Source organism: Mastigoproctus giganteus, chromosome 11, assembly GCF_048544385.1.
Source record: "Mastigoproctus giganteus isolate SK-2022 chromosome 11, ASM4854438v1, whole genome shotgun sequence".
Lineage (NCBI taxonomy): Eukaryota > Metazoa > Arthropoda > Arachnida > Uropygi > Thelyphonidae > Mastigoproctus > Mastigoproctus giganteus.
Window position 1 is genome coordinate 69,500,925 of NC_143585.1, and position 144,179 is coordinate 69,645,103.

The 144,179-nt window shown below is 39.3% G+C and overlaps 2 protein-coding genes and 1 pseudogene across 2 annotated transcripts; all 3 read right to left on the reverse strand.

Moving 5' to 3' along the window:
• Window positions 1–12,864: 12,864 nt before the first annotated feature.
• LOC150078096 (metabotropic glutamate receptor 4-like) lies at window positions 12,865–78,372 on the reverse strand. The gene is made up of 9 exons (XM_090384464.1): window positions 77,911–78,372; window positions 55,836–56,052; window positions 54,724–54,862; window positions 27,592–27,746; window positions 25,544–25,669; window positions 21,405–21,599; window positions 21,017–21,146; window positions 18,453–19,389; window positions 12,865–13,428 (listed from the first exon to the last, which is right to left on the reverse strand). The coding sequence occupies exons 1-9, from the start codon at window positions 78,370–78,372 to the stop codon at window positions 13,114–13,116; spliced, it is 2,676 nt and encodes an 891-aa protein (XP_090240590.1). The 3' UTR covers window positions 12,865–13,113.
• A 2,100-nt stretch (window positions 78,373–80,472) lies between these two features.
• On the reverse strand, window positions 80,473–81,266 carry LOC150078097 (elongation factor 1-alpha-like; annotated as a pseudogene).
• Window positions 81,267–84,836: 3,570 nt separating this feature from the next.
• Window positions 84,837–96,288, reverse strand: LOC150078098 (metabotropic glutamate receptor-like). The gene is made up of 5 exons (XM_090385433.1): window positions 95,702–96,288; window positions 91,156–91,955; window positions 89,406–90,475; window positions 88,347–88,533; window positions 84,837–85,397 (listed from the first exon to the last, which is right to left on the reverse strand). The coding sequence occupies exons 1-5, from the start codon at window positions 96,226–96,228 to the stop codon at window positions 85,300–85,302; spliced, it is 2,682 nt and encodes an 893-aa protein (XP_090241559.1). The 5' UTR covers window positions 96,229–96,288; the 3' UTR covers window positions 84,837–85,299.
• Between the last annotated feature and the right edge of the window lie 47,891 nt (window positions 96,289–144,179).

A 144,179-nucleotide genomic window follows, 5' to 3' on the forward strand; every position in this document is an offset into this window, starting at 1 on the left:
TACAGCCTCTCAGTTAGTAGTAATTGGCATAGCTTGGAAATGGGTGTGGATATCGACAAGGATGGCGACTCCTCCGTGGGCGGGCCCGTCCCCAGTTCTGTCTTTGCGAATAACTGAATAGTTACGCAAGTAAGGATCCTCATTTGCCTTAAAATGCAAAAGCAAATTGGCTCATGCTTACTCAGGATACCCTTGTTTCCATCACTATTTCCACGAAATCCACGACAATTCTATTGTAGAAATTTAAATGTACCCATTATTTAGATTTATTGGGTCCGTCTGGAGGTTTCGGAAGGGCTCAGGGCTTTGTTTTCTCAGTCCTGGATTTCTCTTTCTTTGGAAAGATTGGACGTTGGCCCGTATCCATTTCGTCTTCTTCTGCAAATAGTTCCAGGACTGATTCTTCCTGTACCTCCTTATCTTCTACATCCATTGTTTCTTGGATTACAGGTGTCTGTTCCAATTTCTTTGGAATTTCTTTAGCACTATGTTCTGGAAGTGCTAGAGCATTAGAAGGTACAGATATAGGAGTGACAGCTGACAGATTTTTGGGTGGGCGGTTGTGAGCTTAATAAAATAGCGCGCAATTGGAGTAAATGATTCCCTTGGTGGAATTGTCATATCCGTCTGGGTCCCAATGGTACTCTTCCCAGAAGCTATCTGGGCGTACGAAGGCTTGGCACTGGTTGGATGCGTTTTCTGGCCTCCTGATAGGATATGTTCAGCTCTATTTTTATTTTTTGAATTTCTTTTTCGTCCTTCCACCGCTGGCATTCTCGAGAGTATGCATGGTGCTCTCCTTGGCAGTTCGTACAGTTTGGCTTAGAAGCTGAACATTCCTTGTTCTCACGGTCTTTAGGACCACAGCGAGCACAAGCAGGTTTGTTTTTTTAGTTTTAGGATTTTATGGCGCATTAGCATTTAAGGCTATAATGCGTCATGTCAAAAAAGATGTAAAATATAAAACTATAATATTACAATTGTTTGTATATTATTGTAAAAGAATATACGACAAACTAACCACTCTTCCAAGGGTGGTAAGTTTGTCGTTGAAAGGACCATACCCCGTGAGAAAGTATTGTGGATCGGAGTCCCGGATTGATTGGTTGGTTGGGTTTTATTGGAGCATTAGCAACTAAGGCTATAATGCGCCAAAACTTGGTCATAAAAAGTAAAATTTTCAGTGGCCTAATGAATTAAGGTCACTAAGTCAAGGTATAAAAAACGAGTATAAACTGTAAAAGACAAATATCAGTAAACAAGTAACAATAACAAGGTAGATTTTTTTAAATATGAGTAAAAAGGTTTACTGATTTCAAAAAGCTAAAAATAGCAGACACGTGGTCATTGTCGGATAAAATCTGACTGAGTGTATACGGCTCAGTCAGATGGTTAAAAGCGATAAGACGTATATTGCTAAAATCTGAACAGTCGATTAAAATAGGTCTGATTGATAAAATTGAGCCACAGGACTCACACATAGGAGGATCATTAGATCATTAGCCCTCAACAAATAAGAATGTGTCAAATGACTATGTCCTATTCGGGTCCGGGCAAGAACAACTTCCTCCTTACGATTCCTGCGCAGACTAGACTGCCACGGTTCAATTACAGGCTTTATTCGATATAATTTATTCGTAGTCTGTCTATTCCACGAATCCTGCCATTGGGAATGTATCTTCTGGCGTATTATTTGCCTGTAGTCTGTATAGTGGACTGACAGGCAGCTATTATTATTGGGAATTGATGATTTGGCTGTGGTGTCAGCCAAATCATTTCCCATAATCCCAATGTGGCTGGGAATTCAGCAGAAGCGGATATCATATTCACGTTCATGGAGAAAGTGAATCTTCTGCTGAATGCTAGACAGAACTGGATGAGAATTATATCTCACGCTTATTAAAGCCTGTAACACGCTGAGAGAGTCGGAATATAAAATGAACCGTTGGTATTGGCATTTACTAATGTGATCCAAAGCTAACTCTATAGCATGCAGCTCTGCAGTAAATATGCTACTTTCAGAGGGAATCTGCTCCAATGTAGTGCTGCTGTAAAGACAGCAGCAGATCCCACATATGATTCCGACTTCGAACCGTCTGTGTAGACTGGCGCGAAGTCAGAATGTTCATTTCGGTGTGCTGAATGAAGCTGCAGATAGACAGATGATGGAGTGCCCGACTTTCCCCAATTTCTAAGAGACAAGTCACATTCCGGGACATGAGCATGCCAGGGTGGAAATGGTTGCTTTGGTGTTTGGGCAACCTTGTCTACCTTGATATTAAGTTCTCTGAGTAGCTCTTGGAGACGAATACCAAAAGGACGATTGGCAGTCTTACGGGTATTATATAAATTTTCCCATCGTGGTTCAAAAACGAAGGGCCACGTAGGATGGTCTGGCAGGGATTTCAGTTTTAAAGCGTACTTTACAGACAACTGCTTACGTCGAAGCGATAACGGTGGTTCGTTTGCTTCGACGTATAAGCTCTGGACAGGAGATGTTCGATATGCTCCAATAGCGATACGGAGAGCCTGATGATGGACAGGATCCAGCCATCGAAGTACACTGTCTCTGGCCGAATTGTATACGAGGGACCCGTAATCTAGTTTGGATCGTACAAGCGCACGGTAAATGCGTAGTAGGGTGCATCGATCCGCACCCCAAGATGTAGAGGAAAGAGAGCGCAGAATATTCAGGCCTCTTGTGCACTTTGTGCGGAGTTGACGGATGTGATCCAGAAAGGTCAGCTTTTTATCAAATACGAGTCCCAAGAATTTTGTGTCTGCCGCTACTTGAATAGTATTTTGTCCGAGCCTTAATTCAGGTTCAGGATGAAGATTACGCTTGCGACAAAAGTGCACGCAAACGGTCTTCTCCGGCGAGAACCTGAAGCCATTAGCAAGTGCCCAGGAATTAAGGCGATCAATGGCTTTTTGCAGTTGTCTTTCAATAACTCTCATGTTGCATGACTGACAAAATATGCTAAAGGCATTAACTCTGTTTACAGTTGGAGGAAATTGTTCTGTGATGGAATTTACTTTGATGGCGAAAAGCATGACACTTAAAACTGATCCTTGTGGTACTCCCTCCTCTTGGCTGAAGCAACGAGAGAGTGAGGATCCCACACGAATTTGAAAAGATCGATTGGCTAAAAAGTTTTTAATAAAATTAGGAAGATGCCCTCTAAGACCAAGGCTATGCAAATGTTTTAAGATGTCAAAACTCCAAGTTGTGTCATACGCTTTCTTCATGTCAAAGAATACAGACACCAAATGTTCACGTTTTAGAAAAGCATCCCGGATGGATGTTTCCAGTCTAATGAGATGGTCCAGAGTGGACGTTCCTTTGGAAGCCGCACTGGATGTTGGAGAGAAGGTCATTTGATTCTAAATACCATATTAAACGAAAATTAACCATTCTCTCCAGGATTTCGCACAGACAGCTAGTCAGAGCAATAGGACGATAATTAGTAGTAACTTGTGGATCCTTTTCTGGCTTAGGAAAGGCAAAATCGATTGTCTTGCGCCAGGAATCCGGAAACTGCCCTTCAATAAAGATTCTGTTATATAGAAGGAGCAGATAATCCATAGGTTTTGGTGAAAGATGTTTAATCATTTCATAATGGATGCCATCTGGTCCAACAGCACTTGCTTTCGAAAGAATAAGAGCTCTTTTCAGTTCCTGTATAGTGAATGACCGGTAGACGCTCTTATACTTAAAATTAAGTGCTTGTTTTTCGATTTTATGTTTCAGGACCAGGAACTCTGGGTAATACGAAGATGTTGCAGAAATGTTAGAGAATGTTTCCCCAAGAGAATTAGCTATTGCAGTTGGATCTGCAATAGTGCATCCATTATAATCTAAGGTTGAAGAAGGGTGGGATGTATATTTTCCCTTCATTTTCCGGATTTTATCCCAGACCAACTTAGTACTAGTGGACTGAGTAATTGATAAAGTAAAACGGATCAACGATTCCTTTTGACTCTGACGGCGGATATAGCGTGCTTTGGCTCGTGCACGTTTAAAGGCTATAAGGTTGGTCGTGGTAGGATATCGGCGAAATATCCCCACGCTTTGTTTTGAGCCTTTTTTGCTGCTGTGCATTGTGAATTCCACCAAGGTTTGGGAAATGGTGGAAACCGGGCAGATGTTTTTGGAACAGCATTCGCAGCTGCGTGGACGATAATTTCTGTGATGTACGTTACTGCATCATTGATAGGCTCCTGACTGACGATACTGAGATCAAAATTTCACTGAAGTTGGAAGGCAGGCCAGTCAGCATGTTCAGTCTTCCACCGTGGTAACCTAAAAGGAAGACACGGTCTCCCACTGTGTAACGAGGTTATCACAGGGAAGTTATCACTGCCGTATGGGTTCTCCTCCACTTCCCAAGTGAGTGAAGGGAGTAGAGAGGGGGATCAGATAGAGAGATCAATGGCAGAAAACGTACGGGTAGACATGTGGAAGAAGGTGTTTGTTCCTGTATTTAGAAGGGAAAGGTCATTGTCATTGAGCATACGCTCTATGACTCGTCCCCTTTCATTGATGTTAGCACTACCCCACAGGGTGTTATGTCCATTAAAATCCCCGAGAAGTAAGAAAGGGGGAGGCAGCTGCGTTACAAGATCATCACGGTCTTCCTGGGAGATGTCAGTCCCAGGTGGCAAATAAATAGAGCACATGGTTAATAAGAATCCCACTGTAAGGCGAATTGCAACAGCCTCTATGCTGGTTGTAATTAGCAAGGGCTGAACGGGAGTCTGATTGCCCACAAGGATAGCGACTCTTCCCTGTGCAGAACCATCCACAATTAGAAGAAATCTTTATTGCATACAAAATGCATATGCTGTACACAATACCCTTCACGGCTACAAGCCAGGGGTTTACAGTAAATTTTATCTTTACGAAAAATTGTGATATTATGCATGGTGGGATTCTCGTTTGCCTTTAGATAAGTCTACTGCAAGCAAAAGCAAACTGGCTCGTGCTTTTGCAGGAGGGCCTTGATGTCATCAGTATTTCGCCGAAATCCACGACAATTCCATTGTAGGAATTTAGCCATTATTTTGGATTGGTGGGTCCGTCAGGCGGCTTCCGAGGTGCTGAAGGCTTACCTTGTTCAGTTTTGGCTTTATTCTTCCTGGGGAAGTACGAATGCTGACCAGTGTCCATCTCCTCCTCAGCAAAGAGCTCCAAAACTGAAACTTCGTGTACCTCCTTCTGCTCGACATCCATGTTTTCTTGGGTAGTAGGGGGTACATCACCTTTCTTATTCTTTTCTTTCGTTATTGCTTTTGTTACTTATGGAGCATTAGGAGGTACCGATATAGGAGTGGCAGCTGATTGGTCTTTCTGTGCAGGTTTTTGAGGACTTAAGAGATAACGTGCGATGGGAGTGAATGATTCTTTTGGAGGAATGGTCATGTCCGTCTGAGTTCCGATGGAACATCTTCCTGCTACCTTCTGGGCGTAGGTGGGTTTGTTGATATTCAGAGGTTTCACCGCTTTCCTTGCCTCCTGGTATGATATATTTAGCTCTGCCTTCAGCCGTTCAATTTCTTTTTCTTCTTTCCACCTCTGGCATGCTCGTGAATAGGCTAGGTGTTCTTCCTCACAGTTAATGCAGGTGGGTTTTGCAGCTGAACATGCTGTTGTTTCGTGGTCCTTTGCACCACATCGAGCGCATGCAAGGACTCCACGGCAGGCGTTTGAGAATGTCCATACTTTTGGCATTTAAAACACCGTAATGGGTTCGGAAAACATATGGACGCACTGAACAGTTGATGTAGCCAGCTTTAATCTCATCAAGAGGTTTAGGTGAGTTAAAAGTCAGGTTAAATGTTTTTGATTTTAACAAGTTTCCCATCCCTACGCGCATTAATTATCTTGACTGCAACAACTCCCTGTGGTTTCAATTACAAGCAGATTTCCTCCTCGGTTACGTCGAGAAGGTCCGACTCTGAAATGATACCTCTCGATGAATTGAGTGTTCTGTGTGGTGTCACTGTAATGGGTACTCCTCCGATTGATGTTGCGCGGAGTAGCTGCTCAGACTGCCTGTCAGTTTTGGTTTCAATTAAAAGGTCTCCAGAACGGAGCCCCTTAACTGATTTTGGGTGACCCTGCTAACCTATCTAACCCTTTCTGTATAAAGAAGGGTGACATTTTGCCAATCGGTTTTTCGGTGGTAGAGTGTATAATTAAAAACCTTGGAACAGGCCCTGATGATGGTTCGGTTCGCTGCCTCTTTGTACCAATAATGCTATCTGTATCTCCGTCTATGTTTTCTGATAGGGACCGGATTGGGGCCCCTGAAGAAGTAAATTTATCAGGATTCATGAAGTTTTGAAATGGTTCAGTGCCCGGGCTCCCCACCTACCACGGAGCCCAAAGGGACGCCCACTACCCGGCATGCAATAAATGCGCTCGGGAGTGGAACGCCAGGGCTACCCAGACAACATACCCGCACCGCCGCCAGCCTGAATCCTGTTCCTCGGACCATGAGGGTAGGGGCATGGCATTGACACGGTTGACCCTCGCAGGCGAGCCTACTAGCCGATTGATCCTAGCTGGGCCTTCCAGGACCACCCGTCTTGTCGAAGCAGGGGCCAAAGTGAAGCTGGAGCTGGGCCCCTCAACCACCAGGATCCCCCTTTCCGGATTTCCAGGGGTTGCAGCGCACGGCAAACACGCAAACATGCAAACATCCATTGATGTTAGCCTGGAATCTGGACTGTGGGCGTTGGATCCCAGTGATGCTAGTCTGGAAGTCCAGCAGCATCACTGGGAGGTCCCCTCACCACGTACATGTGCCCACGTCGAGGGTTCCTAGGTTGAACCAGGATGGTGATTTTGGATACAACCTTTCGATTGTGGGGATGAATTTTTCTTGCGACGTTCCTTTTTGTTGATGTAGTACATCGATTTTGCCATTCCCGTCTAGGTTAAGTGTAAAGTGTATTTAGGGTCAAACGGCACCAGGGGTTTCCCCCATCTCTGCGTAATTTACTTTGTGTGGTGATACAGTTCGCTGTAAAGGCCAGAGATTTAAAAGTGTATGGATCTTAAAATGTGTGGTGTCGTGTACCATTGTTCTTCAGGCCATTTAGCCGCCGGGCCCCTGATGAGGCCCGATGTTGCCGCACTTTCGCCTCGTGGAGGAACACCAGATACCTAGTAGTTTGCATTTACTCTGGCAGATCCTGCCACCTATTTTCCTGAGATTTCAGTGGCAAGGACCTAAAAAAACATATAAATAAATAATAATAATAAATAAATAAATGTCTAGGTAGGTGACAGACGTCAGAGTGCAAGGCACATGGATGACTGGGTATCCATGTCATTCTGATGGGACCCAAAGTATCCCAGCAGAGCATCCCCCAAAGCATGACACTGCGGCCACCGGCTTGTTTCATCCCACAGTGCACCCAGGCGCCATCACTTCCCAAAGTAAAGGACACACACGTACCCGGTCGTCCACATGGTGCAAGAGGACACGTGATTCATCGGACCAGACGATCTTCTTCCAATCACTCAAGGTCCAGTTTCGATGCTCGCGTACCGATTGTAAGCTCTATCGCCGATGAACCGATTGTAAGCTCTATCGCCGATGAACCATGGTTAGCATGGGCACTCAGAGCGGCCTGCGGCTACGCAGCCCCATTTTCAGCAGGGTTCGATGTACTGTGTGTTGTGACGTATTACTCCCGTCACCAGCATTCCAATTACCGGCGAGTTGCAATACAGTCGCCCTTCTGTTGCCACGTACCATCCGGGAGAGTCTTCGCTCACCTCGAGCAACGATGAGCAGTGGTCGTCCGACACCTCGCCGGCGGTTCATGGGTTTCCCTCCTCGGACAACTTTCAGTAGGTACTAACCACGGCTGACCGCGAGCATCCCACCAGCCGTGCCGTTTCGGATATGCTCCGACCCAGTCGTCTGGCCATTACAATTTGGCCTTTGTCAAACTCGCTTAAATCCGCTGCCTTTCCCATCTGAAAAACAAGAGCAACACTAATGGAGCTCAGTATCAGGTGTTTTTTATAAAGTGTTCCAACCCGTGCACCCGCCTTAGTTCACCTGCATTTGCTTGGATTTGCATAACGACTCTCTGGTCATAACATTGCCAAATGTGTCACCTAGATTAGGCAACTGATACAGACTACGTTTCTTTTATTTAAGATTTATTGAAACCCTGAAATTTCAGTTGGCAAGAAATATGATAAATTAACTACGTCTAGATCTCCAGATATCATTAATCAGATACTATTACTCTTTGGTTATGTTTCCAAAAAAAGTATCAACATCATTTCTTACCTGATTAATGTAGTTGAACCCTTCTTCTATTCAGTTGCATTTTTCTTTTACATTGATAGTATGCATGTAGTGCTCTGAAAACTTAGATCGGTAAAATAACGTGAAAAAAAAAAAAATCTGAGAATCTAACGGATAAATATGTGGAAAAGGTATAAGAATAAGTTATTTGTGACGTTGTGACGGTGTCGGACGACCACTGCTCATCGTTGCTCGAGGTGAGCGAAGACTCTCCCGGATGGTACGTGGCAACAGAAGGGCGACTGTATTGCAACTCGCCGGTAATTGGAATGCTGGTGACGGGAGTAATACGTCACAACTTAACGTCTGCTTACAGGATAGTCTGCTTACTCACAGAGATATCAAACCATTCTGGAATTTCATGAAGCATAAGAACATAACCAGTAGAACGTTACAACTCCGAAACGCAGATGGAATTCTCTTATCTGACGAATTCAGTATTGCTCAAGAGTTTGCCAAACACTTTTCTAGAATTCAAACAAATGATACATTGAGACCTGCCTCATTTCCTGACTTCACACCTGTTAAAGATGATATCCTCATTAATCTCTTTATCACTGATGAAGATTTAAACTCGGCATTAAAAAGCATGAAAAATGACTATACTAGAGGCCCAGATGACATTCCAGGCCTATTTTGGAAAAGGACTGTCACTACATTGAAACCCCTCATACTGCGGATCTTCAACCTGTCTCTCAGGCTGGGGAAGTATCCTAATCACTTTAAGCAGGTCAATATAGTTCCTATTTTCAAAAAAGGTGATAAAAATGACGTATGCGATTACAGACCCATAACCTTGCAAAACAGCCTGGCTAAACTCTTCGACACAGCAGTGCACAAACATCTCTTCGAATTCTTCAAGCCTTTTATCGATCAGAATCAACATGGTTTCTGCAGTGGCAAGTCAGTAGTCACAAATTTACTTCCTTTCTGGCAATACACCTCTGAAGCTCTTGATAACCACCTACAAGTTGATGCAGTCTACACAGACATATCTAAGGCATTTGATAAAGTCCCGCACGAACAACTTCTGGAAAAACTTAAGCTGTATGGCATCCGTGACCCTTTGCTCTCATGGCTACGCAGCTATATTACGCATCGTTCCTTGAGCGTTATCATCGATCAAGTGAACTCAGACTGTTTTATACCACTAAGCGGAGTACCACAAGGCTCTCCCTTAGGTCCTCTTCTCTTCATTGTTTTCGTAAATGATCTTCCTTCTTTCATCTACACCTCCAATGTTCAAGTTGCTCTTTATGCAGATGATCTTAAGATCTACTCAGCAGTGAAGGAGACTACCGATTCTCAACAACTTCAATGTGCTCTCAATAAATTCTCTCTGTGGCTATCTCTGAATGGCTTGTCTGCTAACCCCTCGAAGTGCAAAGTTATCTCTTTCTCATCTTGCAGATCTCCACAACTAATGAATACGGAGTATAGTATTAACTCTGTGATCATCGAAAGGTGTGACCAAGTTAACGACTTAGGGATTCTCTTTTCCAGCAGTGCTAAATTCGATGCCCATGTCCTTAAAATCACCAGCAAAGCATTCAAAACACTGGGATTCATCAAACGGAACACATACAAGTTCAAAAACTACAGATATGCGGTTATCCTTTATAAAACTATTGTACTGCCAATCCTTGAATTCAGTTCACCCATCTGGAATCCTCACACAAAGACTTTAACTAACAAAATTGAAGCAGTCCAAAAAAACTTTATCCGTTACCTTACGTACCGCAATCCTCTATTCTATCACTCAGTGTATTATGAATCGCTGTGTGATTACTTTCATCTAAGGCCTCTGTGCACTAGAAGAGTTACTGCTGACATCGCCCTCCTAGCCAAAGTAATCACTGGAATTTATGAAGCATCTGATATCCTGAGTAAAATAAACTTCAATGCTCCCTGTAGACAAGTCAGGAACCTTACACCGTTTCGCCTTGACTCTGCCAACACGGACTTAATGAAGTTCAGTCCACTGAACAGAATCAGCAAATCAGCAAATGACTCTCGCATTGACTTCTTTGACAACTCCCAATCACTGATGAACTCCATCCACAAGTTTGCCTCTTCACTTAAACTGCAAAGTGACTAGCTCACATCTAATTATTGTAGCTTATTATTTGTTATATTATTTTTCTATTCTCTAACGGATTAATTATTACTTGTTTTACCGGTAACTTAACTTAATACAATCCTCTTTTGTACATATGCTTTATTGTTTGAATTTGCATCAATGTTTATCGTCCTGTAGGATTTCACATTATTGTTATTATGTTTATTGATCTGATCTCAGATACACTGTTAATGGTTACCTGTTGTGTATCTTTTTATTAATAAAATAAAAATAAAATAAAAATAAAAAAATAAAAATTTCTATTTGTTGTTTATGATAGTGTCTTCTATTTCTGCTTTTCCTTCGAAATAAAAGATTTACAATTTCCTCGTGAGATTTATTGTTTTATTTCTCATATTATATGTGCATATTGTGCCAAAAAACGTCCCAAAAGTGGATACAAAAAAAAAAAAAAAAAAACCCATGGAGTATTTAGAATTATCACGATAGATGGCAGCACCTTCTCCTTATTAGAATCGTACTACAGATTCGCGTATTTTATGGCGAGTTTCAGAAAGAGTTTTTTAAAAAGTAAATAAAGAAATCATTATCAAAGAATCCATCATTTACAATCTTATTGTTTCTAAAATATGTGGATAATTTTTATGGCGCTTTAGTATCTACAATACGCTTGGTTCCAACGCTTAATAATTCTAATTTAAAATCAAAAAAATATCGGTAAAAGTGAGCTGACGTTTCATTAATTAAACGCAGCGCCCTCTAGCCTCACTAAGGTATTTACTACAACGATATGACTGTTCAAATCTGAATTAATGACTATAAAAACGCCTGAATGAGCATCAACGTTTCTTTTGACTTCAATTTATCTTCGTAATATCTTTACAGCTTTTATTCGCACGTTGTTGTTAAGGAAGTAATTAAGAAACGTAAAATATTCGACAAAAAATCATATAAATATACAAATGGACAGTGACAAGAATGCGAAATATTGACTTTCATGTGTACTCTTATTTTCAGGGAGGATCATAGCAATAAGTGTGACACTTTTGTCAAAGGAACAAAAGGTGCTGGAACTCAAGAGTGTTTTCATTTTCCCCCACTACCCCTAACCCATGCAGAATGTTCCTTTCATGCAGCACATGTTTCTGACGTTGACTGATTACTCTGAACGCTTATAAAAACAAAGCGTTCTGGGGAATTTTATCTCCAAGTAAATTAAAGTCTGGTGTCAGCTGGAGTTCTTGGCTGTGAAGTCGAGTAGAAGCATTAGCTCGAAACCCACCATTTGTAAAACGTCCAAAATAATTAGTTTTCCAGGATAGAAAGCATAAGGGTTCCATTATCAACTTACAGGAGTGGTATCTGTTAAATATGGCAGAATTAATGGGAAGCCCTTCTAAATATTTCTTCAGTTATCTTACAATCAGAAGTGCAATCCTGGAACTAAATGTTCATATTGTCGACAACTTCGGTGATAAAAATAAATTTCACAGACAACAGACTTTAGACACGCTGACAGCGCGCTATATGGCCTTTGTATAGTCCCAAGATTATAATGGTTTACTCCTGTAGTGTGCTCTAAGGCCTGCTTGCTTGTTAGACCTTTGTACTTTTTACGAATTCCCAAGGAAATGGCAAGTGCGCAGAAGTTGTTCAAATAAATTTTGGACACCGTTGAAGATTATGTTCTTAAATTCAATATTATTTCTTAAAAGATAAGTTGAACACCAGAAAAGAAAGTTGCTCAATGTTTGTAAACGTGTTCCTCTGTTCAAAATCTTTTTTTTTTTATTCCAGAACTGAGCAATAGAGTTCTTTCTAAAGCCACAAACTACAAAATTTGGGGTCTTTTACTTCCCGCCTAATAATTAAGGTTCACCGAGAAGTAATAATGTCCATGCACGGCGGTAGTTTGAAAGCGAAAAATCATTCGAACATAATTATTCCAGCACCTCCCTTATCACAGGAAAATAACCAAATCGGTTTTAATTTTCTTCCGTCTGAAGTATTGATTATGTAATAAAGTTTTTCAGCCAGTTACTATTTCTGTACCTGTATGAAAATTACCTGAATTTTGTGATTAATGGGAAGTCTTGTACGGTGGTCAAATATCTAAAATGTTACCACACCTTCCTTGTTGCCAGCAGAGTAGTAACTGCTTAAAGAACGATTTTTTATGTAACCTTTACTACTCGCGAAGTTCATTTCTGGCAAAAGGGTATTGCCAAAAAGGTGAAAGTAATTCCATTGAGTCGATACATCGGCAACGAATTTATTTTAATTAATACCCATATTTTTTACTAGTACTGTATATCCATTAAGTAGTCGGTACATTATTTGTTTACAAAGATTTGTACAAATATATAGACAGGCTAGAATAGTACAGTCTTAGCGAATTCTTCTATCAAAAAATCCTTTTGTTACATATTACTCAGACGCAAAATACCTGGACTAGAATTACTGGAAGTTCGAACCTAGGTTCGATACTTGGGTGGGATCAAAGGTGATTTGAGTCATTATAGAAACAACGTATTAATCGCGAGTTCATGACACCTCCGAGATGATATGAAGTGTTCCACGCATTGTCTTTTATTTTGCCTTCATTTATAGAAACGCGCCTCTGTTTGATCTGAAGAATGACTTCTTGTTATAACCGGAACGTTTTAAGCCACATAATAACAGATTTCTGAATAGAATCCTTCATACTAAACTACCACGTTTTTCTTCTAATCTAAGAGTGGTTTTACCACTCTTAGATTCTTCGTTGTTATTAAACTTTTGTCCACTTGCTGGTCTTGTTGTCCCTAAATTTGGCATCGTTGCAAAGGCACCCGTATTGCGATTGGCAGTTCTAGCATATTCCATACTTGTTGAAGTCCCCATGCCTACTGTAGTAGGTGCGCGTACATTCTTCTCCGGTTCCAGTAAGATGATGTACAACTTCGGCATGAAGAGACAGAGCAGCGGAGCAGTGGCTGTAATACTAACGCAAATACACAGGGCTGTGATTTGAAGCTGAAAGAAAATAAAACATTTTGTGATCCAATATATATTTTAAAATAACTACAAAAATTAATTAAGTTAGAATCAATTAATATGAGATAAAAACATATCCGAATACAGTTTAGTGTAGCCAAGAGAGATGGAACTGATAAGAATAGGCACCAAATTGTTGTTTCCAAAGCTACCAAAGTCAACTTAAATACCTTTGAGAACACAATATAAATTTAACTTTGCATGAGATGGTTGCTAAGTTTCTTTAAAGAACTCTTCTCCTGCCATGGTTCTCAAATTATTTGTGGAAAAGAACAGCTGAATAGCCAAGATTACCATCTGACTAGTCATTGGTCCAAATTCAAGGCTGCTCTGTGATTTCAATACATCTTCAGCAACGTGATCATTGAACATTATGTTAATCACAATTATGACAATCCATTCAATGTATTACCTACAAAAGTCTCATATTTCTCCGTCCTTTCAACATTCACAATTAGCCTCCAAAGCAGCCTTGTGCAGTGTAATCCAATTTTATCTCGATCTCTGCGTGAAACTATTTTTCATTCGAATCGCGTGCGTCTGTCACTTGATTTTAATTACTGGTGCGCATTATAGCCCTTCCCTTAGTGCAGGCCACTTGTAATAAGTGCAAAATGAAGACTACCTAAGCACCCCCTACTGTCGGCGTTTGTCAGCACTTTGTAAGTCTGCGTTTGTAGAGAGTTAACACTTCGTCCCAAAGCTGTACAAAACCTCAATTATATTTAATTATAATTTAGAATATTGCTTATAACGTTATGTTATTAGCTTTCGTTTAACTTTTGTCATTTCATTAAGCTTAATGCGTGGCATCGGATGCAAATGTTATTACACCTGTTGATGGTTACATGGCTCTTCACATTTAACAGTTTTAACGATCACAGGTATGTACAGTATACACTGCTTTCAAAAGTGATTGAACATGGATGGCTATAAATGGAACAATCCACTAGTAGATAAAACCCCCAGCGAATCCATTAGAAAGCGCTCCATTCTTCTCCAACAGCCTGAAATTATCGCCATGCGGATTCCACATTTTTGGGAACTGATCACGATGGAATTTGATTTCAAACGGACGATAGCTTGAAGGTCTTACAATGGTACGTCAGCAGGCTTTACAACTGGAGTATAAAAATTTGGAGGATGAGTACCTAAACAGTTAAATAGAAATAATGTATCTGTTGTTTTCATTTGACTCGCCCTTGAGAAATGCATAGTCAGTACATTGATTTTAAGGGAAGAATTATATTAACTAATGTTTTTTATGACTAGCAACGTAGCCTAGCTCGCCGCAATCTAGTTTCCATCCCTAGCATGTGGAGCCGGGTCAGATGAAAAGTCAGAAAGAGAAGAAACGAAGTTCAGATTCAGATGATCCATACCATATTATGTCCAGTTTCAGAAGACTAAACACAATCTGTCTTGTCCTTGACAAACTGCAGAGCCTTCCGGAATGCTGGACACAAGATATTTCGTACAGAACGCGTCAAACAACGATTTGCAGCTCAGCAATTAGCACAAGTCAAATTAGTATCCTTGTACATACAATTAGCACAAGTCAAATTAGTATCCTTATACATACAATTAGCATAAAAGTGTTCACACAATGTGAACAAGTTGGTTCCTGTGAATATGTTTTTGTTGTTCCAGTAGGGTTTTAAAAGCATCTGCGACTAAAGCAATGTTGCTCCATATATATTGTCTGTAGAGTGTGCTCTGTGGTCGATGTTCTTCTTGCTGGACGAAAGAACAGAGTTTCCGGGAGAACAAAAACATGCTGCCTCGCGTGACTAACTCAGCCACGTTATGAAAAAAGCCACAAAAATTCCTCGTTGGTAGAATCGCCTAGGAAGGCGATTCTACCAACGAGGGCTCCTATGGATATTTATGTTGCCTATCACAGTTCTTCAAAAACCCGGAATTATCATCACTCCCTGTCAATAGCTCCAGTTCTTCACTAATGTAATGGTCACTTGTATTCATGAACTGTTATGGTCCAAAATAAGTACACAATTCCCGTACAGGTTAGTGCAATTGCATCATTGCTGTACGTAGCCAACTACTTAAGTAGTTATAAATCGGCATCATTAAGTATATCTCATATTGTGAATACCTTCCTACGTAACTTGAGGCTTTAGCCCTAAACTATATAATTACACCGCACCATCAGGCATCTCTCATATTGCGGAATTGTACTTCGCAAATGGGTTGTCATCATTGCACCACCAGGGTACCTGCCCACTCACTGATGAGGAGTCAATAAGCTCCGAAACAGTGCCGTATGGGTGATGGTATCCGCTGAGAATAGTAATAGTAATAGAGGCATGGGATGGAAGAAAGTAAGCGTATGAGCTTATGTAGCATCAGCCAAAAAATTCACACATCCATTCCCACTAAACGTTTGTCCAGTTCCTCCTTGAATTTATTTAAGCTATCAACTTCGATGACAGATTCCAGCAATTTCTGCACATCTATTCTACAACTGTCTTTTCTCAATTTTAATTTATGCCCCCTTAGGTTCGTAATCTGAGCAAGAGGAAGAATTCCCATCAGAATTCAGCGTGCTCAAACCATTCAAGGCCTTATACACCTCAATCAGATCATCTCACAGGTGCCTAGTCTCAGACACTAACAATAGTCTTCTCCTATAGTGAAGCGTTACTTATTCGAGGTAGTACAATATAAAGAAAACCCGTTGTGAAAGTATTCACAATATGAGATATATTTAATGATGCTGATTTATAACTACTTAAGTAGTTGGCTATATACAGAAATGATGCAATTGCACTAACTTGTACGTTAGTTTAACTTCCTATTAACCTGAGTCTTTAGCCTTAAACTATTCTGTAATTCTATACACAATTCCCTTAAACTAACAGTAAAATTTACAACGGGGGTGGCATTAAATCTTTAATGGTTTGGACGGGGATTTAAACTATTATGAAAGGAAGCCTACAAAATGACCTTTCAAACTGGAGCAGCTGTTTTTGAGAGTTTGCAAGGAGTTTTCGACGCTTATCCCTTTGAATATTTTCTTTAATGCTCGTGCCAGATTTGTTGAGGCGAAGAAGGGCCCGATTGATACATTTGTGGCCATGCAGGCCAAGCAGAGAGAACATTTTTCCCGTAGTCCCTCAAGGTCATGATATGTTAGACTATCGTGATTGTATTTTGCACATTCGTCGTTTCCAACGATTATGTCATTTTCATCTGGATACCCTTCCGCTGATAGTTGGTCAGGTTGTACTCAAGCACCATGGGTTAAACACAACTATAAATATTCTTGAAGGCCATCGAGGAGACAGTAGTACAATTGTGAAAGTAAGATGCTGCGATCGACAGAGTTAACAGACTTCCAGCACGGAATGATAATAGGGTGCCACATAAGCATTAAGCCTGTACATGACATTTCAATGGCAATGAAGATCCTAAGTCGACGATTGGTGATGTAATCTGAAATGAAAGCCGACTGGTCTTTTGAATTGTCACGAAACGATTCAGGAACCTCCAAAGCTGGTGGAATGCGACAGGAGAGCCGTGCAAAGAATCGTCCACACGGAACGCAGGTCCACATTATCGCAGCATATACAGGTCCTCAGCAAAACGATTAGGACACATGTCATCGCCACAATAGTGCTCAGGTCGCTGTTTGATATGGATTACCACGGTCGTGCAGCCATCTTGCTTGGTGTAATCACCGCTATTCTTGGACTGTAGACCAACAGAAAGCGGTGCTGTGGAATGATGAATCACGGTATACGGTCTACCAGCCTGGCGGTCGTGCTTGGATGTGGCGGATTCCTCAAGACAGCTACCAGCCGAACTATATCGTTCCAACAATGAAGTCTGTGGAGGAAGGCGATGGTTTGGGGCAATTTTTTGGGGAAGTGAGTGTGGTTTGGGACCATTGATTGTTTTTGGGACAAAACCATGAATTCTGGGGTCTATCTAGACGTTCCTGGATAATAATACGTTTACTTACATTGGGGCTGCACGTCGGAGAAGGCTCATACCAGTATCAGCAGGACAATGCACCACATTATACTGCTCGTGTTGTAATGGACTGCATTTAAGACAGCAGCGTCGTGAAGTTAGATTAGCCAGCCCAGAACCCTGACCTCAATCCTGTAGGAAACCTCTGGGATGAATTTGGTCGTCGGGTGCGTGTGAGGACTGCCCAAAACATGGATCTGATCTAGTCGCCACTTTAAAGGCTGAATGGCGTTAAACATCGGAGGACAATTACAAAAAAAACTGGGGAAGAATGTTCCATGGAGACTAAAGGCCAACGGCTTCAGCAGAAGTTATTAGTTTTCCTATAAATAAAGGTTATTTGTAGATATGCAAATGTCTAGATATTAAAGGTAGGCCAGTGTATATGTAGATTGAACTCCAATTTATGGCTCTGTATTCAATATCTTGATGAAAGCTAGTCGATCAATTAGCATCCGCCCAAACGATAGTCCCTCTGCACAGTTACACTGAAATAAGTAAGCACTTATTCCTGAGTTACTGTGGTCACATGGCGAAATGGCGACTGTCTGAACTTTGTTTGCAAGTAGCATACATAAGGACATTGATGATGGCGGAGAGAAGGGTTTTTTTTTTTGTTTTTTTTTTTTGATTTGGTAGTTGTTGGCGCATCGGCTTCTGTGGCCATATTGCACCTCCCAAGGTTTTTGCAGTACTTTGATCCAAGCCCGAGGCGAGAATCGAACCCGCGACCTTTGGGTTGCCGGGAAGGTACTTTACCCACTCGGCTAGCCCGGTCGGCGGAGAGAAGAGAAATTTCCACGACACGTTTGTGAGTAACGATGGTGCCATGATTCATTCCATGGATTACTAGGATTACTATTGATTGATAAATAACCTGATAAAAAAAAAAAAACATCGTATTGTTCCGATCTAGACGCTTCTACGTTAGGAATTCAATAATCTTAGATGCATCATCTTGGTTATTACATTCACTATTTAACAGAAAGAAAGATAAAGCTTGCACTTACCTTATAATTCGAATAGATACCAAAATACAGTGGGACAAATGCTAACCACACGATGCAGGTAGAGTACATGGTGAAGGCAATGTATTTGGCTTCGTTGAAATTTTCAGGGATTTTCCGAGTTTTAAAGGCGTATGTAGTACACAGAAGTATCAGGCAGAGATTAAAAAACAGCGATACCATTAGAGACTTACTGGACATTCCACACTGAACTACCACTGTGGGCGGAGGGGTGTAGAAGACTTCTTTGACACTGGGTGGTTCCACCGTGAGCCATAGTATTGTCAAACACAGCTGAACAGCTACCAAAGCAACGCAGATAACTAGTTGAGACTGAGGGCTGATGTAACTAGGACGCTTTGGACTATAGCGACTTCGATTGAATATTCGAGATATACGATTAGTTTTGGTAAAAATCGCAGAGTAGCAGATGCTCATTCCTAGTCCAACTCCAATCCGAATTGAGCAGCACGCTACTTTGTTTGGTGTCTGTAGGATCACAAAAGTCATGGCATAGTTAAGAATAATTCCTAGCAGCAGTACATAGCAAAGTTCACGACCCGACGCTTTGACTATGGGGGTGTCTCTGTAGTGGATAAACACTGAAAGGGTGCACAAGGTAGCCAGAATTCCTATGGTTGCTAGGACCACTGGTACCACAGCCCAAGCACTGTCCCACTGTATGTATTCTGGTTCTAGAGACACACAGGCCGTTCGGTTGGAGTTCGAAATGGTTCCACTAGGACACTCCTCGCAGCGGTTGTCAGAAACGTACATGTCTTTATCACACTGTCTGCAGTCCCAGCAACAATAATTGCCAGCGTTATAAATTCGGATTTCTCCAGTTCTACACTGAACACCACAGTAAGATACTGGTATGTCATTGGTTAGTTCACCATCGTAATTTCTCCACTGGAGCTTGCTCCGATCGATGAAAAGGCTGCAAAAAATTAGAAGCACTCAGTTTTTTACAGTTATGGCAGTATATAAAATGAAAATAAATATTTTCTGTGTCATAATATGTATGTTGGCAAGGTATACGGAAAACGTTGTTGCCAGTATATAAGCAAAGTTCTTATACTTTGGCAGCACATCATCGAATTAGAACTAACTGTGAAAATTAAAGTTGAAAATTTTAAAGTCTATAACCACGCAGTGATCGTGCAATTTCTCGCCCAATTGCTGCTTACCACTGGGAAATCGCTGCTGGTCCCTTGAAATGTAGTATAACCGCATTACAGATGTGTGTGGGTGTCATATGAACACCATTTTCCTGATTCAATATTTCAAGAAGTGCTTAAAGTACTATCATTAAGATTTTTTATAATTCTCTTACAAGATTATTGTAATTGTCCTTCACAACGAGTTACTATGCACTACCTCGAATAAGTAGCGCTTCCCACAAGTAGAAATACTTCTTCATAAAGTGGAAGAACGATAATATTGAAGGAGGTCAGGGCCGCTAATCACCAGGTCCAGAACAGTAAAAGTATGTATGGCTATCGGGGTAAGGGAAGAGCCGTTAGTGTATTGTGTCTATGACACATCGAATTTATTTTTTAGTTTTAAGAAAAGTGTTGGAAACACGAGACCGACTAACTTGGCCACGGTGTGAAAAAACCAATAAACGTTCAGGAACACACACATTTTCGAATTAGGGGTTCCCAAGTCGAAGCTCATCAGCAGTACAATGTTTGTAGTTTGCGTGCGTTTGTGTTCTCTGGTAGATTTTCTTGTTTTCTGAGCAAAAATTCCGAGTTTAATGTGGGAACCATAATACCCTCTCCCAAATCCGACTAACTCAGCTATTGTGGGAAAAAGGCACATAAAAATTCCTCTCACCATTGACGGGATTCGAATCCATATCTTTACTACAAGACTGGAAGGATAACGATTATATTTGTTGCACTACCCACCAGAGCGTCTTGGAAGTACAAGCCTTTCAATATCCAATCGTCTGTTGGATTCCCAATACCTGAGTTCTCTTCCAAACCGATTGAGAGTTTGGTTTAACTTTAGCATGTCGCACAACCCTTCTATAAAGCGGCACACCTCATATAGATGGGTAAAGAATAGCTATTTTATATTCCATATCTTGAGAGTATTGATGTACATTCATAGAGCTATACTCAACCTGATAAAACCCGATAATCTCTTCATTTAGTAAAACAAGACGCAGTTTTAACGCCAAATTATCACTTGCATACTTTAATAGAAATAAGTGAATGCTCTAATGGAAGTTTATACTACTTGAATTCTCATAGTAAGTTTCTTTTAGAAATTATTTCGAAAAGAGAGTCCACGCGTTAGGACGCATGAAAATAATTATATTTAGGAGAGTAAAGTATGTATTCAAAGTTGACTTTTTTTCGAGTAGGCCGAAGAAATCATCTAAGATCAAAGTACATTTGAAATTGATAATTCCAATTGTTGTTTTTGCTTTTGCTGTTAAATATTATCATTAATCCTTAGAAAATGTAAAATATTTTACCCTTTTATAACAAAAAATACAATCAACTGGTGACGTTCTAATAAAAATGCCTGAAAAACAATGCAGTAGAACCTACCTTCCGTCACTCCAGTTTCCAACTCGCACATATTGGTAATTTCCCGAAACTTTTTGGAACTGGAAAACATTGTACCGTCCTGGTGGATCTCCAGCTTCGTCAAAAGTAATTTTTCCATTCTTCTGAATACCTAAGCGAATGCAATAAAATAGGATAAGCACACAGGAGTAAAATCCTGTTTACTACTCTCCATGGCGAGTAGTTTTGTATTCTATTGATAATGTTTCTTGTTGTAAGTTTCTGATCATAACGTTTACATCTTGATCTGTGGCTGCGTCTTATCATCATTAACAGCAAGCTTGAATCAAAGTTTTAAAATGTCCCAACACAGTTGTTTTAAATAACCAACAATGAAAGTCATTAACTAAGAGCTATTTGTGATACTTACTGTCAAAGGAGAGAGTCTTTATGTACTTCCATAACAACTCTCCAGATCTCTCAGTGGCAAAGTGGCATTTTTCAACGTTTGTTGGACATATTTCTCGAAACATCTTATCCAGCGCGTAAGCCATAGCATAAACAGCATCCACCACATACGGAACCAAACCCTCTTGATCGTGAAAAGAGATTGTCTCTTTGATATCTGAAAAAGGAATATTCTGTTGAGAAGGTGAACGGGTTCTATTTTAAAAGAAGCAGCTACTAAACTCGAAGAAACTGTTACATATTTTAAAGGAATATTGTAATCCTAAAGTGCAGTCTGTAAACGGAAACAATAAATCAAAACTATACTGGGTTTAATGCTATCAAGATGAAAATTTCTGCTAGAATCAATAAGTCCCTTTTACCTTAAGGAGGAGGAGAGCTTAGGCAAAGTGAAAACTTCCTTTATTTAGATAGCAAGCAGCCAGATAACTTTCAAAAATAACTTACGAATATATTTCTTTGTGAAAAGGCTCTCACATATCTGACAGGATATATTTCATTCAACTTGATTTAATAAATTACACTGCCTTGCCAAACTATCAGAAGCCTTACTCCACTACCGTTGATATCGTGCAAAGGAAACAGATGTATATTCAAATCAAGAATGGATGCCATATGATTATTATTGAATCAAGTTCGTTACTTCGTTGACAGCAATTGGCTAAACTCTCTTGGGATTTAAATAATGACACATACATGAAAATACTTTACTTTCGACAAGGTTCTTAATTATAATATTGTATACACTATTGGAGTTTTGCTCACAACATCTTCGTCATATATCCTACTCTAAAGTAAGTTTTGGTCTTGGTTATTTTCCGTAGGATATTAAGCAGTATCGAGGTGAGAGGGGTGAAGTGGGCGCATGACATGGAAGAGGGTCCAGAGGTCACTTCAAGACGTTGAACTACTGAGATCGCAAACTGAGGAATCCATAAGAAACTCTGCAGTATTTGCTCTTCAGACATGCCAGGGAAGTCCCAGTGAGGAATTTCAACGTATCTCGTTATGTTTCTGGAAGAGAAGTGAGGAGACTGCAGTTGAATTAGTTTAATAAATGTCTAAAATTCAATACATATTTTGAAGCTTGTTCTTCCTACATGCGGTGTCCAGATCAATGTCCCGACATTCGTCCAGTAATTTCAAGTGAATTCAAATATATTCAAATTTCAAATATATAAGGCTGACCTAGAGATTTCTTAATGGTTGTTCTGAACTCCATTTGATCCATTTCAGGATTCAGTATTCAATTCCGAAAATAATATTAATTTGAGAAATGTAAACTCAGATCCATATTATTGCTACTTAGAGGAGAATTGAGAGAAGATATCGCTTGAAGTACTGTATACACAGGTCCATAAATTGCGTGCTTTCTCTGTTCAATTTGCCTGTTTGACTGGACAAAAAACTCGGATTTCCGGTGGAGAAATGGGGGAAAACCTTGTTATTCATGCCTCAGGCCGACTGACTCAACCACAGAGTGAAATAAATCCATAAAAGTACCTCACATTCTTGGCAGGATTCGAACCCGAGCCTTTTCCACCCAGTGTGGGTTTGGCGGTGATTATAACCACTGCGCAACCTGATGAATCTGGATTTATAATAACTATATATCGCCCCTACTGTTCAGACTGCAAGAAATGGAACAATTGTTTGGGGATTGTTCTCATAGAGAGGTTCCCCTGATATAGCCTATCTGATATAACATTAGAAGGAAGATGGCCGCATATTTTAGAAATTTATAATGTCCATTACACCATACAGTGCTTTATTTGTAACCCGAAGCTTCGAAATGGTAATGCGATCATCCCTCGCCCTATATCTGTCCGTTTGTGTTCCGAGAAAGATGAAGGCTTTTGAAATCAGTCAACCTTCGCGGCTGTTCCATTGTCCAGATCTCAACTTCATTGAAACGTTGGTCACACATTAAAATGTAATAAACGTAATCGGCCCGCTACTATAATCACTGGAGGAACTGCAAGAATTATTGCTACACTAAAGGCTTAAAATTATACTACATACCTCCTGGCTATTATCTTAAATCCACGTCTCATCAAAATCGACCTGTAATTTAAACACATGCAGGATTAACCATTTATCACGCAAAGGGATTTCAGAATGTAACTATGGCAACATAGCACGTAATGTCCATTCCACTGGATACGGAATGAGATATTTTTAGAGAAGGGGCAGAAGGAAGAGTTTCGTTGTGATAGCATTTTTTTCCGAGAAGGACTTGTCTTTATTTTGCAACGCCAAAAAACATTCCTTAATAAATATCCAAACACTCAAATAAAATTGAAGTAAAATATTGAAAACTGCATTCTCGTTCGTTCTTCCTGGAGTTACATCGGACACTCTAAAAAGAGTGAATGCATGTCTGAATGGACAGGGTGCAAGTGATATGTCCTGGTTAGAGCTAATTTGGCGCTGGCTATGGTAAATAGACTCTGACGGGTACAGTATATCCTTCCAAACCGTGTGAAAAGGATCGACCTTTTCATAGGAAGCAGTATGCTGGTAAGGTGAACAACTCCAGAAGAGAAGGAACTGAAAGGAGATGGAACTCCAAAAGAGAAGGAACTGAAGGGAGAAGGAACTCCAGAAGAGAAGGAACTTAAGGCCCACGAGAATGTATTTTCCATAAGCATCCTATACACATATTTCTTACACAATCTAAATGTGGGAGAGCCTTGAGTCCAGCAAACCAAGACGATGCTCTTGCCCCCGTGGGTAGCACAGTTGGTAGAATCGCTATTCTCTCTACACCGGGCGGAAAAGACCTAAGTTCGAGTCCCGTCGATGACGGGAGGGATTTTTATGGGCCTGTTTCATAACGTGGCCGAGTTAGTCGATCTCTGACGAGGGTAGCAAGGTTTTTTCTCCCGGCAACTCTGGTTTTTTGTACAGCAATCAGAAAATCGACCTTCAGAACACACCAATTTACAAACAATATACATGGAGCAATATGGCATTAGTCTCTAATGGTCCTAAAACCCTGTTACAACAGTAATGCTCTTAACAGGGAAAACAAAGTAATGTTCGCCTGGCAAAGACAAAAAAAGAGATACCACACTCGTTATTGAAATTGACATAACTAAGGGCGAACGGATGTTTTTGAAAATTTGCATGATATTATTCAAGTATAAATACACTGCCTTACCATTAATATCCGTATACCTGCATATCAATATATAACTTTTATTTACAGGAAAATCACCAACGCGTGCTGAAATTCGTATGACAACCTCTAGTCTTCGTGGAATATCCTCCACCAGTTTACTGTAAATATCCTCCCTCCAAAGTCTTTTGCCATTCGCTCTTCAAAGCTGCGACCATGAACCGACGATCCGAATCATCCCAGAGTTCTCTATAGGATTGAGGCCAGAGCTCTGGCTGACCAGTCCAGCTTTTCGACTCTTATTCTTAAACCATTACGTCACAACGAGAGCAGTGCAACAGAGCGTTGTCCTGCTGATATAGGTACTATCCTTCTCCAACGTACTGCCACACCATAGGTAATGCGTCCAGGACGTATAGACAGATCTCTGAATTCATGGTTTTGTTAAGAACCAAACCACTCCAGAAATACGGCTCTAGACCATTACCCACCTGCAGCAAACTTCAATTCGCTCACACCCAGGCACGACCGTCAGACTGGTAAATCATGTTCCTTGACTCATCAGTCCAAAGCACAGCTTTCCATGGTCCAAGAACGGCGGGCCTTCCCCGCCCATCCAACATTACTGACAAGAATTCTTGTCAGTAATGTTGGCAGCAGTTTGCAAACTTGATAGTGAGTAATGTGCTGCCCTCTAGGAGACGTTGAACGCATAACTCTTCTCTTGCTATTGATGTACGAGTTAATTTTTAAATTGTTTAAAAAGTTTTAAACTTTTTAAATTTTTTAAACTTTAAAAATTTATTTTTATTTTTTAACTATTTAAGTTTTAAAATGTTTAAACTTTTTACTTTTTTATTCTTTTGTAATTTTTTCAAATTTATTAATTTTAATTTCGAAGCTGTCTAAACAGCATATCATATTAAAATTTCGTCATTAGGAAAGTCCTAGCAAAAATAAATTTCGAGATCATCTGTTACCTGAACAATGTTGCTTCTCTCTGCCGTATTCGTGGGTGCAGTTGAAGTGATGTGCCCAGAATTCTTTGAACCATATATTCCTCCGGTTGTTGCTTAGTGTCAGTTTTTGGAAATAGTCGTCAAATTCTGTTAAATTCAAAAATAAATGCAAATAAAATCGATCTATTAAAATAGTTAAGCGTTGTATTTCAATTGAGATTTAAAAACATGTTTTTATGACATTTCTAACTCAAACTGTCTTGTAAGATTCTTGTATTGAAAGTACAGTACTGTATTTTTATCATAAAGGGTTGTGGCGTCTAAATATTATTTCATAATCAAGTTTTGGTTACGAGAATCCCAAATCCCATTTTTTTTCAAAAGATAGTCCATCTTCTTGTAGGTCATTGTACCAAATCTCGATTTAATACTTTTTTTCTTTTCTTTTTCGAAATGGAGAAAAGAGAACTGTGGGTACTGTTAAATATTTATCTTTGAGAGGAACGTCAGGACGTCCATGCTAATATGGTGAAGACATCGGGAGATAATCCTCCTGCATATTCCACAGTCGTGAAATGGCATAGATAATTTCGTTGTGGGAGGGAATCGTACGGTGATGCAGAACGTTGAGAACGACCCTCCATATTCACCACTGAGGAAAACAATAACCACGTGCAAGGTCCAGTAATACAAGACAGGCAAATGACTGTTAGGTGTATAGCTGAGTCTGTACGCATTTCAGTCGGCAGTGTCGATTCCATCCTGACGAATCCTTTGAAGACGAAAAAAGATTCGTGCTCGATGGGTCCCATGAATGTTGACAGATGAGCAAGAGGCATGCCTCAAACGAATGTGCATCACCAACTTGAACATGCTTCTTGAGGATTCATGAAATTTCTGGTCCTGAATTGTTACAATGGATGAAACATTGGTTCGTCACTTCGACTCAGAGACTAAAAATCAAAGCCTAATGTGGAAGCATCCATGTCCTCTGCCTCTCAAGAAGTTCTGTGTTGCTCTCAGTTGGAAAGATGATGGCATCAGTTTTTTTGGATGCAGAAGGCATCATCGTGATTGAAAACCTGGTAAACCTGAATACCTGAAAAACGACAACCTCATACTACGGCAACCTCATAAGGCAACTTCGTGAATCCATCAAGAAAAAGCGGTGTTGAACACAGCGAAAAGGTGTTTTGCTCCTTCATCGACAATGCACCCATCATACATACCGTTCTGATTGGCCCTTGTTGGTAGCACAGTTGGTAGAATCGCAGTCCAACCACACCGAGTGGAAAAGGCCTGAGTTCGAGTCCAGTCGATGATGAGAGGAAATTTTATAGACCCTTTTCACAACATGGTTGAGTTAGTCGGGCTCAGGCGAGGGTAGCTTGATTTTTTCTTCCAAGAAACTCCGGTTTGTTGTCCAGCAAACAGAAAATCGACCTCAGAACACACGCAGTTTACCAATAATAAACACTGAACAATATGACCTTAGTTGCTGACGTTCCTAAAATGCAACTACATCATCATCATCATCTTTCAGATTGCGATGACTGCAGGATTTCAGTTACTTCAGCACCCACCATAATCTTCAGAAGTACTGTTCATGGGAACCGGACATGTTCGCACGTGTGGTTTGTACAGAGAGCCAAAGATAGATGTGTGACATTGTCAAAGGTGACATCCTAAAGTATATTATAATTATTCTTTTTAAATTTTTCTGAGAAGCATTTTACGCAGTTTCTATAGAATGAAAGTTTACACTTTTTTTTTTAATTTGAATTTTCAATTCTAAACTGAAATATCCTGTGAAATTATAAAGTTTGGAAAATAAACACGTTTTCAGTGAGAATTTTTAAATTCTAAGAGCAATGATAAAGTTTAAAAATATCCATATATTCAAAATAATAATTTATTTTTAATTTCTAAGCAATTGTAAGGAAACCATTTAATATCCCAGCTGTAATCTTCATTTCCGGTATCAACTATAAAAATTATTTATTTGATACCGGAAATAACGAACCTATTTAATCCTAATCAACCTTGTATAGTCATAAAATGCTGGTTACCTTTTATGGTTCGACTTGGGGGCAACAACGTAATGGCACCTTCTGCAGCAGCTTCAAAATTTTTGATTATATATCTTTTAGCACCCCAACTGTCACTTCCGATCCACAAAAAACGTGCCTCTTTGTAATACCTGTTACTGGCTTGAAGAAGTTTCCTGGAACATGCATTTGAAACTAATAAATGTTATTATCATTACATAACAAAAACAAATTCTAGTTTATATTCATAATTACCTCCAAGGTGTACAATTTCGGTACAGTTGTAATTTAACTGGAACGTTGCTTAGAAATAACAAAAATACGAAATAAAGAAACGATCAATAAACAAGTATCAAATAGATATCAAACCAAACCACGTTCAGGGGAGTTCCTAGAGAATATGGCGTCCCCCTTTAAAATAAAATTCATCATATATGTATAAAAGTTTCAGGTTTTTAGGCGCCCCTTGAACGTTTGTTCAAGGGGCGCCATACCATGATGATATCCAGCTCAGGACCCTGGGTGTGCCAAGTCCATACTCACCAGATGTGAGCCCCTGGGGGTATTTTCATACTCGAATTTTGCATCTACAAAGATAAATCGATATCATTCGAAAGGTTTCAACCAGAATCTAGTTTATGATAATAACTAAAATTGAATGAATTAATTTTTAAACACGAAATTGAATCATTGATGCTTTTCTGCAAATTATCAACTACATTGTTTTCCATTAAACTATGACCTCAGTGGTAACTTTTGAAGCCGTAGTTTAAAGGAACTAACAGCAGTGACCACAATTCCATAAAACGGATAGTATCTCCAAGAATGTAATCAAAGGTAAAGGCAAGAGATTCAATTTCAAGAGAGGGGTCTATAATAGAACGAGATATTTCTTGGGCTCGAGTAACTGAAAAAACTACTGTATGGAATTGGATACACACACGCTTTAGGAAATGTTCAAGAGATTTATCCTCGAAGCTACAAACCTATTCATACAGAGGTCAAATTCAATAAATACAACATGCTAAATTGGATGACGGGTGAGTTTAAGAGTTTGAGTGAGCAAAAGAAGCAAGGACAGTTACAGACAGTCACGCTATTTTGATTTCTATGAACATTAAAAGAAAATATGTAAAAAAAAACTAATGACGTATTACGGAATTATTCTTGTCATGTGTGAATATAACAAAGAAGAGAGTTAATTCAAGAGGTCCCTTAATTGGTTGCAGTGGAAGGTTGACAGAAGACCCTGCAGAAATGGCAGATGAGTTGAACAGATATTTCTCTTCGAAAGCAAGCTCGAAAACCAGACATAATGATCTCAGACAAACTCTTGTTAGAAAAGCTATTGAGATTAAAGGAGAGCAAGGTTCGATGTGAAGATGGCATTCCTTTCCCCAGGAGAAGATTAACACTTCTCCTTGTACTGGAGAAGTGCTGTCTCCCAGTCCATAAAGGTGGTGGTTGGTAACTATAGGCCAGTCTCCCAGTCCAAAGAGGAGGTACGGAGGTACGTAACTATAGGCCAGTGAGTTTGACTTCTGTAGTTTGCTAAAAGACAGGAGACAGAGGGCTGTCTCTTGTCTTTTAGCAAACCACATTCTTAACCATTAGACATTAATCCTTGAGTTCTTCAAAGATTAGTGTTGTCTAATGGTTAAGAATGCTATTCAGAACCAAATCGACAAGAATGGCGTCTTGAATAGACCCTAGCATGGGTTCATTAAGGTCATGCCGAACCAATCTGATGAAGAACAATGATTTTAGCATTAAGCAGTTTTATGCTGGCTGCTATATAAATTGGAAGAAGTTGGTGTTACTAGTAAGATCATACGCTGGATTGGAGATTTGCTAAAAGACAGGAGACTGAGGGCTGTCATAAATGGTCAGTCTTCAGGATAGGCCAGCATAACAAGTGGAGTTCTTCAAGGATTACTGTTGGGTACTCTTTGAAGTTAGGAAGGGTGGTTAACAATCCGAGCCAGGCACTGTTGCATCAGAAAAACTTCCATCCATATGATCGAAGAACTTCGCACATATGATCCAAAAAAAATAAAAAAATGCAACTGAAGCTTAAAAAATAAATAAATATTCTGTTTACCCTCTACAGCGACCACACGGTCAGAAAAGTTTACAAAATAGAGAGAAGCAAGAACATTACCCTATTTAGGGTTATGCATAGGTAAGGGAAAACCCTGGAGTCACCTATAAGCTACAGAAGGATGAGCTAAAAGTGTTTCAAGGAGAAAAAGACTCAAGTGTTATGATTCAATCCGATACGTTCTAAGCAATGCAAACAAGCGGCTAGAAAGGCACGTGATATCCTGTCTATCATTTGTAATATCTTTGATATTAAAGAGAAAGACGTTATTATCCTCCTTCACTAGGCGATGGTTGGGCCGCATTTGGGATATTGTATTATTGTATTCAGGTCTGGAGGCTGCATCTAAAAAAGACATAGAGCTTCTGAAGAGGTTTCAGAGAAGAGAGATCAGATTGGTGACGAGTGCAAAGCATGTGAGAAGCGGCTTAGAAGGTGTGGAATGTAGAATTTGACAACCAGATATCTATGGGGAGACATGACTGATATGTATAAGCGCTGAGGGGAGGGGAGTCGAGTAAAATGAATGAAGACGGTCTGGTCTCCCTCATGAATGAGACACGAACTAGAGAGAGACACAAATATATAATTTCAAGGAATAACAGAAGAATGAATCTCACAAAGTTCGCCTGCAAACAGAAGATGGTCGAACATTGGAATTTTTTTTTCTTAGTTGTTGACGCATCGGCTTCTGTGGCCATAATGCACCTCCCAAAGTTTTTGCATTTTACTCTAATCCAAGCCCGAGGCGGGATTCGAACCCGCGACCTTTGGGTTACCAGGCGGGCACTTTACCCACCCGGCTAGCCCGGTCGGCAACTTGGAATAATAAACTGCTTTCCAACGGGGTTGTGGCAGTGAATCTAGCTACGTTTAAAGCTAGATTGGATGATTACTATGTGGGAATGGCATGAATATTATTTATTTATTTATTTTATATTTAGTTTTGGCTGTTGTAGAAAAAGTTCGCTTCTTCGCACAATACTAATATTATTGATTGAGTCATTTCACAGAAAAATTGAACGAAGCGCTATAAATGAAATAAATAAATAGAAAAACCAATAAACGAAAGTTATAAATAGAAGAACCATGTCACCAGGAACTGAATTTATTGACTACATAAACTAACCACTGAATGGTAAACTGGAACCTTATTTTTAACCTTTGCATTTACATATCTTTAATTTTTTTTAGCATTTACTTTATCGAAAGATATTTGAGAATGTATTTGAGAATGTACACTTGATTCGGTATTTATGATAAAACCATATTCCATAGAATATTTTATTCTATCTTAAATTTTAAGGAACGCTTTATTGAATTTTCAGTTTAATCTATTATAAAAAATACAAAAAAAAAAAAAAAAAAATCGCAAAGATAATCCTTCTCTTGCATTGATTCATATCCTAGCCAATAGATGGAGCCACATCCCGCCTAATATCCAAATTTCGAAGTACGTGTTTAACACCACTGAAAATTTGAATACTGTATTTTTAAAAGGTTTTGATTTTGGCACTGTGCCAAACATGCTTAAATGCAAAGTTTTGTACAAAACATTGAGTGCGTTAAATATTATAAACATAGTAAATATAAACTGCTGAAATATAATGAAATCAATGATTTCATTATCATTTCTTCCATAAAATGGGAAAGTATCATAAAAATTCAATTTATTCGACTTGTAAACAACCGATTTGCAACAGTCGCTATAACTGAAAGATTATTTGCAATATGACTCTTTTTTAATATATTAGAAATATCATAAACACTTGATTCGGTATTTATGATAAAACCATATTCCATAGCGTCCATTCTCAACAGGTGTTCATTAACTTTGGTATCGCCCATGACTCATTAATTAAAAAAATAATATATAAATAAATAATGAAATTCAGATTATTGATGATTACAGATAATCCCTCTCATTTATCGGAAACATATGACGTCATATATAACCAATCTAATCCCGCTACGCTATTATTAGTATTATTATTATAGACAGAAGTAGAAGATATAAAGAAATCGATCTCATTTGTCTCAGATTCCTTTGACAGAATACAAAAAAGCATAAGCAAACTACAGGACGCCAACACAGCAATCGGTAAAAGAATTGCGGAGCTGGAAGCCTCATTCAACCAAAATGAGGAAAATTCGAACTTGCTTAACATAAGGATAGACTCGATAGAGCAGCAGTTGTTAGCGAATAACGTAGAAATTGTAGGATTAACTGGATTAACAGGCCAAGATCTAGAGCTTGTTATACAGCAGCTAGGAATTGCATTGAAACTACAGAACAACAAAGAAATGTTTGTTTGTTTGTTTGTTTTTGGTTTTTTATTGGCGCATTGGCAGCTGTGGCCATAATGCGCCAAGACTATGCAATATTTAAAAGTTTAAATTCTCGGTGACCTAATTAGTTAGGTCACCATGTCCAGATAAATAATAACAAATATATAAAAATTAAATCAATAAAGAGATAACAATAACAAATTTTAAATACAATTAAAAACTTTTATTGATTTAAAATAGCTAAAAACAGCAGACACGTTGTCATTGTCGGATAAATTCTGACTGAGTGTATAAGGCTCAGTCAGATGACTAAAAGCGGTAAAACGGGTGCTGCTAAAATCTGGACAGTCAATTAAAAGGTGTCTAATCGTTAGGATTGTGCCACAGGACACACACATAGGAGGGTCATCAGCCCTCAGCAAAAACGAATGAGTTAAATGACTGTGTCCTATGCGGGTCCGGGCAAGAACAACTTCCTCCTTACGATTCCTGCGCAGACTAGACTGCCACGGTTCAATTACAGGTTTTATATGATATAACTTATTCGCAGTCTGTCTATTCCACGAATCCTGCCATTGGGAATGTATCTTTTGATGTATTATTTGCCTGTAGTCTGTATAGGGGACTAACAGGCAGTGGTCATTATTGGGAATTGCTGATTTGGCTGCGGCGTCAGCCAAATCATTTCCCCTAATCCCAATGTGGCTAGGAATCCAGCAGAAGCGGATATCATATTCACGTTCATGGAGAACGTGAATCTTCTGCTGAATGCTAGACAGAACTGGATGAGAATTATATCTCACAGATATTAAAGCCTGTAACACGCTGAGAGCGTCGGTATACAAAATGAACCGTTGGTATTGGCATTCACTAATGTGATCCAAGGCTAACTCTATAGCGTGCAGCTCTGCAGTAAATATGCTGCATTCAGAGGGAATCTGCTCCGATGTAGTGCTGTCTGTAAAGACAGCAGCAGATCCCACATATGATTCTGACTTCGACCCGTCTGTGTAGACTGGCGCGAAGTCAGAATGTTCAGCTCGGTGTGCTGAAAAAAGCTGCAGGTAGACAGACGATGGAGTGTCCGACTTTCCCCAATTTCGAAGGGACAAGTCACATGCCGGGACATGAGCATGCCAGGGTGGAAGGGGTTGCTTTGGTGTTTGGGCAACTCTGTCTACCTTTATATTAAGTTCTTTGAGTAGCTCTTGGACACGAATACCAAAAGGACGATTGGCAGTCTTACGGGTGTTGTACAAATTTTCCCATCGTGGCTCAAAAACGGTTAGCCACGTAGGGTGGTCTGGCAGGGATTTCAGTTTTAGAGCGTAGTTTAGAGACAACTGCTTACGTCGAAGCAATAATGGCGGTTCGTTTGCTTCGACGTATAAGCTCTGGACAGGAGATGTGCGATATGCTCCAATAGCGGTACGGAGAGCCAGATGATGGACAGGATCGAGCCAACGAAGTACACTGTCTCTGGCCGAATTGTATACCAGGGACCCGTAATCCAGTCTGGATCGTACAAGTGCACGATAGATGCGTAGTAGGGTGCATCGATCCGCACCCCAAGATGTTGAGGAAAGAGAGCGCAGAATATTTAGCCCTCTTGTGCACTTTGTGCGGAGTTGACGGATGTGATCCAGAAAGGTCAGCTTTTTATCGAATACGAGTCCCAAGAATTTTGTGTCCGCTGCTATTGGAATTACATTTTGTCCGAGCTTTAATTCAGGCTCAGGATGAAGATTACGCTTACGACAAAAGTGTACGCAAACGGTCTTCTCCGGCGAGAACCTGAAGCCATTAGCAAGAGCCCAGGAGTTGAGGCGATCAATAGCTTTCTGCAGTTGTCTTTCAATAACCCTCATGTTGCATGACTGACAAAATATGCTAAAGTCATCAACATAGAGGGCACAGTTTACAGTTGGAGGAAGTTGTTCTGTGATGGAATTCACTTTGATGGCAAAAAGCGTGACACTTAATACTGATCCTTGTGGTACTCCCTCCTCTTGGCTGAAGGAACGAGAGAGTGAGGATCCCACACGAACTTGGAAAGATCGATTGGCTAAAAAGTTTTTAATAAAAATGGGGAGTTGCCCCCTAAGGCCAAGGCTATGCAGATCTTTTAAGATGCCAAATCTCCAAGTTGTGTCATACGCTTTCTCCATGTCAAAGAACACCGACACCAAGTGTTCACGTTTTAGGAAAGCATCCCGGATGGATGCTTCCAATCTAATAAGATGGTCCAAAGTGGACCGGTTCCTTCGGAAGCCGCACTGTATGTTGGAGAGAAGGTCATTTGATTCTAAGTACCATATTAAACGAGAATTAACCATTCTCTCCAGGATTTTGCACAGACAGCTAGTCAGAGCAATAGGACGATAGTTGGTGGTGACTTTTGGATCCTTTCCTGGCTTAGGGAAGGCAAGAACGATTGCCTTTCTCCAGGAATCCGGAAACTGCCCTTCAGTAAAGATTCTGTTATACAGAAGGAGCAGACAATCCATAGATTTTGGTGAAAGATGTTTAATCATGTCATAATGGATGCCATCTGGTCCAACAGCACTTGCTTTGGAAAGAGCGAGGGCTCTTTTCAGTTCCTGAATAGTAAAATCCCCGTTGTAGGGATAGAGGCCCTTGGACTTAAAATTAAGTGCTTCTCTTTCCAGTTTATGTTTCAGGACCAGGAACTCTGGGGAGTACGAGGATGTTGCGGAGATGTTAGAGAATGTTTCCCCAAGAGCATTGGCTATTGCAGTTGGATCTGCAACAGCGCATCCATTATAATCTAAGATTGAAGAAGGGTGGGATGTATATTTTCCCTTCATTTTCCGGATTTTATCCCAGACTACCTTAGAGTTGGTAGACTGGTTAATAGATGATGTAAAACGGATCCACGATTCCTTTTGGCTCTGACGACGGATGTAGCGTGCTTTGGCTCGTGCACGTTTGAAGGCTATAAGGTTGTTCGTGGTAGGATATCGGCGAAATATCCCCCACGCTTTGTTTTGAGCCTTTTTTGCTGCTGTGCATTGTGAATTCCACCAAGGTTTGGGAAATGGTGGAAACCGGGCTGATGTTTTTGGGACAGCATTAGCAGCTGCGTGGACAATGATTTCTGTGATGTACGTTACTGCGTCATTGATAGGCTCCTGACTGACTGTACTGAGGTCAAAATTTGCCTGATGTTGGAAGGCATTCCAGTCAGCCTGATCAAACTTCCACCGTGGTAACCTAAAAGGAAGACACGGTCTCCCACTGTGTAACAAGGTTATCACAGGGAAGTGATCACTTCCGTATGGATTCTCCTCCACTTCCCAGGTGAGTGAAGGGAGTAGAGAAGGGGAGCAGATAGAGAGATCAATGGCAGAAAAAGTACGGGTAGGCATATGGAAGAAGGTGTTTGTTCCAGTATTTAGAAGGGAAAGGTCATTGTCATTGAGCATACGCTCTATGACTCGTCCCCTTCCGTTGATGTTAGCACTACCCCACAGGGTGTTATGTCCGTTAAAATCCCCGAGAAGTAAGAAAGGGGGAGGCAACTGCGTTACAAGATCATCAAGGTCTTCCTGGGAGATGTCAGTCCCAGGTGGCAAATAAATCGAGCAGACCGTTATTAAAAATCCCACTGTAAGGCGAATTGCAACAGCCTCTATGCTGGTTGTAATTAGCAAGGGCTGAACTGGGGTCTGATTACCCACAAGGATAGCCACTCCTCCATGAGCAGGACCATCCGCAATTCTATCCTTACGAAAGATTGTGATGTTATGCAGGGTGGGATCATCATTTGCCTTTAGATAAGTCTCCTGCAAGCAAAAGCAAACTGGCTCGTGCTTTTGCAGGAGGGCCTTGATGTCATCAGTATTTCGCCGGAATCCACGACAATTCCATTGTAGGAATTTAGCCATTATTTTGGCTTGGTGGGTCCATCAGGCGGCTTCCGAGGTGCTGAGGGCTTACTTTTATCAGTCTTGGCTTTGTCTTTTTTGGGGAAGAATGGACGATGTCCCGTGTCCATTTCTTCCTCCGCAAAGAGTTCCAAGACTGATTCATCCTGTACCTCCTTGTTCTCTACATCCATTCTTTCTGTTGTTACTTCAGGCTCTTTACCACTTGGTTTTGGTAGTGGTGGAGCACTAGGAGGTACGGATATAGGAGTGGCAACTGACTGTGTTTTTTTGGTGGGCTTTTGAGAACTCAATAAATAGCGTGCAATCGGGGTGAATGACTCTCTTGGTGGTATAGTCATCTCAGTTTGTGTCCCGATAGTGCTCTTAGCAGAAACCTTCTGGGCATATGAAGGTTTCCCGCTATTTACTGGTTGGATACGTTTTCTGGCCTCTGGGTAGGAAATATTCAGCTCTGTTTTTAGTTTTTGGATTTCTTTTTCGTCTTTCCACCGCTGGCATGCTCTTGAATAGGCGGGGTGCTCACCTTGGCAGTTAACACAGGCGGGTTTTGGAGCTGTACATTCCTTGCTCTCGTGGTCTTTAACACCACATCGAGCACAGGCAGGGTTACCACGACAAGATGTTTGTGAGTGGCCGTATTTTTGGCATCTAAAACACCGCAGTGGGTTTGGGATATAAATCCTCACTGGGCAGTTTAGATAACCTGCCTTGATGGAATTTGGAGGCCGTGGGGTGTTAAACGTGAGGATGAGAACTCGGGTAGGGACGAGATTCCCATCCTTCCGTATCGATATTCTCTTTACAGCTGTCACTCCTTGGTCTTTCAATTCAGAGCAGATCTCTTCTTCAGAAACATGAAGAAGGTCCCACTCTGATATGACACCACGTGAAGAATTTAGAGTTTTGTGAGGGGTTACGATGATAGGTATTCCCCCTATGGATGTAGCCTTTATGATTTTTTCCGCTTGCTTGGTGGTAGAAGCTTCGACCAAAAGGTCGCCAGAACGCAGTCTTTTTACAGATTTTGGTGAACCTGCCAACCCTTCTAATCCTTTCTGGATGAAGAAGGGTGACATCTTTCCAATGGACTGCTCTCCGGTGGAATGGAGAATGAGGAAAAGCGGTGTCACTAATGGTGGTGATTTATCCTCAGTCCTGGCTCGTTTTGCAGAGGTGTTATCTGCGTCATCATCTCGATTAGGTAGGGGCCTTGTTGGGGCCCCAGAAGAAAGGGGATTTGAATTACTCATGAGAGTAAAGAAAAATGTCTGATGCCTAAGTACCTCACCCACCACGGAGCCCTACGAGGGGGCGCCCACTCGTGAACTAGCAGGTACTGCGTACACGAATGGGACGCCGAGTTCGCTTAGAACACCATACCCACGTTACCAATAAGTCTTTATCCCGTCCCAGGACCATAGGGAGGGAGACTTATTGGAACGCAGTTGACCCTAGCAGTATAATACCACCCGCCGATTGATCCCAGTCGAGCCGGTCCGGGACCACCCGTCTCGTCGAAGCAGGGGCCAAAGTGGTGTATTAAGGCTGGGCCCCTCAACCACCAGGATCCCCCTTTCCGCTTCCACGGGTCGCGGCGCACGGCTGCACACGCCGGATTCCAATGATGTAACCCTGGAACCAAGGTATGGGCGTTGGATCCCAGTGATGCTAATCTGGAAAACCAGCAGCATCACTGGGAGGTCCCCTCACCACGTACAGGTGCCCACGTCGAGGGGAACAAAGAAATAGAACACTATTACATACCAAACAGGAAGAAAACAAAAGACAAGCCAACACTAATTGTGAAGTTTTCAAACCATGTGGCAAAGGAAAAATGGATGAGAAAGGCAAAGGAGATCCGACTAACAGCAAAGGACATATATCAGAACAATAGCAATAGCCCAATCTACATAAATGACCACTTAACAGCCCACCTCAAGCAATTGTTTTGGGAAACAAAACAACTAACAAGAACTCACAGTTACAAATTTTTATGGCTAAAACATGGCAAAATTTATGTGAAGAAGAATGAATCTTCAAGAGCCATTAGAATTCAGAGTTCAAAGGATTTGCAGTTTATAAAATAGACTCTTTTATTGTGAATAATTGAAATTTTCAGAAATCTAGATTTAAGGTAAAAATAAGACATCAGGTATGCTTTTTGAGGAATCACAGATTTACAATTCACCTTTACATTTTATAAATAATCAAAATATTCAAGCTCTTATAATTGATAAAAAACAATTCTTTATGGTAGCTCTAAATATCAGGTCACTAATAAAAAATTGGTTTAACTTCTTGCAATATATAAATCCAATGAAAGAATTTATCTCTTGTATAGTTTTAACGGAGGTTAACATAAAAAGTGAGGAAATTTCCAATTATAACATACAAGGTTATGATAAGGTCTATATATTGAGAGAGCTGAGAAGGGGCGGAGGAATAATAATATACTATAGAACATGCTTTAGGGCAATACAGGTTTACCACTTAACTCAGTCTTGTGAAAACTGCTGTGTCAAATTATTAGGTTGGTTGGTTGGTTATTGGACGTTTAATGGCGCATCAGCAACTAAGGCTATCATGCGCCAAGTCTAGGGTAATAAAATATAAAATAGCATATCTAGTTAATATATTATACACAAAAATATGGCATAGACCATTTACAATATGCTAAACATGAGGGCAGTCTAAATAAAACTATGTAGATTAATCAGTTCTAAAAACCTGAATACATCTGACACATTGTCATCGTCCGATAAAATCTGCCTGAGTGTATAAGGCTCAGACAGATGGTTAAAACATGAACGGCGTTCATTATTAAAATATGTACATTCGACTAAAATATGACGGATACTTAAAATTGCTTTACAATGTCTACACACAGGACAATCATCAGCCCTCAGCAAATACGAATGCGTCAGGTGAGAATGTCCTATGCGTAGCCGAGCAAGAATTACTTCCTCCCGTCGGACCCTGCACTGACTAGAACCCCTCGACGTGGGCACCTGTACGTGGTGAGGGGACCTCCCAGTGATGCTGCTGGGTTTCCAGATTAGCATCACTGGGATCTAACGCCCATACCTTGGTTCCAGGGTTACATCTTTGGAATCCGGCGTGTGCAGCCGTGCGCCGCGACCCGTGGAAGCGGAAATGGGGATCCTGGTGGTTGAGGGGCCCAGCCTTAATACACCACTTTGGCCCCTGCTTCGACGAGACGGGTGGTCCCGGACCGGCTCGACTGGGATCAATCGGCGGGTGGTTCTATACTGCTAGGGTCAACTGCGTTCCAATAAGTCTCCCTCCCTTTGGTCCTGGGACGGGATAAAGACTTATTGGTAACGTGGGTATGGTGCTCTAAGCGAACTCGGCGTCCCATTCGTGTACGCAGTACCTGCTAGTTCACGAGTGGGCGTCCCCTCGTAGGGCTCCGTGGTGGGTGAGGTACTTAGGCATCAGACATTTTCTTTTTACTCATATGAGTAATTTAAATTCTTCTTCTGGGGCCCCAACAAGGCCCCTACCTAATCGATCGTCAGATGAGAGTGAAAGCAATTCAGCTAAAAGAGCCAGAACTGAGGAGAAAACAACATCTGTGACACCTCTTTTCCTCATTCTCCATTCCACCGGAGAGCAGTCACTTGGGAAAATGTCACCTTTCTTTATCCAGAAAGGATTAGAAGGGATGGCAGGCTCACCCAAATCCGTTAAACGGCTGCGTTCTGGAGATATTCTAATTGAAGCAGCAAATATAAATCAAGCTGAAAAATTTTTGAAAGCCATATTTATAGGGGGAATACCCATCATCGTAACCCCTCACAAAACTTTGAACTCTTCAAGAGGTGTGATATCAGAGTGGGATCTTCTTCACGTTTCTGAAGAAGAGATCTGCTCTGAATTAAAAGAACAAGGAGTGACAGCTGTAAAGCGGATATCCATGCGTAAGGATGGGAATCTTGTCCCTACCCGAGTTCTCATCCTAACATTCAACACCCCACGGCCTCCAAGTTCCATCAAGGCAGGGTACTTAAACTGCCCAGTGAGGATTTACGTTCCCAACCCACTGAGGTGTTTTAAATGTCAAAAGTACGGCCACTCACAAACATCCTGTCGTGGTAATCCTGCCTGTGCTCGATGTGGTGTTAAAGACCACGAGAGCAAGGAATGTCTAGCTCCTAAGCCTAATTGTATTAACTGCCAAGGAGAGCACCCTGCATACTCTCGAGCATGCCAGCGGTGGAAGGACGAAAAGGAGATACAGAAATTAAAAACGGAGCTAAACATCTCCTACCCAGAGGCTAGAAAACGCATACAACCAATAAATAGCGGGAAACCTTCATATGCCCAGAAGGTTTCTGCTAAGTGCACTATCGGTACACAAACTGAGATGACTATACCACCAAAAGAGTCATTCACCCCGATTGCACGCTATTTATTGAGTTCACAAAAGCCCACCACAAAAACACAATCAGCTGCCACTCCTATATCCGTACCTCCTAGTGCTCCACCACTACCTAAACCAAGTGGTAAAGAAAAGCCAAAAACTTTAGAAGAGTCATCCGTGACACCAGAAAGAATGGATGTAGAGAACAAGGAGGTACAGGATGAATCAGTCTTGGAACTCTTTGCGGAGGAAGAAATGGACACGGGACATCGTCCTTTCTTCCCCAAAAAAGATAAAGCCAAGGCTGATAAAAGTAAGCCCTCAGCACCTCGGAAGCCGCCTGATGGACCCACCAAGCCAAAATAATGGCTAAATTCCTACAATGGAATTGTCGTGGATTCCGGCGAAATACTGATGACATCAAGGCCCTCCTGCAAAAGCACGAGCCAGTTTGCTTTTGCTTGCAGGAGACTTATCTAAAGGCGAATGATGATCCCACCATGCATAACATCACAATCTTTCGTAAGGATAGAATTGCGGATGGTCCTGCTCATGGAGGAGTGGCTATCCTTGTGAGTAATCAGACCCCAGTTCAGCCCTTGCTAATTACAACCAGCATAGAGGCTGTTGCAATTCGCCTTACAGTGGGATTTTTATTAACGGTCTGCTCTATTTATTTGCCACCTGGGACTGACATCTCCCAGGAAGCCCTTGATGATCTTCTAAAGCAGTTGCCTCCCCCTTTCTTACTTCTTGGGGATATGAATGGACATAACTCCCTGTGGGGTAGTGCTAACATCAATGAAAGGGGACGGGTCATAGAGCGTATGCTCAATGACAATGCCCTTTCCCTTCTCAATACTGGAACAAACACCTTCTTCCATATGCCTACCCGTACTTTTTCTGCCATTGATCTCTCTATCTGCTCCCCTTCTCTGCTCCCTTCACTCACTTGGGAAGTGGAGGAGAATCCATACGGAAGTGATCACTTCCCTGTGATAACCTTGTTACACAGTGGGAGACCATGTCTTCCTTTTAGGTTACCACGGTGGAAGTTTGATCAGGCTGACTGGAATGCCTTCCAACATCAGGCAAATTTTGAACTCAGTACAGTCAGTCAGGAGCCTATCAATGATGCAGTAACGTACATCACAGAAATCATTGTCCAAGCAGCTGCGAATACTGTTCCAAAAACATCTGGCCGGTTTCCACCATTTCCCAAACCTTGGTGGAATTCACAATGCACAGCAGCAAAAAAGGCTCAAAACAAAGCGTGGGGGATATTCCGTCGATATCCTACCACTGCTAATCTAATAGCTTTCAAGCGTGCACGAGCCAAAGCACGCTACATTCGCCGTCAGAGTCAAAAGGAATCATGGATCCGTTTTACATCATCTGTTAACCAGGCTACCAATTCTAAGGTAGTCTGGGATAAAATCCGGAAAATGAAGGGAAAATATACATCCCACCCTTCTTCAATCCTAGATTACAATGGATGCGCTATTGCAGATCCAACTGCAATAGCCAATGCTCTTGGGGAAACATTCTCTAACATCTCTGCAACATCCTCGTATTCCCCAGAGTTTCTGGTCCTGAAACATAAACTGGAAAAAGAGGCACTTAATTTTAAGTCAAAGAACATCTATCCCTACAATGGGCCGTTCACTATTCAGGAACTGAAAAGAGCCCTCGCCCTTTCCAAAGCAAGTGCTGTTGGACCAGATGGCATCCATTATGAATTGGTTAAACATCTTTCACCAAAATCTATGGATTATCTGCTCTCTCTGTATAACAGAATCTTTATTGAAGGGCAGTTTCCGGATTCCTGGCGACAGGCAATCGTTCTTGCCTTTCCTAAGCCAGGAAAGGATCCAAAAATCACCACCAATTATCGTCCTATTGCTCTGACTAGCTGTCTGTGCAAAATTTTGGAGAGAATGGTCAATTCTCGTTTAATATGGTATTTAGAATCAAATGACCTTCTCTCCAATATCCAGTGCGGCTTCCGAAGGAACCGGTCCACTTTGGACCATCTTATTAGACTGGAAACATCCATCCGGGATGCTTTCCTAAAACGCGAACACTTGGTGTCGGTGTTCTTTGACATGGAGAAAGCGTATGACACAACTTGGAGATTTGGCATTTTAAAAGATCTGCATAGCCTCGGTCTTAGGGGGCAACTCCCCATTTTTATTAAAAACTTTTTAGCCAATCGATCTTTCCAGGTTCGTGTGGGATCCTCACTCTCTCGTTCCTTTAGCCAAGAGGAGGGAGTACCACAAGGATCAGTATTAAGTGTCACGCTTTTTGCCATCAAAGTAAATTCCATCACAGAACAACTTCCTCAAACTGTAAACAGTGCCCTCTATGTTGATGACTTTAGCATATTTTGCCAGTCATGCAACATGAGGGTGATTGAAAGACAACTGCAGAAAGCCATTGATCGACTCAACTCCTGGGCACTTACAAATGGTTTCAGGTTCTCGCCGGAGAAGACCGTTTGCGTACACTTTTGTCGTAAGCGTAATCTTCATCCTGAACCCGAATTAAGGCTCGGACGAAATGCTATTCCAATAGCAGCGGATACAAAATTCTTGGGACTCGTATTTGACAAAAAGTTGACCTTTCTGGATCACATCCGTCAACTCCGCACAAAGTGCACAAGAGGGCTGAATATTCTGCGCTCTCTTTCCTCTACATCTTGGGGTGCGGATCGATGCACCCTACTACGCATCTACCGTGCACTTGTACGATCCAGACTAGATTACGGGTCCCTGGTATACAATTCGGCCAGAGACAGTGTACTTCGGTGGCTGGATCCTGTCCATCATCTGGCTCTCCGTACCGCTATTGGAGCATATCGAACATCTCCAGTCCAGAGCTTATACGTCGAAGCAAACGAACCGCCGTTATTGCTTCGACGCAAGCAGTTGTCTCTAAACTACGCTCTAAAACTGAAATCCCTGCCAGACCACCCTACGTGGCTATCCGTTTTTGAGCCACGATGGGAAAATTTATACAACACCCGTAAGACTGCCAATCGCCCTTTTGGTATTCGTGTCCAAGAGCTACTTAAAGAACTTAATATCAAGGTAGACAAGGTTGCGCAAACATCAAAGCAACCCCTTCCACCCTGGCATGCTCATGTCCCGGCATGTGACTTGTCCCTTAGAAATTGGGGAAAGTCGGACACTCCGTCATCTGTCTACCTGCAGCTTTTTTCAGCACACCGAGCTGAACATTCTGACTTCGTGCCAGTCTACACAGACGGCTCGAAGGCGGAATCATATGTGGGATCCGCTGCTGTCTTTAGAGACAGCACTACATCGGAGCAGATTCCCTCTGAATGCAGCATATTTACTGCAGAGCTGCACGCTATAAAGTTAGCCTTGGATCACATTATTAAATGCCAATACCAACGGTTCATTTTATATTCAGACTCTCTCAGCGTGTTACAGGCTTTAATATCTGTGAGATATAATTCTCATCCAGTTCTGTCTAGCATTCAGCAGAAGCTTCACGTTCTCCATGAACGTGAATATGATATCCGCTTCTGCTGGATTCCTAGCCACATTGGGATTAGGGGAAATGATTTGGCTGACGCCGCAGCCAAATCAGCAATTCCCAATAATAACTGCTGCCTGTTAGTCCCCTATACAGACTACAGGCAAATAATACACGAGAAGATTCACTCCCAATGGCAGGATTCGTGGAATAGGCAGACTGCGAATAAATTATATCGTATAAAGCCCGTAATTGAACCGTGGCAGTCTAGTCTGCGCAGGAATCGTACTGAGGAAGTTGTTCTTGCCCGGACCCGCATAGGACACAGTCATTTAACGCATTCGTTTCTGCTGAGGGCTGATGACCCTCCTATGTGTGTGTCCTGTGGCACAATGTTAACGATCAGACACCTTTTAATTGACTGTCCAGATTTTAGCAGTACCCGTTTTACCGCTTTTAATCATCTGACTGAGCCTTATACACTCAGTCAGATTTTATCCGACAATGACAATGTGTCTGCTGTTTTTAGCTTTTTAAAAGCAATAAAGGTTTTTAATCGTATTTAAAATTTATATTTTATTGTTGTTTATTTATGTTTTCAGATCTGGACATGGTGGCCTAATTAATTAGGTCACCGAGATGTTAAATTTTTTAGATATTACCTGGTCTTGGCGCATTATAGCCTTAGTTGCTAGTGCGCCAATAAAACCCAAATCAATCAATCAATCAATCAATCAAACTGACTAGAATGCCAAAGCATTATTTCAGGCTTAATTTCATTCAGTTTGTTGGTAGAGCATGCATTCCAAGCTTCTTGCCAACGCGCGCATAATTTTTTGTAGATCAGTTGCTTGCAGTCTGTATAGGGGACTCACAAACTGATGCGACTTTGTGGCGTTGCTGATTTTGCTGCTGCATCAGCTAAGTCATTGTCTCTGATACCAACATGGCTAGGGATCCAGCAAAAGCGAATATCAAAATTTAACTCTAAGAGGGAGTGTAATATTTGCTGCACCCGACATAACACTGGGTGAGTGCTTCTCACAGTGGATAAGGCCTGTAATACGCTTAGAGAGTCCATATATAGCATGCACTTTTGGTAGTGGTGGGTTTTTATATGATCCAAGGCCAGTTCTACTGCGTGTAGCTCTGCAGTGTATATGCTACATTCACTTGGAATATGATTACAGATTGTTTTGCTTGGAAAGACACAAGCAGATCCCACAAACTCTTCAGATTTCGAGCCATCTGTATATACCGGCAAGAATTCAGAGTGTTCGGCAAGGTGTGTTGCAAAGAGTTGCCGATATATACATGGCAATGTGTTAGCTTTCAGCCAACTCCTAAGACTGAAGTCACAAGACGGAGATCGTATATTCCAAGGGGGAAGATCTTGCTTGACTGACGTTGATATATTATCCAACGTGAAGCCAATATCATGAACCAGCTCTTGAATCCTGATACCAAAAGGCCGACTGGCAGTTTTACGCGTATTATATAGATTTTCCCACCGTGGCATATAAATCGATGTCCACGTAGGATGGTCAGGCAGGGATTTTATTTTTATAGCATATTGTAACGACAATTGCTGACGTCGAAGCATCAATGGCGGTTCATTGGCTTCAACGTATAGACTTTGGACAGGCGAAGTACGGAAAGCCCCTGTGGCAATCCGAATGGCTTTATGGTGGATTGGGTCAAGCCATCGGAGTACAGAAATTCTAGCAGAAGAGTAAGCTTGGGAACCATAGTCAAGTTTAGAGCGAACAAGTGCTCGGTATAGACGCAATAATATGCTTCTATCTGCTCCCCAAAAGTTGGAGGAGATAGCACTGAGCATGTTCAAACCCCTCATGCATTTTGCTCTAAGCTGACGGATATGGTGTAGGAATGTCAGTTTTTTATCAAAGATAAGTCCCAAAAATTTTGTTTCTGCTACCACAGGAATTGGATTTTGTCCCAGTCTAAGTTCCGGGTCAGGATGTAGATTCCGTTTGCGGCAGAAGTGTATGCAAACGGTCTTTTGCGCAGAAAACGTAAACCCATTGGTTAAAGCCCAGGAACTAAGGTAATTGAGTGCTTGTTGCAATTGTCGTTCAATAACTCTCATGCTACAGGAGTGACAGAAAATACTAAAATCATCAACATACAAGGCACTATTTACTGAAGGAGGAAGCTGTTTTGTAATGGAGTTAACTTTGACTGCAAACAGCGTAACACTGAGGACAGAGCCTTGGGGAACTCCTTCCTCTTGACAAAAGAGGCGAGACACACTGGATTTAACACGAACCTGGAAGAGTCGTTTAGATAAAAAATTTCTGATAAAAATAGGGAGGTGGCCTCTCAGACCAAAAGAATAGAGGTCTTTTAAAACACCGTACCTCCAGGTTGTGTCATAAGCTTTTTCCATGTCAAAGAAGACTGATACCAAGTGCTCACGCTTTAAAAACGCATCGCGAATCGCTGTTTCCAGTCGGATTAAATGGTCCAAAGTGGAATGATTCCTTCGGAAGCCGCACTGAATTTTGTTCAAAAGGTCATTTGCCTCAAGGTAATATATAAGGCGGGCATTCACCATTTTTTCCAAAATCTTACATAAGCAACTGGTCAGAGCAATTGGACGATAGTTGCTAGGAATTTTGGGATCTTTTCCTGGCTTTGGGAAAGCGAGGACAGTTGCCCTACGCCAAGAAACGGGAAATTGATCCTCCAAATAAATTCGGTTGTAGAGATGTAGCAACAGCTCTAGAGAGTGAGATGATAGATGTTTTATCATCTCATACTGAATTTCATCTGGCCCTGCGGCACTCACTTTCGAGGTAGCAAGTGCAATGGTTAATTCCACTTCACTAAAAGGCAGGTTATAAGTTTCGGCTTTGCTTGAAGCGAATTGAAGTTTTTGTTTCTCCGCTTTCTTCTTTAACACTAGAAACTCAGCAGAGTATGAAGTTTCAGCAGATATAGTGGAGAATACTTCTCCTAGAGCGTTGGCAATAGCAGTTGGGTCTGCTAATGTACAACCATTATGTTGTAACATAGATGAAGGAGCTGATTTGTATTTACCCTTCATCTTCCGAATTTTATCCCAGACAACTTTGGTACTGGTCATCTGGTTAATTGAAGATGTAAACTTGACCCAGCATTCCTTTTGGCTCTGTCGGCGTATAAATCGTGCTTTAGCACGGGCACGTTTAAAAGCTATAAGATTTGCGGTGGTGGGGTAACGTCGGAATTTTCCCCATGACCGATTTTGTAACTTTCTTGCTTCTTTACAATCTTGGTTCCACCATGGCTTAGGAAAGCGTGGAAATCGGGAGGATGTTTTTGGGATTGCAGTTGCCGCTGCGTGGAGAATACACTCTGTGATATACTTCACTGCTTCATCAATTGATTCCTGCTGAATTTGTACAGGATCAAATTCAGTGAGTAGTGAAAATTTACTCCAGTCTGCTTCATCATACTTCCAGCGTGGAATTCTAAATGGATGACAAGGTTGTCCGTTCACAATGGTAGATATTACGGGGAAATGGTCGCTTCCATAAGGATTCTGTTCCACTTCCCAGGAAAGCAAAGGTAGCAGAGAAGGCGAACAGATGGAAAGATCGATGGCAGAGAAAGTACGGGTAGGCATATGGAAATAGGTGTTTATTCCCATATTTAGTAACGACAGGCCGTTATTGTCGAGAAAACGTTCAACAATACGACCTCGTTCATTAGTTTCTGCACTACCCCACAGGGTACTATGTCCATTAAAGTCTCCAAGAAGGCAAAAAGGAGAGGGCAATTGCGTAATAAGATCGTCGAGATCTACCTGGGAAATGTGTGGCCCAGGAGGCAAATATATAGAACATATTGTAAGTAAAGACCCTATTGCTAAACGAATGGCTACTGCTTCTAAATTAGTGTTCAATTGAACTTGTGAGAAAGGGGTATGGTTGCCCACAAGGATTGCGACTCCTCCATGGGCCGGGCCATCCCCGTTTCTGTCTTTACGAACAACAGAAAGATTTCGAAAGATGGGGTCATCATTTGCCTTTAGGTACGTTTCCTGCAAGCAAAAGCAAATAGGTTCATATTTGCGCATTAGCATTTTGACATCCTCCATATTTCGTCGTAATCCACGACAATTCCATTGCAGTAATTTAGCCATTATTACTTGGAATTAGTGGATCCGTTGACTGGCTTCCGAAGTGATGCGGGTTTTGATTGGCCCGCTTTGGGTTTTATTCTGCCTTTGGGAAATTGAGGGCGCCCAATATCCATTTCTTCCTCTGGATGAAGATCCAGAATAGATTCTTCCGCACTTTCAGCTTCTTCATTTACCTCCATTTCCTCCTGTACCTCACTAATAACAGGCGGGGTTTTTGTTGGAGGTGATTTTCCTTTAGGTGCTACTTCCTTCGGTGGTATTGAAATGGGAGTAGCGACTGCTTTATCTTGCTGTGCTTGTGTCAACAAGTATCTAGCTTGGGGTGCAAAAGAATCACGTGGCGATATTGAAATATCAGTTTGCGTCGAAATTGAAACCTTCCTCAAAACTGCTTGTGCATAAGATTTTCCACTGTTTACTGGTGTTACCTGTTTCTTCGCTTCCACATATGGGATGTTCTGTTCCGTCTTGATTTTTTGAATTTGTTTTTCGTCTTTCCATCTTTGGCATGCTCTTGAATATGCAGGGTGTTCACCGCCACAATTCAAGCATGCTGGTTTCGAGGCAGAACATTCCTTTGTGTCATGTTCTTTTGCTCCACAGCGGGCACAAGCAGGTGATCCACGACATGACATCTGAGAGTGGTCATATTTTTGGCATTTGAAACATCGCAACGGGTTTGGAATATACAGCCTTACAGGACAGTTCAAATAACCAGCCTTGATGGAAGTAGGCGGTTTAGGTGTGTTAAATGTAAGGATAAGAACCCTAGTTGGAACTAGTTTTCCCTCCTTACGCATAAATATCCTCTTAACAGCTGTAACTCCTTGATCTCTCAGTTCGGTGCATATCTCCTCTTCAGATGTTTCAAGGAGATCCCACTCGGCAATTACGCCACGCGATGTATTCAATGTCCTGTGTGGTGATATCTTAATTGGAATTCCCCCAAGAGATGTTGCTTGGAGGAGCAATTCTGAATGTCGCACTGAGGAAGTTTCAACTAAAAGGTCACCCGATCTAAGTCGTTTTACCGACTTCGGGGACCCTGCCAGCCCTTCAAGACCCTTCTGAATGAAGAAGGGCGACATTTTACCTATTTCCTTTTCACCGGTAGAATGTATGATAAGGAATCGAGGTACAGGAGGTGGTGCAGCTTCTGTTCGGTGTTTCTTTTTTGATGTTATATTATCATCATCAATTTCAGGTAGGGACCTCGTAGAGGCCCCAGAGGGGTTTGAAAGATTTAAATTACTCATAAGAGTAAAAAGAAAATGTCTGATGCCTAAGTACCTCACCCACCACCGAGCCCAACGAGGGGACGCCCACTCGTGAACTAGCAGGTACTGCGTACACGAATGGGACGCCGAGTTCGCTTAGAACACCATACCCACGTTACCAATAAGTCTTTATCCCGTCCCAGGACCAAAGGGAGGGAGACTTATTGGAACGCAGTTGACCCTAGCAGTATAAAACCACCCGCCGATTGATCCCAGTCGAGCCGGTCCGGGACCGCCCGTCTTGTCGAAGCAGGGGCCAAAGTGGTGTATTAAGGCTGGGCCCCTCAACCACCAGGATCCCCCTTTCCGCTTCCACGGGTCGCGGCGCACGGCTGCACACGCCGGATTCCAAAGATGTAACCCTGGAACCAAGGTATGGGCGTTAGATCCCAGTGATGCTAATCTGGAAAACCAGCAGCATCACTGGGAGGTCCCCTCACCACGTACAGGTGCCCACGTCGAGGGGAAATTATTAGGAGAAGACTCAGAAAACACATTCATGATTTGTGCTTTTTACAGGCCACCATCAGATTCAATAAACAGCTTCCTAATAGAATTAGAAAACATTATTTTGCAATGGGACGACATACAAACAGATAAGACCATACTAGTAGGAGATTTTAATATTAATTTACTAGCCGATGTAACTGATAATGTGATACCCAGATACTCTGCAATCTTAAACAATTATGGATTTGAACATACCTTAATTGGAATAACTAGACAACAAAGGATGGAGGGTAATAGAACAGTCAGCTCTTGTTTGGACCACCTAATTACAAATATCAAGTTGAAGTATGCTAATTCCTACATACTATTAAATCAACTTTCAGATCACAGAACATGTATACTAATAGTAGATATGTATTCAAAACAACACCCATGTGAAGAAAAAAAATTAACAAATGCTATGAAGAAAAATTATTTATCAACAGGGAAACTGAAACAGAACATAGGAACCTTGTTAATACAAGAGCAAGCATCATACACAACAAATGTAAATGTTTTTTCAAATAAGATAATACAAATTATAAACAATTCGAGGTTTAATACCGAGAGAAAAGTTAATCACACAGCCAACAACACAAACACTGGGAGTAGCAGGATTAAGCTTAGGAAACCTTGGATGACTAAAGAAATAGAAGAACTAATGGTACAAAGGGATAAATATTACAGGCAGTTTAGAAATTGTCCATCAAAGAAAGAACATTATCACAATTATAAAACACTCAGAAATAAAGTGACAGGTATGATAAAAAAGCAAAAAAACACTTATTACAATCATCTTTTCATGGATAAGCAGATAACACAAAAGGATAAATGGAGCATTATAAATAACATGTTAAGTACAAGGAAGAAAAAGTCAAGGGGAAACCAAATTAAAACACTAGTAGAACAGATTTCTGGTGCAAACAAACAATATGAGGCTGCAAATAGGTTTGCCAAAGCTGTATTAGATCTCAACAGATATTTAATACATTATTGCCCAAATTCCTTTACTCAACAAGATAGGCTTCCTCAGATAATGAACTCTTGTGTAGTCTTAGCTCCACATTATACTGAGATTCTTAAAATTATAGAACAATTAAAGAACAAGAAATCTTACGGACTGGACTGTATTACAGTAACCGAAGTAAAGAGAAACAAAGAACAGTTCTCAGTTCTCTTGGTAGAGCTAATAGCACGGATGTTAGAGTCGGGAAGCTATCCTACAAACTTACTGTCATTTAAGATAATTCCTATATATAAAAAGGGACCACCAGATGACTTTTGCAACTACAGACCAATAACAATACAGTCAGTTTTAAATAAGATAATAGAAAATTATATATTTTTCCATATAAGCAAATATTTACATCAATATGGACTGTTAAACAGCTCTCTATTCTCATATCAGAAGGGCAAGAGCACACAGACATTATTAGAGAACTTAATAGACTCTCTAAACTTACATTTAAACAACAATAACTTCATATTGATTTTATTTATAGATTTGACCAAAGCTTATGACCTAATTGATATCCCAATATTGCAACAGAAATTACTGAAATATGGAATAAGGGGAAGACTCAATCAACTACTAGCAAATTATTTAACCAAGAGAAAAATAACAGTAGAAGTAGAAAATACAAAGGGGAAATCTTATAATGTAAAGAGAGGAGTACCTCAGGGCACTCATGCTGGGCCAATCATGTTCAACATCTATATAAATGACATATTCGAAGTAACTAAGAACTCCTTTATAAAAATTTATGCAGATGATATAATCTTATATACAATAGGAAAGGACCTAACAAAAATGGCAAATGATTTACAACAGGATGCAATACATTTACAATCTTGGCTGCACGATAATAAATTAGCACTCAGCTTTGAAAAAACTAAATTTTTGGTAATAAGGCCTCCTCATCAAACCTTGGACATTCAACCCTCTATCAAATTGCACAAACATGATTGCCTACATGAACAGAATTTCCAGAATTGCGAATGTCTAACTGTGGAAGAAGTCTCAAATCATTGTTACCTTGGGTTATGGATCGACTACAGTCTAAGTTGGATAATGCATATAACAAACTTGTACAAAAAAATGAGATTTTATGTGTACTTTTTCTACTACATTAAGAATAAGTTAAATCTTAGAACAAAAGTAACCTTATATTATGCATTAGTGGACTCCCAACTCAATTATTTAGTAAATATATGGGCACGAGCAAATAAAACAGAAATAAGGGCAATAGACAACTTAATGAATAGGATTCTGAAACTTTTAATGGGGACAAACTCTTGGAACGACCTGAATAAGAGAAGGCAATTTTTGTTGAAACATAAAATATTGTATCCAGTTCAAAAACTAAAGTTAAATCTATTCTTAAAAAATCTTAACACTATTTTTGAAGAGTCGAATCTGCAAAGAAATGTCTCACATAATTTAAGGAACCCAAAAGCAATTACTTTGCCTCACCCTAGGATACTAAATAGATTTGGAGATAGGCACACAATGAATGTAATAAACAACTTGTTGGCTAGCATTGATTTCAGGCTCAGGAGAAGTTATCCCATCTCCAAATTAAAATTCCTAATAAGAAAATTCTTGATACTCAATGACACAGTAGATTAGAATTGATATGCAGATAAACTACCTCTGTTTACAGTGTGGAATATACTATGTGTAGTGACTTCATAGTCTTTTCTGTAAGATAACAAATTTGTACAAAACTTGTAAAGGAAGAACTACAACTTGTTGTCAAGACATTTACTTTTCTTAACAAGTTCATTTATTGTAAACGAATTCTCTTGATAAATAAAATTGTATTGTATTGTATTGTATTGTATTATTATTATTATTATTATTATTATTATTATTATTATTATTATTAGCCCTACGGTACAAAGAAGCGTGATGGTTTTGCTGCACCAATCAAAAAAAATTTCTGAATTACCCTAAGTGAGAGAGAGAGAGTAGAAGGGGAATCACCAAGAAAGAAGAATGATGATATCCAGCTCAGGACCCTGGGTGTGCCAAGCCCATACTCACCAGATGTGAGCCCTTGGGGTTGGTTTTGGTGCACATTTATTCCAATCTATACTGTTTTCCATCTATGGTATGTGTATATGTATGCGTAGGTGTGTTAAGAGCAAAGAAAATAAGGCAATGGGGCGTTCAGTGTATTATGTCTGTAATTGTGCGTGTAATTGTGGGTTCTACGAACGGCATGCTACTTGCTGGATGAAAAACCCAAGTATCTGGCGAAACCACCTTGATGTCATCGTCTCAGAACAACTAATCCGCCAAAGAGTGAAAAAAGTTCATAAAAGTTCCTGGTGCCACTGACCCGGAAGGGTTCAACCCGGACCTTTTCCACCCGATATGGGAAAGACCGTGATTATAATTATTTTCACTACATTTTAGTTAGTCTGTTCTGAGACTGGTTTATCTGTTCATGGGATTAAAACACATTGGGAACAAAAAAAAAAAAATTCCCCTAAAAGTCAGTCAGCAGGAAAAGGCTTATCCACCACTAATTATTTCGATCCTCTACTACATTCGAATCTAGACCTCCGCCAATAACGAGTGGCATATCACTCCGAAACAGAATTTTGTTTTATTAGGAGGAATGCATCAAGTATTGAAAACCTCCTTTATGGTTCTTTCTGTTAAAAAATAATTATCAAAGGATTTTCAATGAATAATCAGGAAAATGATTTACCAGAAACCTTGGCTAGCGTATAATGATTTTTGGAATGTTAATTTTCACCAGTTTGAAAAAAAAAATTAAAATTCAGAGGTATCTATTTAATTCGTATGCAAGAGAATATGCTCTCAGGATCACATATGTATAATGAAATTTAGACGTGCTCTGAAAGAGTCAAGAAGCATCAACAGTCCAACTCCAAATTCATCGAAATAACTTTGTATCTTCTTGTCTTTTCGATCTTCAGCGTGCACACACGTGTTCTAGAGTACTATAGATTCCAATACCTGTAGAGAGACACTTAGGTGGACACTTGTAGCTGCTGCTGCTACAAAAATGTGGTTGTTGCACAATGAACTGTTGCTATCATTGGGAACAAAACTAAGTTACACCTTAAATTGTTCATGGAAATTCATGTTTTTTCAAAACGTGATGGTGTTTTAATACTTTTGGTAGGCCAGTATGCGTGTGCATTGTATGTATATATATATATATATATATATATATATATATATATATATATACAGTATTCATTCTGACACCAATAATACAAATCTAATTTGAATGAGTTTATTAAAAAAAATGGATTCCACAACATCATCAAAATACATTGACAGTTTCAATCTCACCTTCAATTGCTAGTAATATATTAATGATATGTAGTTCGCGAAACTGTAGTTCGAGTTTCTGATATTATTAATTTTCAAATGCAATTTTGACATCTTTTTTATTAATATAAAGTAACAATTAGAATTAATTGCAAAATATCTGAGCCAAGTTTCTATATTAAAGAGTTCTAAGCTGTGAATTTTATTCTTGAGTTTTCATTTTTAATTATTAATGTACCATTCTGGGTTAATTATCACGAAGTTCGCTCACCAAAGAATATTACAATGAAGAATATTAGTTTCGTGTTGACCTCGCTAAATCGGAAGCTTTCAACCAAGAGTGGAAGAAACGGAGACCATAGAGGTTTTCCGAAATTGAAGTTCCTGTTCGCGTGAAAGATGACGTCACACAAAGTATTGTAGCAACCTTCAACAAAATCCGTTTCTATTGTGTTCAAGGGCTGCTCCTGCCATCCAGTTTAGAATCCGTGATGATCACCCCAAGATCAATCGATGCTTGTATTCAACAAATACGTAAAATACACCGAGTGGTGCAGGAGTACCTTCCCCATAGACATGATGGAGAAATATCGATTGATTTTTTGAAGGAGTTTGAAGAAGATAAACAGATAGAAAAAGTTGAGTGAATGTGATAGTGTAATACATGACATCAGCAAGGATATAAAACGTATTCGTCAAGCATTTGTTTATGGATGAATGAATCAATAAGATTTACCTGCAGTTGTCTTCATTAAGGAAAACCAACATTGCTTTAGAATCTCTGAATTTTTGAAAAACTTTGACGACCTCCTCAAAATCTTTTTGTTTTGGATTCCTCGGAATTTTGAACGAAGTCACAATGCAAATGTCCGGAGCTGTAAATGATAATAAAAGCAGAAATAAGATAATATATCAGTTGATCGAGTTACTGGTTTTATTTATTTTTCATCCATATATATTAAGTTCCTTTTTTCTTGTATACCATATGAGGGTTATGGAGCAGTAGAGCCACGAAATTTAAAAGATAAGCATAACTTTATAATTACATTCCTTCGGTATAATTCTAGTCCCCACCCCTCATATAATATGGTTTTAAATATCCTTACTCTTGTGGAATATTATGCAAATGATGTCTGTGTTTCTGAACTCAACTTTATATGCATACATAGAATTTTTTCCCCTACTTGTTCAACTTCCTTCGTACAATATCGGGTTATGAAGTCTAATCTGTGAATAAATTTTCACCGAATGAAACTGTAGCTGCATGAAATAGGAAGACAATGTATTTTGAGTAAAAGTTAAGAATTATCGGTTTCATCTACAAGCTACAGTATCCAATAATACACCGCCAAAATGGTCCTCCGTATCAAACGTCAACATACTTGGACATTTGGGATATTGTCCCAAATTAAAAAAAAAACAATATTTTACTTCATTAATTTTAACAAAACGAAAATTCTCTTTGAATCCTGGTCATGCGATTTCAGAGAAATAATGCCGACCGGGCTAGCTGGGTGGGTAAAGTGCCTACCTGGCAACCCAAAGGTCGCGGGTTCGAATCCCGCCTCGGGCTAGGATATTACGATGGTGACGTACTCTCCGGTTGGACCTCACGGCCACGATGCCCGAAGGAAGCAGGAAAAAACTGGTTCCTTCGTGTATTACTCACATCATACTATAATAAAAAAAAGAAATAATATGATTTACAATTGTAGAAGATAAACAAATGAGTTTTAATAATTTTAAATAAAAAGAGAATATTTTGACAATCCTTAAAATTCTGACTAATTCTGGCCCTGCAAAAGTAATTCAGAAATCCAAATCCCTTTTTCCCAAACAAAGACTTACCTTGTTCTATTAACAAAGACGTGAAATTTTCGATTCCTTCTACTCCATATTCTCCTTCTGCAGCCACTGTGAATATTGCGTTCCATTTGAGGTATCGAACTAGATCCACTAGGGCTTGCACTTGGTATTTATCCGGTGGAACGACCCGCAAGAAATAAGGAAATCTGGCTTTGTCACTGAGTTCAGTAGAGGTGGAAGCGTAACTTATTTGTGGTATCTAAGAAATATAAAGTCACAGTGAGTGAATGGCGATTTTCTTATAGACAGCAAGAGAATAATGAACAAAAAGCGTTATGGAATGAACAAAAAAGCGTTATGGAAGTTATAAGGAAGAGTTCTGTTGAGTTTGTTTTTCATTCGTTTTCTAAACTTATGCAGTTCTCTAGATTTTAACAAAACTTTTAATGAGTTCACATTTGGTGTCCATGTTTCTCCAACATCAATTCTCCCATCCGGGATCCAGCTACTGAATGGGAGAATTAATGTTGGGAAAAAGGACAGCAAGTAGTTTTCCTTGGATTGAGGACCCTCCCTTTGTTGGTATTCGGAGACTTTCCATTCCAAGCGCAGAGTGCATTTTTCCCTCAGTATATCCCTCTAAGGACTAGCCCTTCAACTGCGTAGCTATTAGCCCTTCAGAAGCTTTTCATAACTATCATATCATTAGATTAGGCCAAACACTGTTCTTTCCTGAAAGCACATACTGATAAGTGCACTCTCTCGAAAAGATGCTTCACATAAACAGTACATTGCTGCCTCCATATAGGTTTGATTTGGTTTGGGTTTTATTGGTGCATTAGCTGCTGAAGCTATAATGCTCCATATATGTATCCTTTCCGAAGATGTAGTGGAATTGACGTGCACCTGCACCATCCAGGTGAGTGTGCCCTTAAATCGCTCTGAGGAGAAAATCTAGATTCATCAACCATTGTGCAACTTCCTTCGTATGACAGGGATATATATAGAAGTTCCTGTGGCTGCTATGAGATCTGAATGATTTCAGAGATGGTGTTATTAACCACTTCCTTCGTGCCAACGGTCCAGAGCTATTTCCACAGAGTTCTCTAGTACCAATTCCTCTCTGACTGAAGCCATCTCCAAATCATGTCGACCATCACAATCAACGTTGAGCTAACTTCCTCAAGCCTTCCGATGGGCCTCCAGTCTCCATCGCAAACATTCAAGCGGAATATTCCTTTCAGGCATTCTTAAGAATTTGGCAACGATGACGACACTGATTGGTTCACCAAATATATAATAAATGCACTTTATTGCCTGTTCCCTTATAGTAGCCATTTATAGATAGACAGCGTCACCGACTATGTCAACTGAAGTGAAACAAGCGCCATCTCTTTGGTACGTAATGATCGATTGATTGTGTGCATGAAGAAAATATGTTACAATGTAGGCGTGTTGTTTATGTTTTGGAAACCAAAAGTATTATTATCCACAGTTATACTAGAATCAGGAGATTCGGTCGCGTATTTAATTCGTAGACTTTGGTCTCCGTGAATCTAGAAGGTAGACTGGTTGTATTAGTATTAGTATTAGTAACGGCCGTATGGTGCAAGAAAGCCTATGGCTTATGCTGCGCCAGCCAAAAAAAAAAAAAAAAAAAAATCCGAACAAAACAATGATAAAAACAAAAATTAAATAAATAAATAAATAAAAATAATAAAATGAAATAAAAAATAAATAAAAAGGAAATTAATCCTATCATCCTATGCGCTTCCCTTACCCGAAAGTACTATCCAGATGACCTTTGAATTTCCCCAAACTGTCGGCCTCTACCACCCATGAAGGCAACTTATTCCAGTAATTTATAACTCGCTGGCTAAAATAAAACTTCCTGCAGTCCAATCTAAACATTTCCCCCCGTAACTTGAATTTATGTCCCCTAGTTCTAGCATCATTTATAATCTTGAAAATTTCGTCCTCATTCATTTTACTGATGCCTCTCAGAGCCTTAAACACCTCAATCAAATCTCCTCTAAGGTGTCTAGTTTCCAAACTCTGCAACCCACATATTCGAAGTCTTTCTTCATAAGGACGCCCTTTTGCCGATCTCACCAGGCGAGTTACCCTTCTTTGCACCCTTTCAAGAAGCTCGATGTCTTTCTTTAGGTGCGGTCTCCATACTTGAACACAGTATTCCAAGTGTGGTCTAACATAAGCCTTATATAATGGGGTTATCACGTCCCTATCTCTACTTGCAAAAGTTCGCTAGATCATCGATAGGACACCATGGGCCTTCCTTGCAACCTGTTTACAATGCTCAGAGAATTTCATGTCTGACCGTATCGTAACACCCAAGTCCCTTTCCTCCAGTACTGGGTTTAGTTGAACTCCACCAAGTGAATAAGTTTTTTTGGGATTACTGTTTCCCAGATGTAATACCTTACACTTTGTTGGATTAAAGCACAGCTGCCATTTTTCTGACCATTCTTGAAGTCTATCTAGGTCTCTCTGAAGAAGCTCAGCTTGACAGTGATCATTAACTACTCTACCAATTTTAACATCATCTGCAAATTTAGACATCACGCCCTCTATCCCTTCATCAATATCGTTTATGAAAATTAAAAACAACAGTGGTCCTAATACTGATCCTTGGGGAACCCCACTTCTTACATCAACCCAATCTGAGGAATAGCCATTTATCACAACCCTCTGCCTCCTGCCCTGAAGCCATCCTTCTATCCATCTAAGGATTTTCCCAGTGATTCCAACCTGTTCCAGCTTATAAAGCAACCGCTCATGTGGGACTGAGTCAAAAGCTTTGCTGAAATCTAAATAAACAATGTCGAAATTATTCCCTAAATCCAGCTCGTGAGTGACCCTTTCGAAATAGCGAACCAGATTTGTTAAACATGATTTTCCCTTTACAAAACCATGCTGAGTATCCTTGAGAATTTCAATTCGATCCAAGTGATCCTGAATTCCACCCTTGATCATTGCCTCCATGATTTTCCCTACTACTGAACTCAGACTGACACGTCGATAATTTCCCACTTCACCTTTGGAGCCACCCTTATGTATGGGAGATACATTTGCACTTTTCCAATCCAAGGGAATCTCCCCAGAGTCTAGTGATGCTCGCATAATTAGCCTCAGTGGTTCAATGCACTCGCTTGCCGCCTCTCTTAAGATTATAGGGTATATTCCATCAACTCCAGGAGCCTTACTGGTCTGTAGGCTTGAAAGTTTTTTCATTAAATAATCTTGCGAAATTTCAATATCATTAATTACATATTTTTTAACTTCGCTCCCACAATTTCCCATTGCCACAAAAGGCTTTTCATTTGTAAATATCGATGCAAAATAACTGTTGAGTTCATCTGCAACGGCAGCTGGTGTATTTAATACTATCCCCTTTCCCTTACGTAAAGGTCCGATCTGGTTTGTCCTGCTCTTCTTGGCATTTATATATGTGAAGAATTCTTCATCCCCCCCCCCCCTTTGCTCTGTTTGCTAGTGATTTCTCATAAACTGCCTTTGCCTGTCGAACCTTTTCTGTGGCTCTATTACACATCACCTTGTAGCTGTTATAGGCTTCGGTACTTTTTATTGCTCTGTAACCTTTCCATGTCACCTTTTTCTGCTCAAGTAATGTGGCAACTTCACTATTCATCCAACTTGGAACCCTTCTCGTGGAGTATTTTTTTAATGGTATATACGCATTCAAGGCATCTGTGATTAATGTTTTAAAAGCGTACCACAGTTCAATTGTATTCATTCTCTGCGCGATATCTACCCAGTTAATAGAGGCCATGTAGTACCTTAAGGCATCGTAATTTCCTTTTCTGAAATTAAAACCCATTCCTTTGCCTTTTACTTCTGCTACCTCTCTCGTCATCATCCACCGTAGAACTCCGTGATCACTTCCTGCTACTGGTTCCTCTACTGTCAGCCCTGTTATGTCATCTGATTCATGTGTGATGATGAGGTCTAGGATATTCTTTTCTCTAGTACTTTCCCTGACATGTTGATACAAATAACAGTCATCTAGTTGATTTAAAAATTTTGTTCCCCATGTCGAGTTTCCTTCCCATTTACTCCAATCAATTAGAGGCAAATTGAAATCACCCATAATAAGGCATTGACGCTTACTTGCCCATTCCATTTGCATGTAGAGGCTTTTGTCATAATCTTCACAATCATGGTCTGTAGATTACTCCTACTCGCATTATACCTTTGTTTCCAACTATCTCACACCATACAGACTCTATACTAGCATGTGAAATGTCTGAATCCGGGAAAGCTATCGTCGCACTCAGGCTGCTTCTGATAAGAAGCATTACCCCACCACCCCTTCTATCTACTCTGTCCTTCCTAAATACATTATACAAGCCGTACTGAAACTCATCATCCCCAATTTCCGGGTGGCACCACGTCTCTGTAAGCCCTATTATGTCCGCGTTACTTGTTTTAACCAGCGGTTCGAATTCGCTCATTTTATTGACGTCACTTCTAACATTACTGTATAAACAATTAAGATTTACTGTTCTTGTATATTTAACAATCCTTGAAGTTTTTTAGGCTCTCTTCCCTGATATTAGCTACCCGCTCACGTGAAACGTCTTTGGCCCCAGAACATCTAGATAATACGTCCAGTTGGGGTAACAGATAAGAACTCTTAAAGTATGTGCAAGAGTTACATTGACCAATATTATCAGATAAACGCGTGTCAGTATTACCTACATCCCCCCTAACTAGCAGTTTCCCTGAGCCTTTAAGGTATCCTCAATAATACTGGCAATAATACTTATATCGACCTGTCTTGGATATTCGATTTACTTCGTCATGGAAAACTAACTTAAAAAGTTAAGATCACAACATTTTAAATGTATTACATAACTTGATTTGCATCCGTCAAGAAGCCCCAATTATAGATGAACAGAAAATATAACTTTCTTCTCTCTCTCCCTGAGAAACAAGGAAAGCTCCCCTAGGTTCCATCCTAGGATCACTTGATATTTTTGTCGATGACCTTCTCAGGAGTATAAATACTATATTGGATTCCCAGCTAAGTCTATTAATTCAAATAATGTCCTAACAGAAGGCTTTGTGTCATTTTATGAGATTTAAATTAGCTAGTCGCGTTTATATGCCATTCGTACTTAATCTTATGTACGAAATTGGCATTGCAGTACGTTCCCATTGGAACCACATTAAAATAAGCCTCGATAGAAAAAAAAAGTGCTTGAATGGGGTCATCTAGGTTTTAAAAGTAAACCGCGTTATTTGCATTAATTAAGACACCAAGTAACGATCGTTGGTGTGAATGTCTGAAGCGCTAATGGAGAATGTTACGTAATTAAAGGAATGGCCATTCTGTATTTCAAATGTTCAGATTGTCACAATCCGTTTGGAAGTCGCACAGTCATTACTGATGAATAAACGTCATGCTGAATACCATGGAGCAACGGGTTTTTTTAGTGGCGTCTTAGCGTTTTTGGTGTGTTCTTTAGTGGATTCTTGCTTTAAAACAAAATATTACATTTATGTCAAAAAAAATTTTTGAAAAATCCCTTGTCACAAACCGTCCATGCAAAATGCAATTTTCAAGATAACAAAGAAGTTACTTGAGTGTGGATCAATTGGGAACAAGAAACACAGAAGAAGGAGTTTTCACTTTACACAAACATTTTGCAATCTCCAAAAAAAAATGTCCTGAAACGCAGGATTCAAAAGGAGGGTATGAGTCGGTTCAGTCCATTTCGCTTGAAAAAAAACCTAAAATACTTACTTTTAGGTTATTACAACAGAAAGCTTGAGACAGTAATTCACGAAGCATTCAAAAGATCAAAGCAAGCATTGAAAATACAGAGAGGAATGCATCGACACAAGGCCAAGGTTCGAATCCCATTAAAGATGCGAGGAACTTTTATGGCCTTTTTTTTCCCTCTTCGTGGATGAATTGGTCGGTCTCAGGAGAGGATAGGAAAGTCCCATCCCCAATGGACCTCGGATTTTTCGTCCAGCAAAACAGGCAAATCGACAAGAGAACACTTGCAATTTATGAACATATAAGTTAGTGGACATAGAAGTTAGTTCTTGGGTGGTCCTGATACAAACTGTTTTTTTTGTTCGCTTGCTGGGACTTTTTAGTCGATCTGGTCGTGGATAATCTAACCGATCAACCACGACCAGGTGGGTTGGGTTTGGGTTTTTTGGTTTTATTGGCGCATCAGCTACAAGGCTATAATGCGCCAAGACCAGGTCATTTATAAACGAAAATTTTTAAACTTTCAGTGACCTAATTAGTTAGGTCACTATGTCAAAATATATAACAAATATATAAAAGAAAAATGTAAAAATTTTATATATGAGTAAAAATATTTATTAATTTTAAAAAGATAAAAACAGCAGACACGTTGTCATTGTCAGATAAAATCTGACTGAGTGTATAAGGCTCAGTCAGATGGTTAAAAGCGGTAGGACGGATATTGCTAAAATCTGAACATTCGACTAAAATGTGTCTGATTGATAAAACTGTGCCACAAGACTCACACATAGGAGGGTCATCCGCCCTCAGCAAAAAAGAATGTGTCAAATGACAATGTCCTATGCGGGTCCGGGCAAGAACAACTTCCTCTTTACGATTCCTGCGCAGACTAGACTGCCACGGTTCAATTACAGGCTTTATACGATGCAATTTATTTCCAGTCTGTCTATTCCACGAGTCCTGCCATTGGGAATGTAACTTTTGATGTACTATTTGCCTGTAGTCTGTATAGGGGACTAACAGGCAGCGGTTATTATGGGGAATTGCTGATTTGGCTGCGGCGTCAGCCAAATCATTTCCCCTAATCCCAATATGGCTGGGAATCCAGCAGAAGCGGATGTCATATTCGCGTTCATGGAGAACGTGAATCTTCTGCTGAATGCTAGACAGAACTGGATGAGGATTATATCTCACAGATATTAGAGCCTGTAACATGCCAAGAGAGTCAGAATATAAAATGAACCGTTGGTATTGGTATTTACTAATATGATCCAAGGCTAACTCTACAGCGCGCAGCTCTGCAGTAAATATGCTGCATTCAGAGGGGATCTGCTCTGATATAGTGCTGTCTGTAAAGACAGCAGCAGATCCCACATATGATTCCGACTTCGAACCGTCTGTGTAGACTGGCGCGAAGTCAGAATATTCAGTTCGGTGTGCTGAATGAAGCTGCAGGTAGACACATGATGGAGTGTCCGACTTTACCCAGTTTCTAAGCGACAAGTCGCATGCCGGGACACGAGCATGCCAGGGTGGAAAGGGTTGCTTTGATGTTCGGGCAACCTTGTCTACCTTGATATCAAGTTCTTTGAGTAGCTCTTGGATACGAATACCAAAAGGACGATTGGCAGTCTTTCGAGTATTGTATAAATTTTCCCATCGTGGCTCAAAAACGAATGGCCACGTAGGATGGTCTGGCAGGGATTTCAGTTTTAAGGCGTACTTTAGAGACAACTGCTTACGTCGAAGTGATAACGGTGGTTCGTTTGCTTCGACGTATAAGCTCTGGACAGGAGATGTTCGAAATGCTCCAGTAGCGATGCGTATAGCCTGATGATGGACGGGGTCCAGCCACCGCAGGACACTGTCTCGGGCTGAGGAATATACCTGGGACCCATAATCTAGTTTGGATCGCACTAGTGCACGGTAAAGCCGAAGAATGGTACATCGGTCTGCTCCCCAAGATGTAGAGGAGAGCGAGCGGAGAATATTAAGTCCACGTGTGCACTTGGTGCGGAGTTCACGAATGTGATCCAAAAAAGTTAGTTTTTTTATCGAATATGAGTCCCAAGAATTTTGTGTTTGCTGCTACTGGAATAGCATTTTGTCCGAGCCTTAATTCGGGTTCAGGATGAAGATTACGCTTGCGACAAAAGTGTACGCAAACGGTCTTCTCCGGCGAGAACCTGAAGCCATTTGCAAGTGCCCAGCAATTCAGACTATCAATGGCTTTCTGCAGTTGTCTTTCAATTACCCTCATGTTGCACGACTGGCAAAAAATGCTAAAGTCATCAACATAGAGGGCACTGTTTACAGTCGGAGGAAGTTGTTCTGTGATGGAATTTATTTTTATGGCAAAAAGCGTGACACTTAATACTGATCCTTGTGGTACTCCCTCCTCTTGGCTAAAGGAGCGAGAGAGTGAGGATCCCACACGAACTTGGAACGATCGATTGGCTAAAAAGTTTTGAATAAAAAAAGGCAGATGCCCTCTTAGGCCTAGGCTATGTATGTCTTTTAAAATGCCAAATCTCCAAGTTGTGTCATACGCTTTTTCCATGTCAAAGAACACCGACACCAAGTGTTCCCGTTTTAGGAAAGCATCCCGGATGGATGCTTCCATTCTAATAAGATGGTCCAAAGTGGACCGGTTCCGTCGGAAGCCGCACTGGATGTTGGAGAGAAGGTCATTTGATTCTAAATACCATATTAAACGAGAATTGACCATTCTCTCCAGGATTTTGCACAAACAGCTAGTCAGAGCAATAGGACGATAATTGGTGGTGACTTTTGGATCCTTTCCTGGCTTAGGAAAGGCAAGAACGATTGCCTTTCGCCAGGAGTCCGGAAACTGCCCTTCAGTAAAGATTCTGTTATACAGAAGGAGCAGACAATCCATAGATGTTGGTAGAAGATTTTTAATCATTTCATAATGGATGCCATCTGGTCCAACGGCACTTGCTTTGGAAAGAGTGAGCGCTCTGTTCAGTTCCTCTATAGTGAATGCCCCGTTGTAGGGATAGAGGCCCTTGGTCTTAAAATTAAGTGCTTGCCTTTCCAGTTTGTGTTTAAGGACCAGGAACTCTGGGGAATACAAAGATGTTGTAGAGATCTTAAAGAATGTTTCCCCAAGAGCATTGGCTATTGCAGTTGGATCTGCAATAGCGCATCCATTATAATCTAGGATTGAAGAAGGGTGAGATGTATATTTTCCCTTCATTTTCCGGATTTTATCCCAGACTACCTTAGAGTTGGTAGACTGGTTAATAGATGATGTAAAACGGATCCACGATTCCTTTTGACTCTGACGACGGATGTAGCGTGCTTTGACTCGTGCACGTTTGAAGGCTATAAGGTTGTTCGTGGTGGGATATCGGCGAAATATCCCCCACGCTTTGTTTTGAGCCTTTTTTGCTGCTGTGCATTGTGAATTCCACCAAGGTTTGGGAAATGGTGGAAACCGGGCTCATGTTTTTGGGACAGCTTTAGCAGCTGCTTGGACGATGATTTCTGTGATGTACTGTACTGCGTCATTGATCGGCTCTTGACTGACTGTGCTAAGATCGAAATTTGCCTGTTGTTGGAAGGCAGTCCAGTCAGCCTGATCAATCTTCCACCGTGGTAACCTAAAAGGAAGACATGGTCTCCCACTGTGTAACAAGGTTATCACAGGGAAGTGATCGCTTCCGTATGGATTCTCCTCCACTTCCCAGGTGAGTGAAGGGAGTAGAGAAGGGGAGCAGATAGAAAGATCAATGGCAGAAAAAGTACGGGTAGGCATATGGAAGAAGGTGTTTTTTCCAGTATTTAGAAGGGAAAGGTCATTGTCATTGAGCATACGCTCAATGACTCGTCCCCTTCCGTTGACGTTAGCACTACCCCACAGGGTGTTATGTCCATTAAAATCCCCGAGAAGTAAGAAAGGGGGAGGCAGCTGCGTGAGAAGATCATCAAGGTCTGCCTGGGAGATGTCAGTCCCAGGTGGCAAATAGATAGAGCACACAGTTAATAAAAATCCCACCGTAAGGCGAATTGCAACAGCCTCTATTCTAGTTGTAATTAGTAAGGGCTGCACTGGGGTCTGGTTACCCACAAGGATAGCCACTCCCCCATGTACAGAGCCGTCCGCAATTCTATCCTTTCGAAAAACTGTGATGTTATGCATGGTGGGATCATCATTTGCCTTTAGATATGTCTCCTGCAAGCAAAAGCAAACTGGCTCGTGCTTTTGCAGGAGAGCCTTGATGTCATCTATATTTCGCCGGAATCCACGACAATTCCATTGTAGGAATTTAGCCATTATTTTGGCTTGGTGGGTCCATCAGGCGGCTTCCGAGGTGCTGAGGGCTTAGTTTTATCAGTCTTGGATTTATCTTTTTTGGGGAAGAATGGACGCTGTCCCGTGTCCATTTCCTCCTCCGCAAAGAGTTCCAAGACTGAATCATCGGGTACCTCCTTCTGCTCTACATCCATCTTTTCTTGGGAACTAGGGGGGACTTCACCTTTCTTATTCTTTTCTTTCGTATCTACTTTTGTAATTTGTGGAGCATTAGGAGGTACCGATATAGGAGTGGCAGCTGACTGGTCCTTTTGTGCAGGTTTTTGTGAACTTAATAAATACCGCGCGATGGGAGTGAAAGACTCCTTTGGAGGAATGGTCATGTCCGTCTGAGTTCCGACGGAACATCTCCCTGCTACCTTCTGGGCGTAGGTAGGTCTGTTGATATTCAGGGGTTTGACCGATTTCCTTGCCTCCTGGTATGATATATTTAGCTCTGCCTTCAGCCGTTGAATTTCTTTTTCTTCTTTCCACCTCTGGCATGCTCGTGAATAGGCCGGGTGTTCGCCTTCACAGTTAATACAGGTGGGTTTTGCGGCTGAACATGCTGTTGTTTCGTGGTCCTTTGCACCGCATCGAGCGCATGCAAGGACTCCACGGCAGGCCATTTGAGAATGTCCATACTTCTGACATTTAAAACACCGTAAAGGGTTCGGAATGTATGGACGTACTGGACAGTTGATGTATCCAGCTTTGATCTCATCAGGAGGTTTGGGAGAGTTAAAAGTCAGGATAACACTCCTGGTTTTAACAATTTTCCCATCCCTTCGCGCAGTGATTCTCTTGACGGCAGTAACTCCCTGTGGTTTTAGTTCGGAGCAGATTTCCTCCTCGGTGACGTCGAGAAGGTCCCACTCCGAAATGATACCTCTCGATGAATTGAGTGTTCTGTGTGGTGTCACCGTTACAGGGATTCCTCCGATTGATGTTGTTCGGAGTAGATGTTCAGATTGCCGGTCATTTTTAGTTTCAATTAAAAGGTCTCCAGAACGAAGCCTCTTAACTGATTTGGGTGAACCTGCTACCCCGTCTAACCCTTTTTGTATGAAAAAGGGCGACATTTTACCAATTGGTGTCTCATTGGTAGAATGCATAATTAGGAACCTTGGGACTGGCCCTGATGGGACTTCGGTTCTCTGCCTCTTTGTAGCAATAATGCTATCTGCCTCTCCGTCATTATTTTCAGATAGGGACCGGGTTGGGGCCCCTGAAGGAATACGTTTATCAGGATTCATGGAGTTTATTAAAGTGTTCAGTGCCCGGGCTCCCCACCCACCACGGAGCCCAAAGGGACGCCCACTACCCGGCATGCAATAAATGCGCTCGGGAGTGGGACGCCAGGGCTACCCAGACACTATACCCGCACCGCCGCCAGCCTGAATCCTGTCCCTCGGACCATGAGGGTAGGGGCGTGGCATTGACACGGTTGACCCTCGCAGGCGAACCTACTAGCCGATTGATCCTAGCCGGGCCTTCCAGGACCACCCGTCTTGTCGAAGCAGGGGCCAAAGTGGTGTATTGAAGCTGGGCCCCTCAACCACCAGGATCCCCCTTTCCGAATTTCCACGGGTCGCAGCGCACGGCAAACACGCCGGATTCCATTGATGTAAGCCCGGAACCTAGGCTGTGGGCGTTGGATCCCAGTGATGCTAGTCTGGAAGTCCAGCAGCGTCACTGGGAGGTCCCCTCACCACGTACAGGTGCCCACGTCGAGGGGACCACGACCAGGTGATTTTACCGATTTTCAGAAAGGTGTTATTGTTGAAATACGTTCAGCAGGAGAGACAATCGAGAAAACAAAGGAAATTATCGGTGTGTCGAAAGGAACCATCTCAAGAGTGTATAGTAAATGCAAAACGAAAGAATGCACCGTTAAAAGGAAGAAATGTGGCAGAAATTGGTACTCCAAGACGGGACGAATTTAAAGAGAAAGTATGGGTCAGAATAGAAGGTCCACTGTGCAGCAAATGGCTCAAAATTTTAAATTAAGCAAAGAAAGCCCCGTTTCCAATCGAATTCTTTCAAAAGGACAAAGACAACATGAACAGGTGGTAATTCGGGGAGAACGTGACGCTACTAGATACTCAATAAAAATTTCTAATTTTATGGTAAGTGAGTGCAAAATGTTGGCGAAACGCTAACTGCGTAAAAGCACTGTTTTTGTTTTGTTTCTAATTTAAGCAACTTTTATAAAAAGATAAACGTATCTCGGGTTATATTAAACAACTCCTTGGAGATCACGAGATCTAACTACGCAAAATTTCATATGCCTCCTGCAATTTAATAAAAATACATTGAAAATAACGAGAAATATGTTTGAAATAAATAAATAATTTCACTTCGATATACATCAAGGGAAATCATTAACAAATCCTTCTTGAAGGTTTTAGAATATATTTCAAATCTTAAGATACGAGTTTTTCCACGTGATCATTTTCTAACTTAAAAAATATGAAATAATCACATGGATTAAGATTCATAAAATTACTAAGACAGGCTCTCCAAAAACATCCTTTCTGAATTTAGATATTATCAATGCTATTGCTATTAAATATTTGACTAACAATTGTGTCAAAGATTTCGATGTTGTATAAGCATGCCTTTTTTAAAAATTGCCTAAATGTACTTCTTCCTTCTCTAGCATTTTGATAATTGAAAGCATGAAAGATAATTGAGTAATTATCTTTCATGTGGAACCTAATAAATATATTATATTGTCAAAAGGATCCAAACATTTCTTGGATTTGGTAAACTGAATCATGCTAGTTATCCATATGTAGAGATAATTTTAAATGGACCATGTTCAACAGTGCTACTAGAGCCAAGAAACGCTTGCAGAAACTGACGGAAAGAGACCAGAAGGCACGTCAGAGGTGTGGTACGTAAATCCCTTCAGTCCTTATCGAGTAATGTCAACTAACAGTTCAAGGAACTGCAGGAACACGATGTTAGGACAAGAAAAACAGTAGGGAGCTTCATGGCATCGTATTTTAAGGAAAAGCTACAGAACACAATGAACAACGTCGACTTGCTGGAACACAACTCCCTCGAAAATGATCCCTGGAAAGTTATAAATCTGCATTATGTAGTGACGAACCACGGTACATGGTCTTCCAGCTGTGTTTGGGTCCTGCTGTTGTTGTTGTTGTCAGGTTTTAGGAGCATCAGCGAATAAGTCCATATTGTTCCACGAATACTGTCTGTAAATTGCGTGTATTCTGTGTCGATTTTCTGTTTTCTGGACGAAAAACCAGAGTTTCGGGAGAAAGAACCATGTTATCCTCTTCTGAGACCGACTAACTTAGCCACGTCGTGAAAAAGGCCCATAAAAATTCTTCATATCATCAACGACTCCAGCTTAGGTCTTTTCCACCAGGTGTGGAGAGGATGGTGATTCTACCAACTGTGCTGCCCACGAGGGCTTCTTTTTTCACTGTGTGTTTTTCTATTAACGACCGAAAAATACATAGTGATATGCAACCCGAAGATCAAGGCCTGTTTTCTAAGGCTGGTTTTTTATAATTGGACTGATCAGAATAGTTTTTCAATAAATATTAAGATATGAGAAGATGCAGTTTTGATTAAAATTTAAATAAAATTGAACAGTTTGAAAACTAAAGGAAGTCAAAGGCCTTGGAACTGTTAGAACGTAATTTTTTGTAACAGTTCAAGATTTGATGGCCACAAATTTTGTTACCAAAAATAGCGTGTAATTGATGTTATTAGATTTACTTCTGTCATTAACGATAAAATGTTTAATAAACAATCACCAGAACTTGTCCACCATATTATTGAGTAAGCTTCTCTTGTCTGACACCTGATTATTCCACTGATAATTGAGAGGACCCATTTTTTTTAAAGTTTTTGATGAAATATAATAATCATTTAAATTTCGTAGAAGTCATTAAGAACAATGTTTAGGTAACGAAGCTGGCTGTACCTGTATCGCTAAAATGTTAAGAAATTTAATAAAAAATGATGTTATGAGCGTTTAAATCTAATGAACACATCATCAAATGTTCTAAATATAAATAATTTATACATCCTGTGAATATTTTTGCGAAATTTAAATGAAAAATTACAGTTCTTTAATGTTAATTTTATTTTCATTTTCACGATAACTGTATTTTTCCTTTTATTTTAATTTCTATCGCGATTGCATTCTTTTGGATATTAGGCAATATACAATTAAAAAAACACGTTTAATGCTTTTAAAAATTGTAGTTTTGAAATATTTTTAAAACGTAAATTACATGCATCCATCCACAATCATCCAATTTGGAATAACTGTAAGAAGCTATTGAATAAACATGGGCCAATGTCCCTGTGGCACGCTTTGGCCACCTCGTTGAGTCCATGCCAAGACAGATCCAAGTTGTTCTGGGGGCCTAAGTGGTCCTGAGAACAACCTGGCTACTCACTATGTAACATATAATATGGTCACTCACTCAGGGTCCAATATTACGTCTAATGGTATGAAGCAATTAAATTTTATTGTATGTCTTTACCAACTCATATCGTCAGCGTCTTACCACACCGGGCAGTGAAATTCGGATCCCCTCAATAATGCAAGGAATGTTTCAAATATATTTTGAACAAGCCTAGGGATCAAGACCCGCTAAATCACTGACATGTAATAACCAGGTTATGAATTACTGATCAAGAGTACGGAAAGCAACTACCACTCTTCATACAGCCTTTTCGAACCTTTTAAGCGGTCATCGGTGAAGAGATAAGTGAAACAGAAAGACCAAATGAATAGACATTTCTACACATCCTTATAAATACTCTAAGCGCGCCCTCGTTGGTAGCACAGTTGATATAATCACTGCCCTCCCAACACCGGGTGGAAAAGACCTGAGTTTTAATCTCTCACTGATGCGAGGAATTTTTATGGTTTTTTTTTTTTTTTTTCACAAGGTGGATAGTTGTTCGGTTTAAGGAAGAGTAGCATGGATTTTTTCTCCCGAAAAATTGTATTCGGTGCAGTACAATTTTGTACAGTGCAATATGGCCTATGCTGCTGCTGCTAAAACCCTGCAACTACCAATCGCCGTCTTGTGAAGAATTCAATTTCTTGGCGTGATTTTGTCCGTTAATGTAGCACCCTCTCTAATACAATAGCAGCACAAATGTTTTTCAAGTATTTACGTAATGCTTGGTTCATTTCTATTTCTATTTTAACGAAGTTTTTTTATGGCTATCTTTCCTCAAGTTGATGGTTTAGTTTCGTTTTGTCTTTTGATAGGAATGTTTATGAGCTTTTTTCACAATGTTGTTGATGTAATCGTCTCGGGCGAAGATAATCCCATAAACTCTGATTTTTCATCCGGCAAACAGCAAACCGACAGAAGAATACGCACAATTACACAACATATGACGCTTCAGCTCCTGAGTTACCCTGACGCTTAACAAACATTAATAACCGGCAAAATAGTGTTTGGCTTTCCTCTAAAATACAACTAAAATATGGTCAGGGCCAGCGAATTAATCATTCTTCAGTTTAATGAGTACATTGATTGGCCTCAAATTCTGAATAACCCAACCTAATTTAACAGCCATGTCCATGCTTCATATTTAGGTGCTATTGCCCTTGTGGATAGCACAATAGGTACAATTGCCGTCCTCCTCACATCTGGTGGAATAAGACCTGAGTTCGAGTCCCGTCCATGATGTGAGCAAATTTTTATGGACCTTTTTCACAACTTTGCTGAGTTGGTCTCAGGCGAAGGAAGCGTGTTTTTTTTTTTTTTTTTTTCTTGGAAACTGGGGTTTTCGTTCAGCAAACAGAAAATTGACCACAGAACCTACGCAATTTGCAAACAGTATATTGGAAGCAATATGGCCTTATTCGCCGATACTCCTAAAACCCTACTACTAAATTGCTCGACAAAATTAACAGAACAAAATGTTTTTCATGAATATTGTATTGTGAACCGTGTCGCCAAAGGCAAATATTTGATATAATAAGCATACTATCATGCATATTCGGAGTATCCAATAGAAATCAACCTACCAACTTGCAGAGCCGCACATTATGCAAATTATTCATCCTGTAAAAACATGAGTTGCGACCACATCACGTCATTCCTGTTTTTTGGTTCGCTCACTAGGACAGCCACATCTGCAGTAGTCAAGATGGCAAGACATCGTCCTTTATATGATTCTCTGACATGACGGCCGTTCGACGACTTGAAGCAGGGAAGTCGCAGGTGGTACGTGGACTTAATGTGTCAGGCAGTGTCGTCTCGGCACTAAGGAAGCAGTTTCAGGAGACAGGTACCTTTACAAAAAGAGCTGACCAAGGTCGCTCGAGTGTTACGACACCCAAAACAGACTACTACTTGTCTCTAACAGCAAGACGGAACCCTACGATGTTCTCTCATGAAAACTGTCTCTTGAGGTTGCTGCGGCCAGAGGTGAAAACATTTCCAATCGGATTGTGTTAAGAAGGTTCAATTCAAGGGACCGTACGCAAGGAAGCCACTACTTTTTATCCCATTATCCCCAACTTCAGCAGAGTTCGTCGAAACACTTCCTAATTCATTTCACAAATATACGTGGTCTCAATTCCAATCTCAACGATGTCCATTTCCACTTGCAGCCTGCCAAACCCCATGTACTTTTACTGACAGAATCTCAGTTATCGGTTGATTCAACTACTGCTCATCTCAGATGCCCAAATTATTCTCTGTATGATTCCTTTCTCCTCAAAGGTGGTACTTGTGCATATGTCCGTTCTGATATTCCCTGTCAGAGACTTAGCAATTTGGAATCTCCTCTCTTTGATCTTGTCTGGCTTAAAATCTCTCTACCTCATTGTGCCAAATTCATCTGATGTCTCTACCGTTCTCCCAACTCCACTAATCATTTGGAGCTCTTTGACTTGCTCTCTTTGCAACTTGACTTTCTCCAGTCCAACTTTCCTAACAGTGAGGTAATTTTCCTTGGTGATTTTAATGTTCACAATTCCAGCTGGCTTCCATTTTCTTGCCACACCGACCCAGCTGGTCGAGATGCTGAGGCTTTTGCAATTACTAATGACCTTGCACAGATTGTTCATTTACCTACAAGAATACCGGACAATCCTAACCATACAGCCAACACGCTTGATCTTTTTCTCACAAACAACCCTTCTAAGTACACGGTTGAAGTGAGAGATCCTTTAGGCACTTCAGATCATAACTTGGTGATTGTCTCAATGGAGCCTTTCCCCCATGGCTATTCCAACCTCGTGTTGTTTGGCATTACAAGAACGCAAAATGGGATGACCTGCGAGATTTGTTTTCTTCTTTTCCTTGGTCGGATTACTGTTTCAAAACGTCTGATGTCAACATTTGCTCAGATCGTGTCAGTGAAATTATTTTTGTACGAATGGAATCCTTTATCCCACACTCCACTTTAAAATCTCGTCCTTTATCTAAACCTTGGTTTTCCAATAAATGTGCTAAGGCTGTTCAAGAGAAGAATGTTGCATATCGTAATTGGCTTGTTTCTAATTCTTCAGTTTCATTTTCTGCCTACACCAAAGCTCGCAACAATTGTAAAGCAGTCATTAATCAGTCCAAACTAGATTTTGAACAGGCTAAGAGCAGAAAACTTGCTTTTTGCCCTAATGGTAGCCGAGCATTCTGGTCTCTTGCCAAAGCTATTGGCCGCAACTTTTGTTCATCTATGCTCCCACCTCTGTCCAAACCAGATGGTTCTGTTGTCACATCAGCCAAGGATAAAGCTGACGTACTAGAATCCCATTTTTCTTCAAACTCATGTATTAATGATCTTGGTAAAACACCTCCCACCATTCCCAATACGCTCCAATCAATGTCTCCTGTGGTCTTCCGTCAAAAGGATGTCAGAAGGATTTTGACGAATCTTGATGCTAAGAAAGTTCTAGGTCCCGATGGTATTTCTCAAATGTTCTCAAAACCTGTGCTCCTGAACATACTCCTATTCTTTGCCGCCTTTTTTCGCTTTCTTATTCCAAAGGTGTTTTCCTTCTGCTTGGAAATTTGTTCATATCCAGCCAGTTCCTAAAATGGGTGACAAATCCCTCCCATCCGATTATTGTCACATTGCAATTACTTCTGCTTTTTATAAAGTAATGGAGAAATCAATTAACAGCCAACTCTTAAACTACCTAGAAACCTTCCGTCTGATCAACGATCATCAGTATGGATTCCGTCAGTGTCCATCCACTGGTGATTTTCTGGCTTACGTTACCCATTTGTGGACTAATTCAATGGAAAGGTTCGGTGAAACACAAGTAGTTGCTCTTGACATCTCAAAGGCTTTCGATCGAGTTTGGCATAAAGGTCTTCTAAACAAGCTTCATTCTTATGGTTTACCAACTGTTTTTTGCAATTGGTTATCCAGTTTTCTCTCTGATCGCTCAATGAGGGTGATGGCTCTCTCTGTCTTCTAACTTCTCCACTAATGCCGGTTCGCCCAAGGTTTAGTTCTTTCCTCCACTCTTTTCCTCTTCTATATTAATGACCTTCTTCCATTGACTGCAAATCCTGTCCATAGTTTTGCCGATGATAGCATATTGCATTCTACTTTCCATTTTGAGAAACCTTGCCCTGCTCAATCAGCTTCAACTTCTCGAAAATCTGCTACCAATATCTTAAATGCCCGATCTTCAGATAATTCTCCAGTGGGCAAAGACAACTTAGTTGATTTCAACCCTTCTAAAACTAAGTCTTGTCTTATATCTCGCAAAAAGGATTCTTCTGCTCCTATGCTTAATAATCTTTAGTGACACTCCGATTTCTAGACGAAATGATATATCTCTTTTGGGGATTACCCTTAATTCTAATCTCTCTTGGCACAAGCACATTACAAATATTGCTTCCTTTGCATCTAGAAAACTTGGTTTTCTCTTTCGCTCTCGGCGTTACTTTTCCTCCAAACAGCTGCTCACTCTGTATAAATCGCAAATCCGCCCTGCCATGGAATATTGTTCCCACATCTGGGGTGGTGCCCCCAAAACCTCTCTCAGGCTTCTTGATTCCATTCAGAAGAGGGCAGTTAGGTTAATTAATGATTCATCTCTAACAGAGTCTCTCTACTCGCTGTCTCATAGACGTACTGTTTCTGCTGCATGCCTTTTCTAGAGATACTTCTATGGGCACTGTTCTTCTGAATTTGCTTCTATAATTCCTGCTCTCTCTTTCAAAACAGTCCGAACACATGCTGCCAACATCCATTTACTGTCCAACGTGAAACTCACAGAACCAACTTTTCATCTTCCTAGTTTATTCATTCAACTGCCGTTTTCTGGAACAACCTTCCTTCCTACGTATTTCCTCAAAATTACAATCTACAGAAGTTCAAGTCCAATGTCAACAAATATCTTTTGTCTTCTCAACCTCCAACCCAAGCACGGTACTAAGTACTATAGGTTCTAATACCTCTCGTGTTTGGGGTTTACATAAAAAAAATGGTGCCATGAAAATGTGAGTGAAATGGGGTACAGTTCTATTCTCTGATGAATTCCGTTTTAGCCTACAAACAGCTTCCAGATGTTATTTCCTCTGCGGACAACGAGGAATGTGGTGCCATCCCTCTAACATCAGAGAAAGGGATACTTACGGTGGAGGCGGTGTTCTCGTGTTGGGCGGAATAGTGATCAACGGCTGCATCCTCTTCATGTGTTTGATAAGGAAACCGTAACTGCGCAGAGGTACCAAGAAGATCCTTAAACTGTTGTGCGACTTTTTAGGAGTAATGTTGGCCCAGATTTTCTTTTCATGCACAATAGCGCCACTGCGCGTAGAACTCAATATCTTCAAACTAAAGATATACAACGACTGTCATGGCCAGCACGATCTGCAGACTTAAATCCGATCGACCATGTGCCGGATGCCCTTGGGTGTCTCATTGCACGCCAATAGCCAATTCCTCGGTCACTTGGTGAGATAAGGTCTGCGCTGGTGGAAGAGTGGGATTAGTTGCCACAGAATCTTCTTGACACCCTTATATCGAGCATGGTTCACCGCTGTCAGGCCGTTGAAGGGGCTCATAGGCCGTACTGATACCATGTGTCCAAATTTTCGAGCACCTTGTATTCTGTAATGTGACCTTTTTGGTAATTCTTATATAACCCCTAAAATGTCCCTTATACCTGTCCAAAGTTCCTCATCTCATCATTATTCTATGGTACATCACGGTACTAAATACTGTGCCGTTTCATCGCGAGCTGCACGAGTAACACCACGTTTTCTATTGTTCTGTTAATTTTATCAAGCAGTGTACTACTAGTCTACTACTACAATATTTTGCTGCTTGCGTTCATTTTTCTTTGCGATGGCGCCCAAGGTTGTTTCCTCGCGTCAATTGCCACTACTAATATTAATACATCCTGACTGATCAGTAAACAAAAGTATTCTAGAGAGTAAACTTGTAAACATTCGTTTAAATTCAAATCACATATCGGTTCAATAATAATATTAAAATACGAAGCATGCTATTTTTTGTTTATTATTTGACTTTAGGACACCGGTTCAATCATATCCTGGAGTACGTATTTCTTTTTAATTAGATGTAGATAAATATACAGGAAAAGAACAGAATATGACAGTAGAGAGAAGGAAAGAGTGAGAAACCGGAACATACAAGGAAGTGTAACTTCCTGCAAATTTTCTCTGTTGCTGTCTCTTGGTGCGTTTTTATTATCTGGCTTCTGACATAATTTCTGAACCCACAAATAACGGGATTAACATCAGACACGCTCTGTCAGCAGTCACCATCCACAAAAATACCCCCGAACAGTGTCACATCGTAAATTTTAAATAACTGAATTACCTAGACCTGTTACCCTCCCATGTGACAGCACACCATAACTCTAAGCCTACTCATATCAACTTAGTTTTGCAATACACTGTCTACCATTCTCACACTTTCTACTATTTCCATCTGCAAGTCTAATATGTATTTTAAAAGATAGCTATATTAACCTTTCTTCGTGTCATAACTTTTAATATTATTTGACTATTTTAATTTGTGAGGAGGAAATTTGTATTCTGTAAAATATCCCATTGGTGAGATAAACGAAATCTCAAAACTGGTTTTCTTTTTCACTTTTCTCCAAACTTCTGCATCTAAAATATTGAAATTAATTTGGGTTTTTCGAGGAAAACGCTCCACCTATGGAACTGTAGCCATGGATGTAACTCTAGAAGCACGTTGTTCTGAGAATTTGAGTGAAAACAAATGATATTTTACTATAATAAATGGATGGACTATCAAGAAAAGCTTGGTCTTTTGTTTACAGGACAAAAGACCAAGAGACAACACATTTTCAACTAAGTTCTAAGTTGCTAATGGGATTTTCATGTCATAACTTATTTGCTACGTCGAGAAGCTTTAAAATTATCTTTTATTTTAGGGTTACAGCTGATAAGAAAAGTATTTATTAAACTCTTCTTCAAGGCTGATGATATCTTTATGGCGAACACAGAATGGAGGCTGCAGACGGGGAGAAGGCCATATAAGAAAGCCAAAAAGAAAACAGCAAAAGAAATTTGTGAGAATTAGTAAGGAATGTACAGCAGGAACCAAAAAATGTATTATATTTATGTGATGTATAAACATACAAGGAACAAAAACATATAAGCAATAGTGTGCTGTGACTCTCATCGTTCATCTTTCATTAAAATAAATAAAAAATATTTCAGGGTTACTTGAGAACAATTTCATCTACCCCACGCGCATTATATCAATAAAGTGCGTGTGTTCTCTGGTCGGTTTGTGCGTTTTGCTAGATGAAAAACCCAACTTTCTGGTGGAAATATTGCTATCATCGCCTGAGACCGACCAACTGGGCCACGGAGTGAAAAATACCTAAAAAAAGTTCTTTGGATCGTTAATGGTATTCGAATCCACACTTTATTACACGGTGCGGGGAGGACGGTGATTTAACCACTGTGGCTACCCACAATTCAAGCAGAGAAAGAACAGAACACTTTGATACGAGAAGAACAAAAATGAATACAATAAGCACGAAGACTTACTTTGAATGGACGAAGGATGTTAGCCACCATCATGGATACGGGGCTGTTCGAGGCTCCTATGACCCCAACAAGGGGAGCTTTCTTACCCCTTGCCCTCTCGTCATCTTCATTTTTGCACGTGTCCCAATCAATCTTCGACCCAAAACGATCTTTCAAAAACTCAAAACTCTGCTGAAGAGCGTGAACATCTCGCGAGCAGGTGTCAGCTATCCGCGCACCTAACACGACGTTCGGCAGTATATCATTATTATTGTTAATCTTGTCCAATGCGAATAACATCGCCTCCAAACGTTGGATTCCTTTATCGGGTTTAACTTCGCCACAAGAGCCAAATTCGGTGCCCTGTTTGTGGATGGGAAAGAAGCCTCCGATAGTGAGATTGCCATCGACCTCCAAAGTGGACGACACAGCCGAAGGTATAATTGCGAGTATCCAGAAGAAGAAGATCGAACCAGATAACATACCGGAGCAGCACATCACATCATTCGTAAAACCTTTTGCCTTCGAGAAACGTTTGACCGAAGCATGCGACTTGTGGCACGCGCGTCGACACATCCTCCGTGGATGGAATAATTACTGGAACTAAACAGAAGGAAATAAAAAGTTGTCGGAACTGTGTTCGCTAACAGTAAGCTTTCTTGAGGGTCGAGCGCTGCAACATCCTGTGCATGTATTGCGTGTGTTGGGGCGCACGCGCTAGCGAGGAAGGAAGAGTACGCTAAAGACACTTCCGGCTTAATGACCCTGGTTTTGAGATGACAAAGGGGTGCCTTAAAATTAACAGGACCGCTAACAACGGTTAACTGCCACTAATGGAGTTATAATGAATCCCGTTAACTGGAGCCAATGCACGCACACACTGAAATGTATTAAGAGAGTCAACAAAATCTCACTTAATTTCCGGTTGCTTCGTTATCTTTCTTAATTTCCTCTAATTGGAATGGTAAACTTTCATTTAAAGTGTTGATTAGATATTACTGGGGTTCGTCAGGTGAAAAGAAACAGTCCCACACAAAATGGTATGGGAGCGCATATAACTGTTTAATTGGAGAATTTGACAAAGCGTGCCCTCTGGCGTAAACCGTAACTATTATTTGATAATTAAAACGTTTTTTTAAGTATTCTGTTCAATAAAAAAGCCGCCATTTTCTTATTTGTTGAATAAATTATCTGAATATCAGCTTCCCTTTTGTAACTTTCGGTTTTTGGGGTGATGCAATCTCTCTTGGCAACAGAATGTCCGTGTGGGTTCTTCCGCTAGCCACCAGGGATTATTAATCAGTTACTCGGTGATATTTCGTCGGTCACGTGACTGGCGAAATATCCTTGAGTCACCAATATTGTTAGAGAGAACGTAAGGACACAGCCTTGAAGTACATTTGTTCATTAATTCCTTTTGCGCAGTCTGTGGTGTCTCTTTGAGCATTTCTTGTTTCTAAGGGTCGATTTGCCTGCTTTTGAGTTGATAAACTAAAGCCATACTGTGCAGAACTTCACTATTTCCACCCGAGACTCAAGTAGCTTATTATCAGCTAGGAGTATTCGCGATTTTTCATTTGAGGATTCTGGATTATTTCAGCTAGAAGGCGTTAGTTGATCAGAATAAAATGTGCTCTAAATCATTAATTTTTTTTTAAATTTTGGAATAGTGGTGACAGAAAGCACCACGAGTTTCTGAAATGTGATTGTTTGTGGCTCGACTTGCTAAGCATGTTCTACCATTGTCATTCTTTTAAAAATATAGAAAAGATAGTTTTAAAGGTTACTTGCAGATATTTATTGCTTTTGTTAGGCCAAATGACAGGGAGGCTGATCCACATCAAAGTCCTAGATCATGCCGAAGATCCTTTGAGCGATAAATTCTTTTTTCGTTGCGTAAAAAAAAGGTAAAGTGCAGCCATTATCAACCCACTGCAGGATGGAAGCCTCCTCAACAATTCATGCTGAGGGAAATGGACCATAATCTACCACGCTGGTCCAGTGCGGGTTGGCAGATCGACCGTATTCAGCAGTCAGGGGCTTGAACCCGGTCTATTCAAAGAGCGTGTGCTACTGCACTCCCACTCCTGACCACTCGGCTATGGAGGCCATCGTTCGTTGCGTAGAATTGTGGAAACATCCTTGGCAGATATAAAGGACTCGAACTACGGACATTGTATATGATACTGTAAAATGACCAAAATCATATCGTTGCATAGCGCTTTTATCTAATCTTGGCTTTAAAAAGCTGCTGGAAATACTCATGGTATTTTATCTCATCAACATCATTAACTAAGAAAAACTTTGTCAAAAAGTTTGGTTTTCGTTCCACCATAATAGGATGATGATGTGAATTTCAAAAGCTTATTTAGAACTCCACTTCCAAACATGTTCTTGGCATTGTTTATAGACTTTGAGGGTTCTTTTGATACCTTATGTTGGGAGAGCGTCCTGTGTTGTCTTAGGGAGACTTACTACCACTGATAGCTATATTTTCTGTTACGTAGCTACTTCGCTGATCGTTCTGTTACCAGCCATTCAAAACATATAAATTCTTTATTGCTGATAAGTACAGAACATGTACTAGAGACAATAATACTCATCACGGCGACATGGCCAGGAGTTTTGTAGAAGAGTCTTTCCTTCAGATTTACCACTTTTACGTTCAATTGTCCAGCCTTTGTACCACGACATATTGGTGCTAGGTTCCAGCAAGCATATTGTCTCCATTCCAGCCAGAAATTGGGACAAATGGTACTGTGGCAGGATTATAACCTATTTTTTTTTTCAGATACTTCCTTCTTGATTTCTTCAAAACGAGACTCACTAAAAGGTGATTCAGTTGTGTCCATTTTATTGACACCAACAATCATTTGCTTTACACCTAAAATGTAAGCAAGAAGAGCATGTTCACGAATTTGTCCATTTTTAGAGATTCCAGCTTCAAATTCTCCAGTTCCTGCTGCAATAATCAGCACAGCACAATCTGCTTGGGAAGTGCCAGTGATCATGTTCTTAATGAAATCCCTGGGGCCGTGAGCATCAATAACAGTCACATAGTATTTCTGAGTTTCAAATTTCCACAATGTTATGTCATATGTCAATTGTGATACCACGTTCTCTCTCTGCCTTTAGTTTATCTAAGACCCAGGCATACTTGAAAGAACCTTTTCCCATTTCTTGTGCCTCCTTTTCGAATTTCTCAATTGTTCTCTTGTCAATACAACCACATTTGTATATGAGATGGCCGGTAGTCGTAGATTTCCCAGAATCTACGTGTCCGATAACTACAATATTGATGTGGGTTTTTTCCTTTCCCATGTCTGTTGACTAGCTGTATCAAGTAGCAAACAAAGCCTCAACCGTGCCACGACAAGAAAGGACACATCATCAGTCTGTGTCAAGAACTGTCACTTGCAATTGCCATCACGGGTCAATTTTCAGGCCGCCTTGATCTGAATGATTGGCTGTCTAGCACTACTAAATTCGATGTCCAACAGTCAGCATATGCTGACAATCTCACTTTCCTTGTCAGTAATTCACGACCTGAAATTTGAACTGCACGCAAATACCATAATAGGCAGGCTTATTCTGAAATCTTCGGAAAACAAGCTCAAAATATATTCTTCAAATACAAAATTAACGCTCTTTAAGGGCAGACCGAATTATAACAGACATCCGATTGTAAAATTACACGCAAAACCTTTCCGATGGTAATGGCAACCACATATCCAGGACCCTGATTGATGATCGCTTTTCTTACAACCTTCGTATTCAACAATCAGACAATTTACAGCTACGCTTGTCCGTACCACTCGTCAGGACTGGAACCTAAATACAAGATATTTAGGTCTTTGCAGATCTGTAATTGCTCACACCCTCACTTTTGCAGCCACATTTTGATTCAAAAGAGCTAAACTTCTTACCGTTCAAGCAAAATTGACCTCCATACAGAAAGTTTTTCTGCTTGCCTTCCTGCATATCTGCAGAACTGTTTCTACCCTCGCTCTACAGGTCCTGGCAGGAACTCTTCCCTTAAATCTCTTAGTTGTCTTGTGCGGATTCTGTTACCGCATTAGACGTGGTAATGACACTGAATTTCATAATTTCGAGATTGATACTTCTGCTAGTCCTGCAAAAGGAAGGAAGTGTTGGGACTTTCTGTGGCAACAGAGATGGGCTGCCTCTTCTAAAGGCGCAATAATCGAAAACAATTCTTCGAATCGTCAATTACGTTACTATAAAACTGTTAGAACCTGGTTTCGCCAAATCTTTGTACTTCCTTCTTACTCTTTGGCCATGTATCCTTAAACTAAAAACTGTTTTACTTTAATCTCTCCGATACTGCCTTATGTGCATGGGCGTTGAAGAGGATTCTACTCACCACTTGCTAGGTTGTCTACTTTAAGAACAACCACTTCAACAGTATGACCCCAAAAATTGTTCCTGGAACCGAAAGTCAACTATCTCCTTGTAACGAGATCTTTATCACCGTCCAAAAGTTTTGCTAAACTCGGTTTTGAAACCAAAGCTCATTCCTTCTTAGGACGAGCTTCAATCGGTACAAACAAAGAATTTACAAACCCCAACATCTACTGCTTCTGATTGCAATATCTCAATTTCCATTATATCGTCGGCCCCTTCGGCATTTATTCCTGGGAGTTGCTGATATGGGATCTCTTCTCTCAGCTCCTGTTGCCTTACTCCAGCTCTGACGATCGATCCTTGACGTAACTCTGAGCTGTTGTCTTCCAGATGTCGATTGATGTCTCCGCCAATACAGTGTTTGATCTGAACGGAATTTTCTGCCACCGGGGCAGGGTTTCTCAGTGTGAGAAATCCCGGTTGGAGCAAATAGAGATAAAATTATTACATTTATTATTTCTGTTTTTATTGTTTAATTTAATTTTATTTTTTGTTCATACTAAGTATAGCTAAATGCACGATTTTTCATCATTCCCTGTCAATAAATCAGGGCGCCTACTTCGCTCTTCTTGGCCTTAGAGGACAATTTTATTATTTTTATTTAATGAATTTATTTTTTATTTTCTTATCCTATTCTGTAGATGGGATTCTGCTTGCAACATTGTCATTAGCGTTTTTCCCTGAGTGAGGAATCAGTGCGTATTAATCCTATCCTCTCGTGTAGCACAGTTGATAGAATAGCCGTCCTCCCCACCTCGCATGGAAAAGACCCGAGTTAGAGTAATGATGGAAGGAATTTATGGTCTTTTTTACAACGTGGCTGAGTTAGTCTGTCTCAGGCGGGGTAGCATGGTTTTTTCTCCCAGTACACGCATAGTTGTGGTCCGCCTTCCCGTGGTATGGCGGGTACTGGAGAGGCTTTCCAGATGATCGCCTTCTTGGTAGCACAGTGCCCAGAAACAACTAAACAACACAAACATAACACTGCACCCATTTCTGTTTTAAGAGCATCAGCGACTAAGGCCATATTGCTCAGTGTATATTGTCTGTAAATTGCGTGTGTTCTGAGGCTGATTTTTCTGTTTGCTGGACGAATATACGAGTTTCCGGAAGAAAACCATGTTAACTTCGCCTGACTAACTCAGCCAGTTGTGAAAAAGACATTTCTCGCGTGATCAACGGGATTCGAACTCAAGTTTTTCTCATCCAGTGTGACGTAGTAGGACGGCGATTCTACCACCTATGCTGCCCACCAGGGCACACATTTCTGGCTTTTCTACAGACTTATGAATCGTCACAGCGTTCAACCAAGACAGAGTTGAACTAACATTTAGGAGCCGCCCTACATAAGATATAATACTCGTCCAAGTTACTGTAAAAGTCCAAAATCCAGTAGGATTACCAATCTTCGGTAAAAGCCCGAAATTCGGACTATTACCACTCTGGTATCATAAAAATCCGAAATATCAAAAATGGTCTCTTCTAAATTTTAAACCATGACATACGGATTACCCCTTGTGCTCTTGTTTAAAATTCGGAGAGTACGATACCTTTTTTTTTTTTTTTTTTTTACGATTTCATTAGCATCAATACCGTGCATCTAAATTACTCCAACTACGTCGTTAAAAAATTGTGCACTTCTTCATATGCATGATTTCATTGGAGAAAATGTCATTTAAATACTCAAATCGAAATATAGTTTAACAGTTGTTTAACACATTCTTCAATATTTGGGCTTCTTTTTCTTTAATTTACTTTTAAATTTCAAATAAAACGTAATGATTTAAATACACAACGTAAGGGTCGTTCAAATGAAACATAGATTTTTGGAATAAAGAATTCTGAGACGCGTCTTGGTTAAAAGTAAACACTCGCAGCGTTGAGAGATCGGTCCTATCCTATCACCAGCGAGACCCATCGCAATGTGTAACCCCGGGTGAAACTAATGTCCTCCTCACCTCTTGGGTGAAAGTCACACCTCTGAGCATCTTAAAAGTTCAAATATTTGGTAATCATACGGCGACAGGTCAAGGCTGTAGGCAAGGTGTTGCGGGACTTCCCATCTATATCAACCACAGACTGGCCTGAATATTAAGGACTAAGTAAACGTTGTCATGTGACAAATATTCACTGATTGTTCAATCTACGTTCAATTGTTCAATTCAAATATTGCTGCAATGCATGGTGGACGCATTTGGATGAATTCAAGTTGTTCACAGCATGCAAACTATAGCCATCATTCTCGATTCCCACACTTCATGTTTCGTTTGAACAACCATTATACTCAAAACCCGTCCGAAACTATATACTCATTTATTCATTCCATTGCCGGTTTCTCATTTTAAATATACGATGTCAACTTTGGGGGAAAAAAAAAAAAAAAAAAAAAAGAGTCGAACCTTTTTTTACATAATACCACTAAACCTGTAAGAAACAGAATTAGAATAGAGTAAAAAAACTAATGCCATTTATTACATTAAGTATGATACTTTTATTGCTCTCTCTCGTTCTCTCCGCCCCCCCCCCCCCATTCTCTTAGTCTTCTGAAAAAAACTATGCCACTGGAAATCCGTCCTAACCATCAGCTATTTTAATGGCGTCCTCTGTACGCCAATATTGGTACCACTGCAATATAAGTGTTTATTATCCAACCCCAATCTTTGCCTCATAAATCTACCATCGTTTCTTCCTCTTCTTTTGTTATTATGCATAAGAGCTACGCATTTGCTCTACAAACCAGGATTGGCTTCTCAGTAAGAGCCAATAGTGTTGTTTGCGGAGTATATAACCCATTGGTGCAACAACTTCTTGTTCAAGTCCTTTTTCCTGCCTTCATAGCAATAGTTAGAAACCTCTTTCCAGTCTGAATCTCAGGCAAATACAAGAAAACTGCCTCCAGATTCTGGCATATCGTGTCCTCGGAAGATTCTCTTGTGGATGACTTAAGGAATGTTAGACTGTTAATTGGCCCCTATACAATTCTGTTTACATGGATGCCAAACTGTCTTTCTCTTCAGCATCTGTTACTGGAAGCTTAGAGGGCGCTGACTGTAAATTTAGTTTTACGTGTTCTGCATTACAACCTATAAAAATAAAAAAGCATAAATTAAATGATTTCTCCACAGTTATAGCCAATAAATTTATAAAGTTTCATCTGTACAATTAAATGACTACATCCCTCTAAAGCTCTAAGAGTACAATATTAAAGTACTGATAAAGTATTTCATAATGAACTATATTTCTCGCCCAACTAAAGATATTACTAAAATTTTAATCTCTAGAAATTAAAATATAGTAAAAAGGAAATGAATTTTATCTCAATATGTCAGGTACTATTGTAGGGATGAACCCTGTAAAAGTATTTATATATATATAAAAGATAAACTAGATGAAAGCTCTAAATATATACATACTAATAAAAATAAGTACCGGAATATAAAATCACTAGCGCTTTCGGGAGTACATCATTTTAAGGTTTCTTTCAACCCCTGATATACACTCAGTGATTACTGAATTATGATCACCTGTATCCATAATGGACTATGCTGCAGCTCGAGGTGAACAGCTTCATACTCTAGAGCAGTGGTAATTTGCATCTGGTCGTGAAAGTCAAAAGTAATAAGCAGCAGTTATGGAAACATACCATGGAGTCTCAAAAGGGCATTATTGTGGAGCTCTTCCGTCGGGTGCTTCCATCGAAAACGGCACGTTTTGTCGGTTGTTCACAGGCCACTCTGGTTAAGGCGTACAAAGAATGGTGTCGAATGGGTTAAACCACCTCCCACCGACAGACCTGTAAAGGATTGTGCAAGATGGGCGTTCGTGGTGAGCGAAGGGTGTAGCACGTTGTACGGGCTCAACAGCAATCAATCACTGTGCGACAGTTGACATCGCAATACAATATGGGGAATGGACATGTGTGGACATGTGGACACACATGGGGAATGGAAGAATATCCCAAATGACGATGTGCTGCACACTCATACGTATGCAGTTCCACAGCAGACAACCCAAGAGACACCCTCTCCTCGTCGTCGATCATTATTGACAGCGAATGCTGTGGTGTCAGCAACACGCTGGTTGGACACTGGAGAAATGGAAACGAATGTGCTGGTCGGATGAATCCAAATACCTGGTGCAGCAAGCCGAGTTTGCAGCTGCAGACTGATTGTGGCCATCTGTAGTTTCCCCCACTCTCCTTTTCAAACCAGTCCGAACACGTGCCACAACCAATCAACATCCATTACTAATGGATGTTAACTGGTTGTGGCACGTGTTCTGACTTGTTTGGAAGAGAGGGAAAATTACTCATGCCAATTCAGAAGAACAATGCTCACAGAAGCATCTTTAGAAAATATATTCAACAAAAACAAAATGAAGAGTAGAGAGACAGGTTATAAATTAACCCGACTGCCATCTTTTGAGGGTTCTAAAAGCCTAAGAAAGGTTTTGTAGAGAATCAACCCGAGATAATGGGACAATAATCCATGGTAGGGCGCATTTGAGAATTGTACAGAGAAAGTAGTTGTTTAGAAGAAAATTAAAGCCGAGAGCGAAAACGTAAACCCAGTTTGTTTAGACGCAAAGGTGGCAATATTTTTGCTTATGCCAAGAAAATTTAGAAGGTGAAGTAATCCCCAGTAAATGTATGTGGCCTTGTCTCTAAATCTGTGGGGTTTTGATGATGAGCATAGGGGACAACGGTTGTAAAAAGTTATCAATAGTTCCAAACACTATTCTGAAATGGCTAAGAATAGAACCTTGCTTCTTGTAAAAATGCTAATCATAGTCGATTCTCCTGGTCTCTTGCTGAAGGTACTGGCCACAACTTTTGTCCACATTCTTCAGTTAAGTTACAACCTTTTGGCTCTTGCTCTTTTGCATTCTCGCCTAAATATGAAGCTGACTTTTTATCATCTTGCCTGTACTCTAACTCTTGCATCGGCGATCTTCATTAAATATCCTCTTACTATACCGACAATTCCCTTTAATTCTTCTTTGTTTTTTGGACAAAACTCATAAAGAATCCTGAAAATCTAAACAGTCTCGATACCAATAAGTTTAAGTTACAACTCTTTTCTTCCACTGATATTTTTACATTTGTGTGGAAATTTGTTCATATCTGGCCAGTTCCATTAAAAAGTGACAAATCCCAGTAGTAGCCATTGTCCACCTCAATTCTTTCCAAAGTAATGTCGAAATACAACAACCTCCAACTCTTATACTCTTTTGAAACCTTCCATTTAATTTATCATGCCAATATGGATTCCAACAGTATCAATCCATTGGAGATATCTTGGTTTTGTTATTCATCTTTGGGTATATTCCTTGAAAACGTTTGGAGAATCTCAAATAGATGCTCTCAACATTCTAAGACTTTCGACAGTGCTTGGCATAAAGGACATTTAAACAAGAGTATTTTATTATCATCCCTCCAACTTTCGCAACCGGATAACCATTATTCTCTTTGACCGCTCGCTATATGATGATAGATTTCTTTGTCTTGAACTAATACTGGAATTCACCACAAGTTTATCTTATATCTTAAAGACTTTTCCTATTAAAAGTCTGTCCGTGGTTTTGTTGAAAGTAGTACAATACAGTCCACCTCCCACTTCTACGAAATCTATTTTACTGAAACAGCTACAACTTCTGGAATATCAATCACCTGCACCTTGAAAGCTAATTCTCCAGTTGGGAGTAGCAAACGCAGAACTTCATTCATTCCAAAACCCAGTCTTGTGTTGTTATATTAAATTAGATTTATTGATGTCACGATATTTTTTAAAAGAAATTTTTGACCCACCCATTCCAAATTCTTAAATAAAAGTGAGAACATTTCTGAATTCTTTATTGAATCTGTAATCGGCCTGGGATTTGGTTTCGAATCCTGGAAAGCGGTGGAAAGCCATTTCCTAGGATAAGTGAAGGTTGAGGAAATGTCAATATTACAACATAAAACGGGAAATGCACGTTAAAAATAAATCAAGTTTTCATCATGAAACGGAAGATGTATATCTCAGTTTACCTACCGTGGTTTGCTGAAGTACCACACGTACTGCTAGTTGGTGCTCTTTTATATGTGGCGCTATTCATTGTCAGCTTGCGAACATTTTTATCGGGATGAAAGACGATGATGTATATTTTTGGAGAGAATAGACAGAAGAGAGCCACATAGGCGCTCAGGGATGTAGAAATACACAGAGTGGTGATTTGAACCTGGAAGAAAAGCAGACTAAGTCTTAGAAAAGTACACACTCGGATAAATGCAAACAAAAAATCAGTTCTCAAGCTTAATATATCATTTTCGCTGTCTAACTAATTTGGTCGATGAGTGCACAATTGTTTTGTGAGATAACGTTTGGATGGTCTCGGAAAACATCGATTCATGGATTTGCTTTAGGATTGGACATAATCTGGTCGGTTTAAAATTGTACACTTTTCACTTTTGGCATTACGTATAAAAAAATACATATTTTTTTATTTACATTGCTTACTTTACGACTTGATTACACAGGCCCATGGAAGAGTGTCATCAGATACGTAACCAAATTTTATATGCAAACATAGCCCTTAACTTTCCTCTAGATGAAAGAGACCATGCCAAGTTTTGCTTTTTAGAGATCTAGGATATTGCGAACGGACAGGCAAGCAAATTTTTCAAATTGTGTATTAACAAGTGACCCAAAATTATTAGTTATATACTTTACCATTAAAGCATATTGGAATTAAATAATTAAACGCTTTTAACCACAGGATACGGTTTCCACAGCGTACATAATCCCATAAAGCATTGCGATTATTTGCATAACATTGGTTAAATGACAGTTACGATATCAACAAATACTATACCATTAAGTTCTTAGTCCTTACGATCTCTCATCGCAATGCCAGCGTATTGTGTCTGTAAATTGCAAATTCCATGGTCGGGTTGCTGTTTTGTTGATGAAAACCCGACTTCCGAGGAGGCCGTATTTTTCGGCATCCTCCCGAGACCGATAAACATGGCCACCGTGCCTTAAACTTCAAAGGGTGAATTCCTTACTGCTACATAAGAATATCATAATATCATTAATTGAGAAATGTCATACCTCAAATGAGTTTCCGGTACCAAAATAGATCGGTACGAAGGCCAGCCAGATGATGCATGTTGTATACATTGTAAAACCAATGAACTTTGACTCGTTGAAATTTTCTGGAATTTTTCTAGTCTTAACGGCATACACGGTGCACACAATGATCAGGATCATGTTATAGGTGAGAGAGATGAGGAAACTGGAGTCTCTTATGCTGCACTTGAGGATCACTTCGTCTCTTTTACCATCTGGGTAGTACTGATGGGTCCCCGGCGGTTCGATGATGAACCACACAGCAGTAGCTGCCACCTGCACAAACATCAGCACGAGGGTGATCAGGACCTGCGATTTGGGGCTGATGAAACTGGGACGCCTGGCCGACTTCCTGGCACTGTCGAATATCCGAGAAATTCGATTGGTCTTCGTCAGAAGGGCCGAGTACATAACGGAGAAACCGAATCCGACGCCGAATCGCTGAAAGCCGCATACGATTGGGGTGGGCTTAGACAGTAGCACGAAAGTCATGAAGTGGCAGAAGAGGATGCCGCCCAATAACATGTAACTGAGTTCACGACCTGCCGCCTTCACTATGGGGGTGTCGTTACTTTTGATGAAAATGTTGATAACGATTGTAGTGAGGATGATCCCCACCGACGAAATCACCATCGGCACGATGGAGAAGGGAGTGTCCCACCGCATATGCTGCTGAATCAGATCGTAACAGCTGCGTTTGTGAGGGTACGGCCACCGGCCGTGGCCGCAGTCCTGACAGGTAAATTCGTCAACGAGGAACTCCCAAGGGTCACACCGGTGACAGATCCAGCAACAGATATCCCCCGACTGCATGATCTTCACCTCTCCTGCTTTACACGGTAAGCTGCACACGGATGTGGGAACAGAGCGCTGTCCCTTCGACCACGAAACATTCTCCAAGTCCAGACGAAGCCCATCAAACCACCTGCCCACTACCTTGTACTCGTACGCCGTCTTGTTCGTCTTGTTGGGAAGATACTGGTAATTGTAGATGGTGTAGCGCCCAAGACCATCGCCCTGCTGATTGAACTTCACCTGGCTTCCGGAGATATCTGTAAGAGAGGAAAATGAGGTGTTTTGGTGCACTAAGGTACTACCAAAGAGATAAATGCATGAAACAAGTTATATATGATGCGTTAAACAATTAGTTGATATATTTAGACGTGTATATCTTTTCAAAGTTTTTCAGATTGTATATCTTTTCATCTTTGGCGGACACTTTTTCTAAATTTGATTATCGATGTTCAAGAGAGCTACAAATTTTGGAAAGTTCTTTTACTTTTTCTAGTTTAACTAAACATGTACTTTGCTGACACTTAACGATTGAAAATAACTCATAAGCGAGAATTAACCATAAAAGAACGTGAAATGCATCTTACCGGCAGAGACTGACTTATACAAAAGTCTTTACCCGAATAACACCAGCAAGCAGCAGTTATTTTTAAATTGGGACTGTAAGAATCTAAACTGAATTAAAGTGATGAATACTTAAAATGCACTTTCAGGATCATGGGCATTATTTTCATTGTTGTTTTAAGTGACTGAGTCACACGTTTGCCATTGGGTATCTTTTAGAACTAAAGACAAGATAACGAAGGTCATGGGGTGTTAATCTATCGTGCCTATAAATTCCTTGGTCGTTTGCTTGTTTAATGGCACTGAGTTTTCAGTGTCGCTAAACACTCGAGTTTTGAGAAGACAGTAATATGTGAGTACAATGTTACGAACTTACCTGTGAAAAACACGTTCAATAAGTAGTCTTTGTATAGCTCTCCACCGTCGAGATCCCTCATGGCGTCGCAGTAGTTTCCCTCTTGGGAGTCACAGAGTTCTGTCCATACTGTATGAAGAGCATGGGCGAATGCGTAAACGGCATCTATAACGAACTGTACCTTCGACTCCTGAGTGTATCCAACACTGCCGGTCAGTTCCAGATTGGGCGAACAAACGGGCGATTCTGCCTTTTCATCGCCGCCACTTTGAGGTACTTTGCACGAAAAGAAACTCTCCCAGTATTCTGAAAACCAGGGATTCCTCTTGTTGGACAGAGGAGTAAGATTCTTCATGTAGTAGTCGAACTCCTCGACGACCTTCGACTGTAGTTCAACAGTAATTGCACCTTCGGCCACCGACTCCACACCCTCCACTAATTTCTCTTGTTTCCCCCATCCATCACTGGCCACCCAGGTGAAAATATTTTCCGTGTCCGCCCTCTTGGCGGCCTCCAAGACGCCGCGTGCGTCTTCGGCGCGCACGAACAGAACCACCACCTTGGCGGTGGACTTCTGCAGGAGATTCTGAAAAATCTGGTCGAATATTTCCGAAGTGGCCGAGTGAGGGACTTTCTCGTTGATTGCGATGCAGATATTCCTTGCGCGTGCCTCCCTCTGAAACGCTGTCATTCCGGAATCCCCGTACTGTCCTTCAGATGACACAATGGACACGTAGGACCAGTTGAATCTTTCGACAACATCCACCAATGCAATAGCCTGGAAGGTATCTGGGGGAACCGTACGGGCGAAGAAGTCGTACCTAGGAAATTAAAAGAAAAGAAAAATACTTTAAAAATGAACTCAATTGTATTGTTGGCTCATGCATGTCTATGACACTTCATGGGCTCAGGAGTGAGATTTCCCCTATGTAAAGAAGCTTGGTAGAGCGGTATCAGACACATCAGAAGTGTGTTTAAAAATATTTTTCTCTTTAAGTGTACTTCTGGGAGAGTATACGCCGATTTAAAATAATTAAGATTTTTTTGTGAAGCGCAAATCGAATTGTTATTAGTCTTTGAAGTTTTAATTTCACACTTGTATAAATAGCTGGATATAACGAATGCAGACAAGGTCATCTATTACGATACACACATACAGTACACACCTCGGAATGCCATGGTGTTCGTGCCTCTTCTGAGGATGGTTCAAACATGAACGAGAATTTTTTCTTAGGGTATGAAATTTACGGAATGCAACCAATAAATTAACCTGGATCATTTCTTGATAGTCTTGAAAAAGGCTACTATGCAATAGCATTGTTCCTAGACTTATCTAAATCTTTCGATTGCATTAATCATAATCTGCTATTCACCAAACTCAACAACAGCTTTGGCTTGAGAGGGAAATTAACCTACTCAAAGATTATCCATTCATCCAAATCAGTTTGATTCGAATATTCGTGATTTTTTCAGAAGAGTACCTCAAGGCTCACTTCTTCATAGATTCTTCACTTCAGGTCTTCACTCCTAGATATATATTTTTTTCATTTCTCTTTCTCTTCTAGATATTCTTTTCATCATGAAGTTCTCCACGTTCCTCCATCTACCCACCTAGTTGCATAGGCTGATGATATTTTCCTTCAAATTAAATGCAAAGATTCTAACCAGCAACGCAAAAGGGTGAATGAAACCAAGTTTTTGGAAATCTGGCTAACCAATAAAGAAAGCTGGGATAAAGAAATGCCCACGATACGCAACAAGACTTCGTCACATGCAGAAATCCTTTCCTAAGTCTGTTTGGGTATATACTTCCCTTCTCAGAATATTCTTTCTCTTTAATCAATAAATGAAGACAGATGAAAAGGATCAGTTCTTTTTTTTTTTAATACAGTAGAATTTCATGGGCAAATATTATAAGACTTAAAGACATTATTGCGAAGCCAAAAGAGCAGCAGGAGAAAACCTTTAAAAAACTATTACACAAATATTTTTCAGCATTTATGAAAATTTAATGAAAAAATTGGGTATAAAATCAGACCCTATAGTGTTGGAAACGGGTAGACTATTTTCCTTTTTAATGAATTTCAGAATTCGTGCGAAGGAAGAGAAATAACTACCTTTGAAAAGGCTTGAAGGCCAAGAGGCCTCACCAAAAGGTTCGGCATAATTTGAATTCTAACAAATATGGGCCAAATTGATGCTCGTGTGAGTTTGACCCACGCGTGGGTCAATTTTAACACCTACGAGGATCAATTGTAAGAGAAATAAACTGAAGGGAAATTACTCCTAAATACCAAAGAGATTTTGTTAGTTTAACGTTTTCATGTTCCAAAGGATTACGAAATTGTTGCAGAAGATTCATATCAGCACAGCTTTATTCATAAGAAATGTAGTCTCTCTTTTCTTCATGTTCTAATCTTAATTCCAATTTACAAGGGGAAGAAGTGATCCATTGGCTAAAAATTAAGTTTCATACTTAAGTAGAATTGATGGTTTTCTAATGGTTTTATCCAAGAAGAGTTCCAACAATAGTCGAAAGATTTTTGAAGAAGGAATACTGTATATAGATTAATAAAGTAATGCTAAGGGTGGCCTTTTAAAATTGTTTCAAAAAGAAACATTTTTATACGCCTTAAAGGTAGTTTAACTGAACAAACGTATAAGTGGAAAATAAAATCAGTGACCTCCAAGTGACAAAAATGGGATGAACAGAAATCAACGCTCAAACATAGTTTTTTTTTTCCTTTTCAGAAAAAAATAGTAGAAAGTGAAAAACTGCATATCAGGCAATACCTGCGGTGAAAATCTTTCTGTTCTCATAACTGTACAAGGTCACAGTGTGGTGAAAAAAGGGCAGGAGATTCTCCAGATGAACAGAATGAGCCGTATTCATTGGATGACTCTTTCAATACCGAAGTGATGAGTTCACGTTTTGAAAGAGGAAAGCTCACTGAAATTGCTGCCGAAGAAAACGGATGTGCGTAGGTAGAGTTAAGTGGAGACTTGGAACGATGCGTGAAGAAAAAGCTGTTGACCTGTTACAATTATCAAGCTGCCAATGTCGTAGTTCATAAGCGCTTTGTCTGTGTATTACAAAGGTTCCCCCACCTTTAAATCGCGACTTATAAATCAGATGTACTAGATTTTATCGATGCAAACATTGAATTACAATCAATACGAAAGGAATTTTGCCGATACTGTCTTAAATTTCGCAATGTTGGAGTATTAGAGCTTCCCATATTTTGCTGAGTATCAGGACTGACTTTGCGTTGACAGCTGAACACCAGCTGTAATAACTCCACACTTCAGGTAAGTCAGTGCAGATATTAATGTATTATTTATTACTTAATCAGTTTGTTGTCTAGGTTCAACAGTTTCCTATTATTCGCTGTCTTGCCCCAATGGAGATAATACAATCAAACATCGTATAGCTGGGCTTTCACTCAAAGTCAAAGATTATTCAAAGACAAAGGTCAAAGACTACTCAGGGTCCAAAATTTTGACAACTCTGACTATTTTGATCTCTTTACTTACCTCGGCATTAGTTTACTACAATAGATTGTGTTCAAGTGGCCTTAACTTTCGTCCAGAAGAACTTCGATGGTTGATTATGGTTATATCAAAAACTTTCAACCCCCTCGGATACGTTGACGAGGGAAAATTATCCTAGGAGGAGAAGGAAGTGTTAAGTGCGAAATATTAAGGTGGGTTTTTCTGAGGAATGACTAAAAGTAAGTCATACTGGTTGCTGTTGATTTGTTTAGCAGGATGCTAAGTAGCTTCTAGAAACAGATGAAGTCCGAGTGCTTATTAAGGCAAAGCTTTCAAACCATTAACGAATGTACAGATGATAGAAAGGGGGTATATTTCTCAGATATAATTTGCGTCCCTTAAGTTTAAAGATACGTACAGTATGTAGTTAGTAATTAAAAAACTAGAAATACTGGAGAAATTTCATTATATTAATAAGAGACTTTGAACATTCACAAATACACAATTTTTGTAATTTTAAAAATTAACAGTAATCAGAGTATAGGGAGACAACTTCATCACACGTGCACAGCCTCATCACGCGTACAATGTACAAATGCCTTTACGTTATATCTGTACTTGAACGATATCTTCAAGGCGGGTCAAAACACGAAATTTCCAATTTTAGAATGATCAATCCCTTTAATACCTGCTGCATCATTTAAGAAAATTTTATAGCATATTAAGATGATAAACGCATGGCAAATACTGAATTGTTTTCAAGGGAAAAACTATTTGCCTCCATCTTTCATTATGAGAGAAATTTCAAGCTTTCAGAACAATTCGGATACGCAATGGAACTGTTGAAATTACCATCAATTCTACACGTGGAGGTATACACAATCAATTAGTTTAAAGTTACATTGTATTCGAAACCTTTCTGGCGAATTATGGCAGCATAAACTAAAATACATCGCACAGGCATTTGCAGCCACTGTACGCATGGTGACACTAAGTACGATGCAACCAACGTGTACCGCTAATAGATTTACAGACAAGAAATGTCACCTTACTTCCCTCGAGTTGTTGACCTTACCTGGTTTTATCACTTAGGGTTGTTCCAGTGGATGCCGGACTAATCTGCGGTATTCGAAACAACCTCAGGAGGTTAGCGACTTGTAGTGACACCTCACTGTATGAACCTCCAACAACACCGCTGATTGCTTTATTAGTGAACTTTAACCTCGGCGAACTACCGTCTTGGCAATCGAATGAGGACGCGTCCACCGTATTTAAAGAGTTTCTAATGAATTCCAGTGACTGGTTGAGGGCGTAGATATCGCTGGAACACGTGTCGAGGATGATAGCACCGAGTTTTATTCCTTTCAATAGGAGCGGGTCCTGGTTGATTTTGTCTATTGCGAACAACATTGCCTCTAACCTTTGAATACCTCGATCTTTGTTGATCTCCCCACATCTAGTTCTAATACCTTTCTGATGCACGGGAAAGAGACCTCCTAAGATTATATCACCGCTCAAGTGCACTTTATTACCTTCTGCTCCACTACTGATCACAGTTGTCCAGAAAAGGATCAACGGGAGAGACCGCACCTTCCTCAACATCGTTCACCAATCGCAGTCAAATACGCCTGCAGGACCAAAAACCTCGGGGGCAGTCCAGTGATACCGGTGATCCTTCTTCATCCTGAAAAACAACAAGCAGTTAGTGTCTATAATAAAATTACCAAAAGCTCTTAATATCGCTGACTACAAACGTGTAAAGAAATAGCTCGCATTACTTCGCTACATGTTCCGTTTCAATTAATTGTCAGTCATTCTCCTGTGATCGTAAATAAATAGTGCAAAAGAGTAATCGCTTCCAGTATGCCTTGTAGTTATTTTATGAATGTGAGGCTCAAGGGTGGATGGTGAAGAAATAAAGTTATGGTATTAGGATGAAAAATAAACTAAGACAGGGGATGAACATAAGGAATTGAGAAGTGACAGGTGAGGAATCAAAAATTAAAAATTTGTGGGGCGTCCCACTTTCCGTTCCTTATTAACAAGTTCTTCAATTGCAAATATTTTACGTCAGCACTCATTATACGCATCCTTATCAATGCTGAGCGAGCGCTTCATTAGGCTCACCACTCTTTTCACGAAATGGACTGCTCCTTCAGTACCAGCGTCACCGAGTTTATACCATGCGATATAAAACAGGAGGGCAGATACGTAGGGATGATGCATGTGTGCAATTCATTGCGATAACGGGTAAGATGAAAGATTTAAGTGAGTTTAAACGTGATATGGTAGTTGGAATAAAACGTGCCGTGCCGGTATGAGAAATTCTGAAACTGCAACTCTGCTGGGGTTTTCAAGTATACAGTGTCTCGGGCATATCCAGATTGATCCAAAAACAACAGTAGTAACCAAAGGGGCACTTCAAAACACAAGCTCATCGTAACTTGTCACGGACGGGACACGGCAGCCGACGATCGAACCAGGTTCCACTCACGTTAGCAAAAAACAAGGTGTGGTTACAGTCGACTCATGAACACAAACACTAGACAGTGGAGGATTAGAAATTGTCTGTTCTGACGAATCCCGGTTCCTGCTGTTTCAACCTGATGTAAGGACCAGAATATGGGGAAAAGCACGAGTTCATGGAGCCATCCTACCAGCTACTAACAGTGCACACTGTTTTGGCGGTGTAATGGTGTGAATAGTGTTTTCGTGGTGCACATTGAGCTCCTTGATACGAATGGAGCAGTTTTTGCATGTCAAAAGTTATCTGGAAATTGTTTCTGATCAGACCCATTCTTTCATGGAAGCAGTGCATCTAAGTATGGATGAATTAATGGCGAACGAGATCAGGCGCAAGGGTGTCTAAGTATATGTGCCTTGAGTGGCCGGGGTTGAAGCCCGTGACTGCTGAATACGGTACTGCTTCATGTATTCTCTCTGCCTTGTGAACTATGACCGTGTGGCCGTCCCGGAGTATAAACAAAAAATTTATTTATTTATTATTTATAATGCGTCACGGCACAAGGCCACAGCTAGTTCCAGGAACATGACAATAAATCCAGCCTATTGTAGCGCCCTCCGAATTCACGAGATCTCAAACGAATTGAGCACCTGTGGGATGAGGTGAAACGAGCTCTTTGGAGTAGAGATCCGCAACCATACAATTTGAACAACTGTGGGAAACAGTTAAGTCTAAATGGACCAGTGTCCCTGTGGAACGCTTTCGCCACTTCGTTTCTATACTACGACGAATCAGGCAGTTATACTCACTATTAGGCAAGTATATCTAATAAAGTGGCCGCTCAATGTATGTTCATTTCCCTTTAAATCTGTTCTTCATACATCATCAAGAAATCTGTTGTTTGGTAGAATATCAATAAGTCCTATAAGCAGATTAGACGGTAGCTAATGACCAATAAAAATTTTAGACATGATGAATGCTGCAATATGCTTTGATATGTTAAAGGAGAGAGAGAACATTTGCCAGTCGTCTCTCATTGGGTCAAACTTTGGTAAAACGAAGACGTTGAATATCTGTTTCATTCAGCATAGTATATCTGTCACTTTTCCAATGTTGTGTGTGATTGTCCCTGATCTAACCCCGTATGACTTTTTTTCTGTGTAGGTGAGAAAGGAAGATGTGTATAAGTGTATCTACAAGCCAAGAAACTTGGACAAAATGTGAAAAAACAAAAAAAAATATTTCCATTAAATTTCTGAAGATACTCCACGAATTGGTGGGCTCCTCTCCACGGTTCGTGGTGAGAAACCCACCAACTGGATGAGGAGATGTGTTGACTAATAGCTGGTGCTTATGTTGCAATTTTTAATCTGCGACATAAATCTGTATTAAATACTCTATCACTGACAGTTTATTTAATCAAATGTATGATTCTTAACCGTTATTTGCCGCTGTTTTGACCCTACGTTTTGTAATTTTCATAAATTCTATGATCAGTTCATTAATCCCAGTTTAGGTACTGCTCTTATGCCTCATGATTATTTCTAACAGTAAACGAACACATTGTTCTATTGGTTAGAATTTATAAGCGCATTCTTAATTAATGAGTCCATATACATCCTCGATCTCAAAACTTCAGGGAAGACTTCATAAAAAGGATTAAAAATACTCGTACCATGAACTACTGATGTCTTCTTCAGAGTAGTTGCCTCTTGCATTGGCATAACCTTGCAATACCTGAAAACATTTGCTGAAGGTGGTTGAAGCAACTCTGGAATATTCATCATCAGTTCCATCATGGCAGTTTCATCGGTTCGACCATCAACGTAGCGATGACCTTTCATTACTTGTTTGAGTAGTGGAACAAAAATAGCCCGGAGGGAAGAGATCTCATGTATACTAAGAATATGGTGAAGCACTGATTTGTTTTTCTTACAAAACTGTTGGATAAACGTCGCAGTATGTGACTAAGTCTTAAGATGCAGAAGGAACCACTTGCTACTGCCCATAACTCAGGATTACCACACAAATAATAATGGGTAGACGTAACAAAACACTTTTATGGTAATTGTGGTTAGCAGTTTTTTCCGCAGGAAAATATTCCTCGGTTGTAGAAGTAAGATAAACGCTATTTAATTATTAAAGCTTATAAGTATATTTTGAAAGTGCCATAACTCATAAAAAAAGTTCTTTGATGAATTATATAGTCCAAATAATTCCGTTTATCGCCAATCTTTTAGATAAAATTCTCAAAAAATTCCAGTCGCCTGTTAGGATCATTATTTAGGCGTTTATATAAATTTTCAAATATAAATTTTATATCCAAACTCTAAAATTCGTATTACAGGAATTTGCAATAAATTCAGTTCAGATTCAAATGACAGCCGTTATTAACCCTCTACCAACTCTCCAGGCATTTTCTATAGTTGTGATAATCTTTCTTCTTTGTATAACTGGGCTCTTTCTTATTCTTTGGAGTCTCTGGATTCTTTATATAACGGACTCTTTCTAACAAATTTTTAAAACGTTACTTGTTTAAAACAACAGGAACCAGTTGAAAATCAGTCTACTAAAGTTATTTCTTCAATTTTTAAAGCGAAAAGTAACAGATATAATGTAATGTTTTATGATATTTGTGTTCGTTTTAGTCTTATTTCATAACGTATTTTACACGAATGAGTACCATTTATGTAGAACTAACAGTTAGCGATTGCATTAATATTTCACGATCATTTTTCAAATACTGACCCTGTCCTCCAGGCGTTCTATTCTTGATAAATGGTTTTACCTTAATGCCACTATCGAGAATTTTTTTCTCTTACTAAAGCCTTGAGCAAATCTCCTTCCATTACACCAGTGGACCAATAGAATATAGGTGTTTTATCACTCTTTCCGCAGTAAAGAAGCCTCCGGAGGGCATTAGTTTAGTGTGTCAAGTGATGAAAGACGAACTAGCGCATACTTCCTTATTGTAGAGGTAAAAGCGCTGGCCAAAAAAATATATATTAACAAAGGCTGTTTTTGCTTTCTGGCATTGCACTTATGTGTTGTGGGATAGAGACCATCAGGGTTTGCAAACATTTGAAATTTAAATCATCTTTTACTTTTACAAGAATTGTTTTATAATTATGTAATGGCCAGTTGAAGAGTCGAAAGTCCGTTAGATTTCTTAAGAAATTTAAGTCAAAATGCAGAATATTTCAACTTTATTGAAATAGTCTTTATCAACCTCCCATTAGCATTTTTCTTTCTGTGTACTACAAATTTCATTTTAATCGGACTGTGAGTACATCAGTTCTAAACAAATGGTTCTTATAATATGGATGGTCATATTATATCCGCAATAGTTTATTGCAATCCGCCATCTTGAAACAAGATGGCGGATTGCAATAAAAACACCCATTGTAAAGTAGTCCAAGTCTCTCGTGTGCGTTATAAATTACTAATATTTAATATGAATTATAAACAAAAGTTATTGGGAAAGTCAGAACATACTCGTGCAACATTTGGTGATCTTATCATTCCTCTTTCCTTTCAAAAAATAAGCTAAAAATAGACTTCAGTCATTCATGTGTAGATGTGTGTGTTGTAATTTCCTTACAGGAAACTGCTTATGATTATAGGTTTTAGCCTTACTTGGACAAGAAAGAAGAGGAAGTTCAATATGAAATGATTTTTCTATTGACTTTCCCTTTTATTATAGCGTAATAACAGTTATGATGTAACTGTGGTATAGGAAGTACGTTTCACTTCGAAGAAAAGGTGTCTTTTATAAATAGTGTATGAGATACGATAGCACACGTTATGAATCCTGGACAATAATGATCAATATTTGACATCTACATTATGAAGTTGTGAAATTTTAGGAAAAGCAGAACGCTAAATATATAAAATTCAATTTATTATTAAATTTTCTTTTGATAAATATGTAAATATCACAATAGGGCCACCCGGAATGTCAATTCTGCCCAAGTGTAATATGTTCATGATTGTGTGCATTCTCTGGTCGATTTGCCTGTTTTGCTGGACCAAAAACCATAGTTTCTGGACGGGAATCTTGCCAACTACACCTTAGACAGACTAAATCAACCACGGAGTGAAAAAATCCCGATAAAAATTCCTCGTGTCATTGACGGGATTCGAACTGGGAATTTTTCCACCCGGTGTGAGAAGGTCGGTGACGATGTCACTGTGGTACCCGCGAAGACAAATTTTCTTTTGAAAATTCAATACATTAGCAGTATTATTATATAACTGTATAGTTATTTCCTTCTGTTTCTATCATTTGTTCCTTCACCACATTATAGCCAAGTGGCCAAAGCAAACAACAGAGAAAATGAGTTTGTTGTCTGTTGTTCAAGCCCATGTGATAGATAAATACGTTTAATAATATTCTTGTAAAAATGCCTAGTTGTGAACTCCTGATTTATGTAGTCATACCGCAATATAAACAGAACATTATTTTTTTAATACCGTAGTAAAGCAACAAGGGTAATAAGGTACAAACCAGTAAAAGAAGAAATGTAAGTTGAAAAGAATATATATATATATATATACACACAATATTCTCTTCATCACAGACTAAGCCCGGGGGTATGTATATATTCTGATTAAAAGATCGCTGATACTAAACACCCTCAACATCAAGATTCTGAGATCCTTAATATCAGGGTAGGGCGCCTTAAAATAGTATAATACATTAAGTATAAGAAATATATAGTCCGGGTTTTAAGGAAAAACAGCTGAGCCAAAAGGAAAGTCTGGCTGGCTGATACAACTTCACAGCGGAACTGCTGAGTGCCTCATTTCCCAAGCTCATGGAACAAGCAGAGATATTAAACAAGTTGGCTGATGTCACAAATATTAACCCTCACGAGCAATATCATGGTCATTTCACAGTGGAGGAAAACGTAATGAAAAAAGTGAGAGATACGCTTTGCATGTAGAATGAGACTGTTCCAACAGCGACAAGACTAAAAAGGGGTGAGATGGTGGGAGGGAGGGACATACCTAACTAACTTTAGGATGTTTCTACTCTGCTTTCTTGTTAGTGGTAAATTTCAGGATGTCAGCGTCCACTTTCTTCGCTACTGACAGTTGTTCAAATGGTAGCAACTTGAGTGAGATGGGGTCTTGTTATGGGCGACCGGAAAGGAGTGTGCCCTAAGTGGACGTTCCGGCATTCTTGTATACACAAATTCTCCATATATTAGACTGAAATGCGACTTAAATAACATCTGTAAGGGCGAATTTTAAGAAGAATAAGCAATAAACTTTAGAGAGGTCAGATACACTAATCTATGGTCGACAAAGGACCACATATATACAAGGTAAGTTACATATGCTTTTAATGATTAAAAAAGACTGACATTTAACCTACTGGGAACGTAATTAAACTATTCATGTTTAACAGAAAAAAGTTTGAAAAAATATATTATTCGCGTGTTATTAATCGTCCCCTCAGTGTAAACTACAGAACTTAAACATCCCCTTCTCCAAAACGGCACTTCATAATTAATAATCATTCATCCTAAATTTCATAAAATACTTTCAGTTTTAGTTAAATGTTTTTCCCAACTGTTGAAATTCTGGAGAATTTTTCATTACCAATATCGAACCACCACCACACCCCTAATGAGAGCGGAATTCTGGCCGCCCTCGTTTTGCTGGTTCTTCCAGCAAAATTAAAAGGATAATTTTATACTTCGGTCATTAATGATGATTTAGGAACTTCGTTATAGCAAAAGGGCAAAGTATTGAACCGCATCTATTTTTGAGTTGAAATCAATAAACCTAATAGACTTTCGCATCAGAGCCATTACACTCACTTACATGTAGTTAAAATATAATTATCAGATTTTTTTCCTTTTCTTAAGTTTACTGCAGATCTAAGAGAAATGAATTCGATAAATTATGTTTCTCTCAATAATGAGATTCTATGCGTATTTTAGATGATCAAATACACCTATTTATTTGAATAAATTTGCGTATTCGTTCAAAAATAAAGGCTTGATTTTTTATTTAGAGTTACTGTTATTCAAATACTTTTTAACTGCATACGTGCTACGCTTTCTATCCGCATAGCTACAATATTTATTATAGATTTTGACATTATTTCCCTGTTCAGTTTTGTAAAAGCTCCCAATTCGCTTCCAGTTGCATTAATGGGATAGTTATAGCAGTAAATTATTTGTATTTATTCTCCTTATATAAACTATCGTTTTTAAAAAACTATTTAGAAACTATTGGTTAAATTTTAAATAATAAATAATTTATTTATATTTTATAACTTTTAATAATTTTATAAACTGTAAATAATGAATAACAAATATGCATTAATTTAATCAAAAGTGCTTCACATTTTTGACCTCTAAACCTCAGTTGACCAGTTACATTTGGTGTTAAATCGCAAGGCTGGAAGTTCTTGTAATTAGTTATATTTGAAGTTAAATATGAAATCATAAAATTTCATTTCAATATCGATGCAGTTCTTTTAATTACCTAAAATTGGCAGTTAGTGAATATTGCTGTTTTTTTTTTAAGTTTTTGATATTCTGTGTCACTACATAGTCGCTTATCCTTTGCAATATCTCTTGGGATATTGCAAAGGATCTCACAGAAGCAATATTAGACACAATTTGTCGCTTTAATATTTATTTATAACGTAATACATTAATAGGGAAGCAATTAGAGAAAAACTCCATAGCTACTAGTTAAGTCTTTTCTATTAAATTTACTAGCATGTAGTAAACTTTTTAATTAGTTTTACCAACAGAGAACTTAAACTCAATAATTATTGAATAAGATTCGCAATTAATAAATTTATTAATGGTCAACGGAGAGGTAAAATATCTATGTAAAAAGATAAACACTATACTCCTTTCAAAGTTTCACTAATCCCTGCGTTTTCATCGAAATGCGATTACAATAATGAATATTAAGATGATATCTTTAAAAAGTAGAAAAGAAATGCTGCAAAATATCATATATAGAGATTTGGGGAAAGAAAGAGAGGGAGAGTAAAAATTGAAAAAAATAAGAGAAAAAAGGTAAAGAGAAAAAGCTAATTTCGGAAGAGGAAATATCATTTTCTTACCTTCCGGTGTCATAAAACTAAGACTCTCCAAGGAAATTCTCTTCTGAATTCCTAACGCGCACCAATAGTAAAGCTGTTTTCTCCTTCTGCCTGTCCACGGAGAAGCAACTTCATCCGGGAATCCTCATAACAGATTGACGGCCAAGCGCTCCATTTATTTGGCCTGGTCATCAGAAAGCAAACGACGCATGCGTAGCAGTCCAAGTGAAGCTAAATCTCTATATTGCGTGTTGCTTCATGTATGCACCCACTGAAACACACAATGGGGAAAAATAATTAAAAGACAATTGGCGTGTTTATTATAAAAATCGGCTTTCTTAACTATTTTTAACTCTTATTGATTTGTGGGTTTCAAAGTCAACTATTCTAACTGATGTAACTAAAAGGGAGATCGAAACATTCCACTGTTGACTTACTCCCTCGTGGTAAAAAAGCCTGAGAATATGGAAAACGCTTTTGCACCATCGAAGGAGTATAGCCGCTGTGCGGAAACTTTTCTCTTCAGCAAAGCTCCAGCTTAGGATCATTACTGCAAGATAGCATTTCGCCCTTAAATTCTGTGAACACAGCAAGGTTTACCTATAGGCCAAAGGTTGTCTTTTGCACACCAATTCACTGATGGTAGCCATGTTATCTGTTACATAAGGAAAAAGTAGGTCGCAATCATATCAGAAGTCGTAAACATCCTCCTCTTTCCCTAAAATAAATCCCCCAAAAAAGATGCGGAAACAATAGAAACTGCTTACATTATCCTAGCGAACCCACACGACCAACATCATCTTTTCTACCCTTTCCCCAAACACGCTAAATTAATTACGAAGCAGGAAAGAAGTAAACAGGGGAGGCAGCTTGGCGATCGACTCTAGAAGTAATACGAGAAGGAGGTAGGGGGGGATCTCGCTCAAGACTCGTAGAACAACGTCGACTGCTGCAAATAGCTGTTCTCCATTAGAGTTCGAGCTTGGCTGAACTGTTAATACGCGTAGATAGTTGATTGAGGGTTTATGTAATCTATTTGGATACTTATTTCCTTCTAGACGCAAAAGAACAGTTTAAATAATATTTTTCTACTTAAAAGTGAACTTCTAAGTAAAAAATAAACATAACTGGAGAGGTAAATTCCCTCTTATCCTATTTGGCATTATTGATTAAATGGCCCTTCCATCTTGTATAGCAATTGTGCATTTTAATTTTCTTGAGTGTTCCCTTCTTTTAGGCGACACCCAAATGCTTTGCTGTTCGTGTATTAGAAAATTACAATATAAGGTTAAAAGCCACTCTTTCATTAATATTTTATCCCACATTTAACTCTTCTACACAGTTTATTACAGTAGCAAACAGTCCATAATTTATAGCTGCTTTCGTATTTCATTAATATATATATATATTTTGAAATTGAAACACTTTCTACTTTCTCCACCAGGTGGTTTAAATGCAGTAGCTATGGCATTCATATAGTATATGAAACGATGTTAACAATTGTTCTAAAAGCATCTGCTGATTATATTAATTAGCTTATAATTATTAACTATAATAATATAATTAATATCATCAGAAAATATAATTAATTAAGCATGCATTTTCAAGCATTTTTAAAATTGAAATATGAATATTGACAACTAAGTAGTCAAAGGAAACAATGCTTTATCAGACTAAGTTTGAAGTGATATTTGTCGATAAAGGTTTATTCTTCAGCATTATTAAAGTTCATCGTTTTATTACTCAGAGTTTAATACCCTCAAAACAGTAAATTTCCAATTATTTTTCTGTACCATGCTTCCATTCGAATTTCTTTCATTTACAAGATCAACCTTAGATATTTTTGTACCTTCGGGCGTTTCTATCCCCAGGCGACCGTTTCTTTTAAAAAGAAAACAAAAAAGATACGTTGCGGTGTAAAAACTGGTAATAAGTATTCAAGCACTCTTAAACGCGCTACTTACTAACAAAACTAAGGATATTTTTATTGCCTTCCCGCTTTCATAACTTCCCAACCACTTCAACTTCAGGATAAAATAATTTTACCATTCAGTCAGTTAAACTTAACTCATTTATCACTTTATTGGTTCAATGTTAACACTAATGCACGTGCAGAATTTGTTATTAAACCATTTTATTAATTATATTTACTCTTTAAAAATATTTATCCTCTTTTGCGTGTGCTGTTTTATGTTTGTGACTTTTTCCACATTTCTATTTCAGAAAAATAATCGACTAATTTATACCATTGCTTTAAGAAGTGGGCAAGTGTTAATATCGATTTAAAGGCAAAATTATATGGCAGTGCTATGGAAATGAGCTTTTTGTCACGCTATGAAAGCAATGGCACCGCATACACTTCTCTTGTAACGTTCCTAAGAGCAAATTTCATGACGGAGAAGCGTTCATTGAAAACTCCTCCCCCATGCATCAACAAGGCTTGGATAACTATTCGCAAACTGATCTTAGCAACATTTGTGTGTTCATGACGTATTGGCAGACTAAGTGATGGATACCCGATTGGTAAAGACTGATTAGAAGTGAATATAGTGACTTAAATAGAAAGCTGATTACATGTTAGATACTCAGTAGTTCATATGTCTACCATTTCCGTGTCAGATCTTCTAGCAGTCGTACGTAACACACATATAAAGAAGTCAGTCATATTGTCTTGGCAAGAAAAACAAAAGCATGGTTGGCTATTGAAATTTGTTGCCGAATTTTGTGGCTAGCGTGATCTAATTTGTTTGATAGATGAGGTAATTTTAATCAATAGTTTCTAGCCTGAGATCCCTAGGTTACCAAAGAGTAAACAGAGAATGATCGTATTGGGAGTTGACTACTGAATGAATATAACTAAACATAAAAGTAATTTAAACATAATTAGACGGTGTGTAAACAGTTGCCAAAATTTCAACAAATTAAATGTAGAACTTTTTTTTTTATTTCAAGAAAGTTTAAAATCAACAAGGAGAGAATTAAATGTACCTCATTTGCGATGCTTCAGGATGGCAAAGATGTATTCCATTTTGGCTTGAACTGTTGTAGAAAGGCTAACGTGACCTAGGTCAACGTATTCCTGATATATCTAATCCAAAGTTCCTACCAGATGTTAAAAATATGTGCGAAGTTATGTGAAACGTGTTTGAGATAGTCACGGATGTTTCTAGAGACGGGAAGCTACGCCCGCGAATTCTCTCATTTAAGGTGGAGACAACAGGAAGTCACAGGGCACAATGTCCGGACATTCACGCAGAAATAAAGGTGTATTTAATTCCGTATACCTCAGATAACTGACACTTATGTTTGTGGAAATTATATGTACACGAATAGTACGTATTAAGAAGTTTATACTTTACGGAACCTATATTTTTTCCCCATTCTATTTTCTCTAATAGGACATTTTAGTGGCAAACGAAATGAATACGAAGTAGGCATGTCAGCTTGGACTACGTGCGGTCAAGAATTGCGATGATGGAGCTGCTACCCACAAACACAGATATATTTTCTGATATGGCAGGAGCACGTGATACTGCCTGGTGGTCATAAAAGGTAGAATAACGTGTTGAGAAACTAGTTCCACTCCTGGCGAAGAACCATATTACCCTCGTCATTCGATGCCACCATCATCTGGTTTTCATTTGTTTGGAGGGAGGGAAACTAAAAGTTTCTGCACGAAACTCTGCTGCTTTCTTTCAAGATCAATGTGACATAACAGTGTAGTGATGTAACAAAATTCTCCTCAGGATTCTGTAGTCTATATATACACACACTAAAAGTGTACCAGTAACCGAATTTTCATTTATGCATCAAATTTGTCGTCTACATAGCTTTTAAGCGGTTTTTAAGTAGTTTTAAAAATATAAATATAGGTACCACAAATCATCCTAGATCCGACTAATTCAATATTGACAGAAACTGCCAGCAGAATTTTCTCTAATGTTATTAATTGGCTTCAAGCATAAATTTTTCCAATGAAACATCTGGCAGATACAGTTATCAAAAATTCATTTGGCAACTGTACCCCTTTGAACATGATGCATCATGTTCAAAGTGGTACCGAAAATTTGAAGCGTACACAGCTAGCTAAAAAATAGAGTTCGCATATGCAGTGGATGGAAATAGGCCATTTTATTCATGAACACTTTTGCACAATCAAAAGACCTCGGCAAGCAGAAAACCCTTGTATGAAAGGTAGCAGGTATAATACATTAATGGACTAAATGTAGATTAACTTAAACTCGATATGACTTCAGAAAATTTGTGTTCATCCAAGGAGAGGAGAAATAAACGCATTTATTTCGGGAATAAACTGCCCTAGAGAAAGACAGAGAATGAATCTTACCCCCTCCTCTCTGTTCTAAGTGCCTACTTCTAACCCTTTACATTTCGTGGATATTAATGACTCCTTTGTCTGCGCTATGCACGATAGCTTAGAGAAAGACTCCCCCTTTATAAGATGCGCAATATGTTAAAATCACGAGAGAAGAAACACATACACCGAGTACTTTCCACACGCACGTGGACAACAGATGTAAGAAGCGCGGAAATTCACATAGAGTTGTGTTCTTCAACAGAATGCACGTTAGGATCATCAGAATAGTAAATTAGATCTCAGATGCTCGAGAAAGTCGTAAAGAGTGTTTAATTCGCGAAAAGAAAAATGTAAAACCCTTGTACAATGTGCAGTCATGGTTTAAGCATTCATTTCTGAAGTTGTTTGTTGAAGATGAGTTCGGATTGAAACAAGAAAAAAAAAAACATTAATGGAATGTGAAGTCTAAAAATAGTCTTCAAAGCTTTAATTTCCATTGCACTACACTTAAAGGAGACGACAAGATTATTCAGTCAACTCCCCATCCCTCTTGAAGGGGTCATCGTAAATTGGCCTCACTTCTTATCGCTGACTTTATTACAATAACGTCTTTTATGCGTGTTTGCGTTGTGGGTGATTTTAGACTATCCATGCAACCTTTGCAGTAATTAACCAGCAGGAAGAGAAGTGGCTAAATGTCGTTGAAATACTGCAGCCTCGGTTTTAAGGTCTGCTCTATTTCAACGACACCAACACGCATAATGAACTAATCAGTTGACTGTTTGGATCTCTGGTAATCTGACATTGGACTTTTAAGCGGCCATGAATGAGGGCCTAAACAGATTTCAATCACCATTTCCAAAATTAACATTGACACATCAGTCCAGGTTTTCGCATTTCACTTCCAGTAGGAAGTGAATTTTAATAAATATTAAAGAAAAACGCATTTCATAGATCTTCATGGATGATGAGCAAAAGAAAAAATGGTGGCCATTCATTTATAGTAGATGCGCAGTGCTTGAACCGAGAATTTTTCTTTTCAGCACATACACCATATTGCCAATTTATTCCTCCAATCAGCTCACTGCTACAAACAAAATTTCCAGCACTTTGTCCAATTATATATATCAGCAATATGATGCATATTACTGTCTCGAAATGCAATACAAGTTTATTTGCAACTACCATACTGTTTACTAACAAAATAGATGCATATACTGCTAATTTTAATGTTAATTTATACCATACATGAACGTCGCAAAAAGTATTCTCTTTATTTTAAGAACTAGTGTACATTTAATCGATTTTCATTTATTTAATATATTCATTGGCTAGCTGTTCCTATACAGATGAAGGAAAATAAACATTCCGTTATAGTTCAAATGTTCTTTTGAACTTATTTTCAACGATGCTCTAACTATGGAATAATCAGAGTTTCAGCTAGTAAATAAACCTGCGGATAGTTTCCCTTATTCTCTTTATGATTGCTAAGTAAACAAGTGGAAACACTTCATTCTATTCAGTTTTAAACTGCAAAAAAAATATATTATTTGAGCCAAAAAATAGTCGATTCTTATATGCTAACATAACCTAATCGATGTCATCACCAAGACTACCTAATATACTGTTAAACTGTTTATAAACAGAGTTGTATTATTGGTCGTGACTTAACCTATAGCAGTAAACATTTCTAAAGAGAGTTCTACCGCCGAATATTAAAATACCAGCCATCATCCGGTTGGCAAGCAAAAATATTTAATATTTGATGGTCGAAGTGCAAAACACAGCTGTACACCAAGCAACCACCGTCAGTGAAAATTGCGAATATTTGTGATGTCACTAAAAGCTCTTAGAAACGTATATAAATGAATGAAACCGTGTGGTTTTGAAAGCGAATTAACAATGATAAAAGATGGCTTCTTTCTTATACGAAGTTCTACCATAAAATATGGTAACAATTCGAATTAGGTTTGACAGTTTAGGGAAGAGAAAGAAGTTGCCTGAGGAGAGATTTGGCGAAGAAGGCGGATAATCAAGATGTTCGGTCTCGTTTTTGTTTTTTTCCCCAAAACGCTCTTACAGAAATAATGGTGAATCAACTGCTTGATCATCAGGAATCAATTATGAATGAGCAAATGCTGTTGACATCAAAGGAACAAATCAAACTGGTTTACACTTTTGATTTTGGCGAGACTGCCTTGTTGGTAAGACATCCATATTTACCAAATATAATTTTCCATAAAAGACTGATATATATTTTAAATTGGAACAAATTTTAGTTATTTTTTCGGAAAATCGGAACAAATACTAATTGGGAGAACTAAATTGGCAGAAATATTTGTTCAAAAACTCCTTTAAAAAATGTTCAGGAATTCCTTCTAAATGCCAACTATAAGATGAATCCTGGGAAACATTTTTATTTTTGTATTGAATTTTCAGATAAGACTCGGAGAAATTTTAGATTTTTGTTTTTCAGAAAAAAAGGACGCCTCGGGAATTAATTGTATAGTCAGCCCGCTATCAATTTCCTGCATTTAACCTCATTGCCATAAATCTGGTCTCTTTTAATCCCCTTTGGACCGAAGATTGTAGTTCAAACGTTGAAGAAAGGATTAAGATAAGATGTGATAACACATAGGATGTGCAAAGGATGAGACTGGCTAACTCAGCCTCGTCGTGGCCGAGTTAGCCAGTCTCAAAAAGCCCTTAAAAATTCCTGGCATCATGAACGGATTCTAATTCGGGCCTTTTCCACCCACCTGGTTCGAGAGGATGGCGATTATATCCACTGTACTATCCACGAGGATATAAAAAAATCACTATTATTGAGAAAAGGCCAGTTAAATGATAGAAGAGGATGGATATTAATGACTATTGTTCTGAGTGGACCGGGGTCGAAAGTAAGGTCCTACAAGGTTCAGTACTGGGTTCCTTGTTGCTTCTGAAGGTATAACAATTTTTTTGTCAACATCTGCTGATGTGGTAAAGATGGTAATCGATGTACGTTACTTCAAACTGGAAAAAGGCATTTGAAAGTACAGTATTGGGAAATAAAGTTCTACGTCTCGGTAATAGTAATTACAGATTATCTTATTATTTGGGAAGCAACAAATTATTTGGTTCCTAATGAAAAAGCCTTAGACGCAATTGTATAATCCATCATGAAGTTCCTGTAAGCAGTGCAGAAATACTTCCATGGTGTTTTAACATAAGACTTTGGTTGTACCAAACGTTGTTGGACAAACATCTGGGCAAAGAACCAGGTGACGTAGCTTTTTTCATGAATTGGCTATTTATAGGCCAACATCGATACCATTTTAACATTAAATTTGTCCACCCACCGCTTAGTTCTTGGAAAAAGATAAACCATTAAAACAATAAATAATTTTAATAACTCGAAATTTAACAGTATGATTTTGTGAATGTTTATTTGTGAGTAGCATTTAGAGAGCGAGATCATTTTAAGATTCCCAGTGGTCCTTTAAAACCCACAAACATAAGTTTTAAAAATGCTCATACTTTTATAAATAAATCGCACTCGTAAAAAAAATTGCTGTCCGAATACTGTCCAATGATTTAAAGTGTTTGAAACTTGAAGAATTGTTTCCTTGGATAAAGAAACAGCAGAGTATCCCCAGATGTTCTATAGACATTGGATCGCTTCTGCTGAAACGTGTGTTTACTTTGAGAACCAATTTGATTTCTTTTTTTCTTTCAAAAGTGCTTCTTATTTGACTTGGAATCCTGAAACTCAACTTGCTTTTCCTTCTCAGCCACAACATTTTAAGAGGAAGTTAATTGAACACGCAACTGTTTCCTCCTTAGCTGAGCAAAGAACTTCGTTTCTAATGCGTTCAGATAAATCAATAAATTACTTTCGTCCCATTAACATTTCACTCTGTGGACAGAGATTCAAAAGTTGTTGATCGATTCGCTTATTTTCCTGATTACGGCTTTCCACCCATTCATCAAAAGATAGATGGATGGACAAGCTGCATACAAGAATAAAGGTAAAATTGAATATCAGCGATGTTATCGCATCTGTACTCAATTTTAAAAAAACGAATTGCTGTTCCAATTAATTCTGTCAACGAAATTATAAATATGAACATCTATAAGTCAGTATATTGTTTCTAAATTGTGTGTCCTTTTTCTTTGATTATTGAACAAGTCTTGCACGACTAAGAAGGAAAATAGAACACTGAGAAAGCCATTCAGTTACTGTTAATACTGAGTGGCTTAACAATTTCATCCATATTATTTAAAACCCTCTGGGGGGAGTATCAAAAAAGGTCTGTGCTAATCATGTGTGCAGCACTGACGGTATTCACCACACGATGTGTAATACTTTGTAATCAACAGCGTGCGAAATGCAACATGTATTTAAGTCTGTGATTTAACAAATTAAGCAACCGTAGTAAGCAAGCAAAGCTTTCATAATGCACTTTACTTATTTCTTCCTGTATTTTCCAGGAAGAAATAAGTTGCTTTAAACTTTAAAAGGCTTATGGATAAGGAGGTGGTTTATCCCTTTCTATAAGGCAATGGTCAGGCCACACCTTGAGTACTGCGTACAAGTCTGGAAGGATGTAGAGTTGCTTGAGCGAGTACAAAGAAAGTCAACAAGATTGGTGAGGAGAACGAAGGGTTGCTCTTACGAAGAAAGGCTTAAGTTCTGCAGATTACAGCCTCTGGAGACTAGGCACCTTAGAGGTGTGATTGGAGTGTATATTTGGGCAAGCTCAATGCTGATGGAATTTCGCACCTGAGGGAACAAATTCAAATTGAGGAAAGACAATTGTAGAAAAGAGGCGCAGAAATCTGCCTTTACCCAGCGGGTGGTTGATTGCTGAAACCAAGTTCCATCTGTTGTTGTTGTTGAGGAAGTTGATAGCTTAAATAAATTCAAGAAAAAACTGGAAAAACGTTTGGAGCGAATAGATGGGTGAACTGGGAAGGTTTTTTTTTTTTTCTCGGCTGATGCTGTATAAACTATGCCTCTACTAATGCTAATGCGCGAATCGAGAACATTTCTTTTCTGTGCATCCACCATATTGCCCATTCATTCTTCATTGAACACACGGCAACAGACATAATATCCAGTACTTCAGCTATAATATACAGGATATACCGTATATTATGTTATAACTTATGTGGTGTGTATGAAAAAAGAAATAACATGCCGGATTTCCATTGGTCCCATTTTAATGGAATTTTGGATGGCTCGACAAATCGTTCTATAATTGCAAAATATAATATTTCATGAAAATCAACAAACTTGGAACCGAGCTATTACATGCAGACGGACGAACGTGGTGAAAACAAATAGGGACTTTATGCATATATACTAACGTGCCTAAAAAGTGGCTATTTTAAAGTATTTCAGGGGAATGTAAATTTGATTTTTGCCAGAAACATTTAAGATCTCACTGAATTCTTCTGTACAGAGTGGTTTAATATGCAAGTAAGAGCTGTGCAAATCATAAAAGATTATTCATTGAACTGCTTCAAGTCCCGTTGAGGCGAGTTTTCCTATGTGCCTTCCATACTATTTATCCAAACTCAATTCTAAATTATGCGATTCTCGCCAGAGATAGTGATATTCCACAGAAGTGGGTTAAAATGTCACGAGGTAAAGCTTAATTCTGTATTAAGAAAACCCACACTTGCTATAATGTGAATTTGTTTGAAAAAAAAACCACACTGACTAAATTACTGGGTTTTTACAAACAACGAAGTTAGTGCTACCATTGTGGTACTATCAGCACACACGTCTACCATTTAGGGAACGGAGAATACTCTTCCCCCATATCCGTACTGGTCCATATTTCTTTGGAAAAGGCTAATGGAATACTCAAAACTATTATGACAGCTGGCGGAAGGTATGCCAGGATGTTGTCAGGCGTTTAAACAAGGTTTTACAAGTATTAACTGATCGTGACATGTTCTCAGAGTTGTAAATCTATCCTCCAAACAAACAGCAAGTCGAGATTAGGAGGGCCGCATCCTCCTACTCTCGAGGGTTCTCCTACCACTTCACAAGATGTCGACTATCAGCCAGTAAGCTCAGATAGTGAGATACATTTAATCAAACAAGATGAGTTGAATGATTTGGTTCGAGACTTAAATTTGCCGAAAAAACAAGCTGAACTGTTAGTTTACAGCAATAGAATATACTCGCAGCAGGAACAAAGATTTCGCTGTTCGAAAAAGACATGAAAAGTTTTCGAAATAATTTGCTGCGGAGGACAGTATATGCTTTTGCAAAGACATTATTGGACTTCTGAAATAACTAGATGTCATGCATAAATCAGATGAATGGCGTTTATAAATAGATGCCTCAAAATTAAGTTTAAAAGCAGTTTTGCTTCATAATGGCAACGATTTTTTTAATAAAAACCCCAAACACGAAAAGTATTAGAACCTACAGTACTTAGTACCGTGATTGGGTTGGAGGCTGAGAAGACGAAAGAAGATATTTGTTGACATTGGACTTGAACTTCTGTAGATTGTAATTTTCAGGAAATACGTATGAAGGAAGGTTGTTCCAGAAAACGGCAGTTGAATGAATAAATGAGGAAGATGAAAAGTTGGTTCTGTGAGTTTGAAGTTGGACAGTAAATGGATGTTGGCTGGTGGCGGCACGTGTTCGGACTGTTTGGAAAGAGAGAGCGCGAATTATAGAAGCCAATTCAGAAGAACAGTGCCCATGGAAGTATCTGTAGAAGAGGCATGCAGCAGAAACAGTACGTCTATGAGACAGCGGGTGGGGAGACTCTGTTAGAGAGGAGTCATTAATTAACCTAACTGCCCTCTTCTGAATGAAATCAAGAAGCCTGAGAGAGGTTTTGGGGGCACCGCCCAGAATGTGGAAACAATATTCCATGGCAGGGCGGATTTGCGATTTACACAGAGTGAGCAGCTGTTTGGAAGAAAAGTAACGCCGAGAGCGAAAGAAAAAACCAAGTTTTTTAGATGCAGAGGAAGCAATATTTGTAATGTGCTTGTGCCAAGAGAGATTAGAAGTCAGGGTAATCCCCAAAAGAGATATATCATTTTGCCTAGAAATCGGAGTGTCACTAAAGATAAGCATAGGAGCAGAAGAATCCTTTTTGCGAGATAAGACAAAACTGAGTTTTAGAAGGGTTGAAATCAACTAAGTTGTCTTTGCCCCACTGGAGAATTACCTGAAGATCGGCATTTAAGGAATTGGTAGCAGATTTTCGAGAAGTTGAAGCTGATTGAGCAGGACAAGGTTTCTCAAAATGGAAAGTTGAATGCAATGTGCTATCATCGGCAAAACTATGGATAGGATTTCCAGTCAATGGAAGAAGGTCATTAATATACGAGAGGAAAAGAGTGGGGAAAAGAATTGAACCTTGGGAGACAGCAGCATTAGTGGAGAAGTTAGAAGACAGAGAGCCATCTACCATCACCGTCAATGAGCGATCAGAGAGAAAACTGGATAACCAATTGCAAAAAAACAGTTGGCAAACTATAAGATGGAAGCTTGTTTAGAAGGCCAAACACAATCGAAAGCCTTTGAGATGTCGAGAGCAACTGCTTATGTTTCGCAGAACTTTTCCATTGAATTGGTCCATAAATGGGTAACATAAGCCAAAATATAGCCAGTGGATCGACAGTGAAGGAATCCATACTGGCGATCGTTGATCAAACGGAAGGTTTCTAGGTAGTTTAAGAGTTGGCGGTTAATTGATTTCTCCATTACTTTAGGAAGAGTAAAAGTAATTGCAATGGGACGATAATTGGATGGGAGGGATTTGTCACCCTTTTTAGGAACTGTCTGAATATGAGCAAATTTCCAAGCAGAAGGAAAAACACCTTTGGAATAAGAAAGTGAAAAAAGGCGGCAAACAACAACAGTAAGTTCAGGAGCATAGGTTTTGAGAACAAGTGGAGAAATACTATCAGGACGTGGAGCTTTCTTGGCATCAAGATTCGTCAAAATCCTTCTGACATCCGTTTGACGGAAGACCACAGGAGGTATTGAATGGAGCGTGTTGAGAATGGTGGAAGGCGTGGAAGGATCATTAATACATGAGTTGGAAGAAAAATGGGATGCTAGCAAGTCAGCTTTATCCTTGGCTGAAGTGATGACAGAACCATCTGGTTTTGACAGAGGTGGGAGCAGAGATGGGCAAAAATTGCGGCCAATAGCTTCGGCAAGAGACCAGAATGCTCGGCGACCAGTAGGGCAAGAAGCAAGTTTTATACTCTTAGCCTGCTCAAAATCTAGTTTAAGGACTGATTAATGACTGCTTTACAATTGTTGCGAGCTTTGGTGTAGGCAGAAAATGAAACTGAAGAATTGGAAACAAGCCAATTACGATATGCAACGTTCTTCTCTTGAACAGCCTTAGCACATTTATTGGAAAACCAAGGTTTACATACAGGACGAGATTTTAGAGGGGAGTGTGAAATAAAGGATTCCATTCCTACAACAATAATTTCACTAACACGATCTGAGCAAACGTTGACATCAGAAGTTTTGAAACAGTAATCCGACCAAGGAAAAGAAGAAAGAAATCTCGCAGGTCATCCCATTTTGCATTCTTGTAATGCCAAACAATACGAGGTTGGGAATAGCGGTTAGATAAAGGCTCCATTGGAGAAGAGATAATCACCAAGTTGTGATTTGAGGTGCTTAAAAGACCACTCACTTCGACCGTGTACTTAGAAGGGTTGTTTGTGAGAAAAAGATCAAGCGTATTTTCTGTAGGGCTAGGATTGTCCGGTATTCTTGTAGGTAAATGAACAATCTGTGCTAGGTCATTAGTAATTGCAAAAGCCTCAGCATCTCGACCAGCTGGGCCGGTGTTACTAGAAAATGGAAGCCATCTGGAGTTGTGAACATTAAAATCACCAAGAAAAAGTACCTCACTGTTAGGAAAGTTGGATTGGAGAAAGTCAAGTTGCAAAAAGAGGAAGTCGAAGAGCTCCAAGTGATTAGTGGATTTGGAAGAACGGTAGAGACAACAGATGAATTTGGCACAATGAGGTAGAGAGATTTTAAGCCAGAGAAGATCGAATAGAGGGGATTCCAAATCACCAAGTCTCTGACAGGGAATATCGGAACGGACATATGCACAAGTACCACCTCTGAGGCGAAAGGAATCATACAACGAATAATTTGGGCAACTGAGATGAACAGTAGTTGAATCAACCGATAACTGAGATTCTGTCAGAAAAGGTACATGAGGTTTGGCAGACTGCAAGTAGAAATGGACTTTGAGATTAGAATTGAGACCACGTATATTTGTGAAATGAACTAGGAAGTGTCTGGAAGGTTTAGATCTTTTCAACGATGAGCTTTCGCAGATTTCCATCAGTTCCTGTGTTTCATTCAGTTGGACCTAAAGAAAGGTCATGAGAACATGTCTACGATTCTACATGCTATAAAATACCAGGATTATGGTTGGAACATATGCAGTGATCTTAAGGTTGTTGGTTTGCAGGGGGGTTCAGAAAATATTGTTGTTTTTTGTGTTTATGGGACAGCCGTGCGACAGAAGAACATTATGTTTTGCAACATTGGGACAAGCGGGACTAGTTCATACCAGGACAATGTAATGTAAAATATATTCCTTTAGTGCAATCAAACAAGATTCTTCTTCCACCCCTGCACATCAAACTTGGATTGATGAAAATTTCGTGAAGGGACTAGATAATGAAGGTAACGGATTTGCATACTTGAGAAGTGTGTTTTCTAATTTAACATACGCCAAACTTGAGGAATTTTCGTAGAACACCCAAATTAGGAAACTCCTGAAAGACGATGTGTTTAAAACCCAGTTAAAGGAGGTTGAATTGGCAGGTTGGCGATCATTTAAGGCGGTAGTACATGGGTTTTTGGGTAATAGGAAAGAAGAAAACTATGAAATGTTGGTGTCTAATTTACTCGGATGCTACAAAAACATGGGCTGTCAAATGTTGTAAAAAATTCATTTTCTTCATTCCCATCTCGAATTTTTCCTCGAAAATCTGGGAGCTGTGAGTGATGAACAAGGGGAGCAGTTTCATCAAGATATTTCCACGATGGAAAAGCAGTACCAAGGTCGCTGGGATCCTGTAATGATGGGGGATTACTGCTGGTTCCTTGTGAGGGAGATTAAGCAGAAATAAAAGAAAAAATTCCTTATTACCAAAAATTAAGGACAATTACATGTAAACTGAATATATATTATTGAAATATAACTATTTAGCTGTGATTTATGATATTTTATCCGAAGTTAAATGAGTTTTATAGAGCGTAATTTTTTATACTTTTATTACAAACTTGAATTATCGTATATATATCCCTTTATTTTAATATTAAAAGTTGGTACATATTTTGATGTAGATGGAGGTATGACAAAAAATATTTTTTGTTGGCTATATGACGGCGGCCATGTTAAATGGAGATCATTGATGCTCTTCCCCCAAACAGATCTTGCAGTATTTTATATTCCTACAAACTAATATAAAAATTTCAGTTTATAAAATTCAAATTCATTGTGGGAATTGTTTTCTCACCTTGCTTTATACATTTCCGTACTAAAATATTGAAATATGCAGTGAAAATTGGGTTGTTCAGTTCTCCAATATTTGGGAAGGCAGTTTGTTCATAATCTTCTTTAGTGTTTAAGAAATTCATTTATGATGAACTTCTTTATAAATGGCTCTAAAGAACTTGGTCCTTCAGGCACTAGAAAACTTACCCCACATCATGGATTTAATATTCTTGCGTTTCTGTAAAACACTATCAAACCTTTAGAAGCATTAAGATTCTTCTTTCTGCTTTCGCCTGCACACTGCCAGAAATTTCATTACGTTTTTATCATTAAAACTTCTCTGCATCTAACACCCAGGATTATTAACCTCACACTAAATTAAAAATGTGTAATCTCTATTCTTAAAGACTTAATATCATCTGCATTAAAGATTTTCTAGATAAAGAAACCTATTACCACAAAAGAAGTCTTTGGTAAGTTCTTAAATGTCTTCATTATCTCCTAACATTTTTCACGAGCTTAGCGGGAAATAAAAAACTGATTATTTCCTAGCTTGCCCGAACAATCCCATTATCATGCAACTTCCATGATACGGTTTTTCTAAAAAGAAATTATCTTCAAACCATTGAAGCGTTTTAAGGTGAGATATTATTACCACAATGAAACTGTCGCATGGATATTACCGTGGTTGTTCTAGATAGGAAAAGTTTGGAATTATTTTACGAAATTACTTTTATTGCTGAAATCCCGAAAAGGTGAAATAGTTTCGTTCTATAAATCGTGGCATAATAATACGGGGATGAACTGATAAGTTGCTGGTGGCCCTTTCCGTGTAGGACACTTTTCGATTTGAGAGCAGAATAAGCAAATGGATATAGAATGAACGCAATTTACAGATATTATGTACTATAGCTTATGATCTTATTCGCCATGGTCGACATCAAATGGAAATTCTCGCAATGGCGTCACAACTTATCAGCTGCGTCATTTGATGATTATGATAATTTATAAAACGAAAGTTTTAATATAAAACATTTTTCTGCCCTACCTGCAATGTGGACATTCTGTAAAGAAGGGTCTCTCTATGAGCAAGACAATGACGATATCACATAGCTCAGCCAATAGCACAGTTGGCTGAGAATACCGTGGAATACCTTCCTTGACCAGTCTAAGAATCCCAAACTGAACCTGACTGAACATCCGAATGTTTTCCAGCAGCAGTGTACAGACGCTGTACACTGCTGCTGGAAATCTTATTAAAGGTGGACCTAAACTACACATTAGGAAAGATGAATGTGTACCAGAATATATGTTTATGTAATGTAACGTACGCTAGCTTACCAACAGTTATGGGACACCTTTTTGACTGCAGAAAATTGTGTGACCACAAAATATAGAAATATTTTAGCCAATTAAGGTGATCAGTAGTAAGCCTGGAATTCATTACAAACTTGTAAGCCGAACAATGTGCACAGAACATGAGCTGTGTTTCAGTGGGAGAGATAATATTTGGAGGTGTCGTGGTCTATTCTGTGTCTTATTGCTCAGAGTTAAACATTCCGAAATCCGCTATTGTCAATATTGAAGAAATGAAAATCTAGAGATGGCACTGGGTTCAAAAAATGACCAGGCAGACAAAAAATACTGTCTAACAAGATCTATGATCCGAGCCATCTCACCATTAGACCCAGAGAAACTGAGTTTGTAGCTGCGTGCATTTAAAGCCAAACGTGTTTTCAAGACTTTCCACGAAAGAGCTGCAGCTCATAAGCCTTTGATAACAAAAACAAATACACACCGTCGATTGACATGGTGCAAGGCACGCCCAATCCGGACGTTGGATTAATGGAAATCGATCCATTGGAGCGACAAATCGCACGACACGCTCTTCCGGTCTGATGCTGATGGACGTGCTTTGTAATGGAGGATGCTTGAAAAACACTTTAGACCACTGAATGTTTCCCAACTTTAAAAATTGGAAGGAGAAGACGTTATGCTCTGTGGGTATTTCTGAAAATATGGACTAGGTCCACTGGTTCATGAATTCTGTCTTATGCTGATCCCAGACAATCAATTCTGTGTGCCCTACGTTGAGGCAATTTTATGGAAGCCGTCCTTATGCTATCCAGTACAACATTCTATATTACAAAGTGAAGATTGTGTACGCGTGGTTTGAAGAGAATAACGTTGGAGCATTGCAGTGGTCAGCACAGAGCATCGATCACAACCGAATTGAATATCTTTGGTATGAATTAGAATGCAGAATTATAGAAAGGCCTAAACAACCTTCCTTAGTGGAGCTCACGAATGATTTAAAGGAGTGGAGCAGAACAATACCACCTGCTATCTACAAGGAAACAGTAAAGATACTTCCACGACACTGAAGCAGTTATTACGAAGTGAACTAGCCACGCTCTCAATTTCTTCGAAATTGAGATTTCATAACTGCAAGTGTCCTATAACTCTTGGAATAATAGCGTACATATGTGTTTATATCCATAGATTTGCAAATATATGTTCCTTTTTATTCGAAACAAACAACATAAAAATTAAATGTGTCCATGTCGCTACAAATACGAAAACAAACGTTGGTCCCAGTAGAAACAGTGGCGCCTCTTAATATGAATTGACAATTGTGCTAGAGCGTTGTAGAAATACAGCCATAACGAGGGAGGCAAAAAATAAATAGCGTTCGGAATGTATTTTTTATGTTTTTGTTTGTTTATCGACACACACACTACAGCATGCGAAGAGAACGTGATTAAAAAAATGCTCTTAGCAACCAGTCCGTTACCTAGAAGCAAACACCAAAAGAGCATGCGTGGTAGAAAACAATTGCACGCAAATAGCGAATGGTTTGCATCAAAATAGTGCTATTAAAAGAACAGTTCCTAAACGTGTTTTGGAACTGGTGTTTTACAAACAGTTCCAGGCCTCTGTGTATATAATGAATTCCATAATGCATTAATAAATATTGGCTTTTCAATAAATGATATTTTCCCTATGACGAGATATATTTGGTAGGACAAATAAAGATTTATTTATTTATTTTATGAATTCAGATACTGGAATATGAAACATTATAAGAATACCAATTACTTTCATAACAAAGAGATGTCGCAGTTGTCCTAATGATGATGATGCCTGTTACTAGAGCTGAATCGTGATAATAAACTATATGATTTCTGTATTTTGTTTCTACACTCACTGCTAAACTATTAAAAACCTCTTACAATTGGATTTGTCGTTGTTATAGGATTTTAAGCGCATAATCGACTGAGACCCAATTGTGCCATGCATGTCTGTAAACTACGTATGTTCTGTGGTCGATTTGCCAGTTTTCTGGACGAAAACCTAAGGCTCCTGGAGAAAAAAAAAAAGCATGCTGCCCTCACCTAGGTTGGCAGGGTTGTTAATGGCAGTAATGGCAGTGTGCTACTGCAACAGGATCTGGAAAATTTGGGCAGATGGGCTGAGAAGTGGCAACTGAAGTTTAACATTGACAGATGCAAAGTACCGCACATGGGTAGAAGTAACCCCAGAGAAACGTACCAACTGTGTGGTACTACACTTAGGGTGGTAGAAAATGAAAAAGACCTGGGAATGATTGTGCAGTCAGATGTGAAGTTTTCTGAGCAATGCAGACAGGCTGCCGGAGGGTCATGGAGTTTTGTCAATGATATACAGGAATTTTGCTAGTAGAAAAAGGAGGTGATTATCCCTCTGTATAAGGCAATGGTCAGGCCACGCCTTGAATACTGCGTACAGGTCTGGAAGCCTAATTTTACGAAAAATGTACAGTTGCTTGAACGTGTACAGAGAAGGGCAACAAGATTGATGAAGGGAGCGAAGGGGTCCTCTTACCAAGAAAGTGGAATGAATGGCACAACATGCACGGGTTGTAACATGTTCGGGCAAAGGGTGGCGCTACTAGATATTGAATAAAGGGTTTAATTTTTTTTAGTCATAGTGTGCATAGTGTTAGGGTCAGGCGCCACCTGTGATTTCTCACATCTGCGCCATATGTACGCTGTGAAGAAATACAGAACTACTGTAAATGCCAGAAAAGTGTTGTCTGTTGTATATGACATATTGCGTTAGGTTCTGTTGGGTGTCCTGGCATTTGGCCGCAGGGCCCCTGGTGGGACCTCACGTTGCCCGCACACACCGCTAGGAGGTAGCCAGGCTGCCCATTGTTCTCTGGCTGGTCTCCACCAGGATCGCCTGAGCGTCCTGGACGAAGACCAAGTTAAAAAAAAAAAAAGAGAGGAAGAGAAGAGAAGGCCTGGGGAACAAGAGGAATCTGAATGTGAGGAACAAGCTAAAGTGGACAGATAGAGAAGGCAGTCCACCCGAGTAAGGAGAAATAGGGAATGGGTAGAGGGATCAAAAGTCACAGGGGAAGGCGCCACTGTGCGAGTGCCAAAGGCCAAGCACTCTCTGGGAGTCAGCTTTTCAAGGAGTGCCAATCATGATGATGCCAGAATAGTATTTTAATCTTCAGTCTTACTCTTTTATCAGTTGGGAAAATGCTATCCGACCCCAGTTTGTGTTTGCACTTGAAGGTCGTTGTTCTGAGCAGCTCTAAGTTCAGCAAACTTTGCCCGTCTGATGGTAAAGACAGCTTGTGCGTAACTCGTTAAGGCTTTGTATGTTGTTTCATTCTGAAGCAGGTATGTTTCATGGTTACGAGGGTTCTCCTGGATTTCAGTAAAAAATTTGAGCCTACAATCATCGTAAGCAGGGCACTCATACATGACATGCCCCCATGACTCCTCTTCGCCACAGTGGCAGAATGGATTGCTTTCAATTCCCATTGCTGTCAATTTCTGTTGAAAGGGCCCATGTCCTGTGATCAGGAATGTAACTTGCAGGCCAGGTGAAAACCAGGAAGGAGACTTCGGGAAAGTCATGTCAATGGATGGGAGGAATCTTCTGGTAATTTCTCCTTTGGGCGTGGTTTCCCATGAATGCTGCCAAATTCCTTGAAGGTGTGTGAAGATACGTTTTCTTTCTTGTTTCAGGTCATTGGTAAGCTGCAGTTGAAGATTTAACAACTGTGTCGGAATTCCCTTCTTTAATCGATGGTAAAGTCCCCTTTTAATCACCTCAAGACAGAGTGGCAAGCATCCAGTAATAACCTGTAGGGCAGGGGTGCTGACAGTGCGACATGCCCTGCAGATAGATAACATCATGAATCTTTGTATTGAGTCAAGTTTACGCTTGTTCTTTTCCAGGATAGCCTTTGTACACCAAACTGAGGCTCCATAACACACAATTGGGAGAAACGCCGCTTTATAGATGAGAGACAAAGCTTTATGCTTCAAACCCCAGTCCGCTCTGCTGACTCTTCTTATCATAGCTGTATACTTTCGGATTTTTGTGGATAAGTACTTCAGATGAGAGTGAAAGGTAAGACCGGTGTCAATGTAGATTCCCAGGTATTTGACTTCTGTGTAGAGACGTATAGGGATGTTATTTAACTTCATTGTTGGAGGCCTGCGTATTTGTAGCTTTCCTTTGAGGAGAATCGATTTTGTTTTCTCACCAGAAATTGAGGTTGTGGAGTGCTGCCCAGTTGTGGAGCTTTTCCAGAGCTGTATTTGCTTTTGTTTCCAGTGCCGCTCTTGTGTCACCTTGCACTACCAGAACAAGATCATCAGCGAAGGCTAAGGGTCTGGCTCCACCCAGGTCAAACCCCAGGAACTCGTTCAGAACAATGGACCAGAGGAATGGCCCAAGGACAGAGCCCTGGGGGCAACCCCGGTGAACGCATCTTGTCATAGTCTGGTATTTGTTTACAACTTGTAATTTTCTATTGCTGAGATAGGATTTTAGACTATTGTATAGGTTTTTGGACGTGTTTGCTTGCCGAAGCCTCCGAAGGACACTGGGCCACCACAGTCGATCGAAGGCACCAGCAAAGTCCACCATGATGGCTAGAGTATACTTTGAAGTTGTATGTGTGGCCTGGGTAATCACGTTGTGTATAGCGTCTTCAGTGCTGGAGCCTGTCTTGAATCCAAACTGACATGGTGAGGTGAGTTGCTTATCGGTATAGCAGATGGAAAGGCTATACAGCAGAAGTCGTTCTAGAAGCTTGGCCAAAACGGAGAGCAGAGCAATTGGTCGGTAGGAAGCAGGAAGTTGGGGGCGGTTTATCTGGATTTTTCAGGATCAGCTTGAGAGTAGCAGTCTTCCAGGGTACAGGGAAAGTTCCTTCAGCAAGGCACCTGTTGAGGAGGCTCAAGAGTGTGGTGGGATAGACTTCAGCGAATTTCTTGACTACGTCGACTTCGAGTAAGTCAGCACCTGGCGTTTTGCCATCTTTCATTTTAGCCAGAGCCATATTCATCTCTAACATAGTGAAGGGCGGTTCCGTAGCCTCTGGCTGATAAGCTTGATTACTGTCGATGAACTGCTGTTGCTCCAGTGACATCGCTGTAAATTCAGTAGGGTAAATGGTATCAAGAATATTGTTTATTGAGTCAGACCAGGTAAAGGTTGAAGAGCCATCCGGTTTGAGAGTTGTACTAAGAACCTCACCTCTAGGCAGCCTATTGGTGACGATGCGGAACACGATGCCCCATGGGTCTTCATTGCCAATTTTTTAGTCAGTGAGTGTACAACTTAATATAATGAAACAGAATATTTGCTTCAAGTTAGCAGGTTCTAAGGGTACAATCTCCCCGTATCGAATCCGCCACTGTAAAGAAGCTGCCAAGGATAAGCTTGAAGAAATAAAGAAAGTTGTATGTATAGGGATTCTGTCTTCCCATACCTGTTTATAAATATCACATGATTATTGTGCATGGTAGGTAATCTGACTCGGTGTATACAATTAAGAATGGATTAGATAGTATAGCCTCGACGCGTGACGTTGAGATGGAGTCTCTCATGGCAACGCAATTACCCATGTGCAAAAATTTATCTGAAATGGTTCAAGGTACAGTCCCAAGATTTCCAACATCTACCCTGTCCGTCTAATTCCCCAGATCTGAATCCAATTGAGAATTTCCGGGCTACGTCGGAAAGGGCAGTTCGGCTTCGATATTTTCTACCGACCACAATACAGCAGCTGACAAATATCCTGATTGAAGAATGTCAAATCTGGTGCTAAACTACTCCCTCAGACACGTAGTAGAATGTACGCCAAGAGGAGTATGAGCTGTAATGCCGTCCAAAGCGAGCCCCTACTAGATATTGAATAAAGATTTCTAATTTTTTGGGCAGTGAGCGTATTTTTCTATGTTTTGTTTCCATATTTTATACAAAAACATATATGGTTGTTAGGTATCTTTTAGAATAATCTCAATTATTCACCTACTCCTATTCGCCTACATGATGAATGAATCCACGTTTTAGGCGAAATCGAACGTTTTTAATTATTAACGTATTCTTATTTATTTGAATTCTACCAGACACACAGAAACTTTCCTGACAGGTCTAAAATCTTATTAATTTAATCTAAAGATATCGATCAAATCTATTTTAATGGTATTCACGTATTGTCCTCACGTAATGTTCAGATGTGTGAGAAAGGCACTCCAACGATACATCAAGTTGATGTGTGAATCAATAAGACACGCAGCAGAGTCCTTGCTCGTAATACGTTTCTCAAAAGACAATCATCTGTGTGTGGTGTTGTGTAATGGATTTAATGCCACTACTTCATTGCTGCATAATGTATAAATAAATAATGTCTGGTGTTTAAAAGATAGTCTACTTTTTTTTATTCTATTTAACGGTCTACTCACAATAGTTGAGTAAGGTATTGCTTAGACTATTTCGAAAGAAATATCGATATTCAGTGTACGGCTGAGGCAAAAGTGTGTAATTGGCGTAGATGGAATAAGATTGGTTTGGTTTGGTTTGGTTTTATTGGCGCATTAGCATCTAAGGCTATAATGCGCCAAGACCAGGTAATATATAAACATTTAACATCTCAGTGACCTAATTAATTAGGCCACCGTGTCGAGATCTAATTACAATGATAAATCAATAAACGCAATAATAATAACATGAATTTTAAATACGATTAAAAACGTTTATTGCTTTCAAAAAGCTAAAAATAGCAGACACATTGTCATTGTCAGATAAAATCTGACTGAGTGTATACGGCTCAGTCAGATGGTTAAAAGCGGTAAAACGGATATTGCTAAAATCTGGACAGTCAACTAAAATGTGTCTAATTGATAAAATTGTGCCACAGGACTCACACATAGGAGGGTCATCAGCCCTCAGCAAAAACGAATGAGTCAAATGACTATGTCCTATGCGGGTCCGGGCGAGAACAACTTCCTCTTTACGATTCCTGCGCAGACTAGACTGCCACGGTTCAATTAAAGGCTTTATAAGATATAATTTATTCGCAGTCTGTCTATTCCACGAATCCTGCCATTGGGAGTGTATCTTTTCGTGTGTTATTCGCCTGCAGTCTGTATAAGGGACTGACAGGCAGCGATTATTATTGGGAACTGCTGATTTGGCTGCATTGTCAGCCAAATCATTTCCCTTAATCCCAATGTGGCTGGGAATCCAGCAGAAGCGGATATCATATTCACGTTCTCGGAGGAAGTGAATCTTCTGCTGAATGCTAGACAGAACTGGATGAGAATTATATCTCACAGATATTAAAGCCTGTAACACGCTGAGAGCGTCGGTATACAAAATGAACCGTTGGTATTCGCATTTACTAATGTGATCCAAGGCTAACTCTATAGCGAGCAGCTCTGCAGTAAATATGCTGCATTCAGAGGGAATCTGCTCCGATGTAGTGCTGTCTGTAAAGACAGCAGCAGATCCCACATATGATTCCGACTTCGAGCCGTCTGTGTAAACTGGCGCGAAGTCAGAATATTCAGCTCGGTGTGCTGAATGAAGCTGCAGGTAGACAGACGATGGAGTGTCCGACTTTCCCCAATTTCTAAGTGACAAGTCACATGCCGGGAAATGAGCATGCCAGGGTGGAAGGGGTTGCTTCGGTGTTTGGGCAACCTTGTCTACCTTGATATTAAATTCTTTGAGTAGCTCTTGGACACGAATACCAAAAGGTCGGTTGGCAGTCTTACGTGTGTTATACAAATTTTCCCATCGTGGCTCAAAAACGGATAGCCACGTAGGATGGTCTGGCAGGGATTTCAGTTTGAAAACGTAGTTTAGAGACAACTGCTTACGACGAAGCGATAACGGCGGTTCGTTTGCTTCGACGTATAAGCTCTGGACTGGAGATGTTCGATATGCTCCAATAGTGGTACGGAGTGCCAGATGATGGACAGGATCCAGCCAACGAAGTACACTGTCTCTGGCCGAATTGTATACCAGGGACCCGTAATCTAGTCTGGATCGCACAAGTGCACGGTAAAGCCGAAGGAGGGTACATCGGTCTGCTCCCCAAGATGTAGAGGAGAGAGAGCGGAGGATATTTAGCCCTCTTGTGCACTTGGTGCGGAGTTGACGAATGTGATCAAGAAAGGTCAACTTTTTATCAAATACGAGTCCCAGAAATTTTGTATCCGCCGCTACTGGAATAGCATTTTGTCCGAGCCTTAATTCAGGTTCAGGATGAAGATTACGCTTACGACAAAAGTGTACGCAAACGGTCTTCTCCGGCGAGAACCTGAAACCATTTTCAAGTGCCCAGGAGTTGAGGCGATCAATGGCTTTGATGGAATAAGAAGAGTACTTGATGGTCGTATGTCTAACTCTTTCACTTCGTTCTTCTACTGTCTTTCTATCTCTAGACATTTTTTGTGCTTCTTCTTTGGATTTTTTTTGTATATTATTTTATATTTTTGAAATGTGTGATCCATTCTCAAAAACATTATTGCAAAATTCAAGACACCATGATTTTTATTGGTTCATTGCGTAAATCAAACTCAGCTACTGAATATTCTTTGCACTTTAAATACACCGAATTTCATTTCTGCGTTATTCTTTCCAATGAGAGCTTTCTGAAACATGCTATAATCAGCCATGGTACTTGGGAAATATTCAGTTCTAACACTGTAGAGATTAGAAATAATTCGTGCCACTAAAATGCTTAGATGATTTTTTAAAAAAAAATCGCCCTATCTTTAGAACTATAGAGATTTCACTGGATAATTAATAATACAATGAGTAACACTACATTACCAAAAATACTGGGTTAATCAGACAATGATTTACAGATATAGAGCAGCGACGAACTAGTAATGCAATATTTGTATATAGTCTTGGAACACTTGCAACCGATCGAAGCAATTACTTCTCCATTTCCTCAGAGAACCGTTTTTAAATGGACAAGAATGTTTTCCTCCATAAAATCTTAAAACAACCAACCTCCATGGAGAAGCCCTCGAAGGTAGGTTAGGACAGCGTCGCTGTTCTCACCTTTTGGAATAAAGGCTGGACTCCACTTACCATCTGTAGTTGAGAAATAATTCCTATCGAGAGGAGGAACTAACTGTATGAACTTTTTTTTTTTTTTCATCCTGGACGAGTTGGTCAATCTTGGGTTGCATGATTTCTGCCGGAAACTCAGGATTTTTATGCCAGAAAACAGGCAAACAGACCATACAACATGGAGAAAACAGTACCCATGATAGGCTGACTATCCCCCTATATATACAAGGATATCACAAGTTCAAAAAGTCTTTGTGAAACAAAATAGACAGTACTGGTAGATATTTCGATCCTCTTGATAATGATTTTTTATCCTGATAGTGTCTTGGAATTAACTAACTTTAATTGCGCACGACTGAAATACATTGTATGATTAGTACTACAGTAAACTGTTTATAGCCAAAACTATTTTTTAAAAGTTAAATAGAAGATTACCATATTTAAAAGTACAATTTTTGTCCTGAAAAAATATTTCAGACTGAAACGAAATGGCAAACAAAATTACAGATAAAATCTGTTGTGAAGATTATAGGAATGATGGACAGATTTAAGAGGTATAAAGGAATTGAAGACAAAATCTGTTACGTAAAAAGAACACAACTGAAAAACAAGATTACACAGGTGATAAAGAGATCAAAAAGTGGTTCAACATAAAATATACCTTGATATTTTGAAACATTTACGTGAAATCCGGGTAATATTTATGAGTTTTTAGTCAGCTTAACCAGTGATTATAAAGAAGCAAACTAACTGATTCAACAGGTTTTAGCTAACACAGTTGTATGCCAAGGCCATTATAGAGGCCTTATATTATTAATTATAGAGGCGCATTGCAGATCATTAGCAGCCATAGCTGAGTGGTCAGCGCAAGGGTGTATAAGTACACTTGTCTTGAGCGACCGGGGTTCAAGCCCATGACTACCAAACACGGTGCTGTTTCTTGTATTCTCTGTACCTTGTGAACTCCTCTGACAGTGTGCTCATTCCGGAGTATAAATAGAAAATTTATTTATTTAAATTGAAGTGTTCAGTTAATGTTTATTAAGTAAATTTCGATTTTTTGGGAGATGGTGGATATAGATAAAAGCAAAATGTATTATGTGGAAACCAGCATGGACTTCAGAGTTTACATAATCTTTAAAGTTTCTAAAATACAGGTTACATATTTATTTTTCTTGTATATTTTTAAAATCTTCGTCTTTAATCCCAAGATGGCAGCTTCAGTCCGAGCACTGGGACAGCGAAATTAATTCATGCAAGTTGTTATCTGAAGAGAGAGTTACCCTGTTTCTAAATTCTCGTTGACCTCAATAAAAGTAATTACGAATTCAGCATGCAAAATGAATAAAAAAAAAGTATAATCTACTTAATGTAATGCTGCGCATTTCTTTACTTTTCGCGCGAGCTCGTGCTTCAAGGGAATACCAGAAAAAAAGTAAAGAGGAAGTTAATTTTAATAAGCCACAATTTAACAAAGTACTTCGTGGATTTTTTTTTGCGGATTTTGAAAAATGTAAAAGTAGGATTCGGTTAGTTTAATTTCTAAACTCTCTCAGGTTTCAGTTGTTATATTCCTAATGCATACAACTTTCTTTAAAATAAATGTTTGTTTCTAATCTCAGGATTTTCTCTTTGCTTCTAGAGTAGAGTTCCGGATAATTACTTAAACCTGATATTTTTAGATTTCTAGAAAGTAATTCTTTGCTTTATTTTATTCTTTAATATTGATCATTCAAGAATCGCAACAAAAATTTATATTTTAAATAATAATAAACAACTGTTTATTAACAGATACTAAATATTTTAATAGTTTTTATTACAGTAAATATCATAATTGAATTGCTTATTATAATATGCAATTTAATTATGATATTAACTGTAATAAAAACTTAAAATATTTAATAGTTGTTAATAAACTATTGTTTATTTTTATTTAAAATATAAATAATTAGTATAGTCGATTTTATTTTGCGTAGTAGGATTTTCATTCCACAATTGTGCACAGTTAAACACGCGCAGTTTATAGACTCGATACATTCGCGCCTCATGACCTGAGCTACATCAAGGCCATCTTTGAAGACTGTTTTACAATGGCAATTGGTTTCTGCTGAACTGTACTTTCAGAATTCTTAAATGGAATCGGCTACTTCATGCCAAAGATGGTAAGTGGCTAATAGAGGAATACCTCAGAGCCATTACTGAGATTCTCTTTGGTTTCTTTTCTTATATGTTGAGGCGCCCTGCGTGAGTATTAGTAGAAACCAAAGAACTTACTGCCAAAAGACCATTTTCAGAAACTCCTTCGGAGATAGAGGGAAATTCCACTGCCACACTCGTTTCATGCAGCTCAGAGCTGAAACCAAACTCCATATTAACCGACCATATGTAACATTCTCAAATCAATACAGCATGTGCTCAAATTCGAGGATAACTTGAGACCCTTTTCGAAAACTGAAAAAGAAATACAAAAGAAAAATCTGCAGAGGACTCCGTTCGAGATGCCGAGGATCATTTTTTTTACCTTAACACAGTCTATATTAATCTGCAAGAGATCAGATCGGACCCTAAAGTAATGGGTGTGAGAAAATCTTAGATAACCTAGCTAATGTTGTGAATGAATTGAACGCCTAATTCTCACCAATACAGATGGAAGATCTTTCGTAGTAAGGAGAAACTGTGCGAGTAAAGCTGGGCAGCATGAAATTAGTGATATTGCTATAGAAAAATTGTTTATTATAAAAGCTTCCGAGCTTAGAGGTGAATAATGCTTCTGGAGTTGATTGAATATATGCAGTAATTTTGAGGGAGGTAGAAAGAGAATGTATTGAACCATGACATTTGATATTGAGGGTACAAGACCCGGGAGAAAGATTCCTTTGAATTGGACAAGTGCCAATGCATCGCCAATACATAATCGCAGTTCTAAATTATTTACATGGAAATATTTTCACTATTTATGTTCAAATATTAGACTGTTTGCAACTGAACAAAGAGAAAATCAACAGCACTGCAGCTGAAGTCGAAAAGAAGCATCTTAAGAAATTAAAACGATTAAAAGCAGCCTTGTAGTTTAATGACTACAAGTAGAGCGAGTAATTAACTTCAAGGAAATTGCACAAAATGCGTTCTTAGTACATTAAGTAGGGGCCACTATATTTTAATAAAAAAATATCCAACCAGCAATTAAGTGTTATTTGCGGGAACGTTGCAAAGAGATTTCACCGTACAGTATCTTATTTCAAGAATTTAAATTATCATTCCGTTATATCCAATTTTAAGGCGACGATTTCTACATACACCTTGAATTAAGTGAACCAATCAATGAACTAAGTGAAGCAGAACTGATTATTATACAATTTTATTTTGTTTATTTCTGAAGATAAGAAACGGCCTTCGTGAAATACAGCTGTTTCGGACCACAACTCGATTTAACAAGATTTTAGTTTAGCCATGAATATCTTGTGAGCTTTTAGATTTCTTTTATTGCGACTGAATGGATAAAATTGAAATTTTCTGTTTGAATGAGTTACGCGATGGAAGAGTGAAACTTATAATAGAATTCCTAAAGTCGATTTTATTTCCAAGCAGCAAAGATATTCCATGACTTATAGAAGAATAATTGCAACTCCTATTCATTAGCGAATATTTACTACTAAATGTATGTAATTTTCTAAAGGTTTACCACAGAAATCTGGAATAAAGCTAATGCATAAAAATATATTTTCATAATCTCCGATTATCCATGTATTAGACCTCAATCTCGAATCTTCATGATTCGATCAAACCAATCTCTGAATTATCTGCAGGGATCATCGTAATCTGTAATTATCATGTATAAATCATCATAATTTCGAATTATAATGTTTAGATAATCATAAGATAGAACGTGCATTGAACAAAATGAAGAATCAAAAAGCCCAGGGTGAAGATGAAGTTGCTGTAGAATTGTTAAAATTAGGAGGAAGAGACATGACACAGAAACTGGCAAGGAGTGGAATAATGCAATCATAATTTTACTGCATAAGAAAGGAGATAAATCAGAAATTGGAAATTATAGACCAATTAGTTTGTTGTCTCACATCTACAAGTTATTTCTAACAGATTTCTAACAGATTAGAAAGAATACTATGAGAAACCACCGAAAGAGCAAGGTGGCTTTAGGACAGGATTCTCAACTATGGATCACCTTCACGTAATATCACAGTAATGGACAAAGCAAATGAATATAAAACACCATTATGCCTGGCATTTGTGGATTATGTAAAGGCATTTGACTCCATACGGCACAAGCAATGCTTTTGGCATTGGAAAGACAAGGCATACACACATCCCATACATTATGAGTTTGAAGAAAATATGAGAACGCTAACTCCTTGATTAGACTAGACAAAGAAAGAAGCAAATTTAAAATTCAGAAATTAGTTCGACTGGGAGACAATATTTCCGAAGTTGTTTACTGCTGCCCTTGAAGCTTTCAGAAGATTGGACTGGTCGCAGAAAGGAGTCAATGTGAATGGAGAGTACCTAAGCCATTTACGATTTGCAGATGACGTTGTGGTCATCTGCAAATCGTAAATGGCTGCGTTGTGATCAAAGAATTAGAGGAAAATCTTAATCAGTTATGCAGAGTTAGTAAGGATTTCAGACTAAAGATGAATAATGGCTACTGCTGGCCATTATTCATCTTTAGTCCGAAAAGTAATGATGCCACAGAAAGGGATATAATCATTGAAGGAGCAGAAATTGAAAAGATGGATTCATATATTTATCTTGGACAAGGCTGAAAGTCAAGAGAAGAATAAATTTCGGATGGATAGCATTCAGGAAATATAATCACATACTAAGGAGCAATATCCCATTTTTTCTGAAACGTAAAATAATAAACCAATGTATACTCCCCAAGATGACATGGAAGTGAAACTTGGGCACTCACCAAAAGATAAGCTGAAAACTGCACAGTGAAGAATGAAACGAATTATTAGGAATCAGACCGTTGAATAAAAAGAGAAACACATGGATTACGCAGCAAACTCAAGTAAAAAGACATTCTTATCAAAATAAAGAACGGAAATGGACTTGGGCAGGTATTACTCGAAGACATGATGAGAGATGGACTAAAAAAACTAACCGGATGGTACCCAAGAGGAGCTAAAAGAAAACCTGGAAGGCAACGGAGATGGACAGATGATTTCAAGAATTCGTGGGCAATAAATGGATGGCCATTGCACAAGACAGAAGGAACAGAAAGTTGCTGGAAAGGCCTTCACCCTGCAGTGGATTGAAAATGTTTGATAATGATCACGAATCATGGATAATCGCATATAGATTATCATAATGTCGGATAATCGCTTATAGATTATCGTAATATCGGATAATCACTTATAGATTATCATAATCTCGGATAATCATAGATTATCATAATTTCCGGTTATCAATAAACATATCTATTATTTTGGATTACTATTTGGTATTTTCATATTTGGATTAGGTTAATGTTTACAAGCGGGTACCCCTTCCGATTGATCGTTGCGAGTAGGCATGTCATTTGCCACTGTTTTAAAATCGGGAACTCGTTTTCCAATTTTAAAACAGTGGCTTGTTTGTTTGTTTAGTAGTTTTATGACTCATCAGCATCTGAGTCTATATTGCGCCGAAAAAACAGCGACAAGTGGGGATAAACACCCTAAGACTAAACATAGCTGATTATGCATGTCAATCACTGCTAATCCCAAAGATCAATCAGAAGGGGTATCCGCTTTTAAAAATTAACCTTGGATTAATTTAATTTCAGATTATCACGATCGGAATTTCATAATCTGGTCATCGTATTTTACTTTCGATTTTCTCAGCTTATATCGTGAAGGTTACACACTAAAAGCTATTTATTATACATTAAGAATTCATGAAGTTTAACATTCACATATACAAAGTACTACTTATGGGTAGCAATAATCCCAGATTAATTCACCAGCTATGTGGTACTACACTCAGGGTAGTGGAAAATGGATGGTGCAGACAAGCTGCACTGCTCAGAGAACTTCACATCTGACTGCTTTGTCTGCCCAGGATAGCTCATGGGATTTATTGAATAATATAGAGAAACGTTACTAGCAGGGATAAGGAGGTGAGTATCTCATTATATAAGGCAGTGGTTAGGCAACATCTTCAGTACTGCATACAGGTCTGGAAGCCTCAGTTTAGGAAGTATGTATAACTGCTGGAACGGTGCAGAGAAGGGCAATGAGATTGGTGAGTGGAACAAAGGTGTAGTCTTACCAAGAAAAGCTTCAGTTCTGCAAGTTACATCATCTGGAGACTAAGCACCAGTGAGGTGATCTGATTGAGGTTTTTAAGGCTTTGAATGGATTGAGCAAGGTCATTGCTAATGGAATTCCTCCTCTTGCTCAGACTCTTGCATAGGAGGGGGCATAAATGCAAAATGAGCAAGGATCTTTGCAGAATAGATGTGGAACTTTGCCTTCAGCCAGCTAGTGGTTGATTGTTTTGAATTTAGAAGAGAAAAATTTGTTGTGGAAGTAGATAATTCTAATAAATTTAAGGAAGTATACAAACTATTGGATAGTATAGATAGGTGATTGAGAATTTTATTTCATTTATTTTTTATATTATTTGCTGTTGCTGCATAAGCTTGCTTTCTTGCATCATTTGCCAATGTTGTTACTACTACTAAGGCTAATTACTATTACTACCACTATTTATTATAAATATTTATACTAACTGACGTGCACTTAATATGATGTAGTATGTATAATTGTAACTTATGGAAACCACGGAGAGTTAGTCGGTCTCGGGAAAGGGTTTACATCCACTTCTCTCCCCCCTCCCTCCCTCCCAGGAAACTCGGGGTTTAACATTCAACAAACAAGACTAACCGACCATCAAATACTCGTAATTTGCAGACAATACATTACTTCACAACCTTAGTTGTTTTATCACACAAAATAAACATGCGCGCGCACACACCATTCCTGAAAACGATTTGCTAACCCTCGCAGAAATCTAATGAGAAGACTTCGATTGCTTACGAAGACAATCAGCGTGTCGGAATTGCTTGATGCACGTTAGATCCATGCTCAACAACCACCCACCCAAGGGTCCCGGGTGCTAATGACTACTCGTTCGTGTTGTCATTCTTCATCCATCGTGTTCCTCCCTCGTTTCGTGACAAAAGAAACTCACAGAATACTTCGTGATGTGCTAATAGTTCTTTGTGTACGTTGCACTAATAGGACACGAGCAGAGGCGGTTACTTTCAATCGTGAAAGTTGTTTCAATTGCTGACGATTAAATAAATATGATCAAGATTACATTCCGCGAAGAAAATATGCGCTTAACCATACTAAATAGTAATTGCGGTTTACGTTATATTCACAACGAGAAAAATAATAAATGAATGATCAGGCTTTAGATTTGTCTTACTTTATAAAAACACACGCTAAGGGGATCATTCTGCTTAATGAACACAATGTTAAATCTTTACCATGTTGTTATTAAATAATATCTAACAAAGTAAAAATTTGTTTATTAATAAATATACCTTATTAATACGTTACTTAAACCTCGTGTTTTTCCAAACGTAATTGTGTCCGAATACTTTTGATAGTATAGTGTATGTTTATAGACTCATACTTTAGGCTATTTTATAGTTTCCTTCTCACGAAATCAGTTTCTTTTTCATCCAACAAAACAGACAGCAGACCACAGACTTCATTCGACTTACAAACAAGATATACTGACACCCCATGGTTCTCGTAAATTCTAAATAACTCGACCCAACTGACCAGAAACTGAAAAGCCATCCACCAGTAATGAAGCAAGTGTGTTATCCAAAAATCAATTGAAAGATCATCGAAATGGATGCTTAAACGTTCACTAGAACATTCATTTTCAATGATCTTTCAATACAAGCTAAAAAAACTACGAACAATGAGAAAAGAAAGTTTTAAACTACTCTTTATTGACCACAGCGGATTCGATATCAGATAGTGAGATGGACATCACAGTTGAGGCAATAAATAAACTTAAGGACTTTCGACATGTTATCGAACGGTGATAAAGGGATCTTTAGTAGAACAGTATTTATATATGGATCAACAACGAACCATTATTATTATTATTATTATTATAAGGAACCAGAGCAAAGGCTTCGATTATAACCAAACATTCGACCTATCTCGTTTCTACCATCGTTAAGAGTTAGTTTATTCTCTATCTTCCAACTTTCGGTATAAATTAAAATCGTTAGTTCCGAGAAGAAAGAACTCCACTGTGCGTAATATGGATTTTCGTAACCAAAGGCGTGGATCGCAGCATTTCAAGAAGGTTGTTTATACTTAAACGCTGTAATATAAAAGACAACAAAATATAAATACTGTATATCTTGTTGATGCAAAAACAATGGACATATCTAATATTACCTTTAGCCAGAACGAAATCATTTCGTCAAAAGAAAAAAAACTGTTCTGTCTATTTACACAACGCCGTGCGCAAAGCATCAACATCAATAATGCCCTCTATTTGAACAAACACACAGTTCTTTTGAGTAGACAAACAAAAGAGGCAGTCTTCAATTCTGCCAAGTGAATAGGATGAAATCCTACTGCGTGTGACTAGAATATCATCGATAAAACAGAAAGGGGACACAGCTGGTTACCATTTGCTAAACTGGTCGATATAATTCTTACCCATGAAGTCTCAACCATCATAATAAAAGTTACCAGCTATTATTTTGTTGTTGTTTTAGGATCATCAGGGACTAATACCATATTGCTCCGTGTATATATTGTCAGTAAATAGCGTCGGTTCTGAGGTATATTTTCTGTTTGCCAGGAAAAAAACCCGCGTTTCCGGGAGAAAAAACCATGATACCCTCGCCTGAGACCGATTGACTGACTCAACCACATTGTGAAAAAGAAACGAAAGGCCCATAATTCCTCACGTCATCGATGGGACTCGAATCCATATCTTTTCCACTCTGTGTGGGGAGGACGGCGATCCTACCAACTGTGCTACTCACGAGGGCAAGCTATCATCTAACCATGGAACTTGATACGAGATCAATTACAATGCGAAACGTGCAACATATAAAAAATTCTCATATTAGGCCAGCCCAAAAACAAACTCATCTGCACGTGTATAATATGTCCATCGGTTTGTCTGTTTTGCTGGACGAAACACCCGAGTTTCCGCATGACAAAACTTTCTTATAAACTCCTGAGGCCAACTAACTCAGCCACGAAGTGAGAAAAGGCAAAAAAGTACCTCGTTTCATGGACGGAATTCGAACCCGGGTTTTTTTTTTCAACCGGTGGGGGGGGGGGGGGATGGTAATTATAACCACTGTGCTACTCACGCAGACACGTGTAACAGTCAACAGCGGATCAAGACTGTTTCTCTTGGAAGAAAGGATTAAAATTAAACTTCGAATCATAGTCCTACCTTTTTTGGCCAGTGACTGCAATAAGTATTGATGTTATCATCGAATAGTTATTACAATCACTGGCCAAAAAATTAGAAACCTTATGCAATTGGCTTCAACGGATAATTAAATGTGTGGCACGCAAATGTAAGTTGTCACATGGTATGATCACAAGTAGATACACTAAGATTCCCTGAGTCTTAGATCGGTCATGAGAAAAACAGGTGATCTTTCCAATTTTCAGAAAAAAAGTTATCGTTGGAACACGTTGTGTAGAAACCACAATTGGAAAAACAAAGGATATCACTGGTGTGCAGAAACAACTCAAGTGTACAGTGACTGGAAAACAAAAAGAAAATGCAGCTCTAAAAGGAAGAAATGATGCAGAAAATCGGTACTCCAGGAACGAGATCGTAGGAATTTAAAGCGAATTATGCGTCAAAATAGAAGGTCCAGTGTGCAGCGAATGCCTGAAAAATTCAATTTTGGCAAAGAAAGACCCATTTCTAACAGAACTATACGGTGGAATTTGAAAATTCTGGGTCTATACAAAATCAGTTCTTTTTGTAAAAATTCGAAAATTTCGACTAGAGTGGTGCCGTCAATGCCACAACTGGACTGTGGAACGGAGAAAACAGATCATATGGTCTGACGAGTCTATTTACACTTTTGTTGAAAAGCTATGCATCCAGACTATATCGAGTCACCATTCAAACCTCTGGAGGTGGATATGTTCTGTGGGTACAGACTGTGTCCGCTCACTCGTGCTATTTAAACGTTGCGTTACCTCCAATGAATGTCTTTCCGTCGTATGGTCAACTTCATCTTGCAATGCTTCATTTTTACTCTGATTGCGATGGACTCGTTCAAGACAACAATGCAACTGGATACATTGTAAATATTCTATCTGAATGGTACAAGGAACATTCACAAGTTTTCCAACATCTGACCTGGCCGCGTAATTCTCCAGATCTGAATCCAATTGAGAATGTCTGGTATATCCCTGAAAGAGCAGTAGTTAGGCTCCGCGGTTCTATACCGATCACAAGACATCAACTGACAAATATGCTCATGGCAGAATAGTCAACTGTGGTTAGACTCTTTCAGACACCTAGTGGAATCCATGTCACAGCGTCTATGGGCTGTAAGATATTCAAGCAAAAGGCGGCCCTACTAGATATTCAATAAAGGTTTATAATTTTTTAGGCAGTCAGTGTACAATTTAATATAATAAAACAGAATATTTGCTCTAATTTAGCAGGCTTTAGGGGTGCAGTCATCCCACCCGAATCCGCCACTGCAAACAGTGAAGAAGTCACTAAGGATAAGCTTTGAAGAAATAAAGTTGTTCGCATAGAGATTCTGTCTTCCCATACCTGTTGCTATAAATATCACATAATTACTGTACATGGTAATCCGACTCGGTGTATGTGCGTGTCAATATGCAATTAAGAACAGATTAGGTAGTATAGCCTCAACGCGTGACGTGTCGAAATATTTTTCTCCACAAATCCTCGTTTGTTTTATTTATATAAAGTGTTACGTTGGCGGTTTAAGGCCCAAAAGTAAACGCAACTTTCAACAAGCCAAGTAGATGTACAGAACTGCTTTACTACTTTCCTTAATCCTGCACGCTTTGATCCTCTGTGGCTTCGTGCACTTCACTCTCCACCAACTACGACCCACTTCTCAGAACGACATAAAGTGAACAGCAGTCGACCAACTCATTTCCTTCTACAAAACATCAGACAGCGAGAGATGGTTACAGTCTTGAAAAGATTTATTAACTCTGTCAATATAAAGCATATTAGCTGTTCTGTTGAATCATTGTATTTCTTTTTACCAAAGACAAAAATTACCATTGCTGCGTGCATTCGTGTGTATTGTTAAACAAGAATCCAGTGGATATGTCTAAAGCAATCTGTTAAACTTGTCGAAGTATAAAAGAAAAGAAAACGGAATGGTTTTAAACGAAATCATCTTCTTTGGTGTTTCCCTTCAACCTTATCTTTCACTGAAGAGAAAAAGAGAAAGATGCGCCTAGGCTTTGTTTTGAAATATTTCGAAAAATTGGGTAAACGCTAATACATGTGGTACAACTATTCTTACGCCTTTGCAGATAGCACAGTAAATATTCTCACAATCCTCCACACACCAAGTGGAAAAGACCCGGGTTCGAATACCGTCAATGAAGCAAGGAACTTTCATGGGCTTTTTCCAAACCGCAACTGAGTTTATCGGTCTCAGGCGGGGAAGGCAAGATTTTTTTTACCCAGAAACTGAATTTTCATCCAGAAAGAGGCAAATCAACCAGAGAACGAACACACAATATACATGGGCGGATAAGATTGTTCTTTGGTTGACCCTAATATGACAGTCCCCCCCACCAACTGTTCTGCTTAATGAAGCATTTAAAATGCTGGAACGAGAAAATAAATGCATCTGTATTAATGGTGTATACCTCAGTTATCTAAATTGCAGGTAACATAGTCGTTTTATCAAACAGTGCAGGAAAACGAGGGAAAATAAATAAGGGTTGGAAATTAAAATTTAAAAAAATAACAATAATCTTAAAAGATTCGCACTTATTCAGTGATATATACAGAACTCATTCCAAATGAAAATAGTCATAATTATGAGAGCTACCTTGAACTCAGTAGAGGTCCCCATGGAGGTGTGCAAATGTATCACCAATTCACAAAGGAGGATTAAAGGGCGACAAGTAATTACAGACCTGTTAGTTTAACTTCTGTTCCAGGGAAATTAATGGAGGAAGTGTGGTTAAAGAAGCACCGCAGGATCATCTAGACAAGACTTCAGTTATATCTCGGACACAGCATGGTTTTGTTAAGGGGAAGTCTTGTCTGACCAATTTGATTGGATACTATGATGTGGTCACAAAGGAACTGGATGCAAAGAATAATTTTGATATCATATATTTGGATCTTAGAAAGGCTTTGATACTGTTGCACATGGAAGGCTGCTGCACAAATTGGAGCAGTGTGGCATTGGAGGCAAATTGCTGCTATGGATAAAGGGGTGGTTGAGGGGGAGAAGACAGAGTGGTAATCAATGGACACTGCTCTTCGTGGACTAATGTTATTAGTAGAGTCCTCCAGGGTTCAGTGTTGGGTCCATTGTTGTTTTCTGTATTTATTAATGATATTGATGAAGGTATATCAGGCTTAATGTCCAAGTTTACAGACGATGCGAAGGTCGGCAGGATTGTTAATGACACTAATAACAGTACGCTGCTGCAACAGGATCTAGAAAAGTTGGGCAGATCGGCTGAGAGTTGGCAACTGAAGTTTAACGTTGACAAATGTAAACGATTTTTGAATGACATCCTTTTCAGTTTCAGACTCTATATTCAATTGCCTGAAGAAAATGGTATTTGATCAATGGATCTTTGCTAGTTTTAACACACGGAACAGAAAATTAGATGCTGAATGTCAAAAACATGAGAAAATCGAAAACATCTCAAAGAGACATCACCAAATAGACCTCCCAGGATATGCACATAACATTGCAGGTTAAAGTCGCAGACATTATTCAAAATGCAAAGACTCAAATAGCTGTGGATAGACATATTGATAGAATAAAAGGCAACAGGTGGAAGAGAAATTTTGGAACGGACACCAAGGAACAAAAGAGAGCATGGGACCAACGTGTTCTTAGAAAGATAGTCTTCTTATGATGAGTAAAATGGATAAATGAAGAAAGTTTAGTTTGGTGACCTTAGAGTGCAACTGTAAATAAATGTTAACTAGTTAACACATCGCTTCACTGGGATGTGCCCTAACTTCTTACCTTTCTAAGCATAAGCAAATCACAAATATTCCTTCTGTTGCATTTGCCAAATACTCTTTTGGTGAAAGGTAAAATATTCAAAATACTCGTAGCTGTTAGGTCCTAAGGTCAAGCAATTGTAACGGTTTGAATCACTTCCTTTCTTATTTCCCGTTACATCATGAATTAGCTAGAAAATCTGACGTTCATATCTTCATTTCCTGAGAGCTATGCACGAATCCTAAACTCCCATCCCCTTACTGGAAAAAAAAAAAAAAAGGAAAGCAGAGTGAATAACTTTTACCATTCTGTATGCGGTCGCGTTTTATTTTAATCTGATAACTTCGTCTCAGATTTGCAACCTTGCATGAATTTTTTCATTGAGTGGTGAATGCTTCTTGCACTCTCCATGCTTATAAAAACTCCAAATGAATTCTAAGCAATTTCAGAGGGAAAATTGATTTTTAAAACCGTTTGATGATCTTATCCTTTTGTATTTAAAGTCGCTAAATGGCAATTAACCTAGTCATTTCGTGCGGCTTACTGAAAATATAGTAATATTTATATTTATAAAAATAAACAAGGTAAATAATAAACGATATTTAAGAATAACGAATGAAAACAATATTTTTAAAACTTACAATTAAACATAATATACTTAATTATGAGTGTGTTATTTTATCATTTCGCTATCTGTCTGTAACATCCTGTATCCGTCCTTTTCTTCTTCCTTTGTAGAAAATGTAAACTGCTTTTGTTGGTAACATTCTGCGCAATGAAAGCCCTAATCAACAACGACATCTGGTGATTTCAACTAGTAGTACCAAAATAAAAATAATCAATAATAATTTGTTTTCGTTAGACCGTTCCTTTCCACAATATTTAAATCAATTAAAAGTCTGCCTATTCTTTTAATTTCAAGTGTATCATCGCATGACAGCGACGAAAAGTCTTTTTATGGTTATATGACTTTAATAAATCATCTTATTCGTTTTTAATAAACACCAACAAAAGCGTGTGAGACTAGAAACTCGAGCCAGTCTTATTCTGGCATTTAATTCATCCTTCTGGAATTAGAGAAGGGTTCCAAAACTCAGCTTTGCGCCTAAGTGGATTATCCTCTGTATCTACATTATGAGAGCCAGTTTTAGAGTGGTACGTTGCTTTTATCTGATGATTTACGAATACAACAACGTTATGTAATATTTAATCATTTATGCAGTCAGTGTTATAAATACAAAATAAACAAAAATCAGGAATGAACAAAAAAATATATAAATAAATATAATTACACTGGTTTACAGTGTATCTGGGGTTTGAGTAAAACTATGTGGCAGTTATTTATGCATGTTGATTGATTACTAAACCGAAGTCCGTTTGTTTCCATCACGTAAAGATTTTTCACAATTCATTAACAAAATACTACCTAGGTATTATACGCAAATGTGTACATAACTATAGTTTCTTTTTTCTTTTTTTTTCTTTTTTTATGTAAACCCCAAACACGAGAGGTGTTAGAACCTATGGTACTTAGCACCGTGCTTGGGTTGGAGATTGAGAAGACGAAAGAAGTTATT

What these genes read in the sequence shown, in the direction of transcription:
- LOC150078098 (XM_090385433.1), bottom strand. Translation starts at nt 96,228, where the DNA reads ATGTTGAGGAAGGTGCGGTCTCTCCCGTTGATCCTTTTCTGGACAACT. An exon ending in ACCCTAAGTGATAAAACCAG is followed by an intron (nt 91,956 to 95,701) that starts GTAAGGTCAACA and finishes TTAATTTCCTAG; the next exon opens with GTACGACTTCTTCGCCCGTA. An exon ending in GTACCGGAAACTCATTTGAG is followed by an intron (nt 88,534 to 89,405) that starts GTATGACATTTC and finishes CTTTTCTTCCAG; the next exon opens with GTTCAAATCACCACTCTGTG.
- LOC150078096 (XM_090384464.1), bottom strand. Translation starts at nt 78,372, where the DNA reads ATGTTATCTGGTTCGATCTTCTTCTTCTGGATACTCGCAATTATACCT. An exon ending in AGAGAAGCAACATTGTTCAG is followed by an intron (nt 21,600 to 25,543) that starts GTAACAGATGAT and finishes TTCCTTTTTCAG; the next exon opens with ATATCAAAGAGACAATCTCT. An exon ending in AAAGACTCTCTCCTTTGACA is followed by an intron (nt 21,147 to 21,404) that starts GTAAGTATCACA and finishes GCATTCGCTTAG; the next exon opens with GTATTCAGAAGAATGGAAAA.